Source organism: Watersipora subatra, chromosome 9 (assembly GCF_963576615.1).
Source record: "Watersipora subatra chromosome 9, tzWatSuba1.1, whole genome shotgun sequence".
Classification (NCBI taxonomy): domain Eukaryota; kingdom Metazoa; phylum Bryozoa; class Gymnolaemata; order Cheilostomatida; family Watersiporidae; genus Watersipora; species Watersipora subatra.
The window spans coordinates 5,440,641-5,584,819 of record NC_088716.1 but is presented as its reverse complement, the minus strand read 5'-3'; the positions used below and the strand labels follow the sequence as shown (position 1 = coordinate 5,584,819).

Here is a 144,179-nt window from a genome sequence, read left to right as displayed (position 1 = left end):
CCATGCTTTTCCACAACCAAAACATATCCTTAAAAGTCAGGAGGCATGGCTTTTAACTTTTGTTGCAATTGTTCATTAGAGTTGAGTTTGAAAGAGTTAGGTAGTGTAAAGCCAAGCTGCGTGGCTATCCTTTCTACGACATGTGAAGCCAACTCAGACTCATTTGTTCTATCTGTAATGGTTAAAAGACTAATAAACTGTTTGTCATATTTTGTAAAATGTGTCCCAGGGGAACATAACTCAAAATTTATGAATAGCTTTTATTTAGCGCACTAGGAATATCAGCATGGGTTGTATAAAGACATTTAAAAAATATGTCTGAAAAGCTTTTTTCATCAGCAATTCCTTGAAAGGGCTGGTCAGCAAAGGCGCCACGGGTGTAAGCCCGCCAATCTTTCCACAAAGGAAGAAAGGAAAGAACCCTTAAGGATCCATCCAACTTTTCATAAGCCATTACAGTAAGATCATTTCTTCCCATAGCCTGTATCAAAATTTCAGTCTCTTGGAGATGTTCTCCAAAATTGTAGAAACGTTGAAACGACTTGCTAATAAGATGCCACTCATCATTGGTATCTTGATGGAGAATCAAGTTTCGACATTCACGCACTAATGGATGCTTTGGATTTTTTGTTAACTGATCATAGTTAAAAATGTAAATTGTTCCATGTTTCTTACAATCAAGTGTTTTAAACTTAATTCCAAGTTCCATCAAAGGTTGGAGATCATTTTTATGGTCCTTAATAAACTTGATAACCTGTGCCATTTATCTTACCAAAATTCTTTAAGCCTCTGATTAAAATTAAAAAAAGTTACAAACGAATGAGTGACTTAGAATTAAAAGAAAAATTAGACAAAGTTAAGCGAAAAGAATATGCTCCAGATGCTGAGTTGCTTGGTGTTAAAAATTATCAAAACATGAGTGGTAGTGACCTGCAGTATAATGTAGAAAAAGCTTGGAGAAGATTGGAAGCTAAAAAGTGAAGAATTAAAAGATACAAACAAATGAGCGATGAAGAGTGGTATGAAAAGTTTGCAGCTGAGCTTGACAAATACCACGCTTGTATGAGAAAAGACTTTGATATAGATTTTCGTGACTTTATAAGAACTGAACTACGCAATAGGGATTAAATGTGAACAAGATTTTCCGACAGATGAAAGATCTAAGAGCTCCTGGAGAGTGGGTTTTGGCGAGAAAGTCTTTGTATTTTTTTAAAACTTTTTAAAAGTTTCAACAAATTTTTAAATAAAATCTTATAAATTTTTGGGAGATCTTGTCTGTCCGGACCAAATCCAGGGTCTGTCCTGGAGTCCTCTACTTTATACTCTCTTACACTAAAACACAATAGAAAGCAGAGAAAGACTATTTGGCTGCTCGCTATTCAGCCTTTTATTTGGACGACATGTGTCCTCAGGCTACAAACTCTGGACATTCACTTGCAACGTTGTGTTCATGTTAGTGGTATTATCTACAGTCGTCAGATGTATCATGAAGAGTATAGTGAGTAACACCAGCAACAAGACCCCTGAAGACATCTAAATCCAAAATTTAAAAGCAGCAACGAGCTAATTAAAAACTCCAAACTGAGAAGAAGCAATCACGGAAGATAAGCTAATCACATATCAGGGAAACCACCAAGAGAAGTTGATTTCAATTCACCTCCCCGCTAGCACCAGACTTTGACAAAATAACTTTAACATACCAACTCATTAATCTGAACCAACAAAAGCAATATTACACAACTACAGTATCCGCATCACTAGAACAGCTTTCTTTCAATGACGCACCTAAAACAGCGCTCCCTCAATGACCAACCTTACAAGACAAAATACCGAATACTTATACATTTACTCCCAGGGTAAGCAAATGCCTATAAAATAGAACAGTTATAGTAGTTCGTCTTGTTTTTACATCAAAGCCTTGTAGATGTACAAGACTGAGCTTGCGTGCAGGTACAGCTGTTCGGCAAAAGGGTATATTTTACTCTGCGGTGCAATTACTGTATGTAGTCAGACTATGCATTAGCGAGTCTTTAATATAACACTGTTGTTAAATGCAGCTATTTGCCTTTCCCAAAAGTTAGCTTGTCATGAAATCTTGCAAAGCTACTGATAGCCTGTGTTCTACAATTGTTTGTCAACTGTAATCAATGAAACTATTGTTATTCTTTATGAATACTGGCTTAAAAAAAGCTAAGATTAAGGTAAGTAGAAAATTGATTGCTTTTTTATTTCTTTAGGAAAAGCCAAAATGTTAAAAAAGAGAAAAAGCTTTTAGGACAAGACTAATCATTCGGTAGAGTTATACAAAAGACTTGCAGGTATTTTTATCATGGTTCTTTAGATTGATATTCGCCAAGTTTCTTTGAGTACGTTATTTTTTGACTCCAAGAGTATGTCTGTACTCATTTTGGCAAGTATTATTCACTACAATACTTGTAAGAAAAGTTTATTAGTTTAGCATTCCTGGAGTTGATGCCTAGTCAAATTGGCCTAATACGTGATGGCTAATGATAGTTGCCAGCGTTGAGTCATAAGCTAAGGTTTTGCTCAACTCATAGCACGACGTTTTTCTAACTCATGTAGAAGGCAGCCAGATTTGAATCATTACTCTTAATTATTAAGTTGTCAATTGCCAAGGGATTATTTATTAAAGATAAGTTGCAGGTTAGTTGCATATGCTGTTTTTATCTTATTATACCATGTTATATTGTTTCTTGTCACATTTTATTTGATGTTCAGTACTTTACTTGCTATCATACTGTAACTGTCCATATTTTATTGCATTCATAATTATTGTGCTTAGCAAGTTAGTACAAAAATACTACTGAAATATTATTTCAGGTTTCACAGTAAAAATAAAAATTGTGAACTGCACACTTAACCAGTAAAATCATCTCTCCTAAAATCCTGAGGGAATTCAATAATTAGTTTCCAACAAACTCTACAATACTACTTAGCTTTTACTATTTATTGTTATGCTACTCTATTTTGGAATTTTGCTACTTACATGTATGTATTAGGTTTGGTCTATAAGAATAAAAATATTTGTATTGCTACATCTGAGAAATATCATAGTTGGACTCGCACTAAAGATTTGGATCAAGTTCTATAAAATTGAACTTTCAAATCTTGACAATCTTTCAGTCATCAATCATAAATGTAGTGAAACTGGAATAACTCAAGCTTCACGGGACTGAGTGAAAGTGTTCGAGTTATCAGAGGGTTTAAGCTATCAGAACACTGTCGCAAGTGCATGTATTTATCAGTAGATACATTTACATATACAAACTATGTATAAATCAAAAGCATATATTGCTTTTTGCAAGTTAAAGGGCCTCTCACGTAAAGTTTTAAAATTTTTTATCAAAAAGTATAAATATTTTCAATCACTTGAGATTTAATTGTTGGTTTAGGTGATGCAACTACCAGGACGTTCTCAGGTTAAAATTGGAAAAACTTGATTGCAGTTAAAATGCTCAGAAAAAATACATTTTTTTCTCCTTAGTGTTTTAATCTAGATCAATTTTGCCGATTGTACATTAATTTTATTTGAAGGTTACCTCGCTTTTTTTGCTTTCGAAGGGTCATCGCGAAACAAATGCTTTGTATAATTTGATTTTTTGCAAACCACTAAAAAAGTTGTTAACAAAAATCTTTTTGCCGATGATGGTGATAGCGGCGCCTCAAAATTAGTGAAAGTTGATGTTAATCTCTATGGCTTAAAATAAAGTGATATTCTAAAGGGATAACAACCGTTTCGGTAGCCGCTGGGAGCAAGACTGTTCGCATTAATAATGTGAAGTTTGAGTTATCCAAATTAGTTAATCATTGCGTAGAAATGGACCAAACAAACCCATTTGAGCTAACCATGTCTTTGAGCTATCCGAGAGCGAGATATTCGAGTTTGACTGTATTTAGCATGATGTGGATAAAGTGAGAACTTACGATACCAAACATAAAAAATAGATCCAAAACTGTTATTTTATAAGACAGGTATTCAAATTAAAGTTAAGTTTGACTACCTAAACCACCCGTAGGCAGAAGTGAGACCATCAGACTAGTACAAATATCAAATAAAATATTCACATATCTCTGGTTGTTTTTAGTATAAAGCTGTTAAAATACGCATTTCGGTTAGATGAGATAGCTCTTGGCTGGACCTGACATTTTGCGCGAGTGCCAGGATGCTCATCATTAAAACACTGCTCAATAAAATAATTTAGTTTTTAGAAAAAGGGGTTTTCAGATTCCATTATGTTATGAATGGTCTTGAGCCTCTGAATTTTCCTACGATTCTGTAATGAAACAAGTTCCAACAATTCGTGCTCTTGGGTAACACCTTCCCTCTTCTTCAAATCACTAACAAAACGAGCAGCCTTGATTCGTCTTATCTCAATCAATTGAATAAGATATTTCAAATTGGGGTCCCACACATCTGTTGTAATATTTACTTTTGGCCGACAAATAGTTTTATATGAAAGCAGCTTTATTTTAGGTGATGTAGTCAAGGTATTACGTCTGAGCATGCCCATAAGCTGCATTGCTTCTGAGTGTCTTTTATAGATGTGCTCACCCCAGCTAAAATCACTAGCTATGAAAGCTCCTAAATACTTGATACTATTAACACGATTTAAAACCACACTGTTTAGTTTATACTGTACACTACAAAGATCAACAATCTTTGAAGTTCCAAAAATTATAACAGAACACCTAGATGTATTAAAGACATTTCTTATTTTCAGCCCACTTTTCCAAGATATTGAAATCTTTTTGAAAACTTCAACAGAAGCGGCACTGGTAACTGGATAATGCAACTGGAGGATGCAACAATGCATTACCAGCATATAAGCCAATGGTTGAAGTCAGGGAATTACTAACGTCATAAATACACTTTAAAAAAAATGCTGGGTCATGGACCGACCCTTGAGGAATGCCCGAGGTTAATGTGTTGTATAGAAGTATTAGTGAAAACAGATAGTGTAATGAAAAAAACAACTAAACACTGGAGACATGCAATATTACAATGAACATGATGCTTAATACATTACATAACCAGCAAAAAAGACAGTCATCATACACTCATCTAGAAGCAACTTAGAAACCTCCTGTGGAAGTAGCGCATGAGGGAAAGGACATCAATTGACATGCCAGAATCTCATTAAAAGATATCAGACTTGTACTAGACACCTCCAAGATAATTGGAGTTCATCATCTTCATTACATTCCCATGACGAACTTAAGACAAGTTCACTCTATTGTTAACCCTCTGCAACATAAAGAACAGGACCCAAGACTCGAAAAACCACACAAGCTAACAGAGACAGCCATAAAAGAGAACAGCTCAAACGACTCATCCTCACTCTCTGTCACTCTCTCTCTCCCTTTCTCTGTCACTCTCTCTCTCCCTTTCTCTGTCACTCTCTCTCTTACTTTCTCTGTCACTCTCTCGCTCCCTTTCTCTGTCACTCTCTCTCCCTTTCTCTGTCACTCTCTCTCCCTTTCTCTGTCACTCTCTCTCTCTCTCTCCCTCTCTCTGTCACTCTCTCTCTCTCTGTCACTCTCTCTCTCTCTCTCTCCCTCTCTCTGTCACTCTCTCTCTCTCTCTCTCTCTCTCTCTCTCTCTCTCTCTCTCTCTCTCTCTCTTCTCTCTCTCTCTCTCTCTCTCTCTCTCTCTCTCTCTCTCCCTCCTCTCTCTCTCTCTCCCTCCCTCACTCCCTCCCTCTCTCTCTGCAGTCAATCTATCTATTTCTCCTTCCTAAAGGAACTGCTGAGGATCCCTCCACCTGCTGAGACTCGTTCCTCTACCTCTGGAGCCTCCCTCCTTCTCTCTTCCTTCTGGAGCCTCTGTCTTTTTCTTAATTATAGAGCTTTTTCCTGTCCATCATCAGCTGATCCTCTTCTACTTCCCTATCTCAACTACCTAGCCTCTACATACAATGACTGCCATGACTCTCATCTGACTATCGAAACTTGCTGTCATGCTGCTGTAAGGGTGTAACTTCTGTTAGCTGTTTTAAATTCGGTCATTAATATTATTGCTTAGAACTTTCATAGTTGTGTATTTTAATTTTTCGAATTATAGAATAAATAAATACTCTTTACTGGCAATATCAGTATTGGTTACAAAGGCTTAACACCTTCACCTGTGCCCAAACCAGTAATAACCAATTTAGTTCCCACATGACAGAGCAAATGTACACAAACTAAACATACTCAGAATGTAATGAATTGACAAACCAAATCCAACACTGATGTTGTGTGAGGGTTTGGATTAAATATGAGTAACATAGTTTCTCCACACCCACCCATAACAACTGCCCCAACTTGTGAAAAAGAACCATTTAAAACCACCCTATGTTAAGTATACACTTTCATCTGGTGTACAACAATAACAAGCTGACATGATCAAGTTATAGAAACTCGCATAATATGAATATTTATATATGCATCTATAAACTTTTTAAGCTAGCCATTTACTTTTTGCGAAAAAACAGAGGGGCTAACTGTCACATTATGGTCATGCCATTTTATGTAGTTTCCGGTTTGAGTTGAAACCGCGAGCAAATGAAAACTTGGTAGCTCACGTGAAAGCTCGCATTTATCAGTCTCTTCAAATAAATACTTTAACATGGTGGCTGCAGTAAAGTTTACGTGATTTTCGTGGTGTGCCCTCTCCTCTTTTTAATGAAAAGAGTACAATAAATGAATTTTTTCTCAATTTTTCTGCTCTAAAGTAGGAATATGTTCCTTAATTAAATAAGTGGTTTGAGTTGTTAGTTAAATATACTACTATGTATATTGCTATGCTACCTATAATAATATAATAATGAGATTTCTGGTGCAGAGATATGTTATATGTTTCGTTGTAGTAGTTAGTAACTGGTTGTTTGCTTCATTGGTTGTGTGGAATTACTCGTATAACATGCTTTTGTTCTTGGTTTCCTCATGCTATTATTGTTATGATGAGCTGCTAATGAGCTGTTTGTTTCATAAAGCTTAGGCTGGTTCATCAATCAGTATCTTAGTGAAGGTTGCTGTTTTAGTGTTGCTGTTGAGTTTGACAACTATGGACGGTCTTAAACCGCCAGGAGAGTTGTCATTTGTTGGTAATGTTGCAGAGAACTGGCACAAATGGTGCCGTTCATTTCAAAACTACTTACTAGCAGTCACCCTAGTTAGAGAGCCTCGAGGTGCTGGTGGTGCTGAGTCTGCTAGTAATGTGGCTATGCGGTGGCAGCTAGCTGTGCTTCTTCACACAATTGGTGAAGAAGCCTATGAGATATACAGCCAATTTGAGTATGAAAATGCAGATCATGAAATTTATGAAATAGTACTAGATCAATTTGAGGCATATTGCAACCCTCGCAGGAATATCTTATACGAATGGTTTGCCTTCTGGAATATGAAACAAATTCTTGATGAAGGAATAGATTCTAGGAATAGAATATGAATAGATTAGAAGAGATTAAAAACACAGGCTAGTGTTTGTGAGTTTGGTGAGCTCAGGGAGCGCGTGTTACTGTTCAGGGTGGTTTTTGGTGTGGTTGATGCTAAGCCAAAGGAGAGATTGTTAAGAGAAAACAATTTGACTTTACTTAGAGCAATAGATGATATTAGGGCCACAGAGATGACCAGATCTCAGTTGTCAGCCATGGCAGATGGTGACAAGACTGTATCGGTGGTATCTAAGAAAACTGAAATAAGTGAAAGTGTTCCAGTGACTTCCAAGCATGCTGAGAAACTGGTGTCTCAATGTCGTTTTTGCGGTAGAAGTCATGTTAGGGGTAGGTGCCAAGCTTATAGCAAGACTCGCAACAGGTGTAAAAAGATGAATCACTTTGCTATTTGTTGTGATTAAAAACGTGTGGATGAATTTGTAACAGATTCTGATGTCGACAGTACTCACATTGATTTTCTATTTGTTGGTGATGTAGGGTGTGATGACTTGCCTTGCTCATGGCAGCAAAACATTCCAGTAGGGTCTAAGCGAGTTTAGGTGATCTTTAAACTTGATACAGGAGCTGAGGTAAACGCAATTTCTAAATCGGTTGCTGACCAGAATGGCTGTCCACTTAAACCCACACAGGCTAAACTATTGGGCTATGGACGAAATCCTGTACCAAATGTTGGTAAAACTACTCTCACCTTGCACTGTGGCAGTTAAACCCGGCAAATGCCTTTTGAAGTTGTAGATTGCTAATCTCCTCCTATTCTTGGTCTTCGGGTTGTTCGAGATCTAGATTTAGCAAGGAGAGTAGAAACGGTTGCTGTTAATGTCAGTAGCATCTTAGATGAGTTTCCTGAGGTGTTTGAAGGCATTGGCTGTTTACAAGGGGATCATAGCATAAGTGTAGATCCAACAGTGGAGCCAGTCATTCATGCCTCACAACGGGTTTCTCTGGCCATACTAGATGCTGTCAAAGCAGAGCTAACCTCTATGGAAGCTAATGGCATAATAAGTAAGGTGGATGTTCCCACTCCATAGGTTAATAGTATGGTGATTGTTGAGAAGAAAAATGGATCGCTTTGCATTTGCTTGGATCCTAAATATTTCAACAAGGCGATTATGCGTGAACACCACAGGATACCTTCCATTGAGAACATAGCACTGAAGTTTGAAGGAATGAAGTATTTTTCAATCCTTGATATGCGCCATGGATATTGGCATGTACCCCTCTCTCAAGAAAGCAGTTTTGTGAAAACATTCAACACCCCTTTTGGGAGGGACTGTTTTTAAGACTGCCCTTTGGGTTGAAGTCCTCAGCTGAGGTGTTTGAGAAAGGAGTTGAAGAACTTTTTGGTGATCTATCTCATGTAGCTATGTATTTTGATGACTTGATTGTGGCTGTCAAGAGTCGAGAAGAGCACGATAATAATCTTAGGCTGGCTTTAGTAAGGGCTGCTGAAGTAAATGTTAAGTTTAACAGGTCCAAAGTACAGCTTGCTCAGTCAAAGGTGGTTTATCTTGGTCATATAGTGTCTAATGAGGGCTTGAGGCCTTATCCTAATAAGGTCAAAGATATATCCGAAATGCCTCCCCCTACTGACAAAACAGGTATTCAGCGTCTCTTAGGTTCAGTAAATTATTTAGGTTCTTACATTCCCCATCTCTCTACTTTGGTTCAACCTTTGAGAGTGCTAATGAAGAACAACGGACTCCTTAACTGTGATCCAGAACAAGACCAGTTCTTTTCCAAGGTCAAGGCAGTGCTAGTGAGCCATCCTGTGTTGTCTTATTTTGACACTAACAAACATGTGACAGTACAGGTAGATGCTTCTAAATCTGGTTTGGGAGTGGTGTTACTTCAGGAAGGGCGGCCAGTGTGCTATACATCTCATTCCTTGACCTCTGCAAAGCAAAACTATGCTCAGATTGAGAATGAGCTCTTGACTCTAGTGTATGGTTGTGAGAAGTTTCACATCTCTGTCTATGGGCGTACCCTAAACATTGAGACAGATCACAAGCCATTGGTGCATATTATAGCCAATCCCACTGCCATGGCCTCTCCTAGACTGCAGAGGCTGTTACTGAGACTAGAGAAGTATCCAGATAAGTTGGTGCGTCATGTGCCTGGCAAAGAGTTATATTTAGCTGATACTTTCTCCAGGGCTTACCTACCTATATCAGCAAAAGAGACGCAGGACATTGTTGATGACCAAGTAGTAATGGTCCATTATATGGCAGCTGATGCTGGTCTCAAAGCTGAATTGACTAGCTCTTATGCTGATGACATAGAGATGAGAGGTTTAGATTCTCTGGTTGCATCTGGCTGGCCTAACACTGTCAAAGTGATAGAGGTAGTCAGCGTTCTACTCGTGGCAAGCTGTCACTGAGGTACAGGGACTATGACATGTCAGCTTAAGACTTTGAGTTGACAATTCTTGTATTTAGTTCAATCATTATTCTCATCTCTCCTAGATTACTCACTTGGCTTTATATTTGTTTTTGTTTAGTGTGTTTTCTGCATAACATGTAGTTACTTAGTTTTAGTTACATTAGTTTCTTTCTTGTGGTCACATGATTGCTTAGAATCCAGTTGTCGGTATGTGGCAATTTGCTGCTCAGATATACTGGTTTCTGCAGATCAGAGCTTATCTCAGCTCGTGTTTCGCGTATTAGTCTTTTCTGTACTACATAGAATATTTTTTCTGTTCAGTTTATCCTAATTAGAGTAGGTTTGATATATGAAGTGTTCATTTAAAACATGGTAGTTTAAATATTTCTTAAAAAAGGCGAGATGTCACATTATGATCACGTGATTTTATGTACTTTCAGGTTAAAGTGGAAACCGCGAGCAGACGACAACTTGTTAGCTCACGTGAAAGCTCACATTAATTAAACTTTTCAGGTAAATACTTTAACACTAACCTAAGTTAAAGATTATAAGAGTTTAGACAATGATGTCATAACTGGTTAGCCGAGGTAGCAGAAATGCCACACTTCCAATTGATAACATATTCCTGAGACACTAATTTTTACCTTTCAAAAACCCACTTCAAAAAGCAGCTAGGGTTACTTAACCACAACAACTCTACTTTTCTATTCTTCACTTTGTTGATCATTTCTATATTTTAAATGTTTTCTCTTTCTAAATGTTTAAAAAACACTCCAAAACTGTATATCATATAATTGGTAAAATCCGTTTTTTGAATAATAATAATTTTTTTAATTTTTATTACAATTTAAATATCTTTGTTAATTTAAACTAATATAAAAGCTTTCTAGTGAACATTTATTTTTAGCACAGGTTCTAAGCTTCTAAAAGTGTAAAATAATTTCAGCTCAATGCAAATGTAACTGCTACCGAAAGTGAATTTTTTGATAAAACAATTGTTACATAATTGTCTGTACTTTTCTATGTTCTACTCAGGTGCGAACTAAGAACTGACGGAAACGGTTGCAAAACTGGCGCATTGTCTTAATTACCGGAGTCGGCAAGTCTAGACGTACGAATGGATTTTGCGATCGTCTTCATTGCGCACCTATTACACTGCTGCGCAATTTCTCGTGTTAAGCAGCTCGCTGCGAGCTGGAGGGCACCCGAGTTAATAGTAGGCTACGCAAATTAGTGACTGCCGTTTGAACAGAAACACAACGGTGATTGGGACTAACGCTTTTTTAACGGTCAGTTCATTCTTTATGCATCGTAATCTAAACTAGTTTATACGAGCTCTTTATTAATGTGTTTTACCATTACCAGTTTGTTGACTTTTTATTGTATGGAAATAAACATGTTTGTTTATTGTAATAAGTCACCGATTCTTTACAGGGTGTATTAGAAAATCGAAATAAAGTTATAATATAGCTTAGAACTTAGAGCCTGCATAAGAAGGGAAAAGTGTAACGCCGTTATTAATGTATCAATGATAAGCTGTGCATTTGTACCGTATCCGTCGTAGGCTATAGATTTTATGAAGAATTACTACAGGCAATGCTATTTAGAGAGTCTCACTGCCTTCTTTGATCAATATAGATTTACATTTTAGACAAGGGTTTTCTTTGTGTGTATATCTATGACATTCATAGAATCTTCACAGTGCTCAGCTAGGGTATGCAATGCTCAATTAAAGCCACAAAAGCAAGTAGTGACAACTGCATGTGCAAGATATATAACTAAAAAGTTATTAGCACAATTAGCAATGATCAATTATTAATTGCAAACGATTTTTTTTTCAAGAGAATTGCTGCTATTAATTTTCCAAATGCTCGTTGCCAGATCTAGTACGAGGAAGTTAATTAGGTCTAGTCCGATAGATGTCATTATCATCGCCATGTGATCTGGTCTGTGTAGGACTGAAATACAACTATATTGCTGAGGTATAGGTACCATGATTAAACACCCAGTCAACTAAACGTTCAACGAAAATTATTCAACTTTGGTGGTTTTGGAAATTTCTACATGACATCAATGATATATAGCACCCAAGCATAGGCAACGTCCATCATATGGGTGGGGTTTAATGATCGTGCAATATTTGGGATGAACCCGAACACGGGTGATAGGAAGTACAGTTATTATTTAGCTGTGAGTCAAATTTGTTTTTGAAACTGCAAATTTGTTTCAAGCAGATATGGATCTGCTCGCATCAGGCGATCACTTCAGAAAAACGTGTATAACAGCCTTTTAACCGAGTTAGTAGTTTCTGTAATTTTTTTAATATATATAGTGTGTACATATGCGAGGTTATTTAATGTTATTATGAAAAGTTGCAAACACCCTTTGTTCTCTCTCATGTTGCACTTCTGTAAACCATTGACACTTTATACCATTTTGTCACATATAAGGTCAACATAAAGTATGTACAAAATTGTGAAGACCGCAGGTTGTTATATCGACAGGTTGTATACACAGGTTGTATCCATAGGTAGCTGATAACCAACTTTATTGTAACGTGACTAAAATTTTGATGCATCAAATAAGCCATTTTGTTTTTGCAGGAGTTGTCTATATTACTGTTACTTTATTTTTGAACAACAGAACAAAGCTGCTATGAGGAAGGCCATGGTTGATGATGGAGTCTAAGCACTAGGTGAGTTACTATAATCATCAGCTGCAGACAAAAGCCTTACTTTTGGTTGTTTTATCGACAATAGCTCAGAAAATGACTGAATATCTTTCATGTCTATAAACCTAAGTTTTTAGACTAGTCAAGTTAGTTAAACCCTGTCAGTGATTGGTCAGAGATACGAGACGAGCAAACTGTACATTGTCAAAGTGTTGGTGATTGGTCAGAAAGGTTGTAGTTGCACACTCAATCACACACCTTGACTCGCTTGAAGGTTTACCTTCATCTAACATCCACTCAAGGATTTAATTTTCCACGAATAAATCTTTTTGTTTTCGCTCGAACCAAATAGAGCCTACTAAACCCATAGCAACTACCATAAACGGAAATAAACAAATCATGCTATCCATGGCCACAAATTACTATCGCTGAAATGGTATACATTGTACTGGCTGTTGTCGTTGCTCGACACATCAGAAAATTTTGATAGCTGCAAACTTTCCCTGTGAATTTCCGTATCCGCGTTGATTCGTCAATGCTATTGCCACCCCCGTTCACATAATCCACAATGAATGTAGAAAAACCTAAAGCCTACTTATGTTGCACTTTCTCTGCAAACATTTGATAAATGTTTCCAGTTATGAATGTTTTTGTTATTTGGCAGTACTCTACAGGTAGACCAAGTAAATGTTTTTAATTTGGCATTTTTTAGCGCTTTGTTAGCCAATTGAGGCCACAGTTTCAACCCTGATCAAGTTTTTTCTATTTTAATCTTAAAACATCCTGGCAGTCAGATCACCTAAAACATCGAAAACAATCACAAACGATAGAAAAGCAACGATAATTTCTAAAAAAATCTACTTTATTTTGTATGGGTTCATCTTTCAGGAATGCTGAAGTGTTTCATGAAAACAGCAATGTACCCTTAGCTTGTGTACCATGCAACATTCGTGTACCGACACTACCTTCACCAGTAGTTTAGTTTTTCCAATTACTTTTATGGTGGCTACCAACGAGGCCTTGTGTACACCCAATGCCTAATATCCATTTCTGCTCACTATGTTTGTATAAAGCTTCTTGCTATCTCAAGCTAAAGGATAGTTCACACTGTACCGCCGTTTGTCAGCGTTTTTTACATTCATTGTCAGTTATGTGAACCGGGGTGCCGATAGCATTGACGAACCAACGGGGATGCGGAAAGTTTGCAACTATCAAACTTTCCCGATTGTTTAGCATCGGATACAGCCTGTACAATGTACACCATTTCAGCGATAGCAATTCGTTGTCGTAGGTAGGGTGATTTATTTATTTTGTTTATGGTAGTTGCTACGGGCTGAGCGGGCTCTATTTGATTCGAGTGGAAACAAAGAGATTTCTTGATGAAAAATTAAAAAAAACTAGAACACCGTGCCATGGAGTAATGCTGATGCAAACACGGATAGGTTTATAATAATGTGAACATTGTTATAATTGTTATTATCGACGATCACCAGAGTATTGCGGTATCAACGCCGAGATATGACGATGTAGAGTCAACCAGCCTTTACTGGATGAATTTGTTTAATGAGCTTTGATTCCAGTAGGATTATTATTTGGACACAAGTGGCTAACTGCATTAAAAACATGAGTAATTTAGATAAAGGTATGAACACTAAAAGTAATGCATCAAAAACGTAAGAGTGATGTTTTTCTGAGTAATTGTCATTTTGAAGTCATCTCTCTTTCAGATGTTCGTCTTGAGCTTAAACCTTTTTATATTTGAGGGTTATGCTCTCTTTCTTCATCCTATAGACACACATTTCGCTCAGTAATAGCATATGTAATGTTTTATTTAGTACACATTATAACTATGTGAGTTAGCTGCCAATAACACATTAGGATTGTTGGCAAACTGGAGCAGGTGCTTAGCGACGCTTTTCAGACACAACCTACTGAATAGTTTACGCGTGTCATATCATTCATTAACAGAGGTTGAAATATAATAGGTGTCTTTTGCAAACCTCCAGTATGCTAGGAGGCTCAGCTATTGGTCATATATTTGCCATAATCAGCTCTGTGGGAGCATTTTACAAATTGTCTGCTGTTTATGATAATTTCAAACACAGGAAACACTTTACAAATAAGTCGGCTTCATCACGGACAATCATATTCGCAATGCTGGTCATTGTCTCTGAAACATAGTATAGATTATGATAGTTTCAAGCTTTGTATTTGCGAGGACCTGTGGTCATGACTTGCTTGAGTAACACCAAGCAACCAAAACCAGTTTCAGTCAACCCCAAGTTACCTAACTGGTGTCACCAATCATCAATTCTGTGTAGCATGATGACCTGGTTTCATGAACTATAAACTTCCATTTTATGTCTTATCTATTTCTCTTTGATATCCTTTTGTCCTACTGCTTTCCCATTTTCCTTGCTGCATTTTCTGTGGTCCCCTGTCTCTCCTAGCTTCTTCTTTCCACCCCGTTTGAAATCTCAAAGAAAGCACTAGTATACGTTACAAAATATATACGATGTCGGAGGGTTTTTTCAAGTATTCTGGCTCTGATATTCTTATATTCTTGTTAAAAAGAGATCGCTGTCATGTTCATCCATGTTAGTCATGCATAATATCATACAACGATTTTACTATTGCGCCACTGCCATTATACCATCCAGTGAACATGACAGTCCTTGAATTGTGTGATGAACACCAGTGATGTGTAATAAAAGTTTGACGCCTGTTTGAAATTTTAACAATATTAAATATTCCCATTTTACATAATTTATGTTGCGGTTCTCAAATATGGTGGATGAACTCGTTTAGTATGCATTCAGGTTACCTACATACCGTGAAGCGTTACAATATTGTAGCCTAAAAGCATTAGTTTTAAATAACTCAAGCCAGGACTTTTAACGGTACAACGCTACACTCTCCCTTATAAGCTATAAAACCTACCCAAGAACTCTTGTATTTGTTTGCCGACTTCAGCTGGTATTTAACTGAAGCCCTAACATCCAAGTGTACCCTGATCACACACCTGAAAATTAAGATTTGGCATAAAGGCTAGTGCAGGTTACTTTGTTTTAAATAAAGCTGTCGATCACTGACTCAGCAGACGACTTCACTACTGCTGATGATCCACAATTTTTTCTTTTGACCTCTGCTTTTTTGATTTTTTTCGTCATTCTTGGTCACAATCAGTAGGTTTGGAGTTGTTTGCTCGATGCTTTGCTGTAAAGGCAGTCTCACTACAGCTAATGGAAGTTTAGTCGAAAAGATAATGGTTGAAACTGATGTTACTGACAGACTATTAGTCGAACTATTAGACTATTAGTCGAACTATTAGACTGTTAGTCGAAATTAAAGGTTAGTGAAAAGATTTGTAGCCTACAATAACACTATCATTTTGTTGGAATTCCTAAAATTATACTTTCAGCCTAGTCAAACCTCAGGAACATGCCCTCTCAAAGTATTTCACTATATGTACCCTGTAATACAAATAAGCATGCATTTCAGTAAGGTTTGGGTAGCTTTCAACTAACCAAATTTTGCATATCACCCTTGATACTATCTTGAATCGAAGGATTTCGCAATATGTTGTACATGTCTTTATTATTGTCTATGTTATTACAACCATATATCACACATTTCATAAATAAATATTTGTATGCGGATTAAAATGGTCTGTGAAACATTTTTCTGTAACGCAATTATAGCATTTTCTATTATTATTTTCGGCTACCTATAATTGGCTGGAGTTTTTGACTAAACCTGGTTCACACTGTATCGCCGTTAGTCAGCCTTTTCTTTTCGTACTTCATCGTCGATTATGTGAACCGTGAACCGGTGGCATATGAGACACGTCGGGAATGTTGGCAGTCATAGACACGTCGGGATAGTTTGCAGCTGTCGAACTCTCCCGATATTTCGCCGAGCATCGACGACCGCCTTTCCAATGTGAACCTATTCGACGATGGTAATTCACGGTTGTGGATAACATGATTTATTCATATCCGTTCATGATAGTCGCTGCAGGACTAGTTTTTTGATTCCAGCACACGAAAAAAGGTTTATTCGCGAAAATTTAAAAAGATAAATGGGAACACTACGTCACTGAGTATTTCCTGATGCAAACGCATAAGGGTTTGTGATAATAGGAGCATTGTTATCATCGACGATCACCAAAGTATTGTGGCATCAACGCCGAAATACGCCGATATAGTGTGAACCAGCTTTCATAGCTTAAATTTTAGATAAAAACTACACATTTCGACGAAAGGCTTCAGTTTCGACAAATGGTTTTCTGACTAATCAGTTTTCTGCTGATATACTTCTGACAAAATAACCATAAACCTTTAAAATTTCTACCTATTTCTTCAATTGAAAGTTGACACACTAAGCAGTTGTGTAGCGTATCAAATGATACAGTCTATAGCTTAGCCTGTATGTTGTACAGTTGTTTGTATTGTATTATACTCCTTCCACAGCTACACCCCCTAGCCAGTCTTATTCATAGCAGCTGCCTTCAATCTTGCTTATTTGCTATTGTTCTGATTGGATTATAGATCATTAGTGCAGCTGCTGGCATGTGACTACTTATAGCTTTAAGCGCATGCTTCTGACTCACTAGGAGTACAGTTGTATCTACAGAGATGCAATGCAACTGGTTGCATCAATTTACACCATCATTTTTATAGCCTCAGGATCCGATAGATCTTTTGAAAATTGACATCTCTATATACTGTTCTAACTTCGCCATGCTTGGATTTATACCAAAACAGTCATAGCGTTACCTTTCTTGCCATACCTTGAAATTGAACATATAACATTTGCTTTTTTGTGATATTCAAATAGACCTTTTAGAAACTTGATAAAAATCAACCATTAAACATCGCTTAGTGTTGAGCTACTGTCATAGATTGACTATTACCTACTTCGCATTAATAGAGGAAGCGGTTTACATAATCATATTATTAACAGAGGTTCCACATTCACATATCCATACTATTAATAGATGTATCCTATCACATATGCATATACATAGCATTAATATACATGCCACATCTATATTTCCATAGCATTAATACACGTCCTTCATCTTTGCTGTGTAGCCATAACATTAATTGGGTAGGCCTACCACATCTACATATTCATCTAAGTAATAGAGGTACCACATCTTCTTATCTGTAGCATTAATAGATGTACTGCATCTGTGTATCCATAACAGTAATAGGGATACCACAACTACATCTCTATGGTATTAATAATATGATCGCCCCGTCTCAGAAAAGAAAAATGCGCATTTATAAAAGAAAATGATTGTTTATCAACTTTATTGATGTAGCCTCACATTTCATCTGTGACCTTACTAGAACCACATCATCGCTATCTAGTAAATGAAAATCAATTAACAGAATCTCTATTTTCTTTCTCTCCCTAATCGAATGAGCTCTTACTGAATGGGTGCAGTCAGCTAGAATGTAACATCTAGATTGTCATCAACTAGGTGCTTTTTAAGTACAGTAGGCGCTCCTACAACGTAAATAATTCCAGAAATGTGTACGTTATAGAGAAGTTATGTTATAGGAACAAAATACATGTAAATTGGCTCCGTTCCAAGATCCTTTCAAACTCACCCCTTTGGCCATGCAAAAAGTAAAAAATTTATAATTTATTTAATTTGTGGGCTGTACTGCAACTGCAGTATTACAGGTTTGTATCAACAACTTTTTCCCTTTTTATGATCAATCTCACTGGTTTTTTAGACAATGATTTACTTGTAATTTTACAAAAAGCTGATATGTCCTACTGCACATTTCCGACGTTCATTTGCATTGGTTTGCTTATTTTCCTAAACAGCAAAGTCTATTCTGCAAAGTAAAACTAATAACAAATATTTTACATGTGTACACTAAGGCAAAACAACAAAATATTTCTACTATAAAAAGCGGATCTACCTGATCGTCGTCTATCCTGTACCCTAGAGGTCAAGGTTAAGATAAAGGATAACTCCCGACGATACGCCAGCTCGTTACATTCATATTGGTAGAGCGACACTGTAACACCTGCACCAATCAATTGCTTTTGTATTGATGAACAATCACACAGCTATTCTATTCTTCTTTTTTGTCGACATGATCTATTACAACAAACTATTACATCGCAAAACTTGTATACAACGTTATACAGAAGGCGTTTTTCTCGCAAGTGTGGCGTGATAAACTAACAATCAAATCGAATTTAAAAACTCGCCCGACTTGACACTTTACATTATATGGAATTTTTTACGTTGTAGCAAGCAAAAACATCACAGAAATTTTTTACGTTATCTGGAATTTTCGTTATAAGAAGTATACGTCATAAGAGCATCTGCTGTAGTGATATCCTGGATAATGTTTGTTACATCTGACTAGAAACTGACTGCATCGAAAAACAAGATACTCCTTAGCTATCTCTAAATGGATGTTTTGTTTTAGATACCAGTCCTATTTATTTGTTCAGATTTCATTTATTTTACATGTTTTTATTCTTTATTTAGAGATTTGTTGACGCCTAATCTTAAGCTTGGTTCATACTATATTTCCATATGCTCTACGGAACTGGGCAGATCTTCAGTCTTGGTAGTTTCCTTGTCACTGGGCTCAGACATGTCCAGCCAAGATCGCAGACCCATTGTTCATGAACCAATGCTCAGAGAGACACGAGCCACATAGACATCGTGATCGATCTTGAAGAGATTGCTCACATACACAGAACTTTTAGTGACAGCTCTAAGAATCTCATCTGCATAATTTTGTTTACCACTAGCCATCCCATAGACCTTATAGATAAGCAATACCCCCATGCGTAAATTTAGCCATAGAGGTTAGTAGAGTGATAATTAACTATCACACCGTGTTTTCCTCCCTAGTATGGATCAATGAAGATGCTATTGGTGCTTTTCTGTTTACCTCTTTGATGTCTCTAAGAGATAAATCTATGTTCAGTGCAAAATACATTGGTTTCTGGAGCTAGATTACATGTATTTACAAAGATGCCAAGTAATAACTATGATCTGAATTTGATTAAAACCTCATATCTGATGATTAGCAACTCAAACTACTGGCTTTCCTTCAAGTGTCCTGTAGAATCTCCTTGTGGTTCTGTCCTGCTGTATTACAAAAAACATGCTGTCCATGAGCACTTTTGCATCCGAGGCTTTAAACATCTTGACCATCGTTGTCTAGCCGTTGTTTTGCCTTCATACCATCGGTCACCAAAATTGACTTGAAAGGTCTTTCTTTACATCAAACCCAGGTTTCACCGTAAATGTCCAAAGTTGGGGCTCATACCACAAATGTTGATGTTTTCCCTTGCTTTACCAACATGGAATTATTCGCTGAGGAAATAACTAAGTGAGATCTTTTTGATAGAGCTGACTAATACACTGACAGTCTAGGGTGTTGTGAGTGTCGTCACACATGTGTAAAGACTACACGTACAGTGATTCTGAGATGCTGCAAGTTGGTGGAATTGCGCACATGTTTGAGCATCAGAATTTTAATTAGAATGTTACTTGTTAGGTTTCTCTATGAAGCGATTATTTACCCCTGCTTCTAACATTAGACAAACAAATGGTGGCAACTCTTATCATACTAAACATGGTGATTTTAAAATGCTGTCAGATATCCTTCAGTTAGTTTAGGTAGTACTTATACTGAGGCATGCGCTTGAGTCATGCATTCCTTGTCTTCATATATATCCCACGTTTATGGTGAAAACATTGACACAAGACCAAAATATTGATAAGCCTTATCTCTCTGTACATCAGTACAGGCCTGGTTGGCATATACACCGCAAAGTACCGGTGGCAGCGCTGCAGGCTATTGCTGTGAAGTGTGAACCTACACGCAGGTAGTTGCCGGCGGTCAACGCAATAGTTTAGCGCTGTTCAAATTTAGCGGCAAGCTGCAGGAAAAACTTTCCCGAAATGTACTGTACAGGTAAAGGTCACAATTATTGAAATGGCATAACGAGCCAACATTCTGGTGCGGTTATTACCGATGCAGCTTCATGTGAACAGAAGCCGTCGAGCCTAGCGTTTTGCTGCGCAAGATTACCGCCGGGGTCTCGCAATCGATATGGGAACCAGGCTTTAATGTTCCCAGAGATTGGCATCAGTTTCACAATAGTTCTCAACTCTCATCTTCACTGTTCTTTAATTAATATAGCTAGTAGGAATGTCTCTTGAAACATTAAATGCTTTGCCAAAAATCATGTTTGCTGTTTTGTTTTTATATGTGTATGTGCTACCATGAAGTTGAATGCTTTTATGTGAGATCGATTCGGAATTAATGCCTGCACGACTACTCACTTTTACAAAGAGGCGCTGGCTTGTACTTCCAATTAGGCCTAGAGTAAAAAGCCTCTATGGGATATTTGATTTGCTATTCATTGTACGTATATTTCTACTACAAGTCTCTAGAAAATTGGATTTTTTAAAGAACGTTTTTATGTTGGTTTATCTTGCTCTGCAATTTTTCCTGTTCAATGTTGTTTAAAAATGAAAAACAACTTTAAACTAGCAAGTAGTAGGTTGGCTAATATCCTAATGTATGTTTTGTCTACTAGAATCTAAAAGTCGAGCGCCGTATTATAGTTCCTCTGAGCCTTATATTGCCAGACGACTAAATTGGCTTTTAATATCGACGGGGTTAATGAGCCAAACTTTATTCCAGATATTCCATAAGGTTGAACCTGCTAAAACCTACGCAAATGTTTGCATTGTTAATCGTTTCCTCATTTGTGGCGGTGTTATGCTATAAATTTTTTCCACCAACTTCGTTTTTCAGGCCTGCTGTTATTCCATGAGCATTATTTTTAATGGATCGACTTAACAAAATGCAAATGCTGTTTATTCATTGCTGGTGCCTTGCCAGTTCATGATTGCAGTTTTTATTGATTTTATAGTAATAGCCTTAAATGACTCGATTCTTTTCTTAGAGGTTAATTGGCAGCAGTAGATAGTATTATGGATTTGAGTTTCGATAACTTTTTTGCACAATTTCAACCAAAAAATTAGTCTTATCAAAAGTTCAAGTGATAAAAAAACTGAAAGATTCACAATCTTTGCAAAATATCGACTGGAGACGGGCTACAAGTCTCGGCAACATAACAGCATATATTAAAATCGCTCATATTTTGAAATAGACTCTAAATATTGTTCATTCAATATCCTTGTTCATGAAGTGGAGCATGCGTTCATAGGTTTTTAATAGATGACTTTTAAAAAAAGCTCATTTTTACAGTCAATTTTAAAACTTATTATTTGTTTGACGAATTTGCTATAATTCCGTAGCCACTGCTGAAAAGTTAATGTGAGTCGGATACATGGGGCGCAGACTTTTCGGCATTTGTGGAATCTGCTTCAACCTTGCATTATACATGTAATGTGATTATCTGCTGTTTTGTGTAAAAATAAAAACTTAGGCGTTCTGCATATGTTTGAATCACGAATATGCTGATAGGCCTATGGTATTTGCCAAAATTCTTCCCACACCTGAAAGAAATATGATGGATGCTCTTTCTCTCAGCTCAGCATTATTCGTCTTTTGTAGGGCCTAATTTTGTGTGAGTGAAACAATATCAAATTTATTGTGCGTTTTAGTGTTTAATGTAATATAAACTTTAATTCATTATATATATAACTATATAATTTTAATTCGTTAGCCATAATTTTAAGATTATTAATGATGTGAAAGGGAAAAGTAAGAAAATGAAATGTACATAACAGTGTTATTATTCATGGCAGATCATAACCACTAAATCGATACCTATAGTTACTAAGGTTATTATACTGTTTTGTTACTAATTTTTAGTGTGCACAATACATACTTCCTATATGAAGTTTGGATTTTTTTGCCTGGGGGAGTATTTGCATTGCATAATTACTGTGATTCCTATACCCGGCTATACGAAATTTTCACCTCATTATGCCAACATCAGAATGAATTAATGTTGTATGGCAGCGGTCTACTGTACCATTATTATATTTTTGTGAATAGATGTGATTTTGACATGCTGTCAGTTAACCTTTAAAACATTACCTTTATGAGATATCTTGTCCATATAGACCTGGCAGCAAATAATCTTCTTCTAAGATAATCGTTGGAGTTGAACAACCAGGGATAACAATCACATCTGAAGGAGAACCAATCTGTTCATATCTTTCATGAATGTCACGATAATACGTTCCAAGAATACAGAAAATCATGTTCATCAGGGAAATCTGTCATATTTTGGCTTGCATTGGGAATTCTCCTTCTCGAAAGCTAGCCAAAGCTCAATTGGAGTTGGCCATACCAGCTAATCAGGTTGTATTCCAGAGACGTTGTGGCCAGTCTTGGTTTATCCTACCTGAGAAATTGGCATTAGCAATTCAATGAGATAATAGCACAACTGGGGATTTTTAATATCATCAATGTAAAGCCTTTTTTTTACTTCAGTCTGTAAAAATGCAGGGATGTAGAATTCTTATATTTCATATTATAATTTGTATATATATAATTATTTGAATATGTGATTTCATACATGAACATAGGGATAATGATGCGTCTTTCTGAACATTTGAAGAAAGTCAATAATGTGTTGGCACTCCTGTTACGACCCCGATACCCCTGTATTGACACACCCCTGTATCGACACACCCCTGTATCGACACACCCTTGTATCGACACACCCCTGTATCGACACAACTCTGTGTCGACACAGCTCTGTGTCGACACACCCTTGTATCGACACACCCCTGTATCGACACACCCCTGTACCGACACACCCCTGCATCGACACACCCCTGCATCGACACACCCCTGTATCGACACACCCCTGTATCGACACTCCCCTGTATCGACACAACCCTGTATCGACACATCCCTGTATCGACACACCCCTGTATCGACACACCCCTGTATCGACACACCTCTGCGTCGACACACCTCTTTATCGACACACCCCTGTATCAACACATCCCTGTATCGACACACCCCTGCATCAACACACCTCTTCATCGACACACCCCTGTATCGACACACCCCTGTATCGACACACCCCTGTATCGACACACACCCCTGTATCGACACACCCCTGCATTGACACACCCTTGCATCGACACACCCTTGTATCGACACACCCTTGTATCGACACACCCCTGCGTCGACATCTCGAGTCATTTTTGCCTATCGAGTGATTAGTCTTGAATCAGTGGCTTTATAAAGGTTTTGTGTCGACTAGTCACTGGAAGATGACTCACCTTGTTTGCCAGCTTACTTCTAATGCAGTAGGACTATGGATTTTCTGATGCAGCTAATTTTCTAATTGACCTTTTATTACCTCTGACTGAAAAGACAGCGGGCAGGCAGCAAACTTTATTCTCTGCACAATATAATTGTGATTAGTCCAGATGGTGTGCTACCGTTTGCCAAGATTTGGCTAGTTCTAAAAATATCACCATTTGTTTAAATTAACCAAACTAATAAGTTCAACTTGTTCACAGTACATTCAATTGCTCTGAGAGTGATTGCTTGATTTGGGATCACCCATCACGTTCCCTCTTACACTCGCCACATCTATCAGGGCTACTGCGGCTTGCCGATGTACAATGACTTACCTACAAACAACAGGTTGGGTTCAGTTCTCACAAATGACCACTTTTTTGCGATAGGAATGTTCAAGCTTCAATTTCTCTCTGTAAATTTGCATGTCCTAAGCCGTTTAGCCAGTGAAGGTTCCCTTGGCACTGAACTCAGAAATGTCTAGCCAAGATTGCACACTCATTGTTTGTGCAGCAATCTATTTATATATTTCTAAAAGTTGGTCGTATGTATGTCGTTTCAGCTATAGCTATTAAAAGCTTGGAATAAACACTATGTTTCCATGATGCGCAGTGCTTCGGAGTTGCGCTATCTCCGAATCATGGAAACGGCGTCTTCGCACTGAAATCACTGCGCACTGATCAGTGCGAAGCCAGTGCAAATTCGCAGCAAGGAAACAGCGACTGCGCAGTGGCTGCGCAGTGGCTGCGCAGTGGCTGCGCATAGCTCTCATGCCGTGGAGACGGATTTTTCGATGGCCATAAACTAGTACAAAGGTTGTCCTGCTAATCTTGTTTTTTCACTATTCTTTCGATCTTCTTTCACATAAATTTAATTATGGTCTGCATTCACGAGGATGATGAGGTGATTACTTTCCTGGACTTTGTTATCGATGCCAACACTTCGAAAAATAGGTGGCAAGTCCTAAATTAACGTTTAAATAATATATTACTTAAAAAATACTTATTAAAAATATATTACTATGTAAAGCGTGTGTTAAGGTTTGTAAAACCTTGTGAATGTGTATTGTAAATAAAAGTATAATGACGACAGAATCATAAAAAAGACTGTTTATGACGTTCGGTATCCGTGATCGATTCTATTTCTCCATCAGGCGATTCGATTTATACAATTTCTCTTCTCTGGCTAATTTGCGGTATTTGCTGAAAACCACTGCGCAGCATGGAAACGTACAATCCCCTCGACTTCGGAGGGGGCTGCTTCGCAGTACTGCGCACCATGGAAACATAGTGAAAGACTCCATAAAAGCAGCAGATTGATCTCAGTACCTGCCGTTTGTTAGTCAGACACCTTACTAACTGAACCATGTGAGCTTGATAGATTTGCTAGGCAATGCATGTACCCTACAGGATGAAAATATTCGTTGGTCATAAAAATTCGCGATTTCGCGAACAGTCAATCCCGCAAATTATTAAATTCAGTGAATAATTAGTTCCATTTTTAATCACAAGAGAGAATAACTACTGCATCAAACTGAAAACTAGTCGCTAGCCTAGTTTTTAATGTAAATACTAAACGTAATTGAGTTCCAAAACATTTTTAAAACCATTGTCTGAGCTTTGAGCTAACACCATTGGCAATGCATCACATTGATTTACAAAATTATTCGAGGTTGTCACAAGATATGCAGAATGGCGTCATCGCGAAAATAGCCGCGAGGCAGAAGTACTAAACGTAGCCGAGTTCCAAAACTTCATTAAAATCATCGCCAGGCTTCGAGCTTTATTGCCATTGCGTCAAACTTTATACAAAATTATTCAAAGTTTTTACAAGTTATTCGGCATGGCTTCAGCATAGCAAAAAAGCTCTCCTAGTCTTTTTACATTAGAATCAACTCCATCAATCTCTAGTACCGAAGTCAAGGACGATCATGATTCTGATCTGGACATTATGGTATGTATTTGATTTGCAGTGCAGATACGTTTTTCCATAATCAACTGCATTAGTTAATTCTTTTGTTTAAAAACTGATCGCTTTCATCAAATACTTCAGCTATTGTTTTTGTACTTCCTGAACACTCGTTAATATTTTTTCTTTTTTGTGTTTACTGCAGGTTGACTACGAAAACTAGAGACAAGTAGTAATAATATTCGTCAAGGCAGGAATATTGGCAGAGAGGCAACCAGTCAACCTAGACCCCCTTCATCGACAACAACTCCTTGATATCGCTGTAGCAAACATGATTAAATTATATATTTTATTTCATGTATAGATGTATTATAATTTATTACAAACTTGAGTGTACAAATAAAATGTTTCAAATACAAATAAAATTTTACAAACGATGAATGGAATAAATATAAACAGTTTAGTCCATATGGCGGTTGTCTAGCAATAAAATTAAACTGGTACTCTTGATATGTGAATACTAGCGTGTAATGATGCTTTCTGACTAGTTATTTTGGCAATAGCAGCTTTGTCGCTGTCACCGTCTTGGGTAGGTGTTGAAGGAGATTCTCTCGCTACTACATGGCTGGTAAGGAAGTTATCATCAGAACTCTCCTCATGGCTTACTATTGCAAAGTTCTGCCGGTTGGCCAAAAATTTGTGCTCGTAAAGGCGTTTTTGTTCCTTTAAAAAAAAAGATATATTCTTCTCGAAAGTAGCTGCGGTCACTTCAACCTCAATTTCCAGACCTCCCTGAATGATTGGTGATCTTCTAAGAATGACATCTACCACCCTTGCAATCATTGTTCTTCGGTGTATGATGGAAAATCTCTCTCACACTAAAACAAATAATGAAGCAGTATGGATGGAAAAAATTAGTATTGCGTTTTACCGAAGAGCCAAAGTAAAATTCAACTAATTTAGTACATGTAAAAAACTCATTACTTACCACAAGTTGTTGGCTTATCAAAGCCTCCAAAGCGATAAATATTCGTGAAAACCTCTGGACGCAGCAAAAATTGTTTACCGTAGAATAGCATGATCGCCTAGAAGTTGTAAGCTAAATATAAACCGGAACACGCGGTGTGCGCATGCGTAGGAATATCTATTACTAGCCGCAATAGAGTTAACTTTTCCTAGAGAGTGGCAATTTTCTGCCGCGAATAAATTCATCCGCGAATATGCATGAAAAGACAACTTTCACGAAATATAACTCCGCGAATGAATTCATCCTGTAGGGTATATGTCGTTATATTGGCTCAAGTAGTCATTGTTCATGAGCTGATTTTTGATACTCCGGCATCGCCGGGTAGCACAGCTAGAGCTCTTATCAAACACACAGCTTCTGCTGGCATTACGCTAAGTAGACATCATAGTCAGTCTTAGAGAGTTTGCTTACATATCTATCAAGCAGTTGCGTGACAGCGATTATTTTCACCAATTTTCGATTTCTCATCAGTTAGCAACATCATGAGACCCTTGAGATCACGACAGATTGGCTGACTAATAATAATAATAAGCCAGGGAAGGTGTCTACAGGGTTGCTAGCTGTGTCGCAATGAATTGTCTAGGTCACTTGAAAGGAGTAAATCATTACAAGTTATTATTACGTAAAACAGAATCGTCTGTCAACATTTATGGACAGTTTTCTGTGTCGAGATCGCCTGCTACAGATCACATTTCCTTTCAAACAAATGTTTCCTTTTTGCAGTCATTCATAGGTGTCATTAAAAATACAAACAATCGCTGTAGATACAACTATCCCTGTTATTGACTCTTTTTAACAGCTTTTGAAGTAAACAACGAGCATGTCATCGCCATCGTTCAACAAACATCAATAGTTGCCTACGTAATCGATCCTGCTTGATCCTCGAGCTCCTATTGACGTTTGGCTATAAGGAAGCAAAGCCTGCTGGAATGTTTTCCTTCAGTAGGTTGCCTGGCCGCTGTAGATGAATGAGTCAATACATGATTGACAATGAGTGGCGCTTGTTATCGATTCAGACATAATATTCCCTCGCTTAATTGCTGCCTGCCACTGGACAAGTCACTGCTGCTAGTAACTGTTCTGGACTAAACCTTTTGCTTTGGCGGTATGTTGGCTTTTAGGCTAGTTTGTGTTTTTTCTAGGTCATGTTTGGCATAATATACATACACTTTTTTCTTTTTGGTTACGTAGTATGGTGATGTAAACATGATGTTCTCACGAACTGCGCTATAAAGTTTCTATGCTATAATTGGCTATCACATGTCATTTACCTTTGCAATCTGTCATCTTGTAGAGTTGGAATGTGCAAATCTCTTTAAACTGGGAAGCATCTTGTTTACTTTTTGGCCACCTAATAGGATAGATTGTGTTCTTTTATTCTTCTGAGGAGCCAATATGATATGTTACACTTTTGTGTTCATTAAACTGGCACTAGGGCTAATCTATATATCTGGTTTTAAACGCCGTCATGAAGCGAACCAAATTTGAATTGTTTGGGCTAACTTTATGGTTTTTACAAAAGTCGTCCTACAGATGTTGCCTTGAACAAACTATTTTAACTTTAAACATCAAACAAACAAGATCGATGCTACGCGGTAGTTTGTAACCATGCTCTGGTCTGAATTTACAATTTTGCCAATCTTGGGATGATATAAGGAGTTGAGCAGTTTGTCTGCAGAAGGAAACAGGCGGTGCCTCAGGGTGACAAGTCGACACAATAGTAGCCACAATAGTAGCCGTTATAATTTTGTTTATGGGATGTTCTCTAATCCTGTTGATAGCTAAGTGACATGCAGCAGTTTCATATTAGTAGTCAGGCCTAACACAATTTTTTGAATTATGATAGCATATTTTTTGCCAAGTTGTGAACGTGCACATTATGTCAATTACAAGTTGATCTTTACTAGGCAGCTGACAATACTAGCCTGTAAGCATCATGATATCATCATCGAGTAATAGTCAGTCACATTTTGGCTTGGAGAAGGTAAACTAGCCCTTCGAGTATGTCTAGTCTATAGCTAGGAATAGAATATCAAGATAGAATTGATAACCAAGGTCTAGGGAGAGTATCAAAGAGTGTTGGTGTATAGTTCATAAATCAGCACTTGACCTTGATCACATCAGGTGAAGGTTCATTTTTTTTGTACTGGAGCTGTTATATGCTCTACAGGAATCATTGGAGGTGCAGTCCTGTTTCATCATCTGCCAGAACTAGCGACTATGCTGTGAGGAAGGCGCAGTTAATGATGATGTCACCATATTGAGAGGCGCTTCATTCTGTCTACATAGGCACTAAAACCCACCAGCTATCATGTCTTCTGTTAAAGTTGCGGTGCGTGTGCGCCCCTTCAACAACAGAGAAAAGAAGCTCTCTTCTACTTGTATAATTCGAATGGATGGCAATGAAACTAGTAAGTGCCATTACGCTCGTTCATGTTTTATCTACTTCCTTTGCAGCCGTAGCAGTAGTCGTCTCTCTTGACACTTCAGCCCCGAGTGGGTACTCAAAGCATTCTACAGTTAAATTATCGCTTATCATCTCTACAGCTGATGAATTTTTTGACATACAGGCTAAAGTTTGGGCAAATATTTATCTCGAGTTTTACAAAATAAAAAATAACACAAACTAAGTTTTCCTAAAGATGGCAGTTATGTAAACCAATACATGTAGGCCTATATAGTCTTCTTTACATAGTTTGGTTATACGTTGATCGCATAATATCAAGCAGTAGTCTGTAAGGTCATATTTGTTTTCGCAATATCATGGCATCCAATAAGACTACCATACTTTACAGCTTTGTTTTTAAAATACGATGATAAAACAATACATATGCCGCACCTTTGTGTCGGCTGCAGAACTCGGGACGGTGATTTTTAATACGGCAGCAACTTTGCTAGTTAAAACGTTTTTCCTTTCACCAACCAGAGATTCCGGTTGATGCGCCCTAGCGGTGAAAAAAACCACAGAATAGCTGCACCCTTATATAAGCCACATGGCTCAAAACATCGGAAAAAGTAATGGCTAATAGTCCGAAAAGTATGGTAAGTGTCAAAAGTAGCCCAAGTTCTCAAGAGAAATCAGTACTTTTTTCATATCTGAAATAATAAAGAATTATGAGATGCTAAACTGTTTGCAAATCTCTGAAGCCAACTACTAGTAATGGTAGTTATGAAAGGTACAGATGTGGCCTGCGTGATAATTAAAATTGATATTAGAACATCAAATAAATCAATAAAGTATGCGTAACGTTCAAAGTCATGTGACCTCATCTAGATTAGTTTCATATCCATATCATATCCATATCATGACATCTACACTGTCACCAGTGTCACCAAACCTCTACCTCAATTCCTCATTGTTTAACATAGGCCTATTAATAATATGTAGATGGTGCAATAATATACACATTTTCTTAATAATTTTGTTTTATATTTATTTCGTTTTTTATATTTTTTAAGTATCTATGCAAATTGTCTATTTAAAAAAGAACTTGCACTAGATTTTAGCTTATTTCATCTGTAAGTATAGGCATTTTTCTATCATTGTTTTTAATGTTCAAGGTGTTCTGACTCCCAGGATGTTTCAAGATTAAAATTGACTAAACTCGATCGTCGTTAAAACGCTCCGGAAAAAATAAGTTTTCAAAAAATGGTGTCAGTGTTTGTCCCTCTCAGTATGACATCGGCTATTGCATTCAAATTGCACTGGTACATGTCTCTATTGACATATATTTTGATATACTTTTTTTGATAATTTATTTATTAACATATATTTCGTTTTTTATTTGGTATTGATTGTTATATATTTCTATAGATGTTTTACATAATTTAAAGATAGATTCGCTTGGTTAGAAGTTGGCCGACTTTTCTCTCTAAATTCTTTGTGAACATGTAAGTAGGCCCACCCTATTTATCGCTTATTTATAAACAATGTGTACGACTATTGACATATTTTTAGAGAAGTCTATGCATGTCTTTTTTCCTAAGTGTTTTCCCTGGCATAAATTTTGTTGATTTTAATCTTGAAATATCCTGGTAGCAAGATTACCTCAAACATAAAAAACAATGATAGAAAAATATTCCTACTTACTGCTAAAATGATGTAAAGATTGTGCATTTTCATCTTTTAATAGCCATTTTGTATAATTTAAAAATAAAAAAACTAAATAAATATAAAAACTAAATTATTAAGAAAATGCTTTTATTGTTGCATCATCTCCAAAACTGAAATCAAAACCAAAATACATATATTTCTCTCATATTTACAAACATATTACTTGTTTCTCACAAAGAATCCAGTTGATTATTCACCAATAATGTACCTAACCGATCTGATCCGTGTTGAGCCTGGTGTAGCCTGGTTTCAAGCTGTCACACTCGGGTGGCAGTGATTTGCTTCTGATCTAGCTGCTTCTGGCAAGTAGCATCCCGTTTGGTTATTCTCTGGAGGTGTTTGCAGCGGGCAGCCATGTTTCTTTTCCTAACTCGCTGTAGAACAGTTGGCTTGTGCATTACCTACCCACATACTGAAGTAGGGTTTGGTTCAATGAGATAATCTGCTAACTCAAACCATTCATAAGACCAAGCAGCAGCCGATTACTTGAAATCGTTTGTTAATGTTTTGGCAATAAGGTTATTTAAATTTCTTCTATTACTCAATTGATGATGTGGACAGAGCTATTAACAGATGTATGATTTAATCATAATACTAATTATATACTGTACTAGCTGGCTTATCTCCCACTCAAAGGGTTGTGACCAGGTCTTTTGCCAAATAAACATATATATTGCCGTTCAAACCTCTTCATGCAGTTGGTATTGGAATGTCACATCTGAGTTGTCCTTCACCTTCATGTGATAACTAAAGGGAATTGCTCCTCATCATTGTCTTGAAATTGTATGTGAAACTTCGATTCTGAGTGTAAAGTAGATCCTCGGATATGCTACCAACATTTCTCTCCACCGCGATAATATACACATTTGCTGAATATTTACACATCCTTCGTGTATCTACATTTCTCCTGTGTATCTACACCACTGATGTGTATGTTCATCTCTGCCATGTGTCAATGTTTGTAGGGCCTACTATGTATCTACACCTCCATCGTGTATTTACACCTCCATCGTGTATCTACACCTCCATCGTGTATCTACACCTCCATCGTGTATCTACACCTCCATCGTGTATCTACACCTCCATCATGTATCTACACCTTCATCGTGTATCTACACCTCCATCGTGTATCTACACCTCCATCGTGTATCTACACCTCCATCGTGTATCTACACCTCCATCGTGTATCTACACCTCAATCATGTATCTACACCTCCATCGTGTATCTACACCTCCATCGTGTATCTACACCTTCATTGTGTATCTACACCTCCATCGTGTATCTACACCTCTATCGTGTATCTACACCTCTATCGTGTATCTACACCTCCATCGTGTATCTACCCCTTCATTGTGTATCTACACCTCCTTCACGTATATACATTCTTCTCATGTATCTGTACTGTGAATGAGTATTTTCATCTCTGGATATATCTATACCTCTGCTATATATATTTATACATCTGTCATATATATGTACATCTGTCATATACCTACACTTCTATGACGTATCTACACCTCTACCCCACCTTCGCTCTTTCACGTTTCCAAAGTACTGCTATGAATTCAAGACATCTGTTACTTTCTGTTTCTATTTGCCTTTTATTCATTCTGGAAACTGTCACTCCGCGAATCTGACCTTTTTCAGTTACAATATAATATGATCTATTTAAACATGATGGTTGGCATATTGTTTCCAGAGAGCTTTATTTATTGTTGATCTTATAACCCGTTTTGCGTATGCATGTCGCTCAATGCACATGATTAATATTTTGTATCTTTCAGTCATCACAAACCCAAAGGATGGAGTCAAGAAGGGACTAATTCACAACTTCAGCTTTGACTTCTCCTATTGGTCTCACTCTGTACGTATTATACTACTACGCTATTCTACTAGACATCTTAGATAAGGGAACTATTGATGTAGTAGTTAGTACTTTATTGAGCGAGTCACATGACAACATAATCACTGCTCTCTCAAATAACAGCCTTGTCTCCTTTTGAAGTTTCTTTTTCTATTATGCACTGGTCAGACTCACCTTTGCTTCACCTTCTCATTTTACTAAAGTCGGTCGCGACAGTTTCGGTTTAAAACTTCACATTGGTAATTTTTGTTTATACTGCCGTATGTAGTTGCATACACGTAGTTGTATTGAACTTTTCACAGAGGAAGTTATTAGCTCCATATTGTTTCTGTAAACTCATACAAACATCACTGAATTGAAAAGGCTTTTTGTGTGATTACGTCCCACCTGCTAACGACTTGTAACCCACGATTCTTACGCATGACATTTTATATTTACTATATTTGGATAGGCTGACCAACAACCCGTCCCTCGTGATGGTGACGCATGTTTCATTATGTCTTCAGTGGATAGTAGTTGGAAGATCATTTCTATTGATTCTCTTTGGTAAATGCCAATTATGAATTATAGCTAAATTAGCAATCAGCCCCTCCCTTCTTCAGTAGCCATATTTTATGCTTGCAAGAAACTATGTCACCTGTTAAATTTATGGATAGCTTAATTCAAAAGCAGCTCAAGCAACAGCAAACCACTGCATATGGAGGATTTTTAACGTCAATAAAGATTTTATTACTAGCTAAACTGTGTTTTTATAAGTAGCCTTAATTCTTTATCCATTCTTTATAATTCTTTATCTTGTATCTTATTTAGATTATGCATTAATTCACCTATTTCTTTTATTATTAAACCCTCCACGGGTCCGGACAACCTCTCAACCTCTCTGTATTCCGGGTAGTCTGGGTGCCCTAGTCTTTCTGAACAAGTAATTGGTCTCTATGCTAGTCATCACACTGCCCCACAGTAGCAATGTAAAACTAGTTATGACTGTTGTGGTTGCATTACACAAGAGTGTGAGGACCAGCGTGTTGGTAGGTTGTGCAGAGGCCTTTTCCTTTGCATGCACCTGATTGGCTATGTGGACTTTTCAAATTTGTAAGGCGCTTGAAACTACTAGAGAGCTTGATTGATAAACTGTTTTTCACAACCATAAAAGTAAATATTACTAAACATCCCTGAATATATAATTTTTTTAGTTTGACACCATTAGAAAAATAAAATAGTTGTCAGAAAAGGAATCATCATTCACAGATTGTTTATAAGATGCAGTGTGGAAGTTGATGGTCTATAACAGTTGAGCAGTATAATATAGGTCAGAGCTTACACCCCTTGACATCATATCAGACTCTGGTGATACCGCAAACGTTTCAGGTTCTGAGATTCAGATTATAAGCAATTCTTACCAATACTTATAATTACTAGTTATAACTGATTCTTGAGTATCAAACTTTCTCTTTTCTACTCACTAAATGCTGCTTCACCATCATTGTTATCGATTAGTTTTGCTGCTTTGTCTGATTGTAATCGAGTATTGGAAATCAAAAGCATTGTATTGTTAAAACGTATTTTGGATTCCGTTCTCATAGGGGGCATTTTATTGGCTCTTTGTGATACATTCATGTTCCAATCTTCTTGGGATTTTAGGATAATTACTGTTGATTTGTCTTGGATAGGGGTACATGATGGTACACTATGGCTGAGTCAGGTAAGGTCAGTTGACAATGACCATGCCGAGCAAGCCTTAATGACTGGTTCGCACTATATCGTCGTATCCCAGCATTCATGCCAAAATACTTCGATATTCGTCGGTGATAACAGTGTTTACACTATCATAAACAGATGTCGTTGTTCGCTTCTGCTATCATTTTTCAATTTTTTCTCAATCGAACTGTTTTTCTTGCCACATGCTGGAATCAAATACTAGTCCAGCACACACTCTTGAAAACCAAAACATAGATAAAGCAATCCGCGATGGCGAATCATCATTGTCGAAATAGTGCACATTGTACAGGCTGATGTCGGTGCTCGACGAAGTACTGGGAAAGTTTGACAGCTGCAAACTTTCCAGAAATAACCACATTTCTATGTTGATGCTATCGGTTCACATAGTTGATGGTGGACGCCGGAAGGTCAATGGCGGTGTAATGTGACCCAGCCTTTAGTAAAAGCTGTGTTCTTAAATCTGTATAAATAATTTAATGTTTGTAGGCTATGGTAACTGAATACACTTGCCTTTTAAAAAGCATTTTTTGTGGGCTAAATATATTTCATCGATCATTGATAGAGCTATTGCCGTCTTGATCACTTATAGGCCTATAGGATAACTCTATTGATGAATCCATCTTAGAATAAATGAATATTTATTGTATACATTGGTGCATGATATATCTTTTTTGACATTGGTCACCCTTATCGCTTTATAGTACAAATTGGGAACCTGAAATACTTGTAGTATCATCAGAGTCTAATCTGATGTTAAGGGGTGTAAGCTCTGACCCATATTCTACTGGTCAACAGCTATAGACTTCCAACTTCCACACTTTAGCCTATAAACAATCTGTTGAAAAATATTCTTTTTGTAACCACCAATTCTATTTTTAATATTGTCAAACTTAATAAATTATATATTCAGGGCTGTTTAGTGATATTTACTTGCTTTTACAGTTGTGGAGAATATTTTATCAATCAAGCGCTCTGGTCGAATCCAGCATCGTACAAATTTTAAAAATCGACTCAGTTAGCCAATCAGGTGCATGCAAAGCGAAAGACCTTTGCAACACCTACAAAATGCTGGTCCTCACACACTTGCACCATGCAGCCACCCAACTGTCCTAACTAGGCAAACATAACTAGTTTTGCATGGCGACTGTGGGACAGAGTGATGGTTGTTGAAAGAGCTAAAGATTGCCAAGGTTTAGTCTAGTAGAGCGATTAGTTGTACTGGTCATTGCTGCTTAGGAATTCATCACGCAGGAGATCTTTGACATTATAAAGGAAATACAGACCCGGTGTGACTGTGTAGCAGAGGCATTGATTTTTCTAGAGACATTGCAGTTGCGGAGTTCTCAGAGATCAATAATCTACATTGAGAAGTGTTTGCGCTCTCCCACTCACTACCTCCTCTTCCCCTATTGTCTTTCCTTCTTCAACCGCTTGCTTCTTTCACTGCTGCTGATTATTATCAAAGCTACAATCGCCGTTAATAACAACTATTCACCAATTGATGTCATCTGTTTTGCCTATCTGGATGGCGCCTGTGAACGATTTGAAAATCCATGCGTAGCTGGGCAAGGTTTTGGCATGGTGTAGGTAATGAGCTTGCTGAGGTAGCACATGTAAAAGGTGCTAGATATGAAAGCCCTAGGTATCTGCAATATCTTCATTGGATCCGCTACCCTGATGTGTTTATTAACTTGATGCCTTTCAAAGTTGTCAAACCCTTTTAACCAAACACGTATTAAACTCAAAACGCCATTGTAATGATAATGTTAGTGGTTTTTGATTTGCTGAAGCAGCCATGTAACAAAAATCAGCTTTTCCCCTCAACTTACAGCTACGGGACCCTCACTTCGCTTCACAGAAACGAGTTTATGATGACATTGGAGTTGAGATGCTTGATCATGCCTTCCAAGGCTACAACATATGTATATTTGCTTACGGACAGACAGGGGCAGGCAAATCTTATACCATGATGGGCAAGAATGAGGCGGGAGAAAAGGGCATTATCCCTCAGGTAGTCTAACAGATAAATCTCACACAATTCACATCATGAGAGTCTTTTCTGTTTTTGTCTGCTGTTGAGTTATAGAAGAATTGAGTTTGACTCATTGTATTGCTGGTAAAGCCTTAATTCTCAAGTAAGCCTACACTTCTTGTGGAATCTTGAACAGCAAAATGAGTTGAACCGCTATATCTGACAGTTGTTAAGTTTATGAGACAAACACTGGACTTATTTATATGTGTATAAGTATATCCAGCATCTGTATGTTTTGTTCATTAACGTTTTCAGCAAACTTAAAGTTTTTCATCTGCCACAAGTCCAATACATTTCCCTTTGCCTATGAACTCTCAATTGCAGGGGTTCGCAATTAGCTTGACTGGCGGGCCAAATTCTTAAGTTCAAGGCGTAGCGCGGGCAGACACCACAGTACATATAATCAATAAGTAAAAAAAGGAAAACAATAGAGCATTAAAATATAAAAATCATGTTTATTGAAATGACACTAAACGTATGATTAACATAAACCCAAGTAGAATCGATATAATTTTAACTTATGGGATCAATGGGAGAAGTGTCCTTTCTTGGATGAAGTAAGTTTTTCAAAATTTGATTCTTGAGACGTTGTTGCAGTTCGTAATATGGCTGATAAGTGTCCTTGCGTGAGCTTTGAGTGGTATGTGCTTTTAATATTGCTCATTTTACTGAATCTACTTTCACATATCCACTCGTTCCACGAGGAGTTAATAATTGAATTCCTATTTTTCGAATAGTGGGATAAAGTCCCTTATTCATAGTAGAATAGAAAACTTCTAGTGTTTGTAACGTATGATTTCGTCTCAATTCGTACATTTCTATTGCCTGTTTTCGAAGTCAACTTTTCGCTTTTTAGAAGAGGACGCCTTCTTATAAATTAGGGTACAAAAAAGGCTATTAAGCGTTCTGGACAGAATTAACTCTGCGTACCGTGCGCCTTTCACACCGGCAAGCCGACAGAAGCCGCTTTATTGCGCGTATTGCAATATCTTTCTTGTGGCATAGTTTGTGCTTTTTTGTTGCTCAGAACACAGTTTTTACGGCAATTACCACCTCGATAGAATTTCATCGCGTGCCAGAAAATAGTTTCGCGGGCCAGATGTGGCCTGCGGGCCACCAATTGCGAAACCCTGCTCTATTGTTCACTATATTATTGCTACTAATATAACTTTTCAAATTATGCAAAATTACAAAATCATGCAAAGCGTGACAGTTAGTCAATAAAATCAAATAGATGTTTTGACATACATGTAGTGTTTAAAATATATTTCTCTCATAAAAGACAGAATCTTAGCTGAAACGTTGTTAAAGAAGCTTCTAATAATGTTTTCTAATGATTATTAAGGTTTTTGAAACAAAATTTGCAGCCATTTATTTCTGGAGTTATCTTTGCAATACTTGTTATTTCAAATTTTCTTTAAGTTAAAATGGAATTATAAGTTGAAGAACTCGCCATATTATTAGGTGTTATTCGCAGTTAAATCCGTCATATTTACTCAACTGTAAATGATGTGAGGATGAAAGAAGGTGCGACGAAGGCAATGTCAATGTATGTCAAGAGTAATTTCCTTCTTAAATACATTATAATTGTTTGACTAGTTTGCGCACAAGCAGCAACGCTTGGAAGGTGCTTTCACGGTTGCAGTAGTAGGTCATGGGGTGTATGTGAACAGTTTGGGTTCTATCTAAATGCCCTTACAGTTTTTGATCAGGTATGTTAGTTTTTATCCTTATTGATGTGTACAATAAAAAATGATGCAAGATAATTTCATTATTGGCATAAAGCTGACATTGTAGACTTATTTTTATAATCTACGGAGTAGTCTATTGAACTTTGACCCTTTGAACTGTAGATGCCTATATACCTGCAGTCAGGCCTAAAGGTTTAAGCAGCCGTAAAGTATTTGAATTCCCAAGTGTGTAATCTCAGAATTCAATTGTCTCTCCGGGTGGTGTTACACACCGAACTCGGTCACACGCGCATTCTCAGATTTCTTAAATATTGTAATCCACAACTTTACCACTTCAAAACTGAGAATTAGCCATCTTCTCTCTGGTTGTAGTATAATTTCATCTGTTAACAAGTTACTAATTAGATCACTATATTAAAAATATCTCTGTTAGTTTGTTGAAAAACTGACAGTGTTCAGTTATGAGTCGTATAAAGCTGTGGTATTAGTTTTATTCTGAAAACTTTCTAAGACAATTTCACTAAGTAGTCTTAAGGTAAAATTAATAGTTTAGATGAAATACTAGCTAGAATATCTCAGTTTCCACTTACCTGTAAGTAAATGCATCTACGCATCTATGCATCCTCTATGCTTCTCTCGAAAGATAGTAAAACTTCTACTTGTTTTAGACACTTACCAGTGTTGTAGGCAGTTTTGTAGCTGTCCTAGAAGTCTATATATTCTGGTTACAGTTATGTGAAGATCTTTTTGACCGAGTCAACCAGCAGCAGTCCGATGATGTGAACTTCTCAACCGAGGTCAGCTACATGGAGATATACTGTGAACAGGTGCGCGACCTTCTCAACCCCAAGAATAAAGGTCATCTTAAGGTGAGTTTATTTGTTTTCCTTTTTCCAGTTTTGTTGCGCTTTTAGGCATCATAGATACAGAAGAAGATAATTCCTTAATAATGTTAGGTAATAGCAATTATTACAAGCTCACTGTTATTTAATAGGCAGACTTGTTGCTCATTTTGCTCCGGTTTCATCACGAAAATAATTTTGCTGCTTATTAGGCATGTTACACATTTACCACAATTTAATGGGAAATTTTGAAAAAATTATCGAAACAAAATAGAAAGTTGTAATTATTTGCAACAGACCACTTAATGGGCTTCATCATTTAAAAAAGGTGATATATATGATATCACCTTTTGATAAATATTTTGCCAACACCAAACCTTGGTCATATCTCTTTTCCATTCAATGTTAAGAAAATTTTTAATCATCAGTTAGCTGAATATTGCAGCCGTTATGTCATTATGTGGATAGTCTCATCTGAGACTACCCACATAATACCATCGTCTTATCTTTTGAAATATGTGGCACTACTTTTTTGTTAGTTCAGGTTTGTCAACTTTTATATATTTGCCTCAAAACTCGATTAGGTGTGTAGTATAGTAAATACTCCTGCAATGTAATAGTCCATTCTAGGAACGTTTACATTGTAAGGAATTAACGTTATGGTTATACAAACAGTAATATACTTATAAGTAGTCTTATTCTTTCTAAAAATTTTACAAAATCAACCTTTTATCCATGCAAAAGGAAAAAACTAAGCAGAACTTTTCAATATGTGGACTATACCGTAACTGCCGTAATATTGGTTTGCATTGACAAATTTTCTTTTTTTCCGATCAATTTCAGTTTTTTATAGACCATGGTTGCTGTAATTTTACAAAAGTAGATTGGGAGCGCATATCTCCAACGTTCATTTACAACGATTTGATTACTTTTTCTAGACATCAAAGTCTTTTCTGCAAAGAAAAAACTAATAACAAATATTTCATATGTCTACAATAAAGCAAAACAATGTATCGTTACTTCTGTATTCAGTGGTCAAGGTTAGCATAAGAGATTACTTTCAACAATACTCCAACTCGTGGTATTCTGGTTGGTAGACCGACCAACCAGAATACCTGCACTGGTTGATTGCCTTAAAGTATTTATGAACAAATGCACAGCTACACCTGTTCTTTGTTTTGTTGACACATCTGACGATATATCATGACAAACTATATTGTCATGGAAGTTGTATATATAGGCTAACACTATGGCTTCATCGCTTTTTCTGGCAAGTACGACATGATACATAGGTTACTACCATTCAAATTGAATTTAAGAATTTACCCAGACTTGACACCATACGTTATATGGAATATTTTACGTAGTATGAAACAAAAACTTTGCTTAAATCTATGTTATGGGAGGTATACGTTACAGGAGGTGTACATTATAGGGGTGTCTACTGTGAATTCACCTCAGGATTGGATTTGCTTACTCTTTTTACATTGTAGCATTTCATACACTTCCTATTGATAATCTCCCATTAATCACTCTAATAGTAGTTTTACTGATAATAGGTAAAGTTGTAAACAATCATTTTCTCACATAGACTTTGATCAAATTAATGTATAATTATTGAAAATGTTTTCAACTTGATGTTTTACTAGCAAATAAGAGGGTATCTGCGTGCTAGCAATAGCTGACCTTCTTGATAGCAGACTTCTGAGAGCCTTTCTGTTCCTATAGTGATACTAGCAGATTTGCGTTACAATTATCAATGTTGCAGGTGAGAGAGCACCCGTTGCTTGGCCCTTATGTAGAGGACTTATCCAAACTGGCAGTGCAGAACTTCGCTGACATCAGTAACATAATAGATGAGGGAAACAAGTCAAGGTAAGGCGACTCCTGTAACAACTGCATTGGAAGCGCAATGTTTGTAATTATTGCAGTAAGCCAACTGCTATAGAGCTCAGCATGTATCCAACCTGTTTACTTGAATTGAGGGTAATTGTTATATTGTTCTAGTACTACAGCGCATGCTATGAAATAGCCAACCAGCAAAGAGTTTCTGTGTTTTATAGCATTATCCGTCTAAATTTAATTATAAGTCAAGTATTTCAAACAAATAGCCATAATGACAAGAAGATTAACAAAGGATTTGTGTCACTTTTAAGAGTTCAGCTTGATATGTTTGCTCGCTGAAACTCATCACAGATGTGGCTGTTTTGGTTTGTTCCCGTGTGAACAGATGTAGATGATAGTATTTTATTTTCAATGGAGTACTTTGGAGGATGATGCATTGTTCAGTAAGAGTGTGCTTTGCATCGATTTTGAATAAAGTTAGCGAAAATGTTTGCATTGGCATTGACTTAGCTAGTACATAGTAATTAGGTGGCATTAAATAATGAAATAAAGGGGATAATCTGATTATTGTTTTTGTAATAGCAAACAGACTCATTTACTGAGCACTCTCATGTACCCGATGTTGGTTGAATAGTCTTGAGGGTTTTCATTTTTGATTTGATTAGTTACATAAGTTGGCAACTTTATGATAAGGAAGTCGACTACGAGCTGTAGTTATGAGCAAATATTACAAGCTGTACATGTACATTGCTGACGTTCGTCAATCTCTGATGGTTAATAAATATCTTTACATGCAACTTTCAATAATTTGGGTGGAAATATGTAATATGTTCATAAGTAGTCGGACCTAGCCGAGGAGTCACAGCTGACTGTCATTAGTCAAGATGCGTATTACCAGTAGCTTGTGTGAATATATGTGAAGTTTTTGTTTCATAATACGTAAAAAAATTTGTATACCGTAAGATGTCAAGTCTGGACAAGTTCTTAAATTCAATTTGAATAGTAACCTATGTATCACGCTGCACTTGTCAGAAAAAATGATGAAGGCATTGTGTTATATATACAACTTCCATTATGATATACTGTAGTTAGTCGTGATAAATAGTTAGATGTGTTAACAAAGCAAAGAACAGGTATAGCTGTGTAATTGTTCATAAATACTTTAAGGCAATCGATTAGTGCATTGCCTTAAATTATGTATTGGTTGGTCGGTGTACCAACCGGAATGTCACGAGTTGGAGTATTGTTGAAAGTTATCTTTTTATGCTAACCTTGACCCTTGAATACGGTAGTAGCAAAAAATTTTTGCTTAGTTTTATTGCAAGCTGTCTTGCCAATGTTTTAAAGATCTGTGTAATACTGCATTTGACTCTGTAGCTTTCCTACTCTCATTATTACAGCTCCTTTTTTTTCTTGCAAGGCCATCATCACAGCAAAGTAGCAGTAGGAGTGGTGCTTTGGATGCTAGAAGCCTTGGTTGGATGAAGCAGCTCGAGCGTAAAATCCTGCTCGCGTAAATGATCTCGCGTTTTATTGGTCAACGCATTTTAGCAAATGTATTTCTTTACATTTTTTTTTGTCGTTTCAGTCGAGCCTAAAAGTTTAGTAAAAAAAGTTGTAAACAAAACTACACTACCTTAGAGCAATAAATATTTTGGCAAGTATTAATCATTATGTTTCCATGATGCGCAGTACTTTGGAGTTGTGCTCTCTCCGAATCATGGAAACGGCATCTTCGCACTGAAATCACTGCGCACTGATCAGTGCGAAGCCAGTGCAAATTCGCTGCAAGGAAACGACATTGAGCAGTGGCTGCGCGTAGCTCTCTTGCTGTGGAGGCCGATTCATCGAGGGCCATGAACTAGTACAAAAGTTATCCCGCTAATCTTGTTTTTTTTCTATTCTTCCGACCTTCCTTCACGTAAATTTAATTATGGTCTGCACCCACGAGGATGATGAGGTGATTACTTTTCTAGACTTTGTTATCGATGCCAACACTTTTCGAAAATAGGTGGCAAATCCTAAAGTAACGTTTAAATAGTGTATTACTTAAAAATACTTATTAAAAATACATTACTTTGTCAAAATTGTGTTAAGGTTTGTAAAACCTTGTGAATTTGTATTGTAAATAAAAGTATAATGACGACAGAATTATAATAAGACTGTTTCTGATGTTCCGTATCCATGATCGATTCTATTTCTCCATCAGGCGATTCGATTTATACAATTTTTCTTTTCTGGCTAATTTGCTGAAAACCACTGCGCAGCATGGAAACGTACAATTCCCTCGACTTCGGAAGGGGCTGCATCGCAGTACTGCGCATCATGGAAACATAGTGAATCTACAGTGTTTGGTTAAGAATGGTATGGCAGCTCATTTCAAACTTTAGTTGCTTCAATTGAGATTTGTATTCTCCTGAAGTTTTATTCTAACCGCCCACTATTCCCACACACCACCTCCACTGGTCTTCTCTAAAACTTTGCTGCCTTCTGTTTTATCGTATGGAGAGTTTGTTTGTAGAACTGTGGCAGCGACAAGTATGAACGAGACGAGCAGCAGGTCTCATGCAGTTTTCACAATTGTCTTCACACAGAAAAGAAAGGACCACGCTACGAGTCTTATCGGTGAAAAGGTGAGACACACACTTCAGAGAGGTTTTAAGGAGTCACTTTAATTTGGTCACACAGTTTGTTCATTGATGCTAAGAGGGTGAATGAATTTGATGCGCGCAAAATTGAATGCAATGTGTAAAAGCACTTAAGCTTTAAAATGTATTTCAAAGATGAGTTAACCCATGCTTAATAAAATATGCTTTGAGCTTTTAAGAGCTTGTAATCACATTTCCACATATTTGGCACCTACAACACAACAGAGTAAGACATGGTGAATCTTATGATACCAAATAACTGTAATGTGAATTTTGTTGCAAGTCAACCTTTAAAGTAGCCTATTTATAGATGCCTCACTATTTATAGACACCTCACTATTTTTATCAAGTGTATTTGAATGCTGATGGATAATTAGTCACATATTTAGCCTGAAAGTTTGTTATACAGGCTATTCAGCTTGTCAGAATTCATATAACAAACTATAGCATATGTAACATACCTAAGACGATGTCCGAATCAAAATAAGCTAGTTGGTTTACTTGTGATTGGTTGCAACTTAAAAACAAAATTTTGTAAGTTGTGTTTTGCGATTTTTAGTTGAATGTGTTAATGCAATTATAATGTGATTCGTCATTTCATCATCAGTTTTAATTATGTAACAGTTTGCTGCTAAGCTTTTGCTAAAGATTATGTGTTATGTCGATCTTCTGGTTTATTTTTATGATAATTTCTATTTTTTCACTTTTTTAGCGAAACTGTGATGCTGCTAAAAGTTGCTAGTGCCATGTGTTAGAAATGATTTCAAACATGAGTCAAGTTTGGACTTTCAACAAATTATCGGTAGCATAAAATGACTATAGTTAACCATATGTTGATGGTGTATGAGTTGTTTCTGCTCTCCAAGTTCCATCTTGATAGTACTACTGATAAACTTTGTGCCGCTACTGGCTGGTTGATTTGGTTGTTGGTCTAAGGAAACTGACATTTTCAGCGTTTTCCACTAAATCATTTTGTGTAGCGTTGAGTCAATAATAATTGGAGTTTTTTTCCCTTTGAAAGTGTAACTTCTTATGTGTTAAGTTCTGTTTTGATCTAGCCATCAGCAATAAATTTGACTCATTACCTGAAATTCTTCTCTTATAGTCCATAAAAAGTCGACAAATTTATCTGAGCAACAATTTGCATAAGTATTAAAATGTTCCCTTCTCACCTGTTTATGACTTTGCTCTGCCATATGCGTAGTCTTTACCTTTTACAGGTCAGCAAGATCAGCTTGGTTGACCTCGCTGGCAGCGAGCGAGCCAACTCCACTGGTGCCGAGGGTAAAAGACTGAAGGAAGGTGCTAACATCAACAAGTCACTCACGACTCTTGGCAAGGTCATATCAGCACTGGCAGAACTGGTTAGTAGCTGGTAATTATATTTGTTTAGACTTCACCAAACTCTGCTAGGTTACTTTCTTTACTTAGCTAAATCGGTAGAAAGGACCTTTCAACGCCAGGCAACTGCAAAAAGCACTATGAATATCACTCATGAGGCTCCATGTGCACAATAACTTGGGTAGTTGAGGTGAAAAGCTCAGTTGGCGGGCAGTGAGCTGGGTGTGGCTCATCGCCTGCCAACGGGCTGAAAAATCAATGTAGTTTAAACACTAAACTCTCTGCCTCTAGTAACTTTCAGGAATGCTTAAAACCCTCTGGCTGGGGAAACAACCAAATGTCATTTATCGTATGCGTGGGGTAACGACTTTTATGTAACTTTTGGTAGATGTTTATAAAGCTATTGCCTATTAACATTAAACAAAGCATGTAAACGCTAGTAAATTTTAAATCTCATCAACAAGATATTAGTTGATGAATTACAATATGAAACGATTATCTGAGAGGGGTTGCCTTCTGTTAAATGGTAAAGATATCATTACTCTGTTAAAAAATGGAAGTTGGAAAAAACAGTCAAAATACGGCCCGACATTCAAAATGGCAAAATAAAAATTTATTTTATCCTTCGATCGTTAGTGATCTTTTGTCTGATCAGGATAAAAATAATTTAGATGATTGAAGTGATGTAAAATCTTGAGACTTTTTAATATACAGAGAAAATTGATCGTTATAGTAGCTCGCACGGCTACCCTGTAGCGATGGACTCTACCGAAAGGAATGCTTCCAAGCATTTTATACATGGACAAATACAAATAGTCGTAGATTTTTTCTAGTAGTACATATGTGAATGAATGGTTATGTACAAAAGATTTTGTTAATAGAAATAAATTTTAGTTTGAGCTAAGTATGTTTATGGAATACTGATTTTATTGAATTTTCAAAAACAAATTACACGAGTTGCAGTTGTTTTTGCGGGGCTTTTACCCAGAAACCTTTTAATCCCTAAACCTTTTGGCTTTTAGCCAAAAGGTTTAGGGATGGACTTGCACAAACTTTTTTGTAGATTTATCGGAAAATATCAATAATTTTCTATCAGTTGCAATTATTTTTGGCGTTTGAGGTGATTCAACAGCCAAAGTGTTTCAAGGTTAATATTGCTAATATTTTATCACGATCGAAACACTCAGAAAAAAGTACGTGCAAATGATGTCACTAGTTATCATCGCTATAGTTGATATCAAAAAATTATTTTGAAATTTCAGTGGTATGTGTCTCTATTCTGTTGGTATCTTTGTAACTATAGACGTCATAATCTGCTCTTACTGGATCTGACCATTTTAACCCCAATCAAGTTTTATCAGTTTTAATTTTGAAAAAATCCTGATAATCATACCACTACGAACATCAAAAACGATCACAACTGTCAGGAAAAAAATAACAGTACTTTTTGATAAAATCAACTAAATTTTTTGTAAGCTCATCTTTAAAACTTCTTTGGATGTCTTTTCATAATAAATAAATAATAAATTTGGTACCTCGAGGCTTCAATGTTAAACCTGATCACCTAGCCTACAAGAACAACAACTTAGCATACAAATACAATCTTTCGCTGTGTTATTTTGTATATATTTGCATTATGAACATTGACTTATGTTTGTTGATGAAAATGGAAAGACATCCATCACAGCCATATAAATATGTATTTGATTTAATGGTCCAGTTTCACATAGAAAGTAAACTCAATAGAAGCTCACACAGAACCTCTTTGGTTTATGATTTACAATCTTATATTACTCTTGAGAAATAAACGCGTCATGAAAGATTTAATAGCAATTATAAAAAAGCTGTTTTTGTGTCATTCATGCGCAGCGCTTGCCATATTGTTGTTAGCTATGTAATGCATTTTCACGCTATCAAATAAAAGTAATGTGTTTCATTTTTTAGTCTTCCCATCCGGGCTCTACTGTGGTAAGATTGTTGTTGCTGCGGCACACTTGCTATGGCGAGTTTTTGTTGTTGCGTCATAATTGCTTCGGTGAGATTGTTGATGTTGCGTCGCACTTGCTATGGTACGACTGTTGTTGTTGCGTCACATTTTTATATATTAAGATTTTTGTTGTATCACCTGCATTGCTTGTACTTTGCTTGCTCAGCAGCTCAGTTTAAATTAATTTCCATAGTTTGACCTGGACATTATATATAGTCATTAAATAGTGTGAATGATTATATTGGAGTTGTTGTCTTACTTGCTTTTGCACTCTCTCTGTACTAGCAAATAGGAGAGTTTTAAGGGCCAGTCACAATTGTGAATGATTCAAGTACAATGGGTCAGTTGTTCATGAGTAGGAAATGAGATTTTGGTTTTTAAAATTGTTTATTTTATTTTGTAAGTGAGCACGTCTGGAAGGCGGAGAAATCGGGATAAACAATCAACACTTTAGCACCCATGTTTGAGTTCTTCAGCCAATCGAGGATTTGTTTACATGGTGTAAATCTCTGTCTTGCTTGTCATTCACTATTTGCAAGTGTATGATGTGCCATTAGTTTATAGCATGCTTTATTAGTTTTTTGAGTTTTTTAGTTACTATTTCGTTCTTTGCTATGTTCAGCAGCTGTAAGTGTTACAGGAAGGTTTTTAATGCAGCAAAAACCAAATCATTACCATAGATCTAATGTAAATCATCTCTGTTTGTCTCATTATGTGATAAAAAGCAGCATACTTAGCTCTTTGAACCCTGGCTGTCCTTGTCAATGTTTGTCAGTATTGACAAACATTGACAAGGACAGCCAGGGACATTGACATTGACAAACAGACAAGGACATTATTTTTCCTGTTTTTTAGTCTTTTGTCCGATCAGTATAAAAATAATTCAGATGATACAAGTATATATATATATATATATATATATATATAGATATAAAAGTAATTTAGATTATTGTAGTGATAACCGGTAACAAAATCGGAGTTGCGATCCCTTACAAAAGATAGATTCAGTGGTCAGACAACTTCCATTGACCTGCTAACAAAAATCCACTTAGTTACAAAAACATTATTGTTCAGACTTTTTTGTCGAATGAAATTGAAAAAGTTTTTAATGAGACCGGCTAAAATTGTGTTAAAACCGAAGCTGGAAACTAATAGGTAATAAAGTTTCAGCGATACAAAGTGTAAATTCAATAGAATCGATAAAAATTCATAATTTCAAAACTTAGCTTTAATTTTGTGTTTAGTAATCTAAACTTCTTTAAAACTTTTATTTGTACCTCTGTCTTGAAGGTAAGAACTGTCTACGGTACGCACTATACAGCGCTTTGCAACAATAAATTTTAATGCAGATCATAACCAATAAATGCACTATATACAATAAAATTATTGTAGGTAACTGTCAATGCTAAAGTTAACATACTATTTTGTTACTAATTTTCAATATGTAGAGCACTTATATAAAAATTTGACGGTTTTCACCAGGTAATGATTGAATTATATAATTACCATGGTTTCTGTACCCCTAGATATTATTTTTCACCATACGGCACCAACCCTCAAACAGACCAAAATCGTATCCTGAGGGTGCACTGTCTATATAAAGTTTACAATATTTTTATCGTGGAACATTTTTAGCTCCCATATCTACGTTTCCAACAGTACCCGCCAAAATACCAATAAAACGTACAGTGTATTCCTCAGATCCTATATATTGGCATAGGATTAAAGATTGAAGATTTAAATTTCATTTAATTGTATTGCTATTAACGATTTTAAGGACTGGACAAAACTGTACTTGTGTTGAGGTTTCTACATTTATGTTATGGATCCTCATCAGATACATCAACATTTTTATATTGATATTTTGCTAGTAGTTTCATCCTAATCATGCACCTTATTATGCTAAATGTAGGGTTTTGCTCTGATGAACCGTGTAAGATTACAGAGTAACGTTAGTTTGTTCCATGAAAACCTTTGGAATCATTCTATGAGCACTTGACAATTGTATTTACTTTATGTTTTGATTTATTTTACTGTTATCTTCTATGAAAACACTCCTATGATCATGGCCAACAGATAATATGTATTTATATTCACAGGGAAAGGCAAAGAAGAAAAAGGGAGAATACATTCCTTATAGGGACTCAGCGCTAACGTGGTTACTCAAGGAGAACCTTGGAGGTAATTCTAAGACAGCCATGATAGCTGCCATATCACCTGCCGATGTTAACTTTGACGAGACTCTCTCCACCCTCAGGTAGGGGTTTTTGCTGCACTTCTTACCTAGTTAGTGCTTTGAATAAATATCTTCTCACATTTTTCACTCGTCCTACAAGCCTTGACTCGACAATTCTTTTTGTAAATAGTGGGAGTTATCTGCGCTGTCCACTCTGTGATACTTCAGTATAGATTTTTTTCTGTTCTTCAGAGAAGTACATCAGTAGTGCTATTTTGTCTCGTAAAGACTGTATGCTGCAATTTCCTATTATGTTATACCGAGAAAGGGTCGAGGTCATCATTGATGTTGTATTTTGCATAGACACTTAAATATGTGCTCTCACCTCTATACCATTTTTCTGGGTTTAGGTTTATGTTTTCTGTTGGAAAAACGTGTCACCAATTATCTAGGTTTGTTTCAGGTATGCGGACAGAGCAAAGCAAATTGTCTGCAAGGCTGTGGTCAATGAGGATCCGAATGCTAAACTTATCAGGGAACTTCAGGATGAAGTAAAGAGGTTGAGGGATCTTCTCAAGTTGGAAGGCATCGAAATCGGGCCAGGTGGGTAGTATTTGGTGTTAGCTGGAGGTTGGTAGGGTTTGGTGGTGGGCAGGGTTGAGAATCGGCCATGTTCTAGTGTTTGGTGTAAACCAGAGGTAGGTCAGGTTTGTTATTAGCCAGGTGGCTGGAAGTATTTATATCGGCTGTGCTTTCAATCAAAATGAGGATATGGCGTCCATGTGATTTTCTTTTTTTAATATAACTTTCATTTTGAATCTGTTTTCTGTGCTAATACCTAGCTTAGTTATCAGATGTTCTTACCTAGTCTCATGTTCACCATATCCTCTATCACCCGCTTCTCCTGTCACATTTTCTTATCCCCATCGACTATTTGATTCTATCTCATGATGAGTTGTTCTTTCAATTCTATATAGGTAGAATGAGTATGTAGTGGGTAGTGTACTCAGTGTATAAGCTACACAGCTATCATATCATTTAATGCCTATGTTGATTCAGCAATCAGCATGCAGGTAAAAGTGATTTGTCTTCTCATGCCTGATTATATGCATTACATTACTAGAGCCTGTAGTGCAGCAGACAAGTGCAGGTACATTTTCATAGATATATGTATATTTGTTTCAGCTTTTAGGTTAGCAACCCTAGCTTATCATTTCAATGTGTGGTTTGGGCTTTAATATATGTGATCCATGTGTTAGTCTAGCCGTGTGGCACTCGAAAAAGCTCTCTGATTAGACTTACCTGCTTTGTGCGGCTTTGACTTTTTTCTTTTGTTGTAAAATCAAATGCAATATTCATTAGAATTTGAGCCTTTGACTTTTTATTCTTTCTTGTATTTACAAGTATAAGTTATACAGATGTTGGTATTTGCTCACTGACATTGTTTATAGTTTGAGTAGTGTTACAAGCAAAGAATAATTGTTGACACGTAAACCAATGATTAACTCACTCATCACGTCCACAGATACATTATCTTAGAGTTTCATAAACCCAGTATGTTTCCTGCTCCTTGTAGTATTACCAGTTTATCTGCTGGTTAACTCTTCTTACAGTGTTATTAGTTTATTTAATGGCTAACTAATGCTAGAAAACAAACTGTTGATAATGACTTGTACATCTGTTTCATTACCATGTATTTGGTGATGTGAACATGCCAGGTTTAGGTTAAATGTGATGTATTATGCGATTGCAAGGTTTTTCCAGACAATTGTGTGGTCAGCATTGTTTGGTTTCCCTCAGGTCTGACTGGCATTCCAAATGCAAAAGAGTTTCGGCGGCGGCGCCATTCTTCTACAAACCTGGATGATGAGCTCGATGCCATCGAAAGGCTGAAGATGAATGAGAAGCTTATTGAGGAGTTGAATGAACCCTGGGAAGAGAAGCTTAAAAAGACAGCCATCATCCAACAACAGCGGTAAGGCAGCACAGGTCAACATTTTAGTGTTTAGTTGCAACACAAAACTCACCAAGTCCTTCTTTTCTTACAAATATTCACACCAGTGAGCATTCAGTTTGCTGACAATCAGTTATTATGGTTGTAAATATCAGGTAATGAATAAAATGCCTTTTCATAATTTGATTGGAGCAGCAACTGCTAGGATCATCTGTTCGAGTTATACATCTAGAGTAGTCCATGTTCAGAAATTGTGAACAACTTGTTCCACATTTAGAATGATTGTCTGAGTAACTTCCTATCATTGTAGAACTGGGGTGAACTTCTCTCACATGTATCAACATGAGTCTGATAATCTTGGATCTGTTCATTACATGTTTTATTCTGTGCAGGGAAGAAATACTGAGTGAAATGGGTGTGGCCTTAGGGGAAGATGGTGATACTCTTGGATTATTCTCTCCCAAAAATACCCCTCACCTTGTGAACCTTTGTGAAGATCCGCTCATGTCAGAATGTCTCCTCTACTATCTGAAGGTATGTTTTTACGCTGCAGCATATACGTAGTGATTGGTGCATAACTGGGGACTCTAACAGTATTATGTCTGATACTTCACAGAATAGTAAATGGTATGTATGGTCGTTATAAAGTTCTTTGAACTTTAGAAGTTATTTATCATGCGTGTGTGTATATTTGTATTTAGAGTACTTCCCAAAGTACAACGGTGGTTAGATCTTTTGTTGACTGTGACTTTATTTCCAACCGACCGTGAAACCTGAAAGGTTTTAAAAAACAAATTGATTCACAATCTTTAAAGCAAAATTGCTGTCTGAAGCAGAAAATGTTACGTAAATTACTTGATATCAAATGTTATAACCAGAAATATTAGATAAAAGACAAGTAAACACAAAACATACCTCTGCCATACTCCAGAATATACATATAAGTTTCTTGTCCGTAATATCGTTAAAATAATGTTTCTTTGTCAATGGCACACACGCAACTGACTTGATCGAGCCAGGTGTCAGACAGTCTTTTGTGTAGTTCTTTCGAAATAATGTCTGATGACAGTTTATAGGTGAAATGAGTAAAAAATGTTTATTGAACGACCACCATGGCAAGTGTAAAGGCCTGGAAAACTCATTAAATGTTTGGCGACTCGTGAGAAAAGGCAGCTGTTTTATTGTCTTTGTAAACAGGTCAATCAAGTTGTTCTACAGTCATTTTTTATGGCAAGCGATAATAAGTGCTGTACGTATACATCCTAAGAACTGGTTTATTTTTGTAGATTTCGTGCTTTTGCAAACTTTACACTCTCCCACCTAAATTTTTCTAAAAAATTTACTAGTTCTATCTGAAGTTAACAAATCTAAATCTAGTATAATGTAATTGTACTGAGTGTATTCGTGTATACCTAAATAATTGATATTTGGTACTACTATGATAATATTTATGCAGGAAGAGAATAACATACGTTTGGTTAAGAACACTGCACGTTAGTACTTGGAGTTTATGCTAACCAATAGCAGTAGTTTCTGTATGGGTCTGTAAAGCATGTTAGGTTCCCCTTTCCGCTTGCCGGAACGCGTTATCTGTTCTGGGTTTGAGATTCTGACAGTAGCGGATCTGACCAACCCATCTCTACCTGTATTCACGGAGTCGACGGCTCCCACCTTCCACTGACTACGCCAAGTGTTTTCATCAACAACTGCGACAACGTCTCCCACCTTAAGGTTTTGGCATGGATTTCTCCATTTTTGTCGGGTCTCTACCTTTGTCAGGTAGTCCTGCCAGTGGCGCCAGAACTCATCGGCGAAACGTTGCGTCTTTTCAAACATGTTTTTTCCGTATACCTCGCCGTCTGGCACTTCACCTATCTCCTGATGTGTAGGTACTGACACAGGCTTCATGGTGATCAGATGATGTGGGGTTATAACTCCTTCATCGGGATTGTTCAGATTTGAACAGGTCAGTGGTTTCCCATTGATTATGCTGCAGATTTCGTACATGGCGGTCCGTAGTCCGGCGGTGTCCATCCTCGCGGAAAACCTGCCTTTCATTTGGTTGAATACATTCCTAATCATTCTTATTCCCCGTTCCCATACGCCGCCCTGGTGGCTAGCACCGGGAGTGTTTGTCTTGAAAGTTATTCTTAATTGAAGCATAGTCTTAGAACCCATGAAATTGGTTCCGTTATCGGAGAAAATTGTAACTACAGGTCCTCGTATGCTTTCAAGACACCTTAGCGCTTGTAGGAAACTCTCTGTGGATAAGTCACTTGCGACTTCGATGTGGATCGCTCTGGAATACATACAGGTAAAGATGATACACCAGCGCTTCATCTCCTTCCTGCCTTCTTTGACGAGGAAGTGTCCAAATGTATCTACCCCTACATGGGTGAATGGAGGGCTATGTTCCACTCTTTCTTTGGGTAAGGATCCCATCTGTTGACGCAAGGGGGCACCTCTTAGGCGTTTGCAGCCTACGCAGGTTCTGAGTAATAATTTGATGAGGCCTTGTGCACCTATAATGTAGAAACCCGATTGTCTGATTGCAGACTGTGTAAAGATCCTCCCTTGATGGTGGACCTTCTCGTGGAAGTGTCTGATCAGTACTGTGGCTAGGTGACTGCGCTTATGTATGATTGCGGGTCGTAGCTCTTTGTCTGTGAGAATAGTTGAGGATTTTGCTCTACTGCCTATCCTTAGGATTCCTAGATCGTCTAAGTATGGTGACAGCTGTCTGAGACGACTTCCCTTGCTTACCTTTCCGTGTGCTTGGATGTCCAGTATTTCTGAATGGAAGTACTTTTGTTGATCAAGCCTGATGAGAAGAGCCTCTGCATCTTGAGAATGTTCTCTAGACATTTTTTCAAGTTTCCAGATTGGCTTCAGCTTGTCCTTGGCTCGTTTAGCGACTGCACGTAGTTGTGCTGTTGCCCTGATGAGATTGTCCCACTTTGAGAAGTTTTCGACTTTGATGGGGTAGGTAACCTGGTTCATATCTACCCTAATAGTTTTCCTCAGTTCTGGATCTGATGCAGCAACATTGAAGCGCGTAGGTTGATTGAGCAAGATGTCGTCAAGATTTTCCTTCCATAGGAAGTCTGGGCCACAAAACCAGTGAGAGTTTGTCAGTTGATGTATGGTTGCGCCTCTGGAGGCCATATCAGCTGGATTGACTATTCCAGGAACGTGGTTCCATTGTGCCGGCTTTGTTCTGTGTCTAATTTGGGTTGCTCTGTTTGCTACAAATGGAGAAAATCTTGATGTTTCATTTCTGATATAGCCCAGTACGATCATGCTGTCTGTCCAGAAGAACACTCCGTCTATTGGCATCCTCAGTTCCTCATGCAGTTTCCCTTGGAGCTTGGTAGCTAGCACCGCACCTTGAAGCTCCATACGAGGTATGGTCGTTCGGTTCAGGGGGGCCACTCTAGCCTTTGAGAGGACAAGTGCGCAGTGGATGCGATCTGTGGTATCGATAAGACGGATGTATGAGCATGCGCCATAACCGTCTTCACTCGCGTCCGCAAAGTGATGAAGTTCGGCTCGTTTGATAGTTCCAAAATCCTTTGGCTTTATGCAGCGGTCAACTCTAATATCATGAATAGTGGCGAGTTGTCGCGTCCAGGCTTCCCATGACGAAGTAGTATCTAGATCGATCTGTTCATCCCAGTCAAGTCCTTTGCGACAGACATCTTGTAGCACATTCTTTCCCATTAGGGTAAAGGGTGAAACCAGACCAATCGGATCATATACCTGGGCTACGGTTGAGAGAATACCGCGTCTTGAGAGTGGTCTTGCGTCGATATTGCTGGTGAAGCAGAGCTGGTCACTCTGTAGACACCAACTAACTCCAAGTGTTCTTTGTGTCGGCATGATGCTGTTGAATGAGATAGCTTCCGTCTCTTTCTCGGATTCTGGCAAATCGGCAAGAGCTGCGGGCTCATTACTGACATACTTGTGTAGGCGAAGGTTGCCTTTAGAGCAAATTTCCCTCGCTGAATTCACCAGGTCTTTGGCAGTTCTGATGTCATCTACGCTGAATATTCCGTCGTCCACGTAAAAGTTCTTTGAGGAATTCTGCCGCACTTTTAGATATTTCTATGTTGTCTTCAGCCAGACGCCTCAGACCAAAGGTGGCTACCCCAGGCGAAGAGGTTGCGCCAAATATATGGACTCTCATGCGAAAGGTTTTCACTGTTGATAAGTCATCGCTATACCATACGAATCTTAGGAAGTTCCTATGATTTTGACTTACCCGAAAATTATAAAACATGGATTCTACATCACACGTTACTGCGACCATCCCTGTGCGAAATCTGCATAAGATACCAAGTAAGTCATTGAGCTGATCTGGGCCAGTGAGAAGGTGATGGTTGAGGCACGTGTTGGCGTATTTTGCACTCCCGTCGAAGACCACACGTAATTTCCTTTTCTTTGGATGAAGCACTCCAAAGTGTGGTATATACCAGCACTTACCATCTTCTCTTACCATCTCTGAGACTGGGACTTCCTCCGCAAATCCCTTTTCGAATAGTGTGTTCATAAATTTTCGATAGTCTGCTTCATATGCTGAGTCCTTCAAGAGTTTGTTTTTGAGCAGTCCGAGTCTCTGCTCTGCTTGATGCCTGTTGTTTGGCAGTATTGGCGTTGATGATGACTTGAAGGGCAGAGGCATGACGTAGCTCCCGTCCGGATCTTGGTGAATTCCTTCGTCAAGGATTTTAAGAAATTGCATGTCTTGTTGTGACAGGGGCTTACCTCCAGGGTCTTCAAAGTCTTGTTCCACTATGGGAAAGAGTGTGGCGTCCGTCTTAAAACTTGTTGCCAGTTTGGTTTTGAGTTTACCACCGCATAGTGTCCATCCAAACATCGTCTTACAAGCTGATGTCTCCCCAGCTTCTCCTCTTTTTGTCAGGAGTGGTGTGATGATTTCTGGACTGTCTTTACCTATCATCAGTCCGATCGGGATGTCCAGCTTTGGTGGGAGATGCCTTGCAAGGGATCTTAAATGTGGTATCTTGCGGCACTTCTCATCTGTCGGTATGTTGTCTGAGTGGCACTTTATTTCTGGTCGTTCAACTGCGTCAATTGTTGAGATTTCATCGGTTAGGTATCCTCTGATTTGCAGTTTTTCATACCTCAATGTAGATGATCGGCTTATGGCGTTCATGGTTTCTAGGTTTAGGGTGTCGGGGATGCCACTTGCTCCAATCTCCATTGCGGTTTGCTTGTCAATGAAGGTGATGTCGGACAATGTATCGAGGAGGGCATACACTAGTTTTTCATTGTTTCCAGCGGATACGTATACTGGTACCATCATACTGAAGCTAGATTGTCCGTAGACTCCAGTTGAATTGCATGTCTTAGTTTTTGTTTGTTCTTTGCCTTGGTTGCTGGTAGTAGGTTGTTGGCTGGAATTTCGTTGTGAGTCCGATTTTTCTGTGGGCTTCCAGTCGGGATCATGTAACATAGTCGGGTGCATTCTATGGCAGTTAGAACATGTCTGCTTGCGGTTACAGATGCTTGATCTATGTTTACCGTTCAGACAAGAGAAGCACAATCCCTTCTTGTGTACAAAGTCTTTTCTTTCCTTTAGTGATTTCTCGGCCAGTTTTCTGCAATCCCTTGTGTAGTGTCCTTTGTCGTTGCCGTTGCAGAAGTAGCAAAATGGTTCTCTTCTTGTTCGTTCAGTTTGGTAAGATGCAGCCCTTCTGTTTGTCCTCTCTTCATATCTGCCCTTACTTTTAGGCTGATCATGCTTTTGATCCTTACTCTGTGATGCCATGATGTTGCTCATGTAGCAGTCCGCTTGCTCGAGAACAAACTCTGTGAAATCAGAAAATGACAAATTTCCTGTCCTCATTCGCTTAGCTCTACATACTCTCTGCGTCCAAGAGAACTTGGCACTGTCGGGTAGCTTTTGGCAAATGCGTTCGTTGTATAGCTCAGTGTTGAGGATCTGTAGGCCTTCTGTGGAGCTCATGCTTCTTCTGACTTGATCCAAGAAGTCGCCGAACTCTCTCATCTTCTTTCCGTCTCTGGAGCGTATGTTTGGCCAGTTTTCCAGCTTCTTCAACAGTATCCTTGCGATGCCGCCTTCCATACTGTATCGATCTCGCAGTTTTTCACGAGCTTCCTGATAGGAGTTATCGCTACTGTATGTCAATAAACCGATTATGGCCTTTTTTGCTTCGCCTGCAACAAATTTCTTCAGGTATCGCAGGGCCTCCCTGTCTGTTAGTCCTTCCTCGAAAACGAAGGCATCCATATCTACCTCCCAATCTGCAAATTCGAGGGTATCGCCAGAAAAAATGTGGTCCAACGGACTTCCTGTTTGGCTTCGACACACTAGCTGTCGATGAGTTCATTTTGGCATTGAACGATTCTGCTAGGTTGTCGGTGAAGGCTTTGAGGATGTGGCGGGTGCCAATTCCAACTTGCGGTTCCTCAGTTTGTGGTTGTTCGGCTTGTGGTTGTTGGGCTTGTGATTGCTCAGCTTGTGGTTGTTGAGCTTGTGGTTGTTGAGCTTGTGGTTGTTGAGCTTGTGGTTGCTCGGCTTGTGGTTGCTCGGCTTGTGGTTGTTGAGCTTGTGGTTGTTGAGCTTGTGGTTGCTCGGCTTGCGCTACCCTCAGGTTGATGCTATCGATTGCACTTGGTGCTGAGGACGATTCGTATCTGTCTGTGTTTGGAGTTGAAGATGCTGTAGCCCTGATACTTGGACTGCTCAAACGATTTACCCTTACTGATGATGATTCCATCCTTCTCAGGAGATTTTGTCTTTTCACTGTGTAAGCTCGCATTTCTTCTTCCATTCTCCTTTTAGCATCTTCTAGTGCCTTCTCTTCAGCTAGGATTTCACTCTCTTCTTGGCACTGTTCCTGGATCTGGGTTTTGAATGACTTGACATCCGCTTGAAATTCATTTAAGAGTTGTTCATGGGTGGGGTTCTTCTCATTTTCATTTGTTTCAATAATTTTATTATATAAATTGCCTATATCTTTGACTTTCAAATCAAGGTTGTGAACAAAGGCATCAACAGCAGGTATATCAATGACATGGGTGGCATTTTCAACAGCTTGTGTGAACTTGTCTAGGAAATCTATCATACTCTCAGACTGTCTACTTATTTCATTGATAAAATCACTGCCTAGTTGTAAAATAGTGCGCTCAGTCAGTTTTTGACTCCTTGCGAGCGCTCGTTGTGTTCTAGGGTTGTTTGATTCAGTTACCTCATCTAACTGTAGCTGCTCTTCCTCTACTCTACTTTCGCTCAAATCGGAATTTGAATTTAGCTCAAGGCTTTCGCTTTCCATGATGACCAATTTAAATCACTGATAATTGCTATTAATTTTGTTTAGGCCTTTTTACCCTTATTGTTGCTACAATCTTAATATGAGTACAATTATTTAAACCACTAAAGCTGTCTGGCTAAATTGGCTCGATCGCGGTTCAGTTTTACAACACAGTTTGATTTTTAAACAAAATTATGATAACAACTGTTTGCAAAAGAAAAATCCAAAATGTGTGACAACTCCAAATTTACTTTACTATAATAGTGTTTATAGCGCACACTAGGTTGAGCAAGGAAATGTCAGTTAGATTGAGTAAGCAAACCTTTCAACACAGTACGTATACTTAGCTGACTGATGCAATGTGATGACTTCCTCGTTGCTGACTATCTGATATGCGGCTTGATGGCTAATAGGTACGCTTTTGCTTGGCTTGTTATTTGTAAACAGTGACGAGCAATGTTTGTTGTGTGGGTTAGTCTTTCTAAGCGACAGGCTTTCGACCTCGAAGTGTTATGATGTCTTGCAGTGCTGATGATTAACGTGAGTGAAGTATTGCGTAACCAAATCTATATCAACTGTCTGTTCCTTATCCTTGATTTGTTGACAGATGATGTCCGTATTTATAACGCAAACTCGGTTCGTCGATTGTCACCAGTTGTGTAGCAAAACACAATCTTCAGACTTCGAGACGTTTTGTTTGAGGCTTAGTATTGAATTCAATAACTTCCGTGGCTTTAGATGAGGGTTATCGTCCATAAATAGCACTTAGGCTCCGTATTTCGATAACTTCCGTGATGAGTTTCTATGAAGGTTATTGACCGTAGATTAGCACTTAGGCTCCGTAGAATTGTATGATGTGAACACCTCAGTATGTTGTATGCTTAAGGTTTCACTATAAAGTTCTTTGAACTTTAGAAGTTATTTATCATGCGTGTGTGTATATTTGTATTTAGAGTACTTCCCAAAGTACAACGGTGGTTAGATCTTTTGTTGACTGTGACTTTATTTCCAACCGACCGTGAAACCTGAAAGGTTTTAAAAAACAAATTGATTCACAATCTTTAAAGCAAAATTGCTGTCTGAAGCAGAAAATGTTACGTAAATTACTTGATATCAAATGTTATAACCAGAAATATTAGATAAAAGACAAGTAAACACAAAACATACCTCTGCCATACTCCAGAATATACATATAAGTTTCTTGTCCGTAATATCGTTAAAATAATGTTTCTTTGTCAATGGCACACACGCAACTGACTTGATCGAGCCAGGTGTCAGACAGTCTTTTGTGTAGTTCTTTCGAAATAATGTCTGATGACAGTTTATAGGTGAAATGAGTAAAAAATGTTTATTGAACGACCACCATGGCAAGTGTAAAGGCCTGGAAAACTCATTAAATGTTTGGCGACTCGTGAGAAAAGGCAGCTGTTTTATTGTCTTTGTAAACAGGTCAATCAAGTTGTTCTACAGTCATTTTTTATGGCAAGCGATAATAAGTGCTGTACGTATACATCCTAAGAACTGGTTTATTTTTGTAGATTTCGTGCTTTTGCAAACTTTACAGTCGTCCTTAGTTTATAGGTCCATCCATCATAGATAGCTGTATGTTTACACTAATCAAAGTTCTGTATAGTTTGTATGAACATTTTCTCATGCACATAATGTTTTGACAACTAGCAAACTCTTTTTTCACTGGTAGCTTATCAATGGCTGCCCGTATTGGTCAGTCATCTTCTTTGTCTGACTTATCAGTAACATCGCTGGTCTTCAGTTGATGTTTTGACTGCCTGTTTTTGCAGGGTGGAGACACGGTGGTTGGTAGTGGCGGAAAGAGCCGTACTCCTCATATTGTTCTAAATGGATCTCATATCAATGAGCATCACTGTACATTCAATGTTTCAAAGGAGGGTGAGTCTACAGGTCAATGTAGAGCCAATTGATTTATATTCTAACCAGAGGGTTTCCCAGGTGGTCAACAACTTCATGTAGTCATGTTCCTTTGCTTATTGTCACTTTTCCTCTCAAGTGCCTGTACATCTATTTAATTTGGTTTCCTCAGGTATCTAGCTTATTAACCATACTACAAAATTGTGAGTGTTTCCTTCGCGTTGCCATTTTGTTCATGCAACGATTAACATTTATGTTAACGTTTGCACAGGAAACGCCCACATAACTCCCGAAGGCGACTCACTTGTGTATATAAATGGCAAAGCTGTGTGCGAGAAAACAGAGCTTCGTACTGGCTCCAGGGTTATACTTGGCAAGAACTATGTGTTCAGGTTCAACCATCCTGAGCAAGCTGCCAAGTTGAGGATGGAGGCTATGGCTAAATCTTCTTCATCTGAAATGATGAGTGAGTGCTCCATCTAAATCTTACAGAGTGACTCTAGACAAATATATTAGCTGATCTATCATAACCTGACCGAGTGACTTCTGACGAGTTGAGTAGATGTTTTATCTAAACCTAACTGAAAAATTTCATACAAAATGAGTAGTTTTTTGGTCAAATATTAGATAGACACATTAAAAGTTTGTCTGTCAATTTTTGATTGATTTGAAGTTTTTAAGGTATTTTTCGCAAGTCTCATCCAAATAGCTTCTCAACATTCAAAAAATTCAACTTGATGACAGTCAGTGTAGCGTAATTATCCCTAATTCATTTGCTATCTATCGATAACATGAATCTTACCAACCTTAAAAGTTTGGTAATATGTTTGTGTCAACAGTCTGTTGCAAAAGACTTAGAAAAGCAAATAGTTTGACCTACCCCTCCAAACAATGTTTCCTGTTATAAAGACCTGTTTATTCTATCTAGACTAAGAAATGATGTGTAATCATTTTACCTTAGTTTATACCCTGAACAGTATATTAAGGGAGATAATAATACGTAAAGTAAATTGATCTTTTAATAAATGCCATACTACTAGAGAAGAGAGTACGGAATATAGGACATCGAATTAAAATATGTGATCATTGCTATTGCTTGGTTTATTTTTACAAAAATAATATTAAGGTAAGACAAATACTTCACCAAGGCACTATGTACAACATAAATACTGTCAGTATTTTGTAGGCCACAATAATCATATCACACATGTAATATTTTAATAACAAAGATAATATTAGTTGGGAACCAAATCTCATCATCAGCTTTTGTCGGCATAATTATAGGTTGAGCTTCAATTGTTGTGGGGCATTCAAAGGACAAAGGCCTCAATTCATAGTTTGACTCCTGATCCTATCAAAATTTGATATTGGAAAACTTAGCTGGCACCATATGTGCATTTAAGTGTATATTAGATCTTTGAATTTAGTTTCTTATAGACATGAGCTCCATTAATCTTTTTTCTACTATAAGACTTTTCTGTATTGCATAGGTGAGTCCATGGTGGACTGGTCATTCGCCCAAGGGGAGTTACTTGAAAAGCAAGGGGTCGACTTGCGCAAAGACATGGAGCAGAAGTTAGCCTCTCTTGAAGAGCAATACAAGAGAGAGAAAGTTGAGGCTGACCTTGTGTTTGAGAAGCAGCGACAGGTAAGAGGCAGCATGGACAAATAATTGCTTGACTTATTTGTTTGTCTGATTACCTGTGGGAAGAAATACATGGCACTGATCTTTGTGATAGTCTGTTAAGCCATCCCCAAATTTTATCACAAGTACATGTATGCGCAACAATAACATGTTTTTATGTATGTGCAAAGGTCTCCCTCAATCTTGTACATTGTCAATCAATGAAACTTTTCTTTGGTTTGAATTCCCACCAGCAACAAATTATCCTTATCGAAATAACTTTTGTGTGCGATTGTAACGTAATTGTGGTGGACAATCGACTTTTTCATATGATGATGAGCTCATGTTAAGTTTTTTTGTTATCAAAATGGTCACTTTTGTTTTGTGTAAAGTAATGTTATACTATTGTTATTAATGATCTTAACTGTTTTGATTTTTGAAGTCATAAATGTTTTATGTAGTACTGTCATTAATATTCAAGGTTTCGCCCGATCCTATGCGCAACTTTTAAATCTAAAACAACATTATTGTGTTTTTGGTTGCCACCAGTTTATATTATGCAATATTTTCACACTTTACCACCACAACCATTGTACTCGCTTGTTATATAACTGTTTTACCCAGATCGTCTTGTTTCTAGGATTATGAGTGTCAAATACGCACTCTGCAAGAACAGGTGGAGAGGCAGAGCACTATCATGACTGAGAGCATTATGTCAGGTGCAGGTATGACATCGAATTCTGCAGACTACTGGTCATCCAATGAAGACTTGTTAGGTGAGTCATACCTATGATGAGATGGTAGCCTTTATATAGAAACCCAAGTTTCAATTTTGGCTGATATTGACGTGATGAATTGATACTGTTTGTTCTTACAGTGTCGTTTTAGCCATCTTAGAGTTCTCATGAAAAACTCGGGACATCGTTAGTTTTTCTGATTTCTATTTCAACTCAAAATCATGCATGACAAAGCTTGGAACAAAAAACTGGTCTGGTTTGGCTGTTGAGTTTAAAAGTAGAGTTTTTGAGTAAAATAGTCATGGTTATGCCTAGCTGATGTATTCTGGATAACTTGTTTCTACGAATTTACCCATGATTAGTACTTTTGTAGATATACCTGAATAGTTTTGTTTGTCTCGGAGATATACATACACACTGTCACACAATTGCCAAATGTAGTATATGATAGTATGCCACACATAGTTTAGTACAGAAAAGTACGTGACTTCACATCTGTCTCTAACGTCTTTTTTCTGTTGACGCTGCTGAGATTGAATGCTTTAACAAACTTATATTTCACCATTTGGATATTTCACTAGATTTACCATGTAAATCATTTAACTTGTGGTGAACCTAGGTTTTCACTAGTTGACTAAATTGGATAGACGCCCGATATATATCCACAGTAAGTCTGCATTTTGGTGGCCTAGGTGTTTACAACTTCTGATTGGTTTTAAAGTCTCAGTTTTAGGCTTTCTGTTTAATGTCTTGTAAAATAGAAATGCTCCCAATTCCAAAACAATGAGCTTAGAAAAATAAAACTGTTTTTTTTTGTAAAACTTGACTCACAATAGCTAAGCTACACAACAATAGAAGGCATGACTCTTGACAATTTCCTCATTCCTGAAAGGGGCCAAAGTTTTAAGAATATGAACGTTTTGTGTGTTGGTTTGGAGCTTCACTGTTGTGTGGTGTACAGAGTTTTCAGCTTTACAATGCTGTCCTGTTCTTTGCTAAGCAATATATTGATATCTTAGTTTACTAAGTATTGCTAGAAATTAGTACCTAATACATCATCATTTTGGGCCTGTCACAGCATCTGACAGCTCATGATTACCTAAAGCTGGTTTTACAAGGCACCATGATAGCATAATAACTGTTTCACTGACAGTGTTTAGCTTACTTGCTGGTGGATACCTGTTTCATGGTTGGTTCATCAGAATGTGAATGGTTTTACCACGAGAAAATTGTGTCACTAATTTGTGAGTCTATCCATCGTTTTTTTTACGTCAAGTCGTTTGCACATGCCCTCGTTGACGAAAAAGCTGTCATATTTGTAGAAAACAATTGTTTTTCTTTGATTTATTAGTACTTTTAAGTTTTGTTTTGATACTATAATTAAAAAAATTGCAAACAAAAACATTGTCTTCAAATTATCATTGCAAAAACTTCGTGTTTCGAGCAATAAAATTGTCTATAAAGATGGTCGACAACAATAAAATGACGTCACGAAAAAATGAAGGATTGTGCACAATTATGTTGCATCAATGATTAGAACTTTTGTTGTAGACGATGCACCATGGAGTGACAGAGAGTACCAACTAGCCATGTGGGCGTTTAGAAAGTGGAAGTATCACCAATTCACCTCACTAAGAGTACGTTTGCTTCTTTTCAGCCTTTTTGTCTCTGTGCGTCAGCTTTGCTGAGTAGTCTAATATGTCAGCTATTTGTGCTGCCTGCCTGTTTCTTTTCAACAAAAAGTGTCTATTACCTCTCATCCTCGCTATCTCTTCACACTGCACCAGCAACCACCTTTGTACCATTATGTTTCTTTACCATTTCTACAAGCTACAATAATTTCGGTCAAAATTCTTTTTGGAGTTGATGATATTAAAAGATATTTTAGCATACATACTTACTGCATGTAATAGTCCAAATACAGATCCAGCATAAAAAAGATGAAATGCCTTACCACCGTTATTTTATTTTCATACCTCTGCCTGCAGAACTATTACATGATTAGGGTAAACTTTGCGGGTGTCACGCTGTTGTCTCTCTCCTTCTCTGCTCCAAGCTCGCGCATGCCAATGCTATGCCTTGCCGTTCATACAAATCACACGCATCTGCCTGTATTTTTGGGAGAGGATTTCTTTGTTCTTGCTATTTCATATTTCTTGTATTCCAAGGTGTTGAAACAGTTTTAGTAAAAAAATCATTGTTTTTCATGAAATATAATAAAGATAAAATGCTGCATATCAGTGATTGTTTCTTCTTATTGTAATTTGACAGCTCACACTTTTCACTGGTCTCTGTACTGGCGAATATTATGTTATCCTAGTGAATGCGGTAGTTTTTGTACATCACAAATTTATCAACAAAGTACTTGTTAGCATTAAACCCACTCTAACCAGCTACTCTCACTTATTAATCTCTAGTGAGAGTTTTTAGCTGTATTTAACATTGAATATTATTTAGTGAGACCCGAAATTAATCACATTGATTTCCCTAGACGTCAACAACTGTATCAAACTCCTTAACTTTATCACTGAGCTTGCTATCTAACACAACCCTTTCTTTATGTTAGGATTTTTGCATAAGAATTCAGCCGGCTAGAGAGATCAAGGTGATATGCTGGTGTTGTGATTTTGTATTATTGTCCTTACACTTGGCTCCTCATTCTTGTATGTCCCCTAGTCACCACCCTAGCACACAGACTATTTGAAATACTTATGCACTCAACTAGATAGTTTTCATAGGCAATTACAAACATGGAAATTTGCTATCAGACTTGTCTATTTCAATGGAAAAAGATAACTGTAAGGATTTGTGACAGAACCCATACACATATAGCTTCGGATTTGGCTTGACTTATTAGATCTTATGTAATGTATAAGCATTAATTTTCTCTCTCCCGCTTTCCGTGTGCACTATCATCATTTTGGCTTTTTATTTCTCTGAACTTGTGACAGTATTGGTGCGCTATTCTATGGTTTGCTCAATGGTTTTATGCTTGGAATCAGGGCATTGCTGCTTGCGGATGTTTGATAGTGATACGTTTAAATGTCATCCACTGATGTTTATAACTTTTTTTGTGATTGACAGGATGTACTCTGGGGCAATGCCATTCACCTCAAGGAAGCCAACTCTATCAGCGTAGAGCTGCATAAAAATGTGAGTAATTTACACACAACTCTGGCATGCTAAGCCTGTCTTCGTGAAAACTATACATTATTAGCTATAACAGCAACATGGGTAGAGCCACTCTTTCCTAAAAGTCCTATATTAAACCGCTTATCACTAGTTCTGCAAGTTATCATGCATAAATTATGTATGAGTTATTTGTACTGTTTATACTGTTGACTGGCAGATATACAAATAAGTAAGTATTGTAGGTGTTTTCATGGAAACTTGTCTATTTTAGTGTGGGCAAGTAGTTTTATTAGGTGTGAAATGCATTTTTATAAGTGCCTACAAATATGTATTTTTTGTTCATGTTTTTCTAATAAGACTTGGTTCATCCGACAGGTGGAATTCCAGTTTGTTCTTCTCACTGATACCCCATACTCACCCATGCCTCCTGACCTCAACGAAGAACTAAATGTACCAAACAAAACTCTGGTAGCTATAGAAGTGAAGGACAAATGTAATGGCGCTGTACATTATTGGAGTGTCAATAAATTGTTGTGAGTTATATACGACATTGAGTCAGAGATGCATATTGATATACCTGGTATATAAAATGAAAAGCAAACCCACCATCATATTCAGAAAAATAATATCTACAAATAGTGTCTATATTAGCTTCATGTCTGGTTGTAGGCAGCGACTGGACCATATGAGAGAAATGCTTAAACTGGAGAGTGACCTCAATTCTCATAAAGGGTCTAAGAGTAGTCTGAGCCGGGAGTCTCACGTACCCCACGCTAGTAGCAATGATAGCCTTTTGTGTAACGATCCATTTTATGATCGATTTTCATGGTTTCGACTGGTGGGCAGGTAAGATAATGATTTTAGGTGACTGGCTCAGTAGGGTATTGTAAGGCATTTATAAAACAGTGCCAAGTGGAATGCCTCGATTTTATATCTCCATATTGTCTTGGTATGCCCATATAAATATGGCTTTTCCGACATTTTAGGGGTTTTCTCTATATCAGCAACCTGCTCTATGATCTTCCACTCATACAGAAGATCGCCATCGTTAATGAAAAAGGAGATGTACAAGGTCTGTATGATATGTCATGTACAAGTCTGTACATGTATAGCCTCGGTTACCTTCTATGAACATTTTAAGTTCTACTTTAAGTGCCTTTCAAGGTTCATTGCTTAGTTTAATTTTAGATTTTTAAATGTTTAGTAGTTTGGGCTTTGAACAAGGATAGACCTTGCTGGTTGGCATTTTCTCAATTGTGCAGCTAATGTATTTAAAAAATGCCACCTGCTCACCAATTGTAGAAACTTTCTAATATAGATTTATTTAATTCGTTGAAATGAAGGTTATGTGATACATGCAAAAGTTTTCATTAAATTCATATTAATGTATCTCAATAGGATGTATTATTACAGCAATATCTTAAGTGAGTTCAGTTAACTCGCAATAGGCGAACACAAAGTTAGCTAAATAACTTGGTACCATTCCATGTCTCTTCAGGTGTTAGCAATGTGGGTTCACCATAACTAGAGATTTTAAAGAACACTTTTATTAGTTTGTATATTTGCCCTTTTTTGTGCAGCTGCTGAACTTCCTCCTTCCTCTTTGTAGGATACATTCGCATTGCCATTCAGGCAATCACAAATGAAGACGATGTTGAAAAAACTCCAACCAGGCAGTCAACATCATCCACGCTACACTTTGCTGATGATGATTACTTCCCTTGCGTTTCTAAACATGATGTAAGTTGTTAATTCCCATGTTATCTCAGTTTTTTCGGTGTTAGACATTGTAACAATAAATTGTTAAGTGTTTCATTTAGTTGTACAATCTCCGCTAGCAGGTGGTTAGAACTTGTAATCGTTATCAGTATGTGCTTGTTTATATTTTTACTTCCTTCAACAATGACGATAACTTTAGAAAATGGACATTTTTATTCTGAAACTAACTAGACCGAACTTGCTCTCTGCAAAGCATATTTACAGTGACATCTCATTGTTAGTTAATTAAGATTTATCTGTTTTTTTGTGAACTTTGAAGATTACTTGTGATTTATAACCTTGATAAGGAGTTAGTTATCATGTGAAGCTGCTAGTAATTTTCCTACCACTACTAACTCACAGTCTTATTAGCACAACCCTTGGTCGTATGTTTTGTTAATATTGTAGTTTCTCGGCTCCAACAATTATCAATCAACCAACATTAGCAGATATTATTAACCTGTGGTTGAAACATTTTGGTTTCTGCTTGTTTTGTTTTGGAATTAGTCAGTTATAATGATAGCAAGCTTTGATTTTTGGTTGACCATCTGCTAAAACATGACAAAAAGTATTTTGACCCTAGTAATTAGAAAATCCCTTTGTTTTTTTACTGTTCTCCTCCTACAACTGATTTCTTGCTTCAGTGCCGATCTCCTCACCGCTCTTCACTACTTCTGTATTGAGGTGTTCTAGTTATCTATCACCTCAAACAGTATGTTTCAAATTAAAGCTTTTTTACATTGACAATTTTCACATAGCATTTTAATGGCGTACTTACGCAGCAATCGCAGTAATCATCTCAGGCAGAAATGCGTTTCTAGACTTGGTGCATTTATTTATTTAGCCTCGACAACCGCTTTCAGTCGTAACTCCTAGTAAAAGCAGCAGCACAGACGGTATCAACTCCCGTGTGGTTGAAGGTCAAACACATGACTGTCCAAAAATTAACCCAGACTCACAGTCATTGATAGACAAAGCGTTTGAGGACTCACCACACTCCAGTACACCTGCAGACACGGGTTCTATGACAAATACTGCTCTCACAATTGGCTCTATATTCAGATTTCGGCTCACTGTCTTACAGGCATCACAGGTGCCCAGTGACTATGCTGATATATTTTGTCAATTCAAGTGAGTCAAATATTATATGTTTTATTTCTATGTGTGTAGAATGTTCATTAGTTAAATACCCGACAAAGGCAAGTTATTCTATTAAATTATTTGGCCTTATTAGTTTTTTGCATCTATCATTGTTTATCAAAAATATATCAACATATTTTCTCTTGACAGCTTTGTTCACCGGCATGATGAGTCGTTTTCAACTGAACCTCTCAAGAACTGTGGCCAGTCTACCTGCTTGGGATTTTACCATATTCAGAATGTATGTGTTTTATTCAGAGAGTTCGGGTTTAATGTTTAGAGTAAATATCGTTTGCTCATCAGTTTTAATCACTCCGCTGTTGTTTAACAGTTTACGGTGGAGGTGACGAAGGCATTCTTGGACTACGTGAAAAACCGACCGGTTGTGTTTGAAGTGTTTGGTCATCATCAGCAGACGAAGATGAGAAACACCAGAAAGTATGCACCTATTCATCAATACATTAGCAATGTCACTCATGTGTATCGTATTTTTTGATGACATTTTGTTGCTTGTCATTAAATTCTCTAGAAGCCTTAAAAGTCTGGCTCTATTCGAAAGGTTTTGAATACAACAAAAATGTTCATCTGTACTTATCGCTTTTCTATGTAATAATTTTTTCTTATATTATTTGTTTAATAAATTATATAAGAAATGGGATGTAGGTAAGTAATTGACTTTTATGGGAGTTGATAAAGTTTATGTACATTGTGGTAGTAGCAACGATAGCCTATTGGGTGAAAGTTTTTAGCCTTTTATTGTAATGTCTAATAAAATCAAACGTGTGACTGTTGGTATTATTTCATGTACAGCAAACTCAGTTGAATGTTCAGGAATTTCATTAGACTTGTAATAGGAATGTTTGAATAGTCAATTTCCTTTCAAAGATAATCAAATAAATGAAAATTAAGAATGAACAGAGTGGGTTCGAGCACGACCTGATTGTATTCGTTTAGACCTGTGCAGGCTAGTTTAAACTGGTTTAGGTTAGAATAGGCTAGTTTAGACTGGTTTAGGCTAGAATAGGCTAGTTTAAACTGCTATTGAATGCTATTGATTAGTCATCTATTCAATGGCGTAATAGTGGTAAAAGCATAACTCTGTCGGACGATTGTTAATAACTATCTTCCAATCATCTTTCACTTTGAGTTTTCCACAATGCAAACCAGGCAAGATTTGATTGTCATAAAACTTGCTAATGAGGTGCCAATGTACAGTAGTTTATTTTACAATACACACTGTATCTAGTTAATCCACGGATATAAGATATGGTTATATACAATGATGCCCTAGTACAGGGGTCAGGAACCTTTGTGACTGAGAGAGCCAAAAACCCCCACATGTTTCAAAATTTAATTCTAGGAGAGCCGTATGTATATTTCAAATCACGAAAACATGAAAATTGAAAAGCAAGACCAACAAACTTAGTATGTTTGAGCAATTTTAGAGTATAAGAAAACTGGATTTATTTTGAACAACAATGTTTAAATAGCAATTTTTTCTTTTAGCTGTTTTTTGGTTTAAAGGGTTTACCTTTTGGTCTAAAAATGGCTTGTGCGGTCTCTGTGCGGAGCGAAGTACAGAAAGCACTAAAAACTCTCTGCTGAGCGCGCCACATCAAAAAGTTGTAAATGAAAATATATTTCGATTAAATGGAAATTATTTTTTATTTGTTTATTGTTTCTGTAAATTCAGCATTATTTGCATTATTATGTTAATTAAATTAACAGCCAAATTATGGATTATTTTGCTACTGATTTATTAAACAGCCAGATGCAGTTATCAAAAGAGCCACATATGGCTCGAGAGCTATAGGTTCCTACCCCTGCCCCTACCCCAGCCGTAGTACATCGATTATCTGATTATCATGTGTAATGAAAGCCACACTGACCACAAGGTAGCAGTTTCAAACCTGTATTTTGTAAACTATTTTAATCAAATATAGTTTATATGTTGTGAGCCAGTTTGAGTAAAATAATCAGTTTTAGTTAAAATATTTGTTTCAGAGAGTTATTTTACCTAAAATAACGCTCTTGATTGGCTTTATTTTATTCCATCAAACTGTATAGAACATGTTTGCTAACTTTACTTTGAATTTTAGAGGAAAGAGCAAACCACCACACCTGACACTTCCAATATCAAAACCTCTGGCGAGCTCCAAGTCTTTCCCGAATCACGTTGCCAGCAACTATGGGTAATTGCAGTGTACAGATTTGAGTGTATCAAACTTTTCCAGCAAGTCACATCTTTTCAAACATAATACCTAACTTTGTATTGCTTGCTTACTGCCTACAAAAATTTTATCGGTACCATTTTTGTGTCTTTTTGCCTAAAAATGAATTATCAGGACAGCATAAAAACAGCTTGTTGGAAATTGTGTCTCCCTGACACCCAGCTAGCTTTGACAATATAAAGCTTTCTATCAGCGCCTTATTACTTATGTTATTCTTTCTCGTTTCTGGTATTTTATGATGCCTACTTGTGTAGTACTGTATGTTTGCATTTCATCTAAAATAATATTTTTTATCAGGCGTGTTACATTCATTTCTGTGTAGGTTACAGACGGTGGCCAGGCATGACCTGCTGGTCTGGACTGAGATATGTGAGTTGGCTCCTAACGGAGAGTATGTGCCTGTCACCGTCGACATTGGCAAACATAATGGCTACCAGGGAGAGTTTCTTCTCAGACAAGGCATACAACGCAGGTAAGTCATTGAATACAGCTACTTATTGCAATCGTACAAATTTGTGTCTGTAGGTTGTTTTTGTAGCTTTTTCTGATAGTTTTCATGGGACCATGGCCATAGCTACCAAGTGATTGTTTAGTTTTATTATCTAGGTGAAAAAAGTAGCTAATTGCATGGTTGAGCAAAATATGTAAACTCGAGTTCTTAATTGTCGTTCTAATCTAATGTCACTGATATGTTTGTTCTCATGTGATATTTGACTCGCCATTGAGCAGGTTAACTCTCTCATGTTAACCATGAGCTGCGGAGTCTGGTTCAATACATTGGTTGCGGTTGTGTATCATAATGAGCTGCAGGGTATGGCTTTAATAAGGTTCCTGCAAAATATCTCTGGTTAGATAATAGTTAAATAATTAGCCTATAATCATATATGTATATCATACATATCAATACATATATCACATATGTATTTGCGCAAAGGGATACAATCATTTGCCTGTATTGACCCAATAGATATGTTTATAGCCCACCCGAGCATGGTTCCGTTTTGCAAAAATATTGTTTTTCACTTGTGCAATCTCTGACTGTTCCTGCCTGTAACAAAATTGTTATAATATTATATCTGACGTGCTACCTTTTTGTATCTTGCGCTTGGCTCATTGGATATTAATACTTCCTATTAATTATGCAAATGAACATATATAAGCGAATGTTGTTTTTTACAATAAGTGTGTTTTTAACTGAGAGAGTTGTTTAGTCTGGAAGCTCATTAAGGAGCTGCTAAATAAAGTTAATAAAAAGCTGAACTCTCATTGGCTTATATTGTTAAGCCTCCTACAACAGCGAGTCCACGGGGACCATGCTGTTTTAGATGTATTACAGCTACGAAAGTTTCACAAGCTGTAGATCAATGGGTTTTAGGTGATTATCTATTGAGCAAAAGTACTAATGAGAATAATTTTATTTTAAGAGGAATTAATATTGTCATAAGCTATCCTAATTTTGATGACTCATCTGACTCTCAAAATACTCATGTGGTAGCAGTCAAAGTAACTGAAAGAATGTCTAAGCTCACTCTGCAACACTTTTTAACCTTGTCTCTGACATCAGCCATAAATTTTATGCTGAATATTTTGGTGTCTGAGCATTTTTTTTATCGATTTTGTTGTTTAAAGGTTGTGGCAATTTGTATGTGCCCTTGCCATAGATAAGGTTTTACTGAATACTTAAATATGTTCCCACAAAAAGTTAATTTGTTAGCAAAAGAATTAAAGATTGCGGATGTTGATATCCAATTTCTGTCAGATAATTGTCTCACCTAAAGAAAAACCGCACATTAAATGCAACCTTAGCATTTACTGGCTTTCAGTTTATCAATCACACACGCGTAAACTTATGAACACGGGAAAATGAATGATTCGTCTTAGAATGGCTTGTGTTTGCCGTGTTTTAGAATTGCCGTGACATTGGTTTCGGATCCTGCTGCTAATTTAGTGTGGAAGGATGTACGGGAAGTGGTAATTGGTCGAATTAGAAACACCAGAGAGTTTATACCTGATGAGCATGGAGATATGTCAGTTCTTTCTCTCAACCTTCTCCCTGGACAGTTTATGACTCTTCCCATGGATGATAGGTGGGCCGTTGATATCTTTACAATGCCTTTTTGGCCTCTCTGATACTACTCTATATGTACTGTATCTTAGTTATCTTACTCACATAAGGGTCTGATGAAAGCCAAGTCATGTGTTAGTCTTGGACAGTTTACTGCTCTTTTTTTCTAATTATAAGCACTCCAAAGCAATATTTTGGTCTTATTTTTTGCAATCTGAGAGGTAATTAGCTTGTTTAATTGCTGCTTACTGTGTTATAAGTAAGAGCAGTGATTATGCTATTTGTGCTAGAATGAATGTCTAGGTGTCAGTCATCTTCACTCAACAGGGAGATTTTGTTTGTGATCATATGTTATAATTAGAGTAAATATATATTTTATAAACATTGTTTCAGAAAGTAATTCCTCATACCTATTCTAATATTGTATCACTTAAAAAAATGTCATTATCAATATCTCAATATGATGGGAATGTGGCAAATCAGCTACATGAATGGCATAAAATAATCAACTCATGTGAGATAAAGTATTGCTATCTGGTTTTCAGGCAGTTCTTTAGATTTGAGGCAGCATGGGATAGTTCTCTACACAACTCAACACTCTTTAATAGAGTTACTCCATCCAATGAGAAGGTCTATGCTACAATAACTATGTACATAGAGGTAAGATTAAAATGATCAAGTTTGTTTAAGTTTCCGAGTTGTAGTTTAGCATTCATGTCTGAACAATAGATAAACCATTGTGTCCCTTTTGTCTACCAACTATATAAAGTGTTATGCTTATACTCAACATGCTCTAGAGTCAGCTTCACTGTCACATTTTTTTGTAAATTGAGCTCAAATTAAATGCCAATTCACTGGGATCAACTTGAAGTTCCCTAAGACACTTATGTATTCGCGTCATCTAACTTTCGCGTTTTCGCGTAGTCACCCTCTCACGAAGATTTTATGAGCGAAACTAAACAATCATAACAAGTAAGCGAATAAGCGAAATTAAATAGCATTGTTTATTGATATCCACAATAAAGTTGTCATATTAGAAATGCGGGTAATTTTTGTGTGTTTGGGCTCATTGGGCAATTATACTTTTGTTCATCGATTAAATCAAATCACCATTCGTTTCCTTAACAAAAATAGGTAATGAGTAGTTGCCTTCTTCCTCTTTTATTGTTGATAACATACTGTCAAGACATATTCCATGTCAGGAGTTCAGAATTCTTGATAAACATGAAATCCTCTCAACCCACAAGTGAAAAAAAACTGAGCCATGGCCACCGCGTGCTACATATACTTGAGATCTAGTATTGGTACCACATCAGTCACGGGGGCAGGGACCTAGACGTCATTAGTAATCCAAGAAATTAATGGCAGCAAGCATTCAAGTTGCATTATCGATCTCGTCTACACATTTCTACCTGCGGCTCACAAACACAAACTAGTCTCAAATTGAAAACAAAGTTTTACTAGTGAGCTGGACCTGAGGAATCTAAATATGTTTGTTCCACTGCATTTATTTTCACATCACCATATTTTTGCACTCATCAGAGCGGTGAAATTTAGTAGCAGCGAAATTTTACTCTGTATGCTACTCACGAAACTAAATACTAGCGAAATATAAGTGTCCTAGGGTATTCGCTCTTGGTTTTGTTAGAATCCTATGTGAGTTGTTTTTGCCGAAGTGAAATAATCAAGTTATTCCAATTTTGCTTAGAATCTTCGTGAATCTTGATTTTAGCGATCTAGGAAGTTATTGCCATAGCGTGCATCAGCATTTGCTGTCTTTGTACATCAATGTAAATTCTTGAACTGTATTTACAAGTGAAAAAGCAAAATAATAGCCTTTTAGATTTCAACAAGCTGCATTGGCCAATTAGCTTGAAGTTTCACAATGGTCACACTGGCGATAGTCATTCGCAACAAGTCGTTTTGATTAGTTGCTTTTGCTCAAAGATGGGAATCATAAAGCAATGAACTACGGTTTGCTGTTGACAATCTTAATCAAACTCTCATCTTGTAAACTAAGACTAATGTGATAAATTTACTGACACTACTCGGTTGTTTTGGTTTTCATCTCTGCACGTGTGTTGCTGATTAGTAAGCAGTAATGTTCACCTTTGTCTACACATTACTCGCTGTGCCATGACACTCCATTTGCTCTTTCTGTTGATTTTCAATAGCCCCTTTGTTATCGTCGATGGCACTTTGTAAAGGAGCAACTCTTGAACTATTGGAACAAACACAACGAAAACACTTAGCTTATGAGCCTGTAGATTGATGGCTAGATTTTTGTAAAACATCACCTAGCTAGCTTTTTGTTACTCAGAGGCTAAATGGTTGCGGTTGTTCAGAAAGATTGATCAATCCATTGAGTAAAGGTTCATGATTCTTCAGGTCTATACACTTATCTAGATTGGTACTTGATTTCATTGCTCTCTCTGTAAGAGAGAGATTTCTGTATTATTCCTTTTACTGCCTGACAGTTCCGGCTATGGTTTAACAACTTAATAAATACCTCCTAGCTATTTTATTCTCTCTACATGGGATTCTATCGATGATTATTGTTTTAGATGGAGAGTTTTCTGTTGCCTGTCTGTATTACCAAGGATGTTTGTCTGCATATCTTTGGAAGGGATGCTAGGATACTTCCTTCAAGGTATGGCTCTGCTGGTCTTTAATTTAATGTTACTCACCACTACCTGATTATGTCTTCAATGTTTTAATCTCATCAGAAGATTTGATATATCGCTCACATACACGATATGACTGTTTCATGGGGTGCAGATATGTGTATATTGACTCAGTGTACCCATATTCTGCTTCTCACTCTCTATCTACCTGAACAAATATAAGCCCTCACTCATTTCAGCTTGTCATCTGTCCAGTCTTACAATTTATATTCTTCTCTAAAGACTGGTTCCCATATACGTCGCAAAGCACCGGCGACAGCACCGCAGGGTATTAGCGGTGAAATGGGAGCGTACGCGCCGGGTACCGTCGAGGACTGCCGTTAGTAGCCGGCGGCAACGCAACTGTTTAGGGCTGTTCAAATTTCGCAAAAGGTCGCAGGTAAAATCTTCCCGAAATGCACTGTACGGTTAAAGGTCACCATTATAGGAATGGCATGGCGAGCGAACATTTTATTTGATTACAAATTATGTTTACGATATTATTAACAATGTGGCTTTTATGTGAACAGATACCGCCGAGCCTAGTGTCGCAAGCATTTTGCTGCGCATGTTACCGTCGGAGTCACGTAAACGATATGGAAACCAGGCTTTACTGATTGCTCCTGTGCTGTTTTACCTGCCTGAGCTGTTTGCTAAAGGTTTCTTTGTCTACTTGCTTTCCTCGCTAAATTTTGCCATGTTCAGAGATGTATTTAGTTTCTGAGCTATTTGCTGCATGCCAATTATATACATACCAGAGGGTATGCTAGTCTACTTAAGTCATTTTTAGTGCGGTGAGACATTTAGTAGAAATGGTGGAACATGGTGATGGCGCCACGTTCCACCATATTCCACCAGGAGTATGGGGGAACGTGGTGGAATTTGGTAGACCATATTCCACCAGGAATATGGTCCACCAAAATTCCACCACCATCAGCGGGGTGGTTGACTTTTGATGAAACATGTTTGTTAATGAATGACAATACACAATTGCAATAATCCTTTATTCAGTTTGTCCCTTCTTTATATTTCTTCATATTGAAATGTCAGTCATATCTTGTATACATTACCGCCGATGATTTGCTTCAGGATATTCGATATTGCTAAGTATGCACGAGCTGTCATTGTTTCCTTTCATTGCTTTGTTTCTTTCACCGCTTGCAGTTCAGTGTCGAGTGGCTGGGCTAGTTTACACTGCTTAGCTAATCTCAAGCACTCACTTCCTCTTTAATAGGAATAATTCATTGCAGCGAGCTTTCAATGTTGCTGTGACATTCACTCTGAGCAAGTGTCCTTTAGTATAAAGTTTTTGTGGCTTATATCATTGCTCTACATACATTGTGGGATTTTCACTATTTAATTTATACTGTAATATTTTCAATCTACGTCTGCTTTCTGGCCTTTACTGTAGGGCAGTCGTTGAGATGAAAATCAGCTATTTCTTGCCTTACACTTGATATTAACTGATACTAGTAATTTTTGTATGTCGAGATATATAAGTTTAGAATAAAATGTAACAATTAAAGCACATGAGCATTCAATTCTGTTTTCTACAAAATGTTGGTTTGTTTTATTATATATTGCCAACTAATGTGTGTGTTTCAATAATCTGTTTTCTGACTTGAGGTCATTCCCTCATTCTCAATAATCCAGAAACAAATTCTAAATTTATAAAACATTCTGCTAGAAATATTTAGCATCACTGGAAGGCCTTTGGTCATAAAAATATGTAAAAATGAGATTAACAAAGTTATCACGTCGGCTTTCACCTCTACTTTTCCTATCCAAAAAAGAGTTACTTGTTTTTTAAAAGATTTTCTCTTAATATCATTAATCTACATAGGAATATGTTCTGGTCTAGAATTATTATATCTCATTGAAGAAGATCGCTTTGTAGTTTTCGTTATTTATCAACAACAGGTTTAAGGAAACTTATACACAAAATACTCTAATAGGTACCTGCCGAATAGGAAATGTGTTATCACACTCATATGGCTATTATACAGTTGTATGTTGCTCATAAGTAGCAACTCTGTTTCATTCTTGTAGCACGAGGTTCAAGTCCTTCAAAGCTCTCTTCAGTTCTAGCCAGACAGGATCTGACAGGGATCCCGAGCACATGACTAGACTGAGCTCAATTTATGAGCTGACTTTTAAAGACTCCAACCTTAATTCCAGCCCTGGTAAGAGTTAGCAATTTTTAGGTTTTTTTTAGATATATGTGTTACTATTGACATTTGATAGCTGTTTTTGAACTCAGATAAGTTCATCTGACCTGAGTCTGAGAAAAATAACAAAGGAAAAATAACAAAAATTACCACATGGTTAAGTATTTGAGTAACTTACAGTAGATGACCTTCATGAAGTTATTCGTAGCAAATTTAAATAAATAATGAAATAAACTTAACTACAGTCAAACATGGATAACTCGCCCACGGATAGCTCGAACACATGGTTAGCTCGAACGGTTTCTTTGGTCCGTTCCCACGTAATGATAAATTGCTATAGATAACTCGAACTCAACACTGTTAACTCGAACTGTTTTTTGCCCAACGACTACCGAAACGGTTGTTATCGCTTTAGAAAATCACTTTATTCCAAGCCATAGAGGTAGACCTCAACTTTTCGTAATTCATAAGCGTTGTTATTACCACCATCGGCAAAATATTTTTGTCAACGACCTTTTTAAAGGTTTGGTGAAATTTGATTTATACCAAACATCCGCTTAGCGATCGCCCTTCGGAAGCAATGAAAGTGGTATTCGTTAAGAGCAACACTCCGAGGCAGTTCAATTAGAAGTTTTACGAGGTTTTACGGTACATTGTATATCACTCTATCACTCACGCTTTTTGAATGGATACTCATTGAACGTACATATATTCTGTGTTTAGGTCAAATGATGAATAGTTTTCCGACGCTGATTCCGTGTTGAATCAACGTCGGAATGTTGAATGTTTAAAACGTCTTAAAAATTGTTGTAATTAAATGTATACGTTGTGTTAGCTAAAAAAAACTATTCATCGTTTGACCTAAACACAGAATATGTGTGTACATTCAATAAGTATCCATTCAAAAAGCGTGAGTGATATACAATGTACCGTAAAACCTCGTAAAACTTCTAATTGAACTGCCTCGGAGTGTTGCTCCTAATGAATCCCAGGTAAAGTGAGGTAATCTTTGCATAAACTTCAAGAAAAATCGGCAAAATTGATCGTGAGTAAAACGCTCAAAAGAAAAAGATGTCTTTTCTTTTAAGCGTTTTAACAACGATCAAGTTTTGCCAATGTCAATCTAAAAAAACGTCCTGGCAAAAACATCACCTCAAACAACAAACCAATCATAAGTGCTAGAAAAATCTCTATACTTTTCGATAAAAAGTTTTTAGCTTTACATTAAAAGCATTTAATTTGAAACAAGCCATTTGTGCTTTTGATTTATATTATAGTTTGTACATGTATCTACTAATAAATAAGTAAGTACATGGACTTATGACAGTGCTCTGATAACTTGAACGCTCTGATAAATCGAACACTTTCGCTCGGTCCCGTGAAGTTCGAGTTATCCATGTTTGACCATAGATATATATATATATATATATATATATATATATATATACATATATATATATATATAAACATGAAGTTATTCATAGCAAATTTAAATAAATAATGAAATAAACTATATAACCACGGAAATGCATAATGTTCAACTGTATCGCAGCTATTGTCTAACCCATTTGCTACCCACTTGCCATATTGAATTCGGTACTGTCTAGCATCTCTTTCCTATTAACAAAACATATATTAAATTGAAAATACTGCTTTATTCGATGACGGTCACAATTCCTTAACATTGTTTAGTCGTTATAAAAAACAGGTTAGGTCTCCCGGAAGATGGATGTTTGTTAAAAATGGCGCCTATTTTGTGAACACTTTAAAACATCGGTGCTGTCACTTGTTAAAAATTGTAGTATCTGTGATGTTATGGTTAAGCTTTCAGGAAATAAAACCAAAAATAAATCTAGGCATGGGTTAACCTTGAATCCTAAAGTTTCACAGTTGACTGTGCAACTCAAATACATGTACTTGTAGGTTGTCTACACTTTGAAGATGCAATGTCAAAGTTCAGTAGATTGGAACTTACAGTTATAAGATAACTTGATTAATGAACTTACTCATGAACAATCAAGAGTACTGGCCTATGAGTCTAAACTGCCTCTTCATGATTTAAACTAGCTCATCTGCATGTTATTAATGTGTAAATATATAAAGTAGAAGTTGATGATTTTATAATCATACCCCTTTAGGTTTAGCTTCTCTGAAAGTTTAGGAAATGTCAGTTGTTTGAAAATAAGTCTGAAATGTTTTCTCAGTTCCATTGTCATGATTAGAGCTGTAATCTACAAACTTAATTCTTTGCTTTTCTTCTATGAATCTTTAGCCATGGCAGGTAATTCACTTATATCTGGTCATAGACGTAAAGTGCCAGCAAGCAGTTCTATGATTCGTTCATTGTCTATGTCTAGTGCAGGTAAATACATAAATGACACATTAAATACAGAACAGCACCAGTAGCAGCATTTTCTGTTGAGTTTTTGTAGTCTTTTTTTCTAGCTTCTCACGCGCTTTGTTCTAGGGATATATCAGAGTATGATCTTTGCTTCAAAGTTGTGATAAGTGCTTAGTAGAATTGGCTTTTAGAATTGAGTTATATCTGTTCAAGTCAACCATTTTAATATTTTTGGTAGACACTTTCTTGCGCAAGTACCAACAAAGACTGGGTTGATCGGATAGGCTACTGGGATAATTCATTAGCAAGTGGTATCTTTCAATTTATTCAGTCTAAATGTTTGCAGTCTATTCTTCATTAGCCATTCTACTTTCAGGCTTTCCGTAATAGGCATAAGCATAGTTGAGTTTGGCTATTCCAGAATTAACAGTATAACCAAGTCACAGTTTTACATTGTCTAGAATTTGAATTAGAGCCAGGCTGTAATGCATTTGTGGAGAAATGATTATTTTAATATCTGCCCAAATGTGGCTGTTGAGTACTTTCTTTATCTGTCAGTTCCGAATGCGTCTGACAGAGTTAAATTTAAATCTAAACTGATTCTAAAATATATGTTAAACTCTGCATGAAGTTATTACTACTTTCATTTGTCCATATTTACACTTTCTAGTTTTAGCAGCAGTTTTGTTATTTTTCTGCCTCCATGTTTCTACGTACACATACTAATCTTGTCAAACAATATCGGATCATTCACAGCTCATTCATTGTGTTTGCATAAGTTGATAATGCTTTGTCAATACTTTCATGTTATTGCTTTCATTTCTGCCATGAGATGAAATCTTTACACTAATAATGATGATAGGGGTTTTTATTGATATCCCAATTAATCTCTATTTTGCCCTTTCATTAAAATCGTTGTCCTACCTCAGTGTCTGTTCTGCAAGAATGTTTATCAGCAAATAAACTGCCGTTTAAAGCAATTGGAATCATTTATGATGGCCTCAGATCGCTTGTGTCGGGATAATATAATGATGTATAAAGTTTATAGGACATTGCTTTATAAACACATAAACACATAAACACCTGTTGGCAGGTTTGGTATCATTGTTTTACCAGTTTTTCATGACATTGATAGGTCTCCTGAGGCGTACTCGGCAGGTAATTGACACTTCACAAGCGTATGTAAGAGGTGAAGAGAATCTCGGTGGTTGGAGGCCTCGAAGCGACTCTCTCATTTTTGAGCATCAGTGGGAACTTGAGAAAATCAAACGCCTTGAGATGGTTAGTGAGTGGTAACTGATCTCTAGTCAATAGTTAATATTACAGCTATGTTAACCTTTGTCGTTGTGTTATTGCTGACATCAATGTTTTGTTTGTTTTGTTTCTATGTCATGCTATAGTTCAGGCCCTGACCACCAGCTAACAAAAATAATTATTACAAACCGTGTAAAGGCACATGAATCTAGTAATTTTGGATAAAATAATATTGCAGTTGTATTAAAGTCATGTCATTAGTAGGATTATTATACTAGTCAAAGAGTAATAGTATGGGAAGCCCAAATTGGAAGATTGTAAGGAATTCAGTATTATAGTATACACTCACCATTCTTCAAACTGATCATGGGTTTATTAGATTGTACCAATGTTCTGAACAAATTTATATTTAGTAGAGGATGATGTTGGTTGTTGAAGATGTCATAATAGGTTGTTACGACTAAGAAATTATGTGTGATCGAGGTATTTTCATGATTAGTAACATATAAATCGATGTTCTCTCTATGTGGTACCGCAATTAGAGAATAGGTAGGTAAAATTAATTGCAGAGACTGTTTCCAACAAACTCCAACATTAATATCAACATTGATGTCATAGTTACTGAATTTAACCCTCCTATATAAGTTTTCATCAGCGCGACATATAGTTCAAATTGAAATATATAAACCAAACAAAAATATATGTGAGCAAAAAATTATAATACGGATGCATCTCCTTTGCATCGTTTATTGCAAAAAACAACACTTTCATCAGTTTCACTATTTAAAAAATTTAGCATTCAATCCATTCATACATTTTCCTTACTTTTTATTTCTCTCCTAGCCTTCTATACTTGAAAAGTACCACTCTAATAGCTTCAAAAGTTTAGCCGCAAAATACATAGAAGTACAGATGCCATAATAAATACATAGTAGTACAGATGCCATGGTAAATACATAGTAGTACAGATGCCATAGTAAATACATGGTAGTACAAATGTCATAGTAAATACATAGTAGTACAGATGCTATAGTAAATAGGAAAACTTTTTTCACACGCATCAAAGTATCAGGACTGTGTTAAACAAGGACATACTATTAGCCTGATAGAATGCAATTATTAATTATTTTTATGGTGTTCCATTCAAAGTTTTAACAAAAAAAGCATAAAGCTTATGAGTTAGAAAATGAATTTCATTACAAACAGAAGCAATTGCTCTTGATGTAATTGAGTCATTATTAGTACGGTTTTAGGAACACTTTTCTACTGTTTGCTTGTTATTATGGGTTCGTAAAGATAAAGAATATCAACTATTGGCAGCCACATAGAAATGGCGTTTGATTGAAGAGTGGCCATATGTTTATTAAAATGTTATATGTTAATGGCACCTTTATATGTTCATATAAAGGTGCTGTTCAAATAAAATGTGGCGTTTAAATAAGGATGGCGTTCAAATAAAGGTGACGTTCAAATAAAGGCGGCATTTAAATAAAGGTGGTATTCAAATACAGGTTTCTTGGTATAATAGTTTCGTTTAGCAAATATTCTGTAGTGAAACTATCGGTATCAATGCGTTGTTAAGTAGAATAAAACTGTGTTCATCAAATAACCTTTCCAGTCTTTGAGTACATTTCTATGCACTGAGGGAGTGATTATTTTTGCTGAGCTAAGATCCTTCTCTCAAACAAATAAATTATATAGTTGCTGGTATTCACAGTCAACCGAGAGCTGAACCAATAATACGATTGGTTGAGATGATTTGTTTATGCTTAAAGCATCGTGAGTAATAAGAGTAATTACCTCGTTGATGGTCTTCATGACCCACTGTGTGGTACCATTTTACAGGGACAACATTTACAATTCACATCCCCACGTGAGTCCTTTGCATTTAGTCTATCTAATCATGTATTTTGCAGTCTGAAACACTTGAAATGACCTATTTTTTCAGGTTGAAAAAGTACGGCACACATTCCTAGTGCGAGAAAAGGTTCAGGAACGGGCTGTTCCTGTTTGTCAAAAAGAACCAGGAAAAGGAGGTACCTCAGAGACAAGTTCACTCAGCAGTTGTGATACAGCGGACAAACGTGGTGTTAGTCCAAAAAACAGTGCTGACATGAGCGTCATAGATAATGAGTCTAACAAGCAGCTTGCGATGAAGGTATATTTTACTGTCTTTCAGAGTATTCCGTGTGCGCAACACCCAGTTTATTGTTGTATATCTTAATTTAATTTCTGTTCCGCCGTGAGTATTAATAATGACTTCATAGGCATAGTATGGTAGTTGCTTTATCACAAAAGTCAAATCCGATTCTCATAAGGGTGTTCAAGCTACCTTTCATAAAACTCATGACTTTTAAATCACTCATATATGATGCAGTGGTGCTGCACCTTAACTTCCTGTCCCCCACTGTGTGTGAAAGCTGTTGTTTTATTCATGATTTTATCTAAAATGAACTCATATTAGAGACCACAATGTTGACAAGCATGATCTAATGTCTCTCCCTTACCACTATATTTTATAGTCATTTGTTAAGTAGATCAAAGTCTTATCGAATGGTCTAAAGATAGTACAAGCTAGTTTCAGTGACCTAATAAATTGTAGATAGCTTATTGAGAATAAGAAGTTCATCACCTGTTTTGCTGAAGTCTTTTATTGTTTAAACTTTCTATCTTATTAAGAAGAATATTCTGATATACAGTTATCTTTCTAGCAAAATAGCTAAATATTTCCAAAACTTGATAGTATGATTCATTGGAAGTAAACCTGTGTGTGCCTCATAGCAAAATTGTGTTTGGCTTTTAAATTGATTACGCTCATCTCTGTAGGCTAGGTTGGCTTCACAAAATTTTTTTCCTTGGATTGAAATATATTGTATCTTCATTTAAACTATCGGACATTTAGATTTGATTGACATGTCAAGTCTATCTTGAAATTTTTGCTAAAACAACCAAATGGTACAATTGATAATTTGTGGTCTTACTTTCAGGTGATTGCTTTGATGAGTTCCGGTGTTGCTTCATCCAGCTGGTGTATGAGGAAGTCAGACTCTAGTGAGAGTTTTAGCTCAGACTCAGATAAACTCACACCGAGCAGCTCCGTCGTATCAGGGCTTTCCAAGTGAGTCGGTCATAAAGTGGCACAATCATGTACCCTAATATTTGTTTACTTTCTTCCATAAAAAGTTCTGTTTTCATTGAATGTGTAGGCATTCTCAACATGATAATAATAATAATAATTCATAGCTTAAATAGCTGTATTATATTCGGTCGGTTTATCTCATGTCTATGTTCTGTCATTGTATTGATTGAACAGATAACTAATCTATTTTATTAGCACGATTTTGATCATCATGCAGTATTGTTCATATTTAGTTACTGTAGTTATGTTAGTTTATTCAGTCTATACAACTTTTTAAGTTGAGCATTTAATTGTTTTTTTGTATTTTTTACTTTGTTGTACTTCAATACTTGTTGTGTCAATCAATACTTCCGCTCTAGGTACCGTTGCTATATTTGCTATTATAGTTTTAGTCTTTCTGGTATTGGAACTGCAAGGTTGGTACAGTTTAGTTATCAATAACTATTGTATGTTGTAGCATTAAGGATCTGTGTATATGTGTTAACTTATGTGTTATATAATCAATTTTATTAGCGAATCACAGTCATTATAGTTTCAATCACTGCTTAATAGTGATTCATATTACCTTGATCAAACCATACCTGTTTAGTTTATAACTTAACAAACTGGCTTTGCTAGAGAAGGTTGCATAAGAAGGTTCTTGTTTCCTCTAGAAAATATTATTTTAATTAACTGCCAATAACAGTATTATAGAAACTGATTAATTATATTTTTCAACTAAATAATTTATTATTTAGTTGAAGTTTTTTATTAAGCGGTATTGTTTGATAAGGTTTCTAGGTGACATCATATCCCAATCACTGTTGTTGTAACCGGTGCTGATAATAGCATTCAACCCAGCATGTATCTAAATTGATTATCTTTAAACTTCCCCTTAACTTGAAATTCCTCTCTTTTTGATGGGTTGTTAGTTGAAGTGGTTATGTAGCTACTGCTAGTGGATACTTCTCCATTTAACATGAGGATGTTAATGTGTAAGATATTTATTTTATTCTGCTAACTTTTGACAATGCTTAACATGACAAGCTATGAAAGCACAACTCTTGAAACCTGTAAACCATTGTGTTCCTTGATCAGGGTGTTAATAATTGTCCAAAACATTTTCTAGCAAAAGTGAAGTTTTGGTTGGTGTCACTATGGGTGTGAATATTTCTATGTATTGACTCTTCAATAAATTAGAGACATTTTTCTAGTTTTTATTTGAATTAAAGGTAGCTTGTCAGTTGATATTCCAATGTTTTAGATCTATGTCTAATGCTGATGAACGTAAAAAGGCATCTATGTCATGTGGTAGCATGCACACTGTGTCCTCTGACAGTAGTTCTGTTGGGGAAGCAAGTCATCAGCTCATCATAGACACAGAAGAGATATTTCCCAACCCAATCATTTCTAAAAAAGGATTCATCAATGTATTTGACCAGCCCCACCACAGAAACAAGTGGTCTAAATGTCATGTGGTATGTTTTTTGTATTGGCTAATATACTAGTTATGGAGTGTCCCTTGTAGATATGTTTAAATCCATTATCTGCCTTATATGTATTAATGTAGTATGCAAATCCCTTTCTGCAGGGTGGCAGCCTCATGCATTCATGTTCACAGTCAGATGTTCAACCGCGTTCACAGTCACGAGTATATCATCAGTTTGCATTTGTATTTATATATATTTTTGTTTATACTTCAACTTACTCTCCACTTAACCATGATATTATAAGTAATAATTATCAATTGCAGGTGATTCGACGACCATACCTGTTTCTCTACTCAGGAAGTAAAGACTGTGTAGAGAGAGCTGTTATCAATCTGAGCACTGCTAGGATTGAGTGCAGTGATGATCAACAGCAGTTACTTGGTATGATTCACTCATTCGTCTCTATTTTTGAATTTATATTTATTCACCCCGTTCAGATTTTTGTAGTGCGTTGTTGATAGTTTAACCTTTTCACTGCCGTATGCTCGTTTATGCGAAATCTATGGATTTGCGATTTTCTAAGCAATTATGTAGTAACTTATTTTTATTTTTTGTTGACAAAATCGCCAACAACATTTAGGAGTTTATGGTATTGACAGAGTTGTCCGAAGATTTCTCAATAAAATTAGCCGTTTTAATGTAATGGACAGTGTAGAGTCAGTATAAGCTCTCAAACTAGTACCTTTTCCTTGCCACACATGGGAGGGATGGTGTTGCATAAGGAAATCTGTGCTGGTATATTTTATATATATACAGTCAAACATGGATAACTCGTCCACGGATAGCTCGAACACATGGTTAATTCGAACGGTTTGTTTGGTCCGTTCCCACGTAATGATAAATTGCTATAGATAACTCGAACTCAACACTGTTAATTCGAACTGTTTTTTTGCACAACCGCTACCGAAACGGTTGTTATCGCTTTAGAAAATCACTTTAATCAAAGCCATAGAAGTAAACCTCATCTTTTCGTAATTCATAAGCGTTGTTATTACCAACATCGGCAAAATAATTTTGTCAACGACTTTTCTAAAGGTTTGGTCAAATTTGATTTATACTGCTATACGATTAATAGCACGGGCTTGCCGGATCACGCGCGCAAGGATTTTTGCCACGCACATACAAAACAAAAACAGCATGTTGTTTTGTATGTGAGTGGCGAAAATCCTTGAGTGCGTGACCCGGCTAGCCCGTGACGAACAGTTTTCCGACGTTGATTCCGTGTTGAATCAACGTCGGAATGTTGAATGTTTAAAACGTCTTAAAAATTGTTTTTATTAAACGTATATGTTGTCTTAGCTAAAAAACTATTCATCGTTTGACCTAAACACAGAATACGTGTGTACATTCAATAAGTATCCATTCAAAAAGCGTTAGTGATATACAATGTACCGTTAAACCTCGTAAAACTTTTAATTGAACTGCCTCGGAGTGTTGCTCTTAACGAATCCCAGGTAAAGTAAGGGATTTTTCTTTGGTAACTTTTTCTTGAAGTTGCATAAACTTAAAAAAAAATTGGCAAAATTGATCGTGGGTAAAACGCTCAAAAGAAAAAGATGTCTTTTCTTTTGAGCATTTCAACAACGATCAAGTTTTTCCAATGTCAATCTAAAAAAACTTCCTGGCAATAACATCACCTCAAACAACAAACCAATCTCAAGTGATAGAAAAATCTCTGTACTTTTTGATAAAAACGTTTTAAACTTTACGTTTGAAGCATTTAATTTGAAACAAGCCATTTGTGCTTTTGATTTATATTATAGTTTGCATATGTACATGTATCTACTAATAAATAAGTAAATACATGGACTTGTGACAGTGCTCTGATAACTTGAACGCTCTGATAATTCGAACACTTTTGCTCGGTCCCGTGAAGTTCGAGTTATCCATGTTTGACTGTATATATATATATTTTTATTTTTTCTCACTTTATTTTAGACATATACAACATTTTTATAGAATAGAAATTGTTTTGGAGAAGAAAAGAAAAACATTGATTCAAATTGACTGATTTAAATGTAAAAATGTGTAATTTCACACAATTTTTTCATACCAATCAAAAATTTTCTGTTACAACAAAAAATTGTCATAATTGGAATATAAGAAAATTCAAAGGTGAGCTAACCTGCATTGGTAGCCTTCCGATGATCAATATGTGAGTATACTTGTCATGGTCGGGAATGAATTTAGAAAATAAGTTTAGACTTTCTTTGAGGAGCCAAAGTGGCGAGTTTTAAAAGTTTTAGAAGATTTTGAATTAAATTAAGCTATTCAAATGTATTTTACCCCCCCCACATGCAGTAAAGTCTCTATAATGTCTTGGGACCGGATTATCTATATTATAGGGGTGTCTACTGTAGCTAGAGTTATTAACGATGATTCAATCATCATAGTTTTTACCAACACTGCAACTAACTAGAGACTGCTCTCACGCTTGTCCTAATTTGCTGTTATACATATTGCAGGTGTACAGAATACATTTTCCATAATCACTCCTTATAAAGGCTACATCATCCAATCACTAGATGAGAAGGATGTATTTGATTGGCTGTACGCACTCAACCCTCTGCTAGCTGGACAAATTCAATCGCAATTGGGTAACAAAAATAGGACACAATCGTGATAGTAACAGACTCTCTCATTGGCTACTAGTAAATAGGTATATCTGTAAATTATATATTTGTCCGGCAATCCCCATCATTATATTAACTGATACGAAAATATTCTTTTTGGATTTAAACTATATTTTTGTGTATTTTATCTTCTGAAAGTAATCTCTAAGGAACAATCTATATTTTCTATGAATTTGTGTTTATTACTGCCGGTATGTATGACACCTCATTCAATCAAGAACCATTTGCATTCATTATGAACACCTGCAGGGTGTGTCAATACTCATCCACAGCAAATCAGCTCACATTGTTTGATGCTTATCCAAGACTATTATTCTGTCTGTTCTCAATTTAACATTTTATGTGTATGTTCATACTGAACAATATGTTATCATTGGTATAAAATTCAATCACTGACAGAGATATTTTACTAATCTCTGTGTACTTGTGCATATTTCATGTGATACACTTTTGTTGTTATCTTAACTTCTAGTCAGTCATTGTTGTGATATTATACTGTTAGATTCATTGAGCTAATTATTCTGTTTATTTTCTTAAGAAATAGAGAGTTGTTCCTAATAAAATATTTATTTTATATGAAATAAGAGTCAGTCATAAAGTCAAGTTATACCGTTTGAATGACCGCTGCCGTGGAAGGACACATATTTTATACGTGTAATTTCGAAGTTAGCTTTGCTGTAGATTGGCTCTATTATTATTTATATTGTAAGTGTTATTTTATCTCTTTATACAGTAACAAAGCTTATTTACGAAACAACTTCTTCAAATTGGATAGCATGGCATGAAGCAAATCTATATGGTACTATAATCACTCGTTGCCTTTTTCATTTTTACAAAAATTGAAAGCTAAAGCACTATTTTCAGAAGCTGCTAGAACTTTCTTGCAAACTTGTTTACAAAGTTGATAATCTCTAGTAGTTCCTTTTCTGCTTTCAATGCAAGTTAAATTTCAATGATTGCTGCTTTTGTTGGCTTTACGGAGACTTATATGTTACTGTATTGCTAAGCATAAAAATGGAACGTTTAACAAACATGTAGCTCTGGTATGTTCTCATGCAGAACTAAATACAGCCAATTCGTGTTATGAACAAGTATAATATCTCATGAGAACATCTGGAAGTCAAATGATCCAGACAAATCTCTATAAGTATTACATAACTCACAAAACACTGATAAGAAAATGACTGGTATAATTTTATTTTAAAGAGGCTGCTATAATTCAAGATTTTTCGTAGATATTGTAATAAAAAAAGTGGACGACAATTACGACACCGAGTTTCCACCATTGTCGTCGCAGAACAAAACCCTTAAAACGGAAATGATAGCCCTAAAAAGGGCTGAGGTGGTTGGTGAGACTACTTGCACTCAAAAATCGATTTTGACTGGTAGCCCGAGAGGGTCACTGTCGTCCCCGATAGGATCTACCAATGGGCGAATGGTCTTGGACCCACTTCATGCTTGTAAAAGCGAATGAGCTGTCAATCAGTGTGTACCCGTAATTGTAGACGTCAGAATGCGCAAGAGTTGATGACGTCTTTTCTAAGCCTATAATCCGGCAGTTTCAAATTGCTAACTCAACGGATCTATATTACGTTCATCGCAATTCAGACAAATTTGAATAGTCATTTATAAGGCGCACGCTTAACACTTGTTCAATGTAGAGTGTATGTATGTGTGATACTAGCAATTTTTTTTATGTTAACCATTTATTACCATATTGTTCTAAGATTTGCATGTTGCTATACAAACACACAAAAAATTATTAATACTCGTATTGCGTGATTAGTTAGTGACAAATGTTATCGTTTTTGTATTCGAAATATGTTATTGTGGAATTGGTTGACCTGATTACTGTGCAGCCAATCAATTTGTGGATTTTTCTTGGGATTGCTATATAACCTGCCGGTTTGATCATTGTTGGTGTGTTACTGCTTGGTACTGAGAGATATAACACCAATAAAGATACTGCGTTCTTTACAAACAAGCTCTGCTTGAGTTGAAAAGCAAATAGGTATAACATTCTTGTCACTGTTTCTGACTTTAGCATTGTGATATTAGCCAGCGTATCATAGCTGCATTCACTATCAGTGCTATTGACCGAACACCAAGAATTATTGCGCTTGGCTTGCTAGGGTGTAATAGTTGAGAAAAGTCACCATCGAGTCTGTTTATCGGCTCACCATCGAGTCTGTTTATCGGCTCACCATCGAGTCTGTTCATCGGCTCACCATCGAGTCTGTTTATCGGCTCACCATCGAGTCTGTTTATCGGCTCACCATCGAGTCTGTTTATCGGCTCACCATCGAGTCTGTTTATCGGCTCACCATCGAGTCTGTTTATCGGCTCACCATCGAGTCTGTTTATCGGCTCACCATCGAGTCTGTTTATCGGCTCACCATCGAGTCTGTTTATCGGCTCACCCGCGAGTCTGTTTATCGGCTCACCCGCGAGTCTGTTTATCGGCTCACTCTCGAGTCTGCTTATCGGCTCGCTCTCGAGTCTGTTTATCGGCTCACCCACAAGCCTGTTTATTGACTCATCAAGTTGTGTGAACTCGCTCTTGAGTTGGGAGTTGTCTATCCTTGTCGAGTAGAATTTACTTCAATATCCTGTTATATTTTTAATGTAAATCGAAGAGGCTTTTGGGATGTTTGATATTTTATGACAAATAAAGCCAAGTTTTATCAGTGTTTTTTGCCGTACCAGCTTAAATGTTTTTAAACAAATGTTCAGATGAGTCTCAATTGGAAAACACTCTGTAAGTTACTGATGTAATACGTATGGTTCAAGTTTCACTCACTGGTCATAACATCTGAACCTCTGTTACCTTACAGGGAGAAGCATTGTACTGAAACTGAATGTTTGTCATTCTTTAAACTTAGTATTTTATATAAGATTGACGGTTGAGTCACACATATTTTCTTGTTACAGATGTTTTTGTAGGAGTGCAAAGATAATTAGCTTATTTGCCATTACATGTATACTGTAGACAGCTCTCCCACTTAAACCCTTCCACTATAGCTGCTTTGCGACTACATGATTTTCTTCATTTTATTTCATAATACTAAATTATTGCTAAAAGGTGTTTTGTTGACATATAATGGAAAAATTAACAATTTGGTTCAATATGATGCAGTGCAGTATAGTTTTGGCTCTAGACGACTACAGCTAGTTTTCTGTTCACAGTGGCCTGTTACATATACTGTGGCAGTATTTGTAGTATATTGCAGAGAGCGATGTTTATTGATATGGAAGTCACCTAGCAATTAGCTAGTTGATGCTAACAATGGAAGTAGAATAACTTCTATTAAATAGACTATAACAACCTTTTCAAATATTTGGCGGTATTTGACCATCCTTTCTAATTTATCTGAAAACATTGGCCGATTAGTGCTTGCTATCATTTTGCTATCTTGGTGCCGATTAGCTCAAAGATATTTAGGCCTAGTACTGAATACATCTCTGACATTCGACCAATTCATGCTTTGCCATTCAGTTCTTAGAATTCTTGCAGCCCTCAGTTTTACCTATTGTGAATACGATACATTATACAAATAAGCTGGTTGTACAACGACTGGTACTCACTGACAGTGATTGCAAAAATTTAGGAAACTGTTCTCAAGGGTCACAATTTTGTCTGGTATGTAATAAAAACCTGTTTTTTGTGGAAATTTATACTCTGAAGGTGAGTATGGAAAGTAACCTCGCGAAATGAGACAGATTACTGTATTCATGTCTAATCAGCTGACTTCTACAATAACCATAGTAAATCAACTAAGGACTTCTTTACTTACCCAAGAGTAACACATGCACGGCTATTTCACAACTATCAATATCTTTTATAACTATACATGTTAAACCATAACTGTCACGAACAACTTTAATCCTATTAACTAGGTAAATCAAACACGCTGATTCCGATTTTGTACTCAGAATAAAAATTAGTCCACTAACTTTCAGAGTAATGAAAACTTTTTTACAGCGATTTAGTATCGGTCTCGAAAACAACACGATCGGCACAACAAGCTCCACCCATAAATACGTGACGTAACCTAGCTTTTTAGGAACAGAAGTTACGTAGGGATTTTTAGACCGATTCAGAATAATAGAGATGGGTGTTTTAAAATCCATTAATATCTAAATTCAGCTTTAAAAATAATATCTGTCTTTTCTGAAAGTTAGATAAGCTATTTAGCATTGCATATTTAAAAAAGCGCGATAACAACGCTAGCTTGTGATAAAACCGCGCTTTTTGAGCTCATTTTTCTCGGCGTCCAGCCCATTTAAACGTCATGTAACAAACTACGAGCAATTTTAAATATTTTATATACCTTTCATAAATAACTGAAATTATTTTACAGGCTGGATTTAGATAATAATGGGTTTTAAGACACCCATCTCTAATATTCTAATTCGGACTAAACATTCCTAACTTCCGTTTCTGAAAAAGCTAGGTTTCGTCACATATTTATGGGTGGAGCTTGTAAGGCCGATTGTGTTGTTTTCGAAACGGATATTGAAATGCTTTGAAAAAGCCTAAATGACTTTGAAGGTTAGTGGACTAATTTTTATTTTGAGTACAAAATCGGAACCAACGTGTCTGATTTACCTAGTATATACGATAAAAGTTGTTTGTGACAGTTATGGTTTAATGTGTGTTAAAAATTTCAACATTGATTTTTTGTGATTGAGCAGCTATGGATTATGCTGTCATGCTATTGCATGAATTTGCTTATACTTGAGAGTTTTAGATCATCTGATTTTATACGTAACAGATGAAGGTCCAGCATTGCCTGGCTGATTAAAGGTTTTTCATAGAAAATTAATTTTGAACATTTCCAATATATAACATGTACAAAATTTGGAAGTTGTTTGTTTATTTTGTGAGTGTCTGGCCAACGTATAGCTCAAATATTGGAAAGCTTGACCCATTGCTAAAACTGATTGTTAAAAATCATATCTTATTTCTTACACTACACATTTGCTCAAGATTTAAAATAACTCATGAACACTGGCAGGTAATGTATTTGCGATTTGCTGTGTTTATGTACCCAATGAATTTGAGTAATCAGAGCTAGTAACTCAAGGTACTGCTTTTAAATTTACTATAATAAGATCAGTGGTAGTCCAAAACAAGCAATGAGCGTTTGGAAAAAAAATTGCACACTATAGGAATGGAACTCGCTCCTACGTAAACTTACGTAAACTTACTAAATCAAATATTGGTAGGTTTACATAAGATTGCATAATGTTAATTATTAGTACAATTTTAATTAATTGTACAATGCAAAATGCTAAAAATGACTTGTTTAACAATAAGATGCAAGCAAATATTTAGCACATGTTTATACTGACGTAATAAAATCATTTGTCGAGGTCACTCTCACTGTTAAATTGTATGTCGTATTTTTCTCTTTTGACGGTATGTGTTACAAACGGAGCTCACTGATTCAGTACTGGCTTCAGTCTAATTACTGTCGCAGTGTCACAAATCACTTAGTAGCTGGTTGAATATGGTTGGTTTTCAAACAGGTCATGTAGCAATGCTTAAAATGCTTCATAAAGTCCAGCATGCAGATTATATGCTTATTAAACAATTATAAATGCATGAAAATAAGAAAGGCTTTTAATATCTAAAAATATTAGATGAAATTATTGTGAAGAAAATATTAAATGAGGTATTTGGTCACAAAGTTCGGACTGCGGATCAGCACCTTTAAATGTTCTCAATTCTCACTTGTCCATAACTAACAACTTGGCAGTTGTTTATGATCATTCAGTAAGCAATACTTTAGCACATGGATATTCAACTAATTTGTTTGTGGATACCTTTATGGTTTGGAAACAGTGAGTCAGTGTCTTTCATGCAAATGTTGCATTCAGTCACTAAAAAACAAATACTAGTGCGCAGTCGAGCGTTCAAAACAGAGTGTATTTGCCTAAGATAATTAGGTAATTGTCATTCACAGTCATTAGCACTGATGTTTGAGCTCCACAATGAATATCATGAACAACTAAATGGTCTTTTGTTTGTCAGGGAAAAGAGTATGAGCTCTGGAATGTGAAGCTGATTGCGTAAGTTATATTTAGTGAAGGAGGATGTAAGCCGCTTACCCTATTACTAGCTGTAACCTGCTATGACCTACAAGTGAGACTCGGTAGCTCTGATATGTTGTTCTTGTTAGAGCTCACTTTAATGCTGGCTGTACATATCTTTCCTGCAGAAGGTAAGTTTGATCTCATGATTCCTATTTACAGTTTAGTAGTTGTATGAATGCTGAGAGATTGTTTGAATTTGTTGGTTTTTCATTTCTTTATATGTTTCCCTGGTAAAATCACTATACATGTTTAGAAGAATTTTAGGCTCTGAACAAAGAAATATTTCATACTTGCTATGCTAAAATATTGTGAAGGTATTGTATTTTTGATAAAATTCAATTCCTTGGGCAAATTCCATCATTTTATTATATAACTCAGTAAGCTGTGTATGCAAGCAGCTAGTTGCTTCATGTTAACCTAAAGTGCTTTTAGTATATTTCAATGAAATGTTATTTACTAACTCTTGGTCCTTAGGAGGTAGAAAGCTATTTGATAAGTGCACATAATTGACTCAACCTAAATCGTCTCGTGTTACACTAAACATCAAACAAACTTTTATCGTTTTTTATGTATTCGTATTTTAGGAGAAGTAAATCTAGCCCTTAATAAACCAGCCAGGCAGAGTGGTGAATATAAACCTAATGAGAATTACCCAGCCAGCAATGCAGTCAATGGTGACACTTCAGACTTTTCTCATACAGCAGCTAATCAATCAGTCAACTGGTGGACAGTGGACCTAGGTGCTAAGTACAGTATTGGCAGCATAACACTGTATAACAGACCTGAACCCTTTGGTAAGTCTATTAAGTGTTTATCAGTTCTTTTTTTAGTAAGTCAATTTTCAAATCAAATGATTATAATGAGGTAAGTCAATTTAGTATTTATTAGCTGTTTTTTTAGTAGCAAAATAATGTAAAAGAAGCAAACAAGTTTTTTTTGCAAGAAATTGTTTCTGGCATATTTTTATTACACATACTTTTTAAAACCAAAGCGAATATGATTTTGTTTACAAAAAGGACTGTGAATAACAATATTTTAGCTGTCAGAAAGGCAGTGGCAAAATAGTTGCTAAACCAATGCTGCTGTACCAATGATGTTGAGTGAGGTAATGTTATTTCTAGCGGTTTTAGCGTGGCTTTGGACAAGCCGACAGGTGGACAGAGCTTTTATTAGGCAAAAGATTATAGTACTATAATACTATAATCTTGAAGTATAATACTATATATTGTAACAATATAGTATTGCTGCTATTATAGTATACAGATTAGTTAAGGAACAAGACCATCAAGCATAATCAAATTATTAGAATGATTCATTTCTGACAAAAATTTTATGAAATTTTCCACAACATGGTTCCTTTACTTCTATTTCAGGGTTGTAATCTGGGTTTATTTAGAATAAAATTTATTCCCTTGATAACTTAACTTTGTAACATCAAGTTTTTGTGATTTAGTCATGTCAAAAATTGTTGGAAAAAACCCTGTTTTGCAGAGCTATTTTGTTTTGTATTATTAGGGCTGAACTTTCTTGAAAAATTAAAATTATTAATATTTCTGAGATTTGTTGTCTCAGCCTAAATAAAATTGATATTTAATTAGCACTTTATGTTTAATAAATGATTGGTTTTTGAGATTTAAATCATAATTTAACTGCTATCACTTTGATGCCTAAATTTGAAACCTCTTTTTACAGGAGGCAGGACTTGGTTTTTTAATATTGTCATATTGCAGATCAATGTCAATAAAATCAGTTTTGGTGTTTCAGCTATTTAAACTATGTCCAGTGAAAACTGACAAACTCTGTTTTTTTTTCTGAAAAAAACTGCTTCCAGCCATCAAAAATACATTAATGATTAAGAGGTATAAAAAAACTATGGCACAATGAATTTGTGTTTTGAAGGTTTATGAATTCAAATTATTATCACAAGAGTTTGTTCATAAACACAGCATACCTCTGGTACCTGATGTAAAATGATTCAACTTTTGAATTATTCAAGGCAACAGCTACATATTCTGGAAGCTTTCCATTTAACAGCTTTGAAGTAACCAAACTGAACTTACAATAGAGCAATAAGGCAGATACTTTAACCTAAAGTCTATAACTGTTAAAGCTCTGAACTGTCTCGTTACACTTGTCTCTTCTTGGCAAGCTATATAGTGAAAAAAAGTTTACTTTTGTTCAATAGTATGTCAAAGTTTATAATTATACTTTGAAACGATTAGTTTGTTAATTGTGTGCCTATGTACAGTGGATGAAAAAATTTTGTATTGTATTTCCGACCTAACATGTAGCTTTTAGTGTCTTACTTCAGCACAAATTAACATGAATAAGAATTTGTTTCATTTTCTTATTTTTGGGTTCTTTTGCTGCGTTTTTTACTTTGTTCATATGCACTTTATTTTCTGTGTTTGTAGTTTTTATCTTGTTCTGTTCAGTAATGACTATACATTGATAAAACTTATTGAGGTTTATTATCTTCTTGTTTAATCAGCGATAATTTTTTTATACAACATAAGATTAAAAAACACTTTTGGTACACATTGCTTTAATAGAAACTTACTCTATTCTGATTTAGTGATATATTATTGGTGGATAAAGTGTCACTTTTAAAACTGATTTTATACTTTTGAAACACAATTTCTTATCTGTATTTCAGTAACATTAAGTTTTATTTGCGCTGCACAATAGCCAGTCAAATCTACAGGTTAATGCACTACTGATCAATGACATCATGGCTTTTTATAAAATTATTTTGCACTAATTATTTCAGCAAATGCAACATATTTAATAGGTTTATTAATTCACAGTGGTTGTAAAATAACAAATACAAATCTTATTACTTCATGAAGCGCCATTATTTTAGAAGCAAAAATAATATATATAAACATATTTGACTAGAGACAACTTTTTTATTATTATATAGTATTTCATTTTTATATGAATTGATATTATTCAATTGTTAGTCTTGCTCAACTATGTTCGTAAACATAATTTTATTGATTACGATATCAGAGAAGATGAGTTATGTTTATTTAAACTTACGCAATAGTTCATAAGATTAGGTGATAAGATTTTCATTGTGTGAAAAGTTGTCAGCACCATTGCTTTAAATAAAAATCTCTTTGCACATGAAGTACTTTGGTGCCTTTCACCAATTTCTTAAACCTATGCAGTTTGGTAAAGCAAAATGGTTGCCTTTTTTCATTATTTAGGCACTCATACCACTAACCCATTTAAAGTGCTGAAAGTGTACAAAAAGCACACATTTATTGTTAGTGGCAAGAGAAGACAACATCTCACATTTCTATTTGCAAAATCCATATAACAACACCATTTGCTACTATTTCAACTCTAGTATTAGCTAAGATCAAATATTCTACGTTTCGTTTAACATAACCTGTTGCAGCACTTTATAGGAAACTCGGCTACACATGTAATCAATTTACCTCACAAGTTCAGCCTCTCAGTTTACTTTCCTAAATTCAATCTCACCATGTAAAGTCCGATGTTACAGGTGGGAGGTTGAAACAAGTGAGTATTCTAACCTCTTCCAAAACTCAACCATCAGACCCTTCACTATCATCAGGTGACTGGACAAGAGTCTCTTATCAGGATGCTGCTTATCAGGAAGTAGCTACTCATAACTTTAATCCACCAATAGAAGGACAGCATGTTGCTATACTGAACACTCATGAGAAGGGTCTGGCTCTGGCAGAAGTACAGATAAGAGGTAAGCTATCTATGAAGCTTCATGAAAATTGAATAAACCATGTGTTGCAGCTCTTCAACTGTTTAACTGTACATAAAGGGAAGCGAGGAAAACCAAATATTATTATAAGCAGTGATAGGTTAAACTTGAAAACAATAAATTATAAGACAAAGCGTGTTTTATCATTTGTTTATAGAAGTGTAAATAAATAATCGGTTAAGGATAGAAAGTGCAGTTGTTGTAGTGGTTTAGGTTTACAAAAGTAGGTATAAATTAATTAGTTAGGTACAATTTGCTGAGTAATAAAACAATTCTTCAAGTAATTCTACAATTCTTTACAAAGATTGTACATGTTCCATAAATTGCTAGAACGGCAGCCAGCTGACTAAAAACTACGAAGTAATTATTTAAAACACTCAACTCTTCTTCATATAATTTAGCTACAAGGGATTCTCTAGATGCTTTTTATTAGGCAGGGAGTCTTTGTGATAGAAAAACTAGTGAGTGTTCACATTATATTTGATATATATTTTCAACTCCTATAGCTCAATATGAAAAGAAAATATTAATAACTGCACTGTACAAGTTATCGGCTAGTTTATCAGTTTGCATCCAAAGAGCTGTACTGTTAGAAGGTCATGTGCAGAAGCAATGTTCCATATTTAAGATGTTTTTTCAACCAAATCAACGTTACATGAGCAATAATATAGCTGTTGAAATAGTCATCAGGTACAACCTTTCTATTCAATATCCGAAATATAATTATTTGGTGCTTTTTTGAAACTTCATATGAAAAAACGACACTAGAATAATTTATTACCCAAACTCACTGACCTAAGAAATAAGAGTTGGAACTTTTTCAATGCTGTTTTATACATCTTTTTAATACACATACCTTATTAGCTAGCAATAGTTCTATGTTATAACATTACTTAGCTAATAATCATTTCACTGACAAAGGAAACTCTGCTTGAAAATCGTATTTCTTTGTTGCAGGAGTTATATGTTTTATTATAACATATACAAAAATGATAATTTGGTTACACAGAAGATAGCTGTGCGGTTAAAGCCATATGAAAGAATCCATAAAAAGGTTTTACAATGAAATATCATATGTTTGATTGTCAGCAGCTATGAGATACCAGCGAAAATTTACAAGCGTTCTAACTCTTAAAATTTTTCGTATGTTAATCAAAGTGTTTGGTATGACCACGTATTTATACAAGATATTTAAAAAACGTTAAATGTCTCGGTAAAGCCACTCTCTAGTTAGTTGCAATTCAAACAAAGTAAATAAGTGCATTGCACACTTATAAGAGGCATTCATGTTCTACGGTTTTTGCCTTATGGTGTAGAACACAATGTTTTTGTGTACTATATATACTCATACCCATATACTCATTGTTTATTTTGTCTTTTTATTTATTTGTGTCATAGATATAATAATATTAACTTATTATTTTGTTACTATTTGTAATGATGATGATTTTACCAGGAGGTGATTGCATTAGATAATTACTATGGATTTTTACAACACTCTATGTGCGTCTATAACCTACAATGGTTTTGCATGGCAACACTGGCATGCGAAAGTTGGTATGACAATTTGCATGTCATTGAAACGAACTAGAACCATATAATTCTACACCAAATAATTTTTTCATTGTAATGAATGCAAAGCAAAATTACTTCACTTTTAGCCATTACTTGGTAATGATTTCACATTCCCCTTTAAGCAATTTAATATTTTTATTTTATCAGAATTTATTTAAATGACACACTTTTTTCAAGTTATAAAGTGTGAAAGTGTCAGTAGTTTGATAAGGTTTGAAAGCCTTTACAGTTGTTTTTGTTTTCTCTCCTAATTTATGTCAGCTACACAAATACAAGTACACTTTTAAACAACTACACTTTTCTCATGGTACTTAGTTTGTACAAATATAAGTACACTTCTACAGAGTTAGTGTAGTTGGAACAACTGGAAGTTAGAATGGCAAATTTTTTTATATTTCAAATAATAAAGGATTTGTTGGACAAAAGATTTTTTGTTATTGGGGCAACGCATGGTAATTCATCTAGTCAAGCGATATATATAGCTTGTTATATATAATATATATCAAGCTAAATATACGATAGTTTGATATATATATATATAATATATATATATATATATTTATGATTTATAAACATTAATCAAGTTATCGTATATACATTATATTTAGATATATCTCATATCATGTGGACATATTTAATAAATTTTCAATTATCTAATAAATTTATTTACTATCAGGTATCAAAAACGTTTAGTTTTATTTATTAGCATTATGTATGTTATTTTTTACTGTTTGATTTTTGTATTATATCATAGTTGACGACTTCATAATTAATTTTGTTTTGCTGGTTAATTCTGCTTACAAAGCTACGGAGGATCAGAAAGACATTCTCATAATTAGATATGATTGTTAGACAGAGTTTCATTCATTCCATAAAGTTTCAATTCAAAAAACTGTTCAATCAATCAACAAATAACATTTATTCATGCTGTAAGCATATCATTACTTTATAACCTTTGTGTTTAGATTACAGTTATTCAAGAAGTAGAAACTGCTTCCAATCTCATAATGATGGAACCAAACCAGCTTATAATGCAGTTGATGGTGATCTAACTAAATACTCTTCAACTCTAAAAAGCACAAATGGCTGGTGGAAAGTCAATTTTGGAAGACAAATCCTATTTAGAGAAGTTAAGGTTTTTGTCAGAAATGGAAATTGTGATGAGGGCCCTTGTTGTAAGTACTTATGTATTAATGTATTAATGTTTATTGGAGTTGACAAATCATATCTAAAGAAATTAGAGTTGGTCAAAGTTATAGAAGGTCAAAGTGAGTGTGATCCTTGATGTAATGTTTAGTTCTACATTATTGTTTTGGCCGATGAATAGGATTAACTTCCTAAAATTGCATACTCTGACCTATTCTTCCAGCAAAACTGCCGCAGACTAGCTTTTGCTCAGTATCTTTGCAGCCTAAGCTGCATAATGAAATACATAAAGTGATTCCATTCAATTATTCATTGTAGACCAAGTATGCTTTAAAGACATCAACCTAAACACTAAGTTACGTATGGCTCTAAATACACATTTATTTGAGCTGCTAATGTTATTTTTCCACTAAATAAAAGAATCATTTAGTTGACTCTATCAACAAGCAGACTACAAGTTAAACATCTGAGAGTTTTAGTTCAGTATAAATATCAGTCTACCTGTATTGTTAGAAAAATAATGCTTCACAAGAATTGAACTAAAACAGAACTTCATCATCAGTAGCTGTCTAAAAGTATTAAAGTTTCAATACATTCAATAATTCAGTATTTCCATTAAATTACTAGCTATTAGGTTTGTATATATTTTATTATCAAAATTTTGTTTGTTTAGGTGTTTCAGCAATCTTAAAACTTTATTTCACATTACAGCAAGTCGGTTGAAAGAAGTCTATTTCCTCACTAATCCGTCTGGTACAAGCTCCAACCCCAATATTAACAGTGTTGATGGCTGGAATATATGCTCGCGCACTGAGTCAGCAATAGGAGAAGAATATACAAAGTCTTGTGACAGTGATCCCATCAATCCTCTCACAAGACAGTTCAGTATCTTTAGCACAGCTGACACATGGATAGAACTGAGACAAGTAGAGGTCTATGGTCATGGTTAGTACACCTCAAAATCACTATTATATGTATACAATGACACTCAACCAGTTGTTGAAATGGCTGAATGTATGAGTTAAGTATTTTTGCCTAAATTTGATTTGATAGATTTATCTTTTACCATCATAATTATGCTAAGCAATGAATAAGCTGGTAATTTTTTTTGTCGTAACAAGCAAGATTAAATTATAAACTTCATTTGGCTAGTACATGTTGCACTGCAATTTCAGTGCGGTGTCAACACACCGTTTTATTTTTGAAAAACTAGTCTATGAACTGAAAACTGAAAAAATTACTGCAAGCAAAAAAATAAGGCAATCATTGAACTTTATGCTCATTTAAAATAAATTTCAGAAGTCACCATAAAAAGTTTGTGTGGGGTTTATAAGGTAACCATGTAAACCATTTCTAGACTTTCGGCAAAAAAATTGACATGCTTCATAGTATAAAGCACTGATAGACATATACTTTTTAAAGATAATATACAGACATAACTGGTAGAGATAGGCAGAAATTAACATTGTGCAATCTTTTTTGGTACTTCATGAATTTATGAATGATTCACACTATGTAATTTTGTAGAGCTTCCTCAACTGAACATTGATGCGCATGTTGATATTAAAATGGAAGCAGTAACTACCAAGTCAATTACATTATCTTTTAAACCATGGGCTCAGCTTATGATAGGAGGTCTTCCACCAACTAGGTGAGCTGTAGGAGATTAAACACGAAGATGATCGACTTAGTACTAAAAATCTTCCAACTTGTCTATAAACAGGAAGTTATGACATAACTAATTTGTAACATTTATTTTGCTGTAGCTAAGTCTTTGTGTGTCACATTCTCAACAAAATCGGGCAGTGTCATTTGATTTCTAAAGAAAGAAAACTTGCTCAACAGCTGTAGTCAGTTTGTATAAATTACCAATACATGTTGGTTTTAACAGCTGTTGGTGAATGTAGCTATTCCAGTTAACAAGATAGCTGGCATTGCCTATTTATCAAATTTTACCAACTATTATTGGCAGCTGTATTGGGCTAACTGAGCACTTGGTTCATAACTTGGTAACAAAGCCTATTTGAAATATTTCAGATATGAAATAGAAGCAAGTAACTCTGGTGGCACCCAAACTGTTACTCACAACAACAACTTCCCAAGACTGAGTGTTACCTTTTCTGAACTGGGTCCTGGAATCTCCTACAGTTTTACTCTCTCTTGTTTGGTTCAAGGATACAAATGTCCTGGAAACACCCCCACTATTTCTCAATCCACTGATTGTGCAGGTTAGATGTGTTTTTTCTCTGTGATTGACTGCTGAATTACAAGTTTACATAATATTTTCACCAAATGATACTTTTCGTATTTGCTTAGATTAAAACTGTTAGAATACTTAAGTTTACTATGTTATACTCACACAGTTTTGTATTGGTGAGTATTTAACTTTATACTACTCAACTAATTAAACGCTTTACCCGCATTTACAAAGGCTACAATACTTTGGCTCGGAATAGTTCAGGCTCTACAAAATGTCATCCAATAGAATTTTATGAAATATTTCTCTAGACACAGATAAACATTGAGTCAAAAAAGAGGAGAATAAAAATCTATTTTGATTCAACATATGTTACACTGTAGTTAACATGCCTAAATCTGCATACTATAATAAATTGTACCTTTTTTTGATTGGCTGCTAAAATTTTAGGTATTAAATTGTAATGTAATATTTATGTAAGCTATAAAAATAGATAAATGTAACAATTATTACTTGATTGCTAAGAAACATTAATTTTTCAGTAGCAACAGTTAGAATAGTTTGTGTTATACAAGAATATTCTAAACAATTTGCAGAAGACAATCATGAAAATAACACTTCAAACCGTTATGATGTACATCAAAATCAAAGCGTTATTAGTTTTCTATTTAGTAAAACTTGGTGTACGCTTAATGTAAGTAGTCTGAACTAGAACATAAACATCGAACATGGACATCTCAGATCAGCGAAACTCAGAAAGTTAAATTAGTGATATGGTTAAGCAGGATCTGGATTGTTTAATTCATATGCTGTATCACTTAAAGAAACTCTGATTGCACACACTTAAACCGTCAACTTATTAATAATGCTTTCAGAGCAGTTGAAAAAATTTTAGCTTTGAAAGTTAAAGTTCTCTACTTTGAATCATCAAAATACCGGTGCATGATATTTATATCTTCTATTTATTTGTTTTATAAAACCTTTAAGTTTTATACTTACAGCCATAAAAGTCTACAACCCCATTTATTTTTACCTCTGCAATTATGTCTCTCACTAAATCTTAGTAAAGTTTGTCACAAAATCCGCAAATTCAATTTGTTCTGTGTGCTAATTTTGTGATGAATCTGCTGATTGGGTAGCAATCATTGAGGATGCAAGTGAAATTAAAGTTTATTCCATGTGTGATAGTAATTAAGATAAAATTTTGTAGCATGATTGAAAAGGCAGATTAGATACCAGCTGTGTTTACAGTAGGTAAAAGAACAAAAACTGTTCAAATCATTGGCTATATTAGTTGTAATTATGGTAAGATTGCCTGTTAGTGTTACTGTTATTGTTATTGCTATTTGGGTATACAGTTTTGACTGGATTTACAGTAATCCAGAGGCTTATTCAAAGACCAAAGAGTTGTCACATAATTGAACAGTACTAGAGATCTTTTTCAGATAATTGGAGCGGTACCTTGAAGTTTAAATATATTAACTGTTTCAGAGAGCACGGTAACACATATTTTAGCACAGTATGAAATCAGTCTGTTGCATAAGGTTCTTAAAGGTTGACTTGCAACAAACTTCACATTACAGTTATTTGGGATCATAAGATTCACCATGTCTTACTCTGTTGTGTTGTAGGTGCTAAATATGTGGAAATGTGATTACAAGCTCTTAAAAGCTCAAAACGAACAGTTAATCGAAAGCCTCGCAAGACCGCCTTAGTTTGGATTCGCTTTCCTAAACGGCTCAAATGTGACGCATTTGTGAGAGATGGCTTCTGTTTACACTTTCTTGCAACCTTATTCGTCGAAATATTTTTACAAATATACTTCACACATTCAATAAAACCATATCTATCGTTTTTAAGCGTCTGTTTTATCATCATTGTAATGCTGTCACTTTTAGCAGGGATATCTTATAACTTACCGCAAAAATTCATTTAACTTTTTAACCTTACCTCGAAGGAGTACATATCATTGTCTGATAATCATGATGAGCCTTTTTGGTCACCTGTAATAATCGAAAAGTGCTGCAAAAACTTTTTGTGATGTATTGGATCACTTGATCAGATTACGACTAGCCGATTAGACCAAACCGAAACAAAACTGTAAAGTAGCGAGCATCTATATTAGATACAGGGTCTTCGGTAAAAACCGAAGTGTTTGTCATAAACTAGTACTACGATAAGTTTTGTATTGAGCTTTATATTGGCCTTTCAATTCACGTGAGAACATATGTGACAAGACGATAAGCAAATTGCGTGGCTACGTAATCAAAATAAAGAGATTCCAATCTACGGCGGCTTTTCGTTTTTGAGCTTTTAAGAGCTTGTAATCACATTTCCACATATTTGGCACCTACAACACAACATAGTAAGACATGGTGAATCTTTTGATACTAAATAAATGTGATGGGAATGTTGTTGCAAGTCAACCTTTAAGGCTCGAACAATCATTGGTATATTTTGTTTTTATACCTTGCCGCCTTTACAGTTCAAATCACAATTCTCTGTACTTCCCTCTAGTTTCTTTTTCTGTTCTAGTACCAACTACATCATTTGGTTAAGCAATGTCAATAATCTTAGATTGCTTGGTATCTTTATGAACCAGTACTAGATGCTCCGCATGCCTCAATCAACTTACCTAAATGAACACTAAATGCTGAAGCGGTCTTACCTTTACATTTTAATAAGCTGTTTATTGAAATTGTTATGCTACACGTACTTGTCAGTGCATAGTAGACTGCGTTTAATAGATATACTCTCGTGTAACTACTAATTTATATTTTTTGCTCCCTTTGAGCAGATTGCCCATTTTTGAACATTTACTAGTCAGCGGTTGGAGGTTTTCATCTATTGCTTTATATACTCATAGTATACATTTTTAGTCTACCTATGATTAAACGTTGAATGACTGACACTATTTTCTTCTGCTGTAGAAATACTCTCCAAATTTTTACTAGCATTAGACTTGGTCATTTTTCTGTATTATTTGAAGGGCATGCCTGCTTCTTTTTAGTCAGGTACGAGATGTCATGTCAAGTCAAATCATTCTGCCACTTACTGTTTTGAGAGTTCTAATTAACTTGGGTACCACCTTTGGTCTACCTACCGTGATCTACTGATAATGAATCCTAGTTCTGTACACGTTTTGGTATCTGTTTATTTTCTACACTCTTGCAATTCCAGATATAGCTATCTTAATAATCAAACACTCCTTCCACACTTAATCAACTATAACCAAGTTCAGTTTTTTTACTTCAATCACTTTATTGGCAAGCAAATAAAAACCTTAAAGTACCTCATGGTTTTGACTCACTTTGTGAGCACTGCAGTTGCACCACCTTTTCGAACAAGATAGTTGGTGTTCCATTGCACTGCCACTGCTACTTTGTTATTTCACGTTTTATTTTCAGCTTGTGCAGTTTTTGCCGATTTTCAACGAAGCATCTGATAGTTTCAATTCTTTTGTACGTAGCCTGTAATTCGGGCCGCTGCTTGTTTTCTCAATTAGAGTTTTCCTATTATTTGTGTGCAATGGTTCATCATTATATGCCACAAGGAAGCGTTCAGCCTTCCTTTTTAGAGCACCCCGCTTCATCCGCCGCCAAGTACTTGTTACCACTGGTTTTTGAGTGTATCTAAGACACTTTCTATGCACATGTTTGTTTACCTAGCCATCACATAGGTCTTTCTCTTAAGACTGTGAATACTTTAGCTTTTTCTCGATCAAAATATCACAATTACAATGATTCCTAATATCATTATTATAATTCACATTATCATTATTGCTGCCATTATTGCTGTGATTAATCTCTTTGTTATCAGTATGCTAATTATTAAAAATTGAGATGATAAGACAAACTATTTAATGTGAATATGTAAAATCCCGTATCACTGTGGACATTGACACTGTATTAATTATTGCAGTTTATAGCAAGTACTTTTTTGCAGATGACATCAGGAATTACTAGTTTGAAATCAGACACAATAATAATTCTAATGCAAGTTTAACACAAAATTGTGAGACTTAAATTATGCATACATGTTCATATAACAGAACAGGGCATACTTTGGCAATGTATACATTAATTTGTATATTTGATGTATAGTAAATGTCTGTACTAGTAAAACTCAGTAAAAGAAAGTATTAGAAAATGCGTTTTAGTAATGTTTGTGACATGTTTTTTAACCTTCCAACTGTTTACTGATAATTGATTTACAGTCTAATTTTTAAACCTGCAAAACATATTAAAAAGTCAAAACATATCAAAAAGTTAACAAGAATGAGAGGTTATTCTGTAAGAGCAAGGTGCAGAGACAGAGGTTGTTTATGAGGCCTGCAAACCGAGAATAATTAGCTAACAGAGACTTAATTAACTGATGTAAAAGTAATTCATATTGCCAATGCTGCAAACTTTCCCATACTGAGCTGACATAGCCTTAATCTCAGTTTGCCTTGATGAGCTAATGTTGCTAGCAACCTACTTTCAAACACCACTCAAGGTTTAAGTTATTTTTACTCAGCAAGTTTTCAAGTTGAAAAAGTAAAAAATACATGTATGTTAAATAATTTCAACTCTTCCAACCTTTTAGGCATTCATATTAATTCTAACTCATTCAATTATTTTGTTTTATAACATGATATGCTCATTCTGAAAGATTGCACATGAACTAGTTGTGAGGAGTGAAGATCCATAGGAATTTTTATTTGTATATTAAATAACCATTTTTGTATTGAAATTAATATGATTTTGGTTGGCAATAAAAATAGACATGGCTCATCAAAAGCTTTTCTACATATTTGAAAAGAATATACTTTTCTAAGCATAAATTATATCAAGAATATACTTTCCTAAGCATAAATTATATCAATTCAGGTTGGTGAAAAAATTGTATTTATGCACATTTCATTTCTTGGGTATGAATCTGATCAGTTAAGCAATTTTCCTTTGAGTTGATGCATTTATAACACATGCACTAAGTTTTGGGTATGTCGCTATAAGTCATAACTTGGGTTTTGCTTTATACGGACACTGAGCAAGAATAGTTATACGCTGGCTACTACTTTATTCAAATATATGACATCGCCACTGCTGTATCAAATGACTAACTGGCTACGACCTGTGGCAAAAATAGCATTCTTTCATGGACAGCTCCAAATGCTTTTATAGTGTACTGCTTTTATAGTAGTTTTATTGACTATTTCATTAAACCAGACAAGTCAAAAGTAAATACACACACCCAAAGTGCTTTTATTCACACTGTTCTACAAAAAAGACGAACTCTCTAAAAGCAAAGCAAAATATCTACACAATGGCATAAGGCAATATGACTCAAAGACTAACATTTTAAATATCAATCTATAATCAAAGTATTTTTAACAGAGAATATCGAGTGAATAAATTTTGTTTTATGAAGCTGAGAACTGTATTGGCACGTTATTCATCAGGTTAATCATCATCATGTTGTTCATCAAGTTGGTGCCTCAAAAGGCAGCGACAGCTTGTCCATCTGAGTATGTGCATGGTCAAATATTTGATATTAGATTTACTATAATTTTTCAGATTTGAGTCAAAATTTGCGCAATGTTCTATAAAGAAGTTATTTTTAGAAGTGGTATAATTAGGCTTCACAGCAAAGGTAAAGCCTACCAGTTGCAAGTTTTGAAAATAGCTCAAACACTTGTCACTACAAGCTGGGACTTTTTAAACATTGCTAGAGATGCCGCCTTCTTAAATTTTGTATCTATTCATTCATGTAGCTCCTGAACCACCAATAATGATCACATTTACACCTACAAAGACTCAGAACAGTGGTAGACAGAGATGGAAGTACACTGCATCCTGGCAGGTAAGAAAAGTTTATTTACCTAATAATGTATTTACCTCCTTAGAGTGTTCAAAATGAAATTTTAGACACCAGCAAGTGTCACTTGTAAGGACATGTTGAAGTGTGTAGGTAAGGGTGGGTTTCTACAAAATATTGTTGAAACAATATCAATATGTATATGTTTGTCAAAATGTACAGTAAAAACAAAAGTTATAGGTATACGTTGAAATAGCTTTTTGTTTCATGTAATCAAACTAAATAAAAATGATATTATTCTTTATTATTTTCTCAATGCAATTGCTGTATCTTCACAAATAAAATATTTTAATGAGCACCAAAATATTAAAATAAATTCATTTTTTAGCCACCAACCAGAGCCAACTGCGGAGATGAACTGAACTACCGCTACAAACTAAATGGAGGCTCACTAACAGCTAAGCAGAAAACAAGGTCTGCAGTATTCTATGTTGATGGAGTAGAGGAGTATGAGTTTGCTGTTAGAGCTGAGAATAGTGTTGGTTCATCTGGGTTCATCAGTAAAAGTGGAACATCTGGAGCCCTGAGTAAGTTTAGTAACCCAACAGTAACTCTTGAGACTGAACCTGAGGTTATGCATAACAAGGCTGTGCGGAGCATAATATAAGTAGCTATTGACATCAAATCTAAACTTTTCCCTTTTTAGTGACTTACTATTTGTTAAAATTAGTTACATGTATAAGTGCAACTAAAGCGTCAAAATTAGTTTAGAAAATGTAGTATTGAAGCTATATAGCTTGTCACTTGCTTTTGTAAAAAATGAACAAACATAAAATATATGTAATTTGCTTGTTGGACTGAAATTGCTAGCATGGTATCAGGTTTCTAATGGGTTTGATTGGACTTATCTTACAGTAGTGACATAGAAAAAGTGCTTTCGATAATGGAATGAATATTGTAAATGTTGTTACACACTGATGCAGATTTAACTCTCACTCGCAAACAAACAGTTTTATAATGTATTTACTTTGTTTATTTTTTTAGAACTGGAAGACTTTTCTGGTTACATTTCATGACGCTGCCACAATATTTGTTATATAACAGTAAAGAAAATGTTCTAAATGACACTGCATCAATTAATTTTCATTGCCACTTATAAAGCTGCTATAAAACAATTTATATTTGCAAACATCTAAGTAAGCTTTGTCATAAATACTGTAATAGAAACAAGCAAACAAGAACAACAGTGCAACTTTCATCATGGAATATTTAATTAGAAACATAAGTCAACATAACCTATCAGAACACCCACACCTACTACTATCCTTCTACCAATTTCATGTTAATCAAATATTTTTCAATGTTTTTTTTAAAATAATTGTTCTGCATGCAACAATCGAATTATAGTTGTCACTCACCTTATGTGGGTATCCCAGAAACCCAGGCACCCAGGCTGAGAACAGTAGAGGGAAGTTTACTGTGTAGAATATACCAGTTCTATAAAACAACACAAGCTTATGCAAAGCTTTTTGAAGTTGCTAAATTTCTACATTCAAGTCAAATAATGAGAACATTCAAATTTTGATCTTCAGTTCAGCAATATGAGCTTTGAAAATAAATTGTAGTTTTAACTCTCAATTATCCATTTTCTGTTTGCATCGATGTTTTTTAGTTGTTCTCTAATTGCATGCATACTGTATGTTCTTATTTGTAGAGCCACAGTTTGAATCCATCCAACCAACTTTGACAGCAACACGTCCTTACTGTGTCAGGTTCACCAGTGTTGAACCAGAGTTTCCTGGAGGAACCATCACTCAGTATCAGGTACTCAGCTGCTTTAAAGTAAAGATAGGTCAGAGTTTTTTATCACGAAAGCTTCACATGTTTAGATGCAAACGGTCAGAGAGATGGTATAACTCTCATATCTGAAGATAATTATAGGACCCTGTAACTCGATAAAACTTTACATTAAATTAAGTTGCGGGTGATGGTTTTATCACACATTAAAATGTTGACCATGCTTTACTTTGAATAATCAAAGTTTTAAACAAACTAAAACAAATTGATCTGAAACTCTGAAATGATGCTAAACATTTTGAATTGAACTGTTTAATTGCAATACCAAGTTAAAACAAAGTAGAGGAAAAATGAAGCCCAGTTAACATTTTCAAATGCAAGAATGCTTTGATACCTTTATGTGTACATAGAGGTATGAAGTTGTATCATGTTTATCTCAAAAATATCAACTGTTGAGTATAACAATTGAAAATAACATCCTTGAAAAGCCACTGCTGGTGACAAAATTGCTCTTTTTAGGGAAAGTTTTTTGAGCTGAAGAAGTTCTAATAAACTCAAATACTAATGATCTGAGAACCAAATTTAATAAGACTATAATGCTGCATTTTTTAATAATACAAGTGCATTGATAATTGCCATAACATTGATTCCGAAAACTAAGCAAACATAACTATAGTTTTTACATGTACATATCATAAATATTATTGCAGTACATGAGCAATTTCACATTCTTTTTGTTAGCATTTGTTATTTATGCTAAAAAGGTTCATGTACTCAGCTCTGCTATAACACTTTTGAAATTTATTAGCAAATTTAATAAGTTACATTAAAAGGTATTAAATACAGTGATTAATACATATGACATGTTTAAATTACTGCTACAGGTGTCTAGTTCTCTCATATTTAAAAATGGACAGATATTTCTTAGTTCTTCTAATGCTGGCAAAATATTTACTTGTGATATTAGGTACCATTTCACTCAGAATCCATCATATATTTACAGTATAAATGTAATAATGGTGATAGCAACTGGATGGGCATTGGCAACTCAGTAGAAAAAACCATATGTAAGTATCAACCATACAGTAATGCAGAGTGTCAACTCAGAGCTAAAAATACTGCTGGTTGGGGTAATTCTCAAAAGAAGGCAACTACAACTAAATGTGCAGGTGAGCAAATTTAGGATTGGTAAAACTCATGATCATTTGAAATATTGTTTAAGCACTAAACATATCTATATTTTAGGTACTACCTCACACTCGTGTACCAATATTGTGTTGATCACAGTTGCAACATTTGTATGTCTCAGTTTCTTAATTTAATATATACTAGCAAATAAAAAACGACTGAACTATTTATTTTGGTACAGAATGGAATAGTCTAGTGATCAGTAATAATACTGACTAATGGGGTAGTTTTCAAAAGAAGACAACTACACCTCTGTGTGCAAGTGAAGAAATTGTGAAGTAATAAAAATATGTGTGAGTAACAAAAATTGCAATGGTTTTATAGAGTGTAGGTAAACTTTAAAGTTTCTTTTTGTAACTGTAATCAGCCAAAAAACTTGACTATTCAAAACACTACAACTTTATATCAACTGAATAAAGTTACCTACATGTAACTCCTGTTCAATGTGAAGTAAACCAAGTAAATTATTATCACTTGTTTCACATGTAGTTCAGAGTTGCATTAGTTTTCATCAGATGTTTCAAAGTAAAGTAGAAGCTATAGCTTTTTGCACAAACAACTCATCTAGTAGTTTGTTGTGTAAAATTTAAATTTTCATATTCACTTTTCTGTCTGTATTATGTTATTCATTTATTTTAATGTAATGGATAATGTGATAGATAATTCTCAAAATATCTAATGCTTTTCTTTCTATTCAGAGTGAGCAAACTGTATGCAGGATCTTCTGAAAAATTGTTGCTGTATCAAATTAATAGCTATTAATAGAATGCATTAAACCACTCATAACCAACGCGAATTATCTCGTCTTGATAATTCACCCATATTTCATGTACAGTTATTTCTAACTTATTGAAATAATTTTTTGATTTGCCATAGAGAAAACTTTTTGGTCAATTCAAAAAACTTACAATCTGCCTCAATGACATCTCTGGCACAAGTTATAACCAAAATGCTAACACCATATACACATCTACCTAAATCGGAAATCGTCATGGCAAATTTAAATTTTGTTGTTCGCGATAGTTCTTTTATACTCCGGAAATAAATATGCAGATTCCGAAAGGGTAAGACAGTGAAATACCTCATAAGTCAATTTGAAACATTTTTAATGCTTCAAAGTTTTTATTACCTTTTAATTTTGCCAATTTGAACTGTTATGCTGGAATAAAAAAAGCTATCATTCAATTTTGATAGGATCATATTGATTTTTAGAGCTGTCTATAAAATCTGAAAAGTCAATAAAAAATTTATTGAACAAGTTTTTTTTCATTTGAAACATGTTTATGACAGTTTATTTGAGTTATATTGGCAGGTAGATTTACTATGTTTTGATTTGAAGAACGATACTGGCGAGGGAAAGTTCGAAATTACAGTTTCATGATTTTTACGTTCATAAATGACTGTTATTCATAAAAAAATATTTTTATTGCTTTGTATTTCATTTAGCATAACAATAAATTTAGTTAAACTACTTATACTTTTAACATTTTATTGTGAAATTCTAAATTTGCTTCAGCAAGTAAAGGCTTCGGAAAATCAGAAATTTTATAGAATTTTCTTCATTGAAACAAAATACATGTCTTTCTTTTATTTTAAGTAGTGTGGAGTCTTCGTCTGAATTTTATACCACTTGAAAAGAGAGACTTGGCTGGTTGTTTTAGAAAATTGAATGAGTAATTTATCTCAATTTAGTTTTTGTAGTAGAATACTAACATATAGCTTTTTCTGAGAAAGGACTGGTATCCATGTATATCGCATAAAATTTAATCCGAAATTTGCAAATGACTTAAATGTTAAGACCGAGGCATGACAATATTTGTAACATGTATTGGCTAAAACACACATCTAGATTTCAATGTAACATTAAACATTTGTAAAAAATCAATCAAGTTGGATTAGATTGAACTTACACTAACAACATGTGCTGCACGCAGCTTGTGTATATTTATGAATATTTGGCTTACAAAACTAGAACACAGTTTTACATAAAATATTAGTCTACTAGCCAAATTCATGGCAGTGCTTGGTTAATAAATTTAATTTATCCAATTAATTTGATTAACTTAACTCATGAGCTAGGAGTTTACATCTTTACATCAACAGTATCCCTGTTTGATGCCAGGTTCATAGCACAACAGTCAAATAAATTAATAATTAGAGGCGATGTAGGTGTGAGTAACTTCAAACGATTCAAGTGTGAGTATTTTACCTGATGTAATGAATGTCATCACAATCATTCTTGGCTACAGCCAGTTGAACAATCGTAGTATAAAGGTTTATATTGCCGATTTTCATACATAGAGGTTTAAAGGTCTAACCATCTGTAAAGCAGACTTTCCATTGTTAGATTTTAATCGGTGTAACTGGACACATAGACATACAGACAGATGAGCAAACAAAATACAAACATAGATATTTATAGTTTATTATTTATTTATATTTATAGGTTATAGCTATAGAATGCCCGGTGTTACACGGGTAACAATCAAGTCTTTGGTTCGCAGTTTATTTCTATGCAATTAATTGCCTACTACAGCTTTATATTGGTTGCAAGTTTTGCTGCCAATGTCTATATGAATTTAAGCAATTTTTTTTTGTCAACCAGTTCAGTCTAAAGCTGGCATCATGCTATAGCTAGAAGTTTTAGCACAAAGCCATGAAAAGATGACATATGTAATGCTAAGTGCTCAAATTATTCCATAGTGCAGCGAGTCAGTGATTGTAGTGTAATGTACATTGAGTATCTGACACTCACTGCTTGACAGCTCCTGCTTTTACTGCGACTCCCACAGTAATTGAAAATTATGACTCTGACAGAAAGAGGAGAAGAATAACTGTTACCGTCAAGGTAAGAGTACTCACATCCCAAATTAATTTTAGAGCGGTGATACAACTTAAGTAAAAAGAAAATTATGAATCTTTTAATTGTTTTGAATTTTTCGGGCAATAACATTCAGCATAACGAACTATACATTAATTGCGTTGTATCCGCTAGTATCATGTTTTTGTGTTATCAAACTGAATAGAAGAGAACTTCAAAAGACAACTATCTACAAAGTAAAGTAGCCTGTATATGTTTTTAACTAAAGGATTGTTACTAATAACTTATTTTGATTATTTCAGAATGTTCAAGCGCACTGTGCTTCTATAAATTCTCTGCAGTATAAAATTCCTGACGAGAGTTATTCTACAAACAACGTTATTAGAGACCTCAATGCTCTGACTGACTATAATATTACTATCAAAGCTACTAACGACGAACTCTTCAGTAGTGAATATTACATATCTGTGATAACAGGAGAACTTGGTAAGTAATAAAAGTAAATGTATTTATGCTGAATGCAGTATTTAACCTACTCATATGTTACATGTTCGCAATCAGACATGGAAAAAATTCAAAACACTGAAAGCACAGAAAGTTTACAGAAAACCTTCATATCGTTATCTACTTTTTTCTGTATAAAATATTAGTGTAGTTGTCTATGAAACAAATGATATGTTAACATGAACAGCTTGGCTTTGATTTTGATATAATTTGAAAATTCATTGATTAAAGAGCCATGGAATGCACCAGTCATTACAGACAAATACTCTCTGAATAAGAGCTGTGTAATAATTGAGTGGGAGGAGCCTCTGCAACCAAATGGAGTCATTACCAAGTATGAAGTAAGTCTACAATTTTCCTTAATAGTGGTTACTGGATTTTTTTTAATCAGAAATCAGACAAATTTAAGATGCTGCAATCCATTATTTGTCAATGGTTACACAAATTGATAGAGCACATTCTTTACCAATTTCATTACTAACATTACATGGAATAACTACTAAAGTTTTATGTAGCTTTGATACAATAACTGCAAATGTGGAATCAGTTATGGAAAGTTCTTAGAATATGCATTTGCAGCATAAATGTGCAAAACAAGGTGAATCATATTCAAACTGGACAGCTACTACAGATAAATCTTTAAGAGATTGCAGATATGAACCAGGAAACCGTGTCAACTGCAGTCTGCGGGCAGCTACTAAAATTGGTCCTGGTCCAGCTGAAGAACTTATTATACACGTCACATGTGATAGTAAGCAATTTTCATTTGACATAACCATTAGACACATTGAGTTTGTTGGTAAAAAAGATTTTGAGTTGACTAATGTGCAATTTTTCAATCTTGGCATTACAAATCCTTATTTGATTACAAAACTAACTGCCAGCTGAACAAATTGTTAGTAACCCTAGTAATACACTATTGACTAGTAAGTTGATTGCTTGCTGCAACAACATCTACTTGCTGAGACATGCTTTTAAGTAAATAATATTATATTCATTATTTAACATGTAAATAGCTTTGGTTTCCCTAGCGGTTCTTTGGCGAATGTGTGATTATTGCAAGTTAGTATTTACTTTTTACCAGATCCGTCTCTTCCAGTCTTCTCTCTAAATTCTAATGGAACTTCAGATGACACAGTGACAATCAACATCTATCTAGAAGTAAGGAGTTTTAAGCATATATTGTTAGTATTTCTAGTGCAACAGCGATACTGGAAACTTTCAAGTGATTGATCAGATATGAATTCTCATTGATAGTTTTACCTGAAACTTTAGTTTTTTTTCTATAAACTTTTGTGTTTATTTTGTTTTATAATGCAATTTCATTACAAGAACTACAAAGTGAACGATTATGTGATGTTTCGTTAATAGTTAGCAAGTCATTTTTAGCTATAACAAGCAAAATCAAAATGATAAATGCTCTCTTTTAGTGGTAGCTGTCATTCGACTACCTTTTATTGTGCATGATGACAAAAATTATTTTACATTCTTTCTAGTGTTATACTTGAACGGTTTTATTCCTTTTTATTAAAGTGGTAATGTACAAAACACAATGTGTCAAATCGAGAGCTTCTATTTAGTATATTGAAGCAAGAAAAGCTCTGTCAATAAGTAAGAAAATTAAAATGAGGGTATTGATAATGTTAGCACAGAGGTTAATAGGTGTGGTGAGAGTTGTGATTTTAATGAAACATTTTTAGCACCGTCTTTAAACCAACTGTAATGTTATTGCGCGTTTCATATCATACTTTATTACACTCTGATTGGCCTTTTGGATAGCTTAAGAATGGTCTCTTTCAGATATGCCACTTAGTATAATTTCTTGCACCTTGCAAAGTTTTTTGTTTCTATTTAACATGGTTAAATTATTTATGATAGCCACTCTTTATGTGATTTTGTCAGGAATCTCAGCACAAATGTCAATACATTCGGTCTTATTCAATCACCATCGCAGACACTGAAGAACACCTATTTTTCGCTGTCAGCAATGCCTCTGCTGGTAGTATCATGGTGCCAGGTGCTCTCGCATTTACAATCTACTCTGTCTCTATCCAAGCAACTAACAATGCAAATATGAGCAGCACTACAGAGAGGTTTATCATCACTGCTGAAACCAGTAGGTGTTCCTATTACAATAATATTTTAAATTAATGTCCAAGTCTTGATTATATTTCCTAAGACTGTTAAATGTAGAGAAACCTTTCTGACAAATAAAATCACAGGCTGACTCCTCAGTCAATCACATTAAAAGGCCTGTATGTTTAAAAACTAACTGCTAGCATTTTCTTCAGTTTATAACTTTATTCAACCATGTTTTAAGGAACTCAGTAATACAGCTAAACAATAAGATCATTAATGTACAAACAATAACATATAAGAGAGACAGAATGTAACAGTTATACCGAATACATTTCCACTGTTAAATTTCGAACATTGAACATATTTTTCTTTCAAAAAACTTCAACTATTTTATACAACAATTTTTAACCAGGTTATACAGTGATTTTTCAGATTTTGAATATTCTATGGTAACAACTAATAACTGCTAATTGTGTTAGTTCCTAATGCACTTCTGATTGGTTATTACAATTCTTTTGAAGTAAGCTAACTAAATTTAAAGACTGGTTAACATATCGGCTGCAGTCCCCCTGATTTTAGTTTTGCACAGCAAACTTCTTGCATTAATAGGTGATTTTATGCTATTATAAACCTGCACAACTGATTCTCGCTAAGGAAAGTCAACTTGCCATGTCGTTTTTAAAATGTTACTCTTACTGATGTAGCAAAAATTAGGAGGGCTTTGCCAACGTCCGTCTAAAATTGAAACAACACTGAGTTCTTTTGGTGACTGCCATCATCTACCAGCATTACTCTGTGCGTATGTTCTTATTTTACCGCTGATAACCTTGTGATCCTGCCAATGATGCTTGCGGGATATATAGGAACTAGGGTTTAATTACCTTTACCAAAAATTTTGAAATATATATTACCAAATATGCACATTATTGATGAAACAGTATTTAATAAACATGAGCATTTTTTGCAACAACCACAATCCATTTTTTGGGATAAACGTTTTTCCGTTTAACAACGATTAAAAAGGCTGAAATAGATAACTAGAAAAAGTTTGGAAACAGGTAACATAAACATAAATATCCTAATGCTTATTTCTTATAGTGAGCTTTCTGAGTTTTCTATAAGTGGTAAATATTATACACTGTTGCATATTTTCCTATGCAAACTGTAACTGATTCTTTCAGAGCTTACAATTTTTCATTAAAGTCTATTGACAACCCATTTTGAATAACTAACTAGTATTTGGTTAAATTGTACATTTCATTGGACTTATAAATTTAAAAGTTTTGGTTAGCCACCGTTAAATGGATTAGAAAATTAGTTAAATTAAGTGAAGTTCCACTTTTGTTGTGTTTATGACCTTTTTAGCATAAATTATATACGTGTATTTTTAACCTAAAGAATGAAATAACTAATAATATAAAAAATTATGAAGTAAAAAAACTGCCAATGAATCAGTTGTTCTTATACAAATTTATATTTGCTTTGTTGCACTTCCTCAAAAATTAATACATTTTCTGCAAATATAGAAATAAATACCAAGCCATGGCTAACCCTAAAATTACAAGTTATATAAATGTCTATATGGTTTTATCACAATGGGAACTTGAGACATTACAAACGGTGATTTTTAGGAAGATTAAATTATGCTTAATTAAAAACTGTTAGGATAACACTGAACCAACACTCTCAAAAATAATTGCATCTGTTCTTTGCATAAAACTTTATATACATATAGTTAAATGCTTTTGATATAAACGTTCACTTGCTTTTTGTTGCTTAAAAATACAAACTTTGCAAAATAAGAAATTTATGTTAATAGCTGAAATTGTTACATCTTGCAGCAAGTGCATGATTAAACCGTGTTGTTTTTAAGTTTTTTTTAACAAAAACATTACACATACATGTAATGATGCATACTCCTAGAGGCACCAGAGGAACCAATCGTTGTGCTACTATCCAATGCAAGCTGTGTTACAGTCATCTTATATAAACCAGAGATTCCCAATGGAGTGATTCAGAGTTACATGGTAAGAGAGACTAAACTGCCTATTAAATAGGATACTATTATGATATTGCTTATTAAAGTGAAAACGTGAAAGCAAACTTTGCTGGTAGTTGCGTGTAAACCTTTCGCTCTCTCTTAGGCTGTTTATAATTATAAAAATTATGTGATTCATTTTTACTGAGAATAAATTTTTTCTATACTTTTGGTTGAGATCTTAGGCAGTTATATAAAAATCATTATTATTTCAGAAATTAGTGGTATGCTTTTTTTAATACTAAAATTATTTTCATATTTTCAAACCAAATAAGTTAGTTATCTAACTAACTTATTGATAGCGTACACCTTTTATTCTGTTAAATTATCTTTTCAAATTTGTTGCTATAGGTAAGGTGTACTCACTCAGAGTCGGTTGCAATTGCTACTGAAGTTCAAGCTGATATGAATGAAACTGCTAAAATAAGCTTCTGCGGGATTCCTTCAGCCACTGTTGTTGAATGTAGTACTTCAGCAACCAACTCTATTGGACAAGGAATTGTGTCACAAAGCAGAGTCTATTCACAGCTGACCGGTTAGTATTTTGACAGCGCTCAGAAATTGTGTCACAGACAGCTGTGAGCAAACTTTAACAAAATATTTGTGATGTCGCTTTTACCAGCTCCACAAGCAAGAAGAACTAAGTGAACTTTGAGTTTAACTCATGTATGTTTAACGCACTTATGATCACAGACTAAGACATTGAATAGTTTACAAGCAATGCAAATAGGTTCTGCTCCTTCTGCCTCGCTTTTTATGTGAATTTTTGCTAGGAGCCCTGTTTCTTTCTGCATGACTCTAGCCGAGCTGACCCAAGCGGTCTTGAGTTAGGCCTAGTTGGTCTAAACTGAGTGAGGGTACCATCCTTCACACTTTGTTAAATTTAGTTTCTATCACATTAATCATGACTGCTATGAGCTTTGCCTATATCTATACTCACATGTTTATATGATAGAAATGTAAATACACTTTGTATAACACTATCATGTGTTGACTGACACAAAACATGGCGAGAAAATTTATTTTTTTTGCACCCCGAAACTATAGACGTTTAATGTAAATCCAAAACAATTAACCCAGCTAATTATTATCGCTATATTCTATATATGCTTTTAAAGTTTTTACCCTTTTTGCAGTAACAAACTCTCAAGAGTCCGGTATAGAGTTAGTTGCAGGAACCAGCAAAGGAATATCTTTGAAAGTCAAAATTAAGAAAATGAGTATAGAACGTGGTACTATTGGGTAAGTTGTGACTGAAGTACTATTTACTCTTTTATCTAGATTAAACAATTAAAACTTAGTTTTAAATTTAAAACAGTTTCTTTGCACCTCAGAACTGGATACAGCATTTGTCAGCTTGCTTTCAGATGCATTTTCCAATGTTGGAAGCTGCACCAAAATTAGGACATAGAGCGTCAATAAAGTTTCATCCTTTTGTTGGGTTGTTCATGGCAACCTCTCTTAATCTAGTCTGTTTTAACTAACAATCCAATTGTAACTAAGAAAAAGTGAGTTTTTAATACTGAGAATAAAAGTGAAAACTAAATCTTACCGATTTCAATAAGCTAAAAAACATTTTAATATTATGAACTCCTTGTTAAAATATGGAATACATATAATAAGCGAGTAATTTTGGTAAAATTCTTTACTAAGTGACTTGTAAACCTACATATGGCCCATCAACATGCCAACTGAAAGGTTTCTAGCAAAAAGCGGGTTTATTCCGCTAAAACGCTTTTTTGGGAGTCTGTAATTATACATGAACTGTGATCATGGACAGATTCTGTTTTTACTATTATAAGAGTCACGTTTGTCTGACTTGCCATCTATTTTTCTGGATCCAGTTTTAGAAAAAAAGAAAAGTACTCTTTTAATAAGACTCAAACTTGAGGCAGAAACTCAAACTCGAGGCTACTAGGGTATTTATGTGTACGCAAGATAGACAGGGACTCAGTCTATTCAGGAACATGAAACAAAAATAGTAGCAAATGGTGCAACGTAAATGTAATGCTAAATTTTATTCTAAAAAAAATAATTTTAGAAAAATTTATATCAATGGCAAACAGAACTTCTAATCACATTCTTTTTTGCATTTTTGTTCCTATCTCTGTTCAGTTGTCTAAGTATTACATTTAAACATGAACTTTTAATTTCAAGCTAGATACCAGACTTGTCCTATATTAATTTTAGGACTTACCTCGTAATGTTAGCTAAACAGCCTAAAGATCGAAGAAAAAGAGACACAAGGAATTGTGGGTGCACCAAGGAGTCAGCAGGCAACAGCTACATAGAGTCAGCTGAGTGTTACTGCTACACTACTGCCGAACTATCCGCTGATAAAGTTAGAGACAAATACGTATTCACAATTGGGGACCAAAAGAAATACGGAGAGTTTAACAATGGAGAGCTTGAAAAGGAAGCAGAATACCTGATATACATAGCTGTCAAAGTAGAGACTGAGGTGAGTTAAATGAAACTTTGATAATGAACTATTGCCAATACTGTGAATAAGAACCAGTGTTCTATTATGTGCATTCAGATTTCATGTTGGCATGGATAATTTCAATCAACGTCTTTTTGTCGACCATTACTAATAGTTGGCTCATCAACTTTGCATTTCTAAAGTAATGTGACGTAACAAGCTAAACAAAACCGCTAGAAGTCTAAAGCTGTAATGTATTTTATGCCTTTCATATTTTGAAGAATGTAAAATCTTCATTGGTACTGATGACTTTTTATGATTTTGGGACTAATTGCAACATTTTATTTCAGGAAGGACTTGACCCACTTATAAAGCTTCATCCTGACTACATCACTGCAACAGGTTAGTAATGTTGGTAAAATTGTGTATTTGATAGGGATATTGGTCACAAGTTCATCTTAAATAGTTTAATCATTCACTTTGAATCAAAGTCTATCTACAGCTTTAATTTCAGTTAACTCCACTAAATTTTTAGCCCCTAAAGGTGACCGCTTAGGTGGAGTCATAGCAGGAGCAATACTAGGTGGTCTTGCTTTAGCAGCCCTGGTCATCATCTTTCTCTACATAATGTGGAGGTGGGTAACTAAAAGCCATACTTGAAGTAAATTGGTTATACTTTATTTACAACATGCCACTGAGCCGTTTGACTAAAACTGGTGGCCTTTCTCTAAATCTATGACTCTTGTTTGCATATCTATCAGCAGCTTGACTGTATAAAAAACTTTTAATTTCACATAATATATTAACTGATAGAAATAACAGATAGACAACTGTTCTTATAGCATTTCCTGTTTGTGTTTATCAAGAATCAGGAACAAGTCAATTGTAAAGACAGACGAGGCAATAGGGTTTTCCAATGAAATCATAGACACGGCTAGTGAAAACCATGGTAAGTATGTGTGTTCAGCATAAAAATTAAAAAACATATTTTAATAAATCGGAGAAATATTGGCACTCTATTTAAGTTTAATGTAATGGTAAATCATAGCACCATAGCGAGTTTTTACAATGTTCCAAACACAAACAACTTAATAAATTTAGGTTTTATTGGGGCCAACATCATCTTGCAAGATTGAGAATGATGTAAACCCTGCATATATTATAAAAGTCTTGAATATTTTAGCAAATAGAACTCATGAAGTTACTGCCAGGGCCTCAGCACACTTTGAAGAAACAGCATATGGCAATATGGAAGAGCTAAAGCCTAATTCAGAGACAATACCAGTTCACAAACTTGGATGGTACACAAAGACTAACAAAGCAGCCATCAGAGATCAGTATGACGTAAGATTTATAATAATACTCTGTTTATTTTATTAAAAGAAATGTGTCATGTTAATGTAATTATATTTTTATACCATAAACATGGCTGATAAAAAATATATTTGTCATCATAAAATGTAGCAAAACTTGCTATTGATAGAGCATTATTTTTTATTTTGCTTTTCAAAGAATAATGTTTTACACTCACAACTGTTATGTCATACAAAAAATCAATTTTCTATAAGAATTTTTTGCATCAACTGCACAAAAAAACCATATACAAGTATGTATCATTACAAACTAGACGTATGCCTGTCAACGGCATGAAGAAGACCTATTTTAAAAGCTGTTCTGTCTTGACTGCTGTAGAAATTCAGGATATTTGAAATGCTTGTTTGTTAAAAATATAATTAAATTGCCATAATGGCATTGCAATTATTACAGTAGATATTTTATAATATTAATTGCAACTATAGCTATATTATATTTCCAAAGATCAGTTATTAATATATCACACAAACTATTACAGATGTGTAATACAGTTCATTTTAGTAAATACCCAGGTACTTTTATCACATTGCTGCTGCTGCTCAAATGTTTATATATCCTTTGCTTATATATATTGCTGTGAAGCTCATCACGCATAAAACTAATAGTATCATATGAGTCAGCATTTGGTGATTGTACATATATCTAAACCTTTGACACATATAATTCTAAAAGCTTTGAAGTATTTTTGGCAAAAATTCTCTCACAGTAGATACACACAGTATATATATATATATATATATATATATATATATATATATATATATATATATATATATATATATGTGTGTGTACCAGAAAACTACAAGTTTAGTTAAAACATTTTATTACTTAAAGTTTCATGCGGTAGGCTTACACTCTTCAGATAAAATGTTAAAAATAAAAAATATTCTACTAGCAGTGAAGTTATATAAGAGCTAAAAGCTAGAGTCTTAAGTAACACTGTTTCTTAGCAGGAATTTATTGGCATGACGGCAACTGGATAGCATTTTGTTGCGCTTATTTAAGGTGAATATTACTTTACAGCAATTAATACAATAGAATATATCAATTTCAAATGTCGGTTTATTCTTCACAATTCAGCTTGTAATAACATACATAATGGTAATAATGGTGTGATAAAATATAACTAGAAAAGTACACTCTGGTTAATTCTGTATTAGAAGAAGTATTTTTAAGAAAGCATGTACATATATATATATATATATATACATGCTCTCTTAAAAATACTTCTTCTACTACAGAACTAACCAGAGTGTACTTTTCTAGTTATATTTTATCATACCATTATTACCATTATGTATGTTATTACAAGCTGAATTGTGAAGAATAAACCGAGATTTGAAATTGGTATATTCTATTGTATTGATTGCTGTAAAGTTATCTAATGTTTTATTGATATAAATGTCTACTTCAATATACTATGATCTGAGCGTGTTTTAGGTCAATGGTATGGGTTGAATTTGACTATGATTTTCTGAGGTTTTAGTCTGAATGTTATTTTGATTTTTGATAAAATCAGGATGTTCAACACAACATTGAGAACGCTTCAAATTTTTTTTGCCCGGTTTTAGACACTCAAACGACAAGCTTCACCTAAAATGGATGTTGCCCTAGAGCCTCGAAACAATGGTAAATGTCGATACAAGAACTTATACCCTGGTGAGTCTGTGAAATGGTAGTTTCACTGATGAGTTATCTTTATTGTGGAACAGTTTTTTTATTTCTGTAATTTTAACATAAAAATAATTTTACCATCACTAACTAATTATTTGCAACAAGAAAATTCCAACATAACTCAGCCAGCTATACCATGCTTTTACTAGTTGTTGTATATTTCAGTTGGTGTGAATGTTTATAGCACTTTTAATACCCTTGACTTGTTCAGTCAATATTATCTGTGTGATAATGAAGTGAAAGTAAAGCCTGAAAAGCTTTGCAAAAGAATCAATATTTTGGTCATAATTATTTCAACTGCATCTATTTCAGCTGATGCCCACAGAGTAAAACTTTGTGGAACTCCTAAAGGAAAGAGTGATTTCATTAATGCTTCCTTCTTGAAGGTAAAATAAGCTTATTTTGATGTTACTATAATGATCATCAATTTTTATGACTTGCTACTTATTTCTAAACCAGCAAAGTTTTATTAACTCTATTTATCATCAGTTAAATGTAGAGTTCATAGTTTAGATTTCAGTATTTGAATTTATCTGGCTAGTCAATGCTGTAGAGCAATTAAATTAGAATGGCTTCAACTAAAAGTTGCTTTCTTGTTGCTGTCATTGAATTAAATGTAAGCAAAACATGCATTGCATTATTTGCAGATCTATCTAAAGTAAGTTTAACTTTAATAGTTATTAGTATTTCAATATTTACGGTAAAGTTCACCAATTTGCAAAGTGTTATGATACTACAGAAAAAAGAGAAATTGCTTGTATTTAAAGTGACTCAAAAACTATTGCTTCTCTAGCTATACATTTCTATACTAAATAGCCAAAAAAGATGTTTTTCGTTGTGTGAAAAATATTGAGTATATTTTATGTTTTTGCTAATATGATTCATAGTTTTGCAAGTAGCTAAATTTATTTAAAATAACGGCACAGGTTCTTTCATGGCACTAGTAAAGTAGCCCAACATCCGAAATAACTCCTTTTTGTGGATGTGCTTTAGGAAATGTTAAATGCAACAATTTTTGGTGCTTTATCTATTGTACTTGCTATTTAACCTTTACTCTCTTTAAAGACTTGAAGATTTGACACCAACCTTACCTAATGTTTCTTGCATCCGCATCACAAATTAATACATGATTGCAATTTCGTTATTTTGATTTTTTTACTGCCGATTTGAAATAAATTTATAGCAATTAATGAAATGGCTGGCCACTACTTTTGTGCAGCAAGTTCACTAGATATTATCTTTGTATTTAGTACTTCATATGAATCTTGTAAAGTTGTAGTATTTATGGTCGCCTTTTTGATAAATTACTCAATTGTGAAGTATATGTTTATTACCAAAGTTCTAGCAAACTACTAATGTGTACACTAGAAATTTTTAAGTATTTCATATGAGTCTAATTGCTATAATATTGTATAATAATTGCATTTCAAAATCACACATAATACCGCTTACACTGTTGTAGGGATATTCAAGGGATAACCAGTACATAGCTGCCCAAGGTGGGTTACTAGTAGGTCTACAATCATGATAGGTGGATGTTGCTGATAAATTTTTCTTGAATATTGGTTCCTATTGCTAGATATTTAGCTTTATTGTGTAAAAAGGTTCTCTAAAATGTTTAGCGATGTTCTCATCCAGTCATTTTACACCTACTTGTAGCGAATAACCAACTTTTAGTTTTTATTTCTATAGATAGACGTCAATGTCAAAGAAGCCTATTACCCAATATGATTGAATATCGCGAACTTACATAATATCTGCTATCTTATTCAGGCCCTTTTACAAATGAAACAGTTGCAGACTTTTGGTTAATGATCTGGGAGCAGAGACCGAGTGCTATTGTCATGGTTACAAGAGCCATTGAGAACACTAAGGTAGTGTTATCAGTATATTTTCAACTCAGTAGACATGCACTTAACTTCACTTAACTTAATGAATGAAAGAAAATAAGATCCTCGACATTTGATTTTACTCCATTTTAGGATTGGCATTATATATTGGATATGTTGTATAGTCGGTATATAAGGCATTAATATGTTGTATAGTGGGGTATATAAGGCTTTAATATGTTGTATTGTGGGGTATATAAAGCTTTAATATGTTGTATAGTAGAGTACATAAGGCTTTAGTATGTTGTATAGTGGGGTATCTAAGGCTTTAATATGTTGTATAGTGGGTTATATAAGGCTTTAATATGTTGTATAGTGGGATATATATGGCTTTATTATGTTGCATAGTGGGTATATAAACCTTTAATATGTTGTATAGAGGGGTATATAAGGCTTTAATATGTTGTATAGTGAGTATATAAGGCTTTAATATGTTCTATAGTGAGGTCTATAAGGCTTTATTATGTTCTATAGTGGGTATATAAAGCTTTAATATGTTGTATAGTGAGTAAATAAGGCTTTAATATGTTGCATAGTAGAGTATATAAGGCTATAATATGTTGTATAGTGGGGTATATAATGCTTTAATATGTTGTATAGAGGGGTATATAAGGTTTTAATATGTTGTATAGTGGGGTATATAAGGGTTTAATATGTTGTATTATGGGGTATATAAGGCATTAATATGTTGTATAGTGGGGTATATAAGGCTTTAATATGTTGTATAGTGGGGTATATAAGGCTTTAATATGTTGTATAGTAAAGTATATAATGCTTTAATATGTTGTATAGTGGGGTATATAATGCTTTAATATGTTGTATAGAGGGGTATATAAGCCTTTAATATGTTCTATAGTGGGCATATAAGGCTTTAATATGTTGTATTGTGGGGTATATAAAGCTTTAATATGTTGTATAGTAGAGTACATAATGCTTTAGTATGTTGTATAGTGGGGTATATAAGGCTTTAATATGTTGTATAGAGGGGTATATAAGGCTTTAATATGTTCTATAGTGAGTATATAAGGCATTAATATGTTTTATAGTAGAGTACATAAGGCTTAAATATGTTGTATAGTGGGGTATATAAGGCTTTAATATGTTGTTTAGTGGGGTATATATGGCTTTAATATGTTGTATAGAGGGGTATATAAGGCTTTAATATGTTCTATAGTGAGTATATAAGGCATTAATAGGTTTTATAGTAGAGTACATAAGGCTTTAATATGTTGTATAGTAGGGTATATAAGGCTTTAATATGTTGTATAATGGGGTGTATATGGCTTTAATATGTTGTATAGTGGGGTATATATGGCTTTAATATGTTGTATAGTGCGGTATATATGGCTTTATTATGTTGCATAGTGGGTATATAAGCCTTTAATATGTTGTATAGATGGGTATATAAGGCTTTATTATGTTCTATAGTGAGTATATAAGGCTTTAACATGTTGTATAGTAGAGTACATAAGGCTTTAATATGTTGTATAGTGGGGTATATATGGCTTTAATATGTTGTATAGTGGGGTATATATGGCTTTATTATGTTGCATAGTGGGTATATAAGCCTTTAATATGTTGTATAGATGGGTATATAAGGCTTTATTATGTTCTATAGTGAGTATATAAGGCTTTAACATGTTGTATAGTAGAGTACATAAGGCTTTAATATGTTGTATAGTGGGGTATATATGGCTTTAATATGTTGTATAGTGGGGTATATATGGCTTTAATATGTTGTATAGTGGGGTATATATGGCTTTATTATGTTGCATAGTGGGTATATAAGCCTTTAATATGTTGTATAGATGGGTATATAAGGTTTTAATATGTTCTATAGTGAGTATATAAGGCTTTCATATGTTGTATAGTAGAGTACATAAGGCTTTAATATATTTTATAGTGGGTATATAAGGCTTTAATATGTTCTATAGTGAGTATATAAGGCTTTAATATGTTGTATAGTAGAGTACATAAGGCTTTAATATGTTGTATAGTGGGGTATATAAGGCTTTAATATGTTGTATAATGGGGTATATAAAGCTTTAATATGTTGTATATAGTGGGTATATAAGGCTATAATATGTTGTATAGTGAGTATATAAGGCTTTAATATGTTGTATAGTGGGGTATATAAGGCTTTAATATGTTGTATAGTGGGGTATATAAGGCTTTAATATGTTCTATAGTGAGTATATAAGGCTTTAATATGTTGTATAGTAGAGTACATAAGGCTTTAATATGTTGTATAATGGGGTATATAAAGCTTTAATATATTGTATAATGGGGTATACAAAGCTTTAATATGTTGTATAAAGTGGTTATATAAGGCTATAATATGTTGTATAGTGAGTATATAAGGCTTTAATATGTTGTATAGTGGGGTATATAAGGCTTTAATATGTTGTATAGTGGGTTATATAAGGCTTTAATATGTCGTATAGTGGGGTATATAAGGCATTAATATGTTGTATAGTGGGGTATATAAGGCTTTAATATGTTGTATAGTGGGGTATATAAGGCTTTAATATGTTGTATAGTGGGGTATATAAGGCTTTAATATGTTGTATAGTGGGTATATAATACTTTAATATGTTGTATAGTTGGGTATATAATACTTTAATATGTTGTATAGTGGAGTATATAGGGCTTTAGCATGTTGTATAGTAGAGCGTATAAGGCTTTAATATGTTGTATGGTGGGGTAAGTAAGGCTTTAATATGTTGTATAGTGGATTATATAAGGCTTTAATATGTGTTCTACTGAACTAAGCATTAACTTTTGTCACGGCCTGAAATTTTGTCACTCATTTTTTCTTACTTTATTTTTGCTATATTTTTCGCCAACCTCATTAAACTTTCTCTAACATAATTTAACTGTACAATAAAACCTAAGAGATGCTGTAATCGAAAATGGCCTTTTGCATACTTGAACATTTAATGGCCATCAAAAGGAAAAATTAAACTTTATTCGGTGCATCTTTGGAGTGACATAATTTGAGCTGTTAAATGTAGTTGGTAGGTCGAAAAGGAGACAAAAACGTTTTGGTAGGCCTACTAATTACGTTGTCATACCTTTGAAAAAAAACAAATTGAAATGGATTATTGTTGGCAGGCTAATAGAAGTTGTCTGCTTCCTGATTGTCAGTGGGAAGCAATTGTAATTACGACTTTGCTACCAGTTTGTAGAGAAAGTGTAACTACTTTCACATAATGAATGCTAAATGGGAAACTGGCCGATGTTTATCTTTTCATCATTTTGAGAAGGTTTTCAGTGAACAGCATATCGGCATATTTGCTAGTTCAATCATAGTTTAATTTCAAGCATAAATCTATTGAAATTATACGGTGAAATAGGATTTGTATGCTAAAACAGACAGCCATCATGTTCTACTACGTAAAACAAAATAGTCATATATTAGGTACACCGTAGCCCGAGGGCGCACCCTACACCAAAGGTAGAATCTGTCAGCACTTGTAGAGTGAACTCAATTTTTTTCCATTTTTAGAAAAAGTGTATGCAGTACTGGCCGCTAGAAGTAGGAGTCTCCAAAGTATTTGGTGACTTTTATGTTTCTCTAAAAAGTGTGAATTTGTATGCTGAATTCTCAATGAGTCATCTAGAGGTTACTAAGGTGAGTTTTATCTGCTAATTATCAAAGATGAAGTCCTATAGTCTAATATTTGACTGAATGTGAAAAACTTTAATTAGTCCTGTCGGTATATTTGTGTGTGTTATGCTATACTTTTTTTCTTTGAGACACTGGAATAGTTCAATATAGTAATAATTTTTAAAGCCTTATACAAGGAAGTGAACAGATAGCCATTTGAAATTAGTTTTCTGTCTAGTAAACAAGAGAAACAATTTTTGCTATTACGAAGCACTTCTTCGCAGAATGATATGGTATTCTTACATCTAAGTAAGCCGTATTCATAGTAAAATTATTTCAAATGTTATTTTTTTCTTTTAGTAAACTACTGTTTTATAGTAAGTAATAAAATCGATAATAAAAATACCTCTTTCTGTTGTGCAAACGAAATCCATTTTTACTAAAGCCATTTTTTCCATATTAGAATGGAAAAAAGAGAACCATCACTCACTTCAACTACTTGTCATGGCCTGATCACGGTGTTCCTGATATTGAGATGTTTGTTTCATTTCACCGGCTCATCAGTTCTAGGATTAGCAACAGTGAAACACAGCCTTTGCTTGTCCACTGCAGGTAAGATTTTATTCACAAAAAAGATGCACAACACCTATGTGAACATGCAAATGCAGTGTAGCGCCTTGCAACTATCAGTAAAATTTAGAAGTAAACAAAAGCTTATGAAAATTCCTAACTTATAGCCTCAAATTAGTATTATACAATTCTTTCTGAGCTTTTTGGTTTATCTATTCGTTTGTATAATAATTCTCCTTAATTCGAAATGTTTTTTAGTTAGCCGAAATAATGACTTTGTTGTTCAACTAAATAACAATTTTCTAAATGGTTGATGTCAAATGTACCAATAACGTATACAGTAGAACATCGATTCTCAAATGCTTCGATTCTTGACAAACTCGGTTTTCGACCTGAAAATTTGAGATTGGTTTGTGTCAGATTTTGATAATAGATTCGGTTCTTGACCAAATCGGAGCACGCGCTTCATAGTAAAATGTTCGGAACAGCTCATGGAACAGCATGGAAACATTTGTTAACAAAGGAAGATGCAAGCTACGCTTAATAAATTATTTACAAAAAAAAAGAAACCAGCTGGGACGAAGTCCCTCTACAGAAGATATTTGCTGGAAAGACAACTCCTTTAGTCGCGTTAACCCAAATCGTTTCGGAGAAAGAATCTGCTTCAAAGGTGTGTGTGCGTGTGTGTGCTTGCGAGTGTGCCTGCGTGCCTGCATGTGTCTTTGCATGTGCGCGTGCATGTGTGTATTTTATTTCATCAGTAATGAAAATATAACATTAAGCAAAAAAAGATATAGTTATAATATTGATCAAGTCAAACAAAAACATTGAAAGTTTAGTTTCTACTCGTTAAGGCATGATGAGACCCACATGCGCGGTAGTGCTGCAGCTAGTCAAGGCGCTGGTCATACAGGAATTGGCCAACCCAAACAGCAGTTCTGAATTAATTTAGGCTTACCAAATGACTTTTAACATTAAATCTAAAACTAGTAGATGCAGTTGTTTTGCATAAGTCTACTGGAAGACTGCTCCATTGTGATGGTACTCTGTGTTCGATTGATTTTTGACCTGAAACAGTATAAAATAATGGTAAAGGTAGATTGGTTTCTAAAATTCTGGTGTTATATCGTAAGTCTTTTTTAGTTTCGTCATCACTTGAGTAAATTTTTGAATAAGCTACCAAAAGAATTTCACAGTAGTGAAGTTTATCAACAGGCAGAAAAGACAGCTAAACATACAGGAACCAAGATTAAGTTAGTTTTGGTTTATTAAATATTTTGTGCCATAGACGTTTTTGTGATACTAGCATTTTTTAATTAACAAAATTGAGCATTTCCCTATGACTACAAAGAGTAACTAATTTTTGAGTTAATAAACGCATTGTATATTAGTTTCATAATACTTCGGGGTAAAAATTTAGAACATCTACTATTCAGGCCTGACATAGATCCTATCTGCTTATTCAGCTTATTGATGTGTGTATCCCATACCAGGTGATTGTCCAAATAAATTCCTAAGAACTTGATTGAAGATGTCTCCTCCAACTCCGAACCAAGTAATTTTATCACTTTTTAATTGAATTTTCTTTTGATGATTTATCATTACATTATACATTGTTTTGTTCATGTTTATAGTTAATTTGTGTGTATTACACCGTTGTTCAATTTTTTAAAGTTCATTTCTGACTATACCATCATTATTCAATTTGTTGGACTCAAAAAATAACTTCGTAATGTCAGCATATACATGTATAATAGGTTTTAAATAATTAGTAGATAACACAAGATCATTAATTATATATATTAGGAATAATGTTTGAATCAGGATAGAACCTTGATGAACACCTAATTTTATAATTGAAAAGCTAGATTTATAATTTTCCATGCAGGTTACCCGTTTTGTATATTCCAAATACTTTTTTATTCAGTCAACAAAATTTGATGAATAATGCATATATTTTAATTTGCGAATGAGTATATTGCGGTTAATAGTGTCAAAAGCTTTACTAAAATTAAAAAAATTAAAAAATATCCTTAGTGCTGCTCTGCCATGGGTCATTGCCAATAAAACTTTATTTGTGAGCTTAATTAACGCTTGGCTAGTCTTTCAATCTTTTCTGTAACCAAATTGTTGTGTCGTTGGAATACTGTTATTTTCTAAATATTTGAATATTAGTGCATGGACAACTTTCTAAAATTCTTTACTAAAAACTGGAAATATAGATTTTGGTCTATAATTTGATAAATGCTTTGGTGAAACCTTTGTAAACAAAGCTTTATCTTTTGCTATCTTAACCCTTTCGGTGCCATAAACGCATTTATGCGTTTTCTTGGGACAACTGCAGTAGACGCATTATTGCGACTTTCCCAGCAATTGTGTAGTTATCTGATTTTATTATTCATTGACAACATAACCCACGGTTTTCAAGACTTTTATAAAATTGAAATTGTTGTGCGAAGACTTTTATAAAATCAGCCTAAAACAACCAAGCAATTTTAAACGTTTATTTGAGAATCTTTGATCTGTAAACAAATATTTTTTGTGCGAGTTTGTTAACTACCACGCGCGAGTTGGAAAACGGATAATTAGTTATATTGATGACATTATAGTCTGTTCACATTTAGATTTTCGTGATTATACTGACACTTAAAGTAGCAACACGGTCTCTGATAGTGGTGAAAGTAATAATTTTGCATGAGTAGGGAACACTGTGGAGGATCGTTTTAGCTTCGGATCAATTGCAGCTTCACATAGCTTTATCATCGCACAATGTATAGATTGAATTTTTGCATAACAATATTGGTTGAAATGTTGGAAAAATTAAATATGTAACAAAAATGTTCTAGATAAAGATTGAACTTGAAAAAATACTGTATACCTATCATGAAGCAATGTCAACAGTTTTTTGGTAAAATGGCTAGCACTAGGCCGACAGCCGACTTTGTACATGGTTAGCAGTGAAATAGTTAAGGTTATCAGCAAATGTATCTAATTTTAAGCTGGTATTTATAATATAATCCAGAGGATAAGCTAAAGCAGGTGCTGCAATTTTCACAAGCTTAACTGGAATTGAATAGGGCTTTATTTGCATTCAGTTTATGTAACCAACTCTCATCATAATCCTCACCAACACTGCTAAACTGAAACTGTTGGTAACCGATACAAATTTTCCACACTGTCCTGAAAGCCTGGAGCGTAAAGTAAACATGTCATTCTTGTTTATATTTTCTTTTTACACAAATTTTGATGTAACCGATCTGTTGCACTTATCACAGTTTTGTTATCAATTATGCAATTTTTGGTATTGTTCTTAACCTAGAATGTTTTCAATGTTTTAAGAGCATAACATACCAAATTTTTACTATTTGTTTTATGTTTTCATCATCATAGATAGAAAATCTTTTATTTATAATAAACATGATCTCTAGCTACCCATTTTTATTTATAGTTAGTAATATAAAGTAGAGTTTATGTTGTAAAATGTTAAAAAAATACTTTACTGAAGTGGTTTTCTGGGCTTGGAACAGATTAAAAGTTACATATTTTAGTTCTAATGGGAATAATTATTTCGGATATCAAACCACTCGTTTTTTGAACAACTTGCTGGAGTGGATTATGTTTGAGAACCGAGGTTCCACTGTACAAAAATTATCTTATTAGTTTTAAAAAAGAATCGTTTCCTTTAGAAACTACGACAAAGTTGGACATGTCATTTACTTTTAGAAACTATGACAAAGTTGAATATGTTATTTACTGAGACATTTTACCGATTCATTGAGTTTTTTTAGGATTTGTGACAATAAAAGCAGTAATGCATATAAGCCTTAGCATTAGGCCTTTAGATTGTAAACTTATAAAATAAGGGCGACAAAAAACTTTTGAATATGCTTATTTTTTTAATTGCAAACCCTTAGAATACCTCGCAATTTTTGCAGGCAAAACCAAGTTCAACAATATTTAGCTTTTAGTTTTACCAATAGTTGCCTCATGAAAGGTTTTTTGTCGTTTGATTAGTAGTCCGAGTAAGGGCAGGATAACTAGACTGGCACATTTAAAATATTTCTATTTCGCAATACTTAAATGCATTACATGAAAAAATATCTAATGGTTAACGAAGTCTATATTAGCGAAGGGCAGTTTTGCTGACCATATTCTTTAGTATAAGGAGCTATCTGGCTTTGCATAAACTCACCAAAGTTATGCAGTCATGCCTTTAATCGTATTATGTTTCAGTAAGTCGTAGTATACTGCATTATAGTAAACTATGATGTGGTTTCATAAAGTAACCATTATGTTTCTGCATACAACTTAATGGACTCTAAATCTCTGATCTTGTTATCGTGTTCAAAACTATCAAACAAAAGACATGAATTGGACGATAATTAATGGATAATAAAGTATTGGTTTTTAGTGTTCTGAGCTCATAAGCTTCAGAAATTTAGATCAAAAGGCTACCAACTAGACCAATCCTCTACTGCTAATCTTGCAGACTAAATTTTACCATAACAAGACAGTTTTTCAATATAATAAAAATGTTTCTTATTGGAAACAGTTATTAGTTTACTCTGTTAAAAGTATGTGGTCATCTATTTAAATTGCAACTCAATAATCTACATTCATATTCATTCAGAGCACTTGTAGTTAATAAAAGCATTCATTGATCATCATGAAACATCTTACCTTAAAATTAGAAGTAATCTTGAACGATGCTGTTCTAAATTTTAGTATTTTATCGAAACTGGAATGCAATCATAAACACAGTTAAATTAAATGACTTTGTTTTAACAGATCATTTTAAGCTAACCAATACAGGTAATTAGATGTAGTCCACAGTTCCGTGTTTATGCTTTCCACCACATAGCAGATTAAGATATGGCATCAATGAAAAACCGCTATCCACATGTGTTTTAGTGCTGGTGTTGGGAGAACTGGAACTTACGTTGCTCTTGACTACCTACTTGACCAGGCAGCAGCAGAAGGAGTTGTGGATGCTTTTGAGTGTGTGAGTGAAATGAGAACAAGAAGGCCTTGCATGATACAAACTGTGGTATGTACCAATCTTCTTAACAACAAAAATGAAAATAGACAACATACGACATACATACATACATACATACATGTCCTAGTAACTACGTTTGTTTTACATGACATATCAGAAGATTCAAAATGGGACTATTGCTTCCATTATTGACAATGAATTGAGTTGATAGAATAAGTATGTAGTCTTGGTTATCTATCTAATTGTCTTCAAAGATCCAGTCGTTCATTATTCATATCTAAACACTTCAGGAACAATATGAACTGCTACATGATGCTCTCTATGAGTCACTATCAACTGCAAAGTTTAACTGCCAACCAACAGACATAGAATCTAGAATGGCAAAGCACTTGCAACAACCAGGAAGTGATGATGACCTCATCTCAGCCGAGTTCCAGGTTGGTAAATCTCTGCAGAGACAGTATTTGGAGCTGGGGGTTAAAACTTTAGATTCACGTGAAATTATAAATAAGGTACCAGAAGAGGTTATACCTTGCCATAAACATGTAAATTATGTGAAACTTCTCATAAACATAAATTAGGAAAAGTCTGTCAACAGTTGATCCAAATTTGCAGAAAAGTAAGAATGATGCTAAAAAGATGATATTATTTCATAATCCGCTTAGACAAAATCTACTGAGAAAAGCTGTTTTCTTAATCTTGTAATATTCCTGTAATACAAGGCTGGATACCACACCAGAAGACAAGCTTAAAGCTCAAATACCACACTATTTATTAGCACTGTAACAATTCAGTACAGTAATACTTCAACTTACGAGTACTCCAACGTACGAGAAACTTGAGATACGAGCAAGTTTTCAAGCAAGTTTTAGCACTAACATACGAGCCATGTTTGAGATACGAGCACTTGAGTCAGTTGCCAAGTATGCCGGAGGTGTTTTATGAGAACAGCATTACTCTGTATTTTTCAACTGTTCAGGTTATACTGTTGTACCGTGTTTTTTTTTGTGCACGGTTTTCTGTGCAGAATTATGTGAAGTAAATGTACTGTGCGTAGACCAAAAGTTTGCCAATAAAATGAAAGATAATACAAAGAAAAAGCAAATGATAACAATTGATATTAAACGGAAAAATATGCGAAATGTGTATGCGTGATTGAGCTAGCTCGGCAATATGACAGAAATACATTCATAATTATCAAACCGAAGGATAATATTCAGGGCATTTAGTTCGCAAAAGGACTAACCATAGTTTCTAAACGGTGCAGTGATCTTCACAACCGCTGATGGCATTGGACAAACAATTGGCCGGTGACAGCGTAACTGAAACGATGTTATGTGATAAGGCCGGCGCTATCTATCCAAACTGTTTAATAGACATTTGGACAACTGGCTAGTGGTCGTGCATTAACCATTCGTGACGACACCCGTGTTTGTTCTCATCACAAAATGTTGCAAGGGCGACAAAGGCAAACGTCCTTAGATAGGTTTATCTTAAAACGGCCGGCTAGTCGTGAAAGCAAAAAAAAGGGAAAAATTTCTCGCTAACCAGCGAAAAACTTCCAACTATAAACGCCCAAAAAATTTTAAATACGTTTAGTTGAAAATGAAAGTTTGCTTTTAGGTTTGCTTCTCAGTTTGTCTTTTAACATTTTGATAAAATCCAAATTTATTAAAGTCAAATGTTGTAACGAAGGATAACTTATATCTCCCTATCTGGCAAATGCGAGTGTTAACTGCTATTGTATGTATTTAATTTTACATTTTAATTAATCACATTTCTTTGCATTTTTTATTTGTTGCTTTTTGAAAGCATGTAGTACGTAAGGCTAATAACCAACATGTTCTTTCTGTTACAATATCTTGTTTTGAGTGTTTTATTTGCTTTTTTTAGAGTATGGAAACCAATCAATATATATTTAATTGTTCTATATATAAATAATATGCCCCAACATGCGAGTAAATTGACATACGAGCTTAGTCTCGGAACGCATACGCTCGTAAGTTGAAGTATGACTGTATGTTTATATTACAGCATGCAAAGGAAAGAACTGGTTCTGTTGAGCACTCTTTTCTTCCTGGAAAGGACCCTGCAAATCACGATAAGAATCGATTCCATGAGATACTTCCATGTATGTATCTGTTTCACCTTCACTAGCAAAAGCATGTTTCACAACACTTGCGAGCAAACATGCCGTATCAGAGTTGTTTTCTTTGGTCTATTGCAAACTTTTCTAATTGTTTTAGCTGAAAGCTCCATGCCATTCCTCACAGATGGAGCAAATGGAAACTACATAAATGCTGTATTTGTTGATGTGAGTACGCCGGTTAGATGCATCTTGAATCAGGGGTTTTGGGCAGTATTGGTAATTACAATTCAATTCAGGTATCAGCTTTTAACTAAACTATACGGGCTTTGCTAAAATGTATACTAATTTCTGTTTCTTTCACATATTTTGCACAACAGGATAATGTAAAAATGCTGAAAAAGCTGAATCCTTAAAGTTCTCAATGTTTTTTCCAGCATGTTTATAAGTGTCTCTTAATTAGATGCCAATTCCTTACATCTCCACTTATTTTTAGCGTGGCGATTATTGTGGCAGTCCAGGAGTTAATACCACAATTGTTAAGGTAAAAATACATTTCAGCTCATAATCTATTATTTTAGGGCTACAGAGATAAAAAAGAGTGGATAGCCACTCAGCTACCACTAGCCAACACTCTTGCTGACTTCTGGCAGTTGATGATTGAAAAAGACATTTCAATCATTGTACAACTTGAGCCCAGCCCGGTGAGTGCAACAAGATCAAGCCTACTGACTGCTCTAAATCAATAAATTCAGTTTAAAAGAAATTATGCTTGAACGGCTGGTGAACAATTTTATTTTTCTCTTGTTTAAGCGTAATAATGTTGCTTACTTAGCACCCGCCATATTGTCATGCAGCTCCGAGCATTGGCACAAAACTTGCCAGTGTGTTTTGGTTGTTTAGCACAAAATACATGGCAGTTTGTTATTTATGAGTACATATTATTCACAAAAAATTTAAAAAAGTTATATATGAATACCATTGCATTCACTTGCATTGGTATTCATAAAACTATTACACGTGAATGCTTATGTACAGTTTTAATTTTGTTTCAAGTTATTTTAGTACCCTCATTTCTAGATTACTTTCTATCCAATGAAAGATTCAACTTCTCTTGAAGTCAATGATTTTGTGATACGAAGAGAAAACACAACTGAAGGAAGTGCAGTCAACCTAGTTGATCTTTACTTAAAAACAAAACAGGTGCTCATTTACTTATTCAATTTCACTCTGTCATACATACTGTACGTTCTGCCTACTCTTGCTCATATTTAGCATTGTGTTTTTAGTTTTTATCAGATCCAAATTTTAATGCACAAACTTGATAAAAAAATACGTTGGTTTTTGGTTCCTTTTAATTAATCACCGAGTTATTAAAATGAGTAACTTTTTTCCGGTAACTAGCAGTTTACTGGAAAAAAATGATTGTGAAAAGATAGCCAATGAACAATTTAGAATTTGTGAACAAAGACAAGTGTTAGTGTGAAATGGTTGAAATTATGCTGAGTGAGTTACATTGATTGATTGCTAGACCAGCCTGCAAGTCCGAGTGATCATACTAAACGAAAGAAGCTCTGAGTATTGTCCTACGCCTGATGCGATTATCTCCTTGCAAGAGACAACTGCAAGAGTGCAGCAAGATATGATGTGTAAGACAATGTGCACCACCTGCTTGTAAGTATTTTTGCATACAAAATTTTCTTTGAAAGTTTCAATTTTTCAATTATAATTGCTGAGACATAATTTTAGTTATTTCTCAGCTTCCAATGATTTATGATTTGTCATTGCAAAATGTATTATACTTATTATGTTTTTAATCTTTGCATTGATGCTGGCAACTCATCGTATGTTATACACAAAAGTATTCCTGATACAAATATTTTGCCTCTATCAGGGATGGTAGCACCAAGTGTGGACTTTTTATCTGCGCCCACAACGCTATAGAGCAACTAAAGACAGAGCAGCTGGTTGATGTTTACACACCGACTGTTATGGCTCAACTAAGACGACCTCAGTTCATCTCTACCATTGTTAGTAACTTACTACATATTTTGTTTTTGCTAGTGTATGTTCTTTTTTACTGCATTTGCAACATTCCTCTTTTCAAATTTTTCTTAATCATTCATATTTTCGAAATTCATAGACTAGTTTCTTGCTCATAAGAACCCAATTATGTTCTACAGCAATTTTTCATGCTTAATGGAAACCAGCTTCTCCACAAAATAAATAAACAGCTGCTAATTAGAAAATTTTTCTAAGTATGCTTATTAACCATATTTTAACACCAAAAACTTAAGCGGCTTTCTAAAAATAATGTAGCTATTTCCTATATAATAAGAAAGTAAGTTAAGGTTTGTCTGATGTATTTTTTCCACATCAGTTTGGTGCACTTGCATCATTCTCACTTTGAATAGTCTTTTGCACAATAATCTGCCCTACATCATCATTTTAATTAACTCTCTAAATTACAGATTTGCTCAAAAAAATACATGTTTGTATCTTAGCCCTACATTTACTGTTTCAACTATTCTATGTAAAGTTGTCAACCCATACTTTGTACACACCTAAATTTTTTACTGTCTTTATGTGGCCAAGAAATAATACTGAACTTACTGTTTTAACTATTTTATGTAAAGTTATAAACCCATATTTTGCACACACATAAATTTTTTACTGTCTTTATGTGGCCAAAAAATAATATTATTACCTTGTTTAATTGTGCTGAATTCAGGACTAAAATGAATGACTATCAATATCTTTTACAGGACCAGTATGAGTTTCTATCAATATCTTTTACAGGACCAGTATGAGTTTCTATATAGAGTACTCATTGATTATCTCCATGCCTTTGGAGAGTACTCTAATTTCAGATAATATTTTGATGCTGGAGGATGGAATAAGACAGTACTTCAACATCGTCAATAATATAAAATATTTCAGTGTGTCCTTTCATTGTTCAAGCTTCATTATCTCTTCATAGCTATTGATCCTTCCCAATGGATGCAAATGAGCGCAAAGTTTGAATATTTTATGTTAAATGTTTTAAAACCAACACAGCTTAATATGTAACACAAATTGTATTAGGACATGTTATATTTTTATATGCTTATTTTTATTAAGTGACATCACTAAAATTTTCCCAAAATCATTGTGTGCTTTGTTGGTACTAATTCAATTCAAACTATGTTATGCTTAGCATAGAGCCCGTTATCATATTCTAAAACATAATAAATGTTTTTGAGCTATGACAAAAAACTATCTATTCTTTATTAAATGATGAGTTTCAAAAAGTTCTACTCAAGCCCAAATACATTTATGATATTAGGCTGAACTGGTCGGCCATATGTATTCTAGATATACAAGGACAGAAAAATTAATTTCAGTGAATATTTGCCTCCTTCTAAAAAGCTGGCTAGAGTAAAACCCTACCAAGTCTCCTTGTGCATCTAAAGAGCGTCATGAAGTTGGACAAAGCTGCTTTTTCATACAATCCTAAACTTTCTACAACAATTTTTGAACTCAGAACATTCTGTTTATTAACTGCTCTGGTTTGAGAAGACTAGAAGTTTAATTATACAAAGCATTCACTTCCCTGTATAATACTTGCCAAGATGCTTCGATCAAAAAATTTTTTAGCAGCCCATACTGGTTGTTTATCAAATGACAGCAGCAGTGATGAAGACAAGTTGCAATAGACTACAGAACATGTTGAGAGTCACAGTAAGTTAATGTCTTAGATTATAAGATTGTCAACATCATATGATTAGCATGCGTCTACCATAAATTTCAAGTTTAAACAATATTGCATGTTTTTCTTTGTCCCTGTAATTAAACAGAAGACGAATTAGTCCTATTTCATTTTTCATCGAATTAGGAACTACGGAAAGTTTATTCCTACACTCTGTCATGAAAATACACCTCACATTTCTTTTTTGATGATAATAATTTAGCAAACCTAAAACATTGCATGCTATGTAGCTAGATGGCTTCATGCTTTTAAATGGTTTACACAGAGATCAATGAGAAAATCATTAAAATACGTTAATGTAAAAAAAATTTTGTATAAAACTATTTAATTATGATTTGACTATCATACATTTTGCAGCACTTAATTTTTATTGAAATGAGTTTCTGTATTATCGTATGTTTTGTCACTTAAATTTAATTTGAAGGACTTTTTTGCATTTGAAAATAGTGAAAAAAATAATTGGGACAAACACAATTTCTGAATCCTTTGATAGTGACTAAAAATTATTAAAGAAAAACTGAGGTTGATAATGATTTTTGGCAACATTTTACCAATTATTAAGAGAATAGCAAGTTTGAAATTAGCTAATAGTAATAGGTGGTTGGTTTGCATTTTTAACATTAAATCATGGCACAACAAAATGAGAGAAAAAGTAATGTGCAATAAGGAATAGTACTACTATTGGTAGGATTACCATAGTGTTGAAGAGTAATCATGTAATAGAAGGCATTTTTTCCCAAGAAGTTCAGCATATTCATATTAAGTAATTACTAATCATTCTTAAACTCATCCAAGTTTTCATTAAAGGATCATATCTAGTAAAATATGTTGTTGCACTTGATGCCTAACTAGGATCTGTGCAAAATGATTTAGATCAGGGGTGTCCAAACTTTTTGCAAAGCAGCCAAGATTTGGTGTGTTAAAAATATAGAGGACCAACTTTGGGAGACATTTTTTTTACATATAGCAGCAATTAATTTAAATAGATTTTGTTGAGCAAATCTTTGTTTCATATTTGCTTTTTTATTTTAATTTCAGCTACCTTAAGGGTGTGTTTTGGTTCGTTTAAAACATACATATTAAAATTGAATTGACAATATAAATGAAGTTCAATATTTACTTACTTTCATTATTTAACAATTTACCACAGTGTTACGTGCCAGGTAAAATTGGTCAAACTCTTGCTGCTTTTCAGGACAGATATGTTTACTATTATCATTACATAGTACATGTATTTGATAATTGAAACTTTCGGTAAAAGGTTTGTGATGCTTTGTGATCAGCACTGCTACCTCGTAACTAGCCTTTGTAGCATCCGCATTTGACTCTCGAACGCTTGTAAAGTATTGCTGCTGTGAGATTAAACTAGCTTCAAGATATTTCAGTTTCACTCAGCGCTCATTACCTGTAATCTTGTCATATATGTGAGCATTTTTTGTTTGGTAATGTCTCTTCACATTAAACTCTTTAAAACAGCCATTGTCTCTGTAGAAATAAACCAGACACAGTCGATACGTATTTCAGTAAAAATATAGTCCAATTTCCACCCATCTTTGACCTGTCGGCCCTCAAAGTCAACTTTTTCTTGTTGTTGATTGCTGCCAATTTAAAAAAATGGGTGTTCATTCTGTCAATTATTCATATACTAATCCTTTGAACCCTGGCCATTTTGGTCAATTATACGTGTCGGTAACCCTGAAAAATCTGTCCAACGATCCAAAGTTTTCAAATTTTTATTATATTTATCTAAACGTGCTCATACTACACATAGATTTGGTAAAATACTTGTCAAAAAGTTGAGCAACTCACAGAAAATGTCTTCAAACAGAAAAAAAACAGTACTTCACCATTAGGCATGCTAAAAATATTAAAGTTTGTACAAATTTGAGAAAATTGTCAAAACATTTACTGTAGCATCATATTCATTTACAATTGGTTTAACTTCAATTGATGAAACGAGGGCGTGTCTTTGTCGCTGAAGGGTCTGTCGTCAAAGGGCGTATCGTCAAAGGGTCTGTCGTCAAAGGGTCTGTCGTCAAAGGGTCAAGTGATATGGGGTCAGCAGACTCTGTTGTCAATAAATCAGTAACAGCCTTGACTTCTTCAACTGGATTTGATTTTGGCTCTCAGTGTTTGATGTGGGAACTGAGAAATCTTGCCACCTCAAACTCTGGCTTTAGTGGACCCACATCTGCTGCTCCACATCCAGGAGCACCTAGAGAGATTCAAAATTCAGATGGTTGATATTTAGTTTTAAAAACAACATTGAAAATGTTCAAGTTAAAGAAAGCATGCTAGTCCACAACACTCAATTACCTATTCTGTCT

The 144,179-nt window shown here is 35.0% G+C and overlaps 1 protein-coding gene and 1 pseudogene across 1 annotated transcript; one reads left to right on the top strand and one right to left on the bottom strand.

Annotated features, from left to right (window-relative positions):
* Positions 1-29,047: 29,047 nt before the first annotated feature.
* Positions 29,048-140,978, top strand: LOC137404726 (uncharacterized). The gene is given in 75 exon segments (XM_068090957.1): positions 29,048-29,147; positions 32,636-32,715; positions 36,266-36,445; positions 38,889-39,026; positions 40,768-40,874; positions 43,366-43,477; positions 44,713-44,856; positions 48,920-49,077; positions 49,460-49,599; positions 50,471-50,485; positions 50,797-50,971; positions 51,343-51,484; positions 60,048-60,156; positions 60,407-60,601; positions 61,626-61,783; positions 62,400-62,535; positions 64,048-64,133; positions 65,581-65,649; positions 66,004-66,161; positions 66,298-66,474; positions 66,615-66,700; positions 67,238-67,368; positions 68,231-68,517; positions 68,677-68,767; positions 68,858-68,964; positions 70,626-70,718; positions 71,080-71,229; positions 72,665-72,844; positions 73,368-73,482; positions 75,387-75,472; positions 77,535-77,668; positions 81,130-81,275; positions 83,197-83,406; positions 84,236-84,366; positions 85,631-85,844; positions 86,120-86,237; positions 88,322-88,475; positions 94,580-94,716; positions 95,173-95,382; positions 98,103-98,318; positions 101,769-102,002; positions 102,585-102,708; positions 103,095-103,285; positions 109,010-109,098; positions 109,442-109,640; positions 110,768-110,877; positions 111,854-112,019; positions 114,804-114,886; positions 115,162-115,345; positions 115,595-115,704; positions 115,943-116,114; positions 116,448-116,524; positions 117,266-117,479; positions 119,366-119,469; positions 119,832-120,015; positions 120,617-120,722; positions 121,671-121,941; positions 122,253-122,304; positions 122,438-122,537; positions 122,769-122,851; positions 123,086-123,246; positions 124,848-124,935; positions 125,263-125,336; positions 126,413-126,449; positions 126,724-126,824; positions 130,348-130,473; positions 130,913-131,061; positions 135,931-136,066; positions 136,309-136,455; positions 138,053-138,149; positions 138,265-138,332; positions 138,686-138,808; positions 139,636-139,778; positions 139,999-140,134; positions 140,904-140,978. Coding segments are annotated over 75 exon segments (10,089 nt in total).
* Positions 51,910-58,062, bottom strand: LOC137405483 (uncharacterized; annotated as a pseudogene).
* Positions 140,979-144,179: the final 3,201 nt, after the last annotated feature.